This window comes from Acinonyx jubatus, chromosome D2 (genome assembly GCF_027475565.1).
Source record: "Acinonyx jubatus isolate Ajub_Pintada_27869175 chromosome D2, VMU_Ajub_asm_v1.0, whole genome shotgun sequence".
NCBI lineage: Eukaryota > Metazoa > Chordata > Mammalia > Carnivora > Felidae > Acinonyx > Acinonyx jubatus.
Genome location: NC_069393.1, coordinates 69189147 through 69332934, shown reverse-complemented (window position 1 = coordinate 69332934; position 143788 = coordinate 69189147). Strand labels below are relative to the sequence as shown.

The 143788-nt window shown below is 45.5% G+C and overlaps 2 protein-coding genes and 2 long non-coding RNA genes across 9 annotated transcripts; 3 read left to right on the top strand and 1 right to left on the bottom strand.

Moving 5' to 3' along the window:
* Positions 1 to 27823: 27823 nt before the first annotated feature.
* ADRB1 (adrenoceptor beta 1) lies at positions 27824 to 29412 on the bottom strand. Its single transcript, XM_027063138.2, has one exon. The coding sequence runs from the start codon at positions 29277 to 29279 to the stop codon at positions 27861 to 27863; it is 1419 nt and encodes a 472-aa protein (XP_026918939.1). The 5' UTR covers positions 29280 to 29412; the 3' UTR covers positions 27824 to 27860.
* Positions 29413 to 30070: 658 nt separating this feature from the next.
* LOC113600302 (uncharacterized) lies at positions 30071 to 115965 on the top strand. 6 transcript variants are annotated; one of them, XR_008292214.1, is made up of 4 exons: positions 30071 to 30443; positions 38414 to 38576; positions 40047 to 40219; positions 113403 to 115965. It is a non-coding gene; the product is annotated as an uncharacterized LOC113600302 (long non-coding RNA). The 6 variants fall into 6 exon arrangements; XR_003421305.2 differs by lacking the exon at positions 113403 to 115965 and adding an exon at positions 46927 to 50878; XR_008292213.1 differs by lacking the exon at positions 113403 to 115965 and adding an exon at positions 46870 to 50878.
* On the top strand, positions 88629 to 90896 carry LOC128312655 (uncharacterized). The gene is made up of 2 exons (XR_008292215.1): positions 88629 to 89188; positions 89377 to 90896. It is a non-coding gene; the product is annotated as an uncharacterized LOC128312655 (long non-coding RNA).
* Positions 115966 to 117648: 1683 nt separating the features above from the next.
* LOC128312581 (uncharacterized) lies at positions 117649 to 129766 on the top strand. Its single transcript, XM_053207118.1, has 4 exons — positions 117649 to 117667; positions 117910 to 118034; positions 127860 to 128186; positions 129331 to 129766. The coding sequence occupies exons 1-4, from the start codon at positions 117649 to 117651 to the stop codon at positions 129700 to 129702; spliced, it is 843 nt and encodes a 280-aa protein (XP_053063093.1). The 3' UTR covers positions 129703 to 129766.
* The last annotated feature ends 14022 nt before the right edge of the window (positions 129767 to 143788 follow it).

Genomic DNA, 143788 nt, shown 5'->3' with positions numbered 1-143788 from the left:
AGTATCTGACTCCTGGTTTTGGCTCAGGTCATGATCTCATGGTTCATGAGTTCGAGCCCCACACGGGGCTCCAGGCTGAGCATGGAGCCTGTTTGAGATTCTCTCCCCTCTCTCTCTTTCCCTCCCCTACTCGTGTGCGCTCTCTGTCTCTCTCAAAATAAATAAACGAACATTGGCGGCTCCTGGGTGGCTCAGTCAGTTAAGCGTCCGACTTCAGCTCAGGTCATGATCGCTCTGTCTGTGAGTTCGAGCCCCGTGTAGGGCTCTGTGTCGACAGCTCAGAGCCTGGATCCTGCTTCGGATTCTGTGTCTCCCTCTCTCTCTGCCCCTCCCCCACTCGCACTCCGTCTCTCTCTCTCTCTCTCTCTCAAAAATAAATAAATAAACAAACAATAAGTAAACAAACATTGGAAGAAAACAAAAAAAATCAAATCTAAAAATGACTGGAATTTATAAGCAGTCTTCACAGGAAGCTCAACTCTTGCGAGGCAAATCATGTGGTCTTGTTTATCTGTTAATTATCTTAAACTTTGGTGGGGTAAGTGATTGGAGGCCAGGGTTCTCAATAAAGACCTACCTTTGGTGCCAGCAGCTGGCACGGGAACAATTTCATTTTGCTGCTGGGTAGTAGTAACACCCAACAGTCTCCAACAGGAACCGAAGCCTCAAAGTGGCCCCAGCAATCTGCTGCCCGTCTGATTCTCAGATTTCACAGCGGGCGAGTGAAATGCAGAGACAGTAAGGGACTTGCCATTCTGGTAATAAACTGTAGCCCTTTCCAAGGATTTACGATGCAAACATAACTTACTTTGGGCCAAAGTTTGATAACGCAAAATCTCACCACTAAAATGAACTCAGTCGCAAAGGAAAACCTCACCGAGTTGACATTTATTCAGGTCAGAGAAAGGCCAAATACATAAGTTGGCAAGAGCGTGCGTCTCAACCTGAGATAGAACGCGTATTGTAGGAAGTAACGCGCCAAGGGCCAGAAATCTGTGACTCTTAGCACATGCTGGCAGTTGAAAAAAGGTTCACGGTCCACTGGAAAATTATTTTCTAAGTCCCTTGTTATTTAACGTAAATGTGATATAACGTGACAAGCTCCCCTAACCTGCAGGTTGAATTTTTCTGATGACCCCTGAATGCAGAGTTTCTCAGCCTTGGCACTCCTGACATTTTGGAGCGGGTAACTCTTTGGAGCTGTGGGGGGCTGTCTTGCACACTGTGGGATGTTTAGCATCATCCCTGGCCTCTACCCTCCAGATAAATGCCCGTAGCCTCCCTCAATTGCTGATAGAAAATGTCTTTAGACATCGCCGAATGTTGCCCCCAGTTGAGATGGAATGGTTACTTCTAGCTGTGGAAGGATGAAGAATGTCGTAGCGGGATGACGCATAACATCATTAGTCATTAGGGAAATGCAGACTAAAGGTGCCATGAGATACAGCCCCCCACCTGTAAAAATGGCTATGTTTAAGAAAAAATGACAATACAAAGCGCTGGCAAGGATGTAGAGAAACCAGAAGTCTCCTATACTGCGGGTCGGAATGCAAAATAGTACAGCTACTTTGTAAAACAGTGTGGCAGCTTCTTAGATAACTAACCTTATACTTATCACACAACCCAGCAGTCCTGCCCCTAAGTATTTACAAAACTGAAATGAAAGCTTACATCCACAAAAACCTGTATGTGAATGTTGATAGCAGCTGTATTTATAATTGCCCCAAAACGGAAACCACCCAAGCGTCCTTCCACTTTCGTATGGATAAACACTCTTCGGTTCGTCTCTCCAATGGAATAGTACTTCGCAGCAAAAAATAACGAATTACTGGTATGTACCTTAACATGGATGACGCTGCAAGTGAAGGAAGCCAGGCTTAAAAGGATGTGTGATTTCATGTATCCGGCGTCCTGGGAAAGGCAACATTGTAGAGACAGGAAATAGATCTGGGGTTAGGGGAAGCTGGGGGTGAGGGAGAAGGGTTCCTTACAAAGATACAGGGGAACCTTCTGGGTGATGGAACTGTTTGCTATCTCAGTTGTGGTTACATGGCTGTATACATTGGCCACAACTCACAGGACTGTCTGCCAAAAGGGGTGAATTTTCCTGTATGTAACAAAAGGGGTAAATTTTCCTGTGTGTAATACGTACGTCCCGCTGTGTGTATTAATTTTAAAACCTGAAAAACATGTGCCAGTGTTATTAGAATTAAGTTAGCTCAAATAAATATAGTTCTCAATCTTTTCCAAGCTAAAAATGCACACTGTTCTTAGTTAACTGGGCAGAAGACAAACAGCAAAATTTTGTTTCCATAGCAAAGGCCCAGACGTTGTGATTTAATATTCCTTAGGTACTACCAAATGGCCTGCGCACTACACAGCCCATATAGAAACGAGGCAGCCCTTGCCCGGCAGGTAAAAAGAAACCTTTTTCAGCATCCGTCTCTGGCCCATTAACTGGCTTCAGACACATCAGTCTCCTTTTTTATGCAAGTGTATGCATGTCCTATAGTCACGCACCATGAGAGACACCTCTGGGGTAGGATCTGCATCTTATACTTCTTTCTATTCTAGAAAGTCTTCCAAAGAGCAGGTGTTCCATAAATGTTTGATGATGATGATGATGATGATGGTGGTGGTGGTCGTGGAACTGGGCAGTCTAGTCCTGTTCTGGTTTAAGGATTTACTTTTGCCTACGTTGAGGGTTTTCAGAGGCCGGATTGGGATGGAAGAAGAGAAAGTGGATCTAGAAGGAAAGAAGGGGAATATCCAACATTCTTCCCAGTCACCTCGGTGTGAGAGAGTTACGCAGATGAGAAATCAAGAGGTTTCGTTGGTAAGCTCGCTCAGTTTGAGATAAGAGTGTGTTGGGGGCCCCACAAAGCCATCCTCAGGGCTGGGATTACAGTTCCCCAGAGGGAGGATTTTAGCCTGTATCCCCCACTGAGCTGCCAAGAATAATGATTTTAGGTGTGAGACTAAGAACTCTCCCAGAAGGCTGTCTTCAAGGTCAGGGGGACCATCTGGAACTGAAATGAGAGATCCACTGACAGGCGAGGAGGGCTGAGGGAGGGAGAGCTCACTCGGGGGACAGTTGGCATCCTGCCCCCTTGTTTGAAATTCTTCCCGTATCCTCACTATTCTCCTTTTTATTTTTTATTATTCTTTTAAAGTTTATTTATTTGTTGTGTGTGAGAGAGAGAAAACGAGTAAGGGAGGGGCAGAGAGAGAGGGACAGAGAGAATCCCAAGCAGGTTCCGCACGGTCAGCACGGAGCCTGACACCGGGCTCCGACTCAGGAAGCGTGAGGTCATGACCTGCGCTGAAACCAAGAATCGGACGCTTAATCGACGGAGCCCCCCGGGTGGCCCTCCATTTTATTTTTTAAAGATGAAAATGCACAGGAAACATTAGTAAAACAAACTGTAATAAAAGAAGCTGTAATAAAAGATAACGCACAAAAAATAACTGCAAAATCGTAAAAAAAAAAGCCCGCCAACGATCAAAAGAAGACTCTTCTGATTGGCAAGACTAGAAGATACCAGTATGTGACCTACACCGTGGAAGCAAAACACAGGAAAAGGATTCTTCTTGGGAGAAACATATAGAGGGCCAGGTAACAGGCCCGGTCAAGGCCTAGTAGAGGGTTTGGACCAAAGGGTCTCTGGCTAACCTTGCTCTTTGGTTTCAGCCACAGCGGGCATCTGAAGCTGGAAACACCCGGGGATGTTGCGTCCATGCTTTTTCCCCGCCAAGCCGAAGGTGAGCAAAACTCACTGAAACTGTTATCAGCCCTCTCCTTCTCTCTCTAAGCTCCTCTTCTCCACACCAGGGTAAATCAAGCCTATGGGAAGCCACTCAAATACAAGGAATACTCTCCATATTTCCCATGGGCAGTGTGCATTGTCTTTGCTGACTGAAACTGAAAACTCCATGGCCTTGGCCAGAAGTTAGGGGGCAAAGTCAAAAGCAGACCATAGAAGGAATTGCAGAATGTCACCTGGAAGGACAAACTGCAAATTCAGCGCCTACGAACATTTATTTTGCTCCAGTCCCCTCTGGTGTAATTCCACAGAGACCGAGTTTATCAAAACTCTCGAATCTTCTTCCTTCCAAAGGAGATTACATGCCGTTTCTTGAAGCCAGATGGGCTAAGTCCGCCCTCTGAGTTCCAGCCCTCACAGAATTTGAAAATGACAAAGTGACATGTTGGAATTCAAGCTTGCAGATCCCACGTTTACTAGTTGCTGATAGATAACGCAGAAAGGATTGCGGCTTCAAAGTGCATGTTTTGGAAATTATGTAAATATGTATATTTATGCAATGGATTATGAAAACCTTTTAAAAACAAACTTGGGTATTTACATCGCAGACCTTCTGACTCCAAAAAAGTTGTTGTGCTCTATTTCAACTTCCATTCAGCAGCATGAGGTCTTTTAAAAAATATTGCCTTGCAATGAAATAGTGAAAGAAAACCCGCACACAAAAAATAAGGTTAATGAGGCCTCCCCCAGACCACTACTCGGCATAACTTAAGGGATGGAAAAGGACTGTCTCTCAGCACAGGGAGGTTACAAACTGTGACAAGATGTGAGGACAGAAAATGGAAGCAAGCTGTAACATAAGTAACAGTTGAAACTCCATGAAAAGGGAACAACATCAGTATTTACTTTTTCTGCTTTACTAAACTTTGTGGGGTGAGGGATGAAATCATTTAATTCTGGGAGGGAAAAAAATGTGCTTTCATCTTCAAAGCACTTTCATTTGAGTAAAATAGCTCCGTGAAATAAAAACAAAAGTATTTTGTCTGCTTAGTGTTCATTGCAATTCATTAAAATGTTATGCTTTTTAATTTAATAGATCAGAGAGCCTCATGATACCCTTGGAGGTGTAGTTGAGTGCTTTTTTAAAAGTCTTTAATGTCTTTCTCTTGTGCATAAATATCATCACTTTGATCTTTCATTATCTAACAGGAACATTTTCCCTGCGGGAATGGTCACAGAGACTCTGTAAGAAGTGGAATGCCAGATCTCAAAACACATTGGCTGGGAAATTGTAGAATAACGCCTACAAACTAGCATATTGTAGAACAATACCTACAGTATAATGCCTATAACATTTTAAAAGTAACAAGACAATATGTGGTGCTCTGTGTGTTTATATAGGGTACAGGTATAAAAGCTTGGGAGGAGACGCCTCGTCAAAGTCATGACAGAGGTCACCTCTGGGGAAGAGGAACAGAGAGTGGTACAGGGCAGGAAACCAAGGACCTTCTGCTTTATTTTTAAAAGATTTTGATGTCCAGATGTTAATATTACTCAATTCTAGTGGGTAGTGGTCTATGGATACCCTATCCTAATAATCTTTACTTTTCCATTCTCTTTACCTTCCCGTTTAATAAAGTGTAAAATTTTAAGAGAAAGGAAAACCCCGTTGAGCTCAGCCGAAGTCAATTATGGATGTGCCAACCAGGAATGAAGCCCCTGTTATCAGAGCGAAACAAATAGGAAGTCAGACGATAGAAAATCAAAGCTGACCCTTTGTGCGGGGTCCTTCTGTTGAATTCTTGGGTGAGAGTGAGTCAGACTACCCCAAGCACAAACCTCCTGGGGCACCTGTTGCAAACATGTAGTTGCCCCCCACCTCCCCCCCGCCCCCCGTGGGCTGGATTTTCCCTTTCATTGCTGGGTGCTCGCTTTTCCCCGTCTGGAATCCCTCCCTGTATTTTCTGCAGAGTCAACATTACAGTTCACAATAAAAAAAAAAAAAATAGTTTTCTGCACTGCTACATGAGATTGGGGAATACAGACTAAACACAGAGAGGTAATTACAAGGAAGGCTCTACCCCATTTAGTCAATTCATCTCGATTCAGTTGAATGGGCTAATCAGGCCTAGATTCTGTCATCAGATGCCTCTCTCCTGCTCCTGTCTGCGGCCAAGCCAGACTTCTTTCTGTTCTTTAGGTCGCTGCACAGGTGAGAGCTTCCTTTCCGGCAAGATGTTACCCCAAGCGGTTATTAGACACCCGGGTCTCCTACTCTACCCGATCAGCGTCTCCATTGTCGAGTGTGTGCCTGACTCTCTCCGCCACCGCCTTGGATTTTTTTTAGCCTTTTGTCCTGTTGTGCCTCTGCCGGTTCACGTGTTTATTCTCGTCTGGTCCGTTTTCCAGCCCTGCGATTTGAAAATACTCATCCTATTGTATGGGTGGCTGGCTGGCAGGGGAATTGTTCAAATCTTTGCCTATTTCGGGGAGATGTATAATAAAATGACAAACAGGCTGAGAATTTTCAGAAGTGCAGACTTTTTTTTTTTTTTTTAATAGAGAAAAGAAAAATAGAAACACAAAGAAACAGATACCTGGGGCTATTAGGTGCCCACAAATAAATTAGTTTCTACTTCACCCTGTTAACAAGTCATCTTAATCCCTTTTTATGTAAATGTTTTATTTATTTGAGAGAGAGAGACAATGCAAGGGGGGGGGGCGGGCAGAGAGAGAGAGAGAGAGAGAGAGAGAGAGAGGGAGGGAGACACAGGATCCTAAGAGGTCTCTGCAGCTGACAGCACAGGACCCCACCTGGGGCTTGAATCCAGGAGCTATGAGATCATGACCGGAGTTCATGTAGGACACTTAACCAACTGAGCCAAGCAGGCGCCCCCGTCTTACTCTCTTTTAAATTTTTTTCCCCCATATTTTTTCTTTTCTTTGTTTTTAAAGTGTTCTCTTTTGAAATTGACAATTCAGATTTTAATGTTTATTTATTTTCGAGAGAGAGAGAAACAGAGCGCAAGTGGGGGAGGGGCACAGAGGAAGGAGACACAGAATCCAAAGCAGGCCCCGGGCTCTGAGCTGTCCGCACGGAGCCCGACACGGGGCTCGAACTCACGAGCGGTGCAGGCATGACCTGAGCTGAAGTCAGACGCATAACCGACTGAGCCACCCAGGCGCCCCATTTCCTGTACTTTTTCTTGGGTTTCCCCAAATATTCCAGTAGGGTGACACGGTAGAACCAGTGTAGAAGGAATGTAGGTGTTGGATCCCGATGCCTAGATTGGAGCTCGCCACACTCAGGCTCTGGGTCTCAGTCTTCTCATATGGGAGATGGGAATAGTAATACCACATCTTTCTTTATACATAGGATTAGAAGTAAAATCTTTTCTCCTCACCAACTACCGAACCTAGCACTCAGAATCTCTCCGCACTCCCCCGCAAGAATAACCACCCCTGAGGTGATGTCGAACTGATCTGCCCTGAAGGGACAGGCTCACTGGAAATATCTGATTCTGGACCTCCGCTCGGTGGCTCTGCAAAACAGACTTCTTTCGGAATGAACAACTCCAGCGCGAGATTGGTGTTTGGGCTGGATGACTGCGAAGGTCCTTGCAACTCTGGGATTCCATGATTCTATGACTATAAATTGTTTTCTAGAAAGAAATTAACGTGTCAAGTTAAATTTGCACCCATTTATACAGAGTCACCAGACTTGACAGAAAGTTCCAGTTAGTTTACTGACTTGTTTAAAAAAAAAAAAAAAAAAAAAAAAACAGGTCTTGCGGCAACAGGGGTTGGACTGCTTCATGGAAAAACTTATCTGCAGCACTACAAGCTGGAAAAGGAATTTAGAAGGCCTCTGTACGGCCAGCTGTACTTGTCTTCTCTTCTTCAAAGTCTGATGTTGGCTGTAAAGTTTATGAAGTATTTTCTCTAGGAGATCTTGAGAATCCTTCCTGTGGCATCAGGGCTCCCAGCAGACGTATTTCGGGGGAAGGAAGGGAAGGAGCTATCGTTATCTGGATTGCAAGAGTAAAATCCTAGGAATACCATCATAATAGAAAACGCGTTCTCGAAATAACTTCGGAGGAGCAAAGTAGGTAATGAGATAACAATTTTTATTTGCAACGCAAAGGACTATTTGTGGCCAGCATCGCTCAGTAAATACTTCAAAGATGTTACAATGAGTTTAAAATAAGAGGAGGATGTAAATGCCAGAAGGAAGCTCCTGACGTCTTTCGCCCAATGTCATAGCTTTCCATAAAAAATGACGGACTTTTTATTTGATTTTTTAACCAAGAAAATAGTAGCTCGCTATATGTTGTAAGTGTGTTTCTAAAACATGGTTATACAACAGCCTTTGATCAAGTGAATTACATTCTGCACATTTTAACACTTGATTACGTGTAATGTCATATTGTCTGCTAATTATCCTTTTGAGGGCAATCAGACTAAGTTCTTTGGAAATGTTTTTTGTGCTTCAGTTTTCAGCACAGGCGTATGGGTAGGCTCTAATAAGCATGTAACAATTAGCCTTTCGGGGATGTTATTATATTCATATCTGGGTGATTGTCAATTAGCCGGGACTCCAACCCCCTCCCCCCAGGCAGTTGTTAATAACAAGTGATCCAAAGGACCTATGGCTGCTATTGAAAACTCCTCTGCTCACCTGCATTAACCAGTCTATATCTTAGGGTTCTGGGGATGTGGAAGTTTGAATTTCCCTAAATCAGGGGAAATTGTGGAAAAACACTGCGGGGGTAAGAGCACGGAAATGAGTTACGTAGGGTACGGACCAGAAAGAAAAACACATATTTCTTCATGCACGAGAAAAGAAAAACGTCTTTCTGGGTGAAGCAGAAGTCGCTCCTGGTGTTAAAACTGTGATCTTCAATCGACAAATGCAGGTGTATCCTTGGCTGTTGCACCTCTGGACACGCGGAGCAGCTACAATTACCGATGACATCGCGGTCCAGGGTTGAGGTGGGGAGAATGCGGCCATCTGATAAATTGCAACCTTCCCTCCCCCACTCCAGGGTGATTTGGAGAGTGCCTCTCTTCAGGAAGACCCAAGCTGTCACCACCCACCTGACAAAGAAGAATCAGAGAGCCTGGCAGGGGGATGGGGAGGTGATCCCTCCACTTTTGTTTACATTCAAAGGGCACTTGGTGTCCTGGGTCGGGGACTGTCTGGAGCATTGCATGGGAGTGGGCAAGCCAGGGAACTCTGAAGGAGGGTGCCAGGGTTTCTAAAGCCCCGTAGAGCCAGTGTCCAACTTGGGGGAAGGTTTTTGACCTCTCTAAGCCTCAGTTTCCTCATCAGTGAAATGTGATAGTACTCGTCTCACGGGATTCGCTCAGACCGAGTGACATAGTCCGTGAGTGCATTTAGCCATAGTGCTAAATAAAATAAGGAACACTAAAGCAAGACTGTGAATTTTTAAAAGCATTCTCCTGAATTTATGCATCATTCCTGAAGTATTCTCCTATTTTTCCGGTTTCTTACTCTAGGACAGGTCCAAAAACTGAGGAGAATAGCTATGGTTATTAATGTGCTGTAGTTTCCTCTGGGTCAGAAGTGCTTCTGTTAAGGGCAGAACCCCCTCGGTTTCCTTAAGATTTGCCACTGACTGTGGCTCTTGCTCAAGCTCAGATGTAGTAATGAATTCAGATGTAATTAACATCTGCTGTCACTTGCTTCTCTGATTGTTTATGGTTTTCGGCTGTCTAATGACTACTTGTCTGGGACTCCTATTTTTAACAAACATTTAAAACCTGACAGATAACAGCTCTTGGGTTACAATTGTTCATTAAAAAAATAGGATTCTCGGGGCGCCTGGGTGGCTCAGTCAGTTAATTGTCCGACTTCTGCTCAGGTCATGATCTCATGGTTCATGGGTTCGAGCCCCACATCGGGCTCTGTGCTGACAGCTCAGAGCCTGGAGCCTGCTTCGGATTCTGTGTCTCCCTCTCTCTCTCTCTCTCTGCCCTTCCCCTGCTCAATCTCTCTCTCTCTCTCTCTCTCTCTCTCTCTCTCTGAAAAGTAAATAAATATAAAAAAAAATAGGATTCTCAACAGGTAGCTGTTAAAAACAGAAGGGAGACTGACTTATTAGGGAAGGTCACCTGATAATAGTGATTTATTTTGACACAGCTAGAAAACAGTATAACAGAGGAACAGAAAATGCCCGGTCAACACCAGTGCTCTCGGTCAAGGGAACTAAGAACCATAAGTTATGCAACAGACAGACGCGGCATGACAGAGCCAAGAATCTGCTTCAATCTGCCTGCACCCTGTTCTGAAACTGAGTGACCTTCTTGGAAGTGGGTGAATTTACCCTGCTATTTCGGGCTACAGTTCCGGTTCTCAGGCTCTCTATTCTACCAGTGGCACTTCTAAAGTAAGAAATATGTCGTCTGCCTGATACCAAGTCCTTGGTGCCAAACACATTCTTTCAGTGATGTAGGGGAAAGTCCTGCATGAGTTGGACAACAAACTAAGACTGTAAAGAAGAGAATATAACACTTTCCTAACTCTTCTTGGGCAACTCACCTGGCTTGAAGCTGATGCATCATCTTTTCCTAGAATGAGAAAGGAGATAGATACATATATTCCCAAATATAGAAAGGATATATATATATACACATGCACATATATGTGCACATACACACACACATGCATTATATTTAATAATCTTGGGACCCATATTTTTCTACCTGTTATCATACAATATCTGAATTAGTTACAAAGAAGAAAAGTTTACCTGTGAAGATATAAGAAATATCATTTTGCAAAATAGTCTAAGGAGACTGTAGATTGACTGTTTCCTTCCCCAACATTTGCCCCCTCCCCATCACGATTCTCTTACTTGTTTTGTTGTGTTTAAAAACAATTTTTTTAATGTTTATCTTATTTTTGAAAGAGGGAGACAGAGCGTGAGCAGGGGAGGGGCAGAGAGAGAGGGAGACACAGAATCCGAAGCAGCCTCCAGGCTCTGTCTGAGCTGTCAGCACAGAGCCTGATGTGGGGCTCGAATCCATGAACCGTGAGATCATGACCTGAGCCAGAGTCAAACGCTCAATCGACGGAGCCACTCGGGTGTCCTTTTTTGTTGTGTTTTTGTTGGTGCCAGCACGGTGTTTTCACTTTTAAGTTCTCCTTTGCGGTGGGCCAACAATCCCTCCAATCTCTGTATCTAGCCCTATCCTGAGCCACAAATCTATTTCCTTGGCTGCTTGGTGGGTATCTCTCCCTGGGTGTTCGCATCAAACTCAAGAACCTCAAAGCACATGCCTAGCTCTGTTTACTTGAACTTTCCGCCCAGGAAACCTGCAAACAGTCTCATCTTCCTTTCTGCCATTTATGGCCTTGTCTCATTATTGTGTCTCACTGAACTCATGTCCCTTTCTCCAGTTCTTTCTCCACTTGTCCATCCTCCGTATTCTGATGGAGTGCAAGCAGGAGAACTCAAATCTGAGTTGGTTGTTCTTTTACTTGAAGCCTTCGATGACTGTCTCTGCCCTTCTGAATGAAGTCTAGAATTCTTGGTAAGATGTATAAACCCCTTCCCAATCTAGCCTGTGCCTGTTTACCGTTTATCCTTTCCCACCGTGCTAGCCGCAGCGGCCAGATGCTCCAGCCATCGAAATGTTCTCGCTATCTTCAGAATCCGGCCTCTTCTTCCTTGCCTCTGTGCCTTTGGAAAGTTCTATCCTCTGCTTGGAATGCCCTTTCCATCTTGGCAACAATCACTCATCAACCAAGTTCCAGCTTACTTGAAGCCTTGTGGTGATGCTATCTTTGCCCCTGCCCATTTGGGGATCAATTCCCTCTTTGGGGGTCTCATGGTAAACCCTGCATAATTCAGTTGGAGACCGACATTGTCCACTTCTTCCACCAGGGGCCAGGATTGGCAACTGTGTGTTTCCATTACCTAAGGTAGTACCTGGTTTCTAGTTGGAGCGCAATACATGTTTCTGGATTAAAAAAAAAAACAAAACAAAAAACCAAAAACAACCATATATATATATATGTGTGTGTGTGTGTGTGTGTGTGTGTGTGTGTGTGTATTTATAAATCAATTAACTTAGCCCTCTTTTAAAACCGCTTAAAAATTATTGAGTTTCTCTTCAAGGAGAATCTGAACTTTCAAGCACACATCCATGGTTAAATGTAGGGTAGTTGCAATTAATCAGAGCTAGAAAAAGATCTTTGCTGTTACCTTGTTGAACCAGTAGTCTTTTCACAAATTCAATATTGTGGTTAAGAGATGTGAAATCACTCCCCCAAACTGACTAGGGGCAGAGGGCGCTGGAACCCATGCCGGGCCCTATCCCTAGTTTAGAGGCCTTTTTTTCTGATGCCTCCATTGGAAGTGCCCAGAATAGGAATTAGTCACAATACTCTCGTGTCATGGATTTAATCTGCCATATGGATGTGGGTAATTCTACAGGTCAGACAAACTGCCGGTTTATATAAATAAATACCGAAACAAAAACGGTTGTACTTGACCTCTAGGCAATAAATCAGGTTGAAATGGAGCAGCTAAAAATGTCAACAGCTCTGCCCTGGAGAGGTAATAGAAGTTGCCTTAGGAAAGGGGAGGAATCAAATAGGAAGAAAGGGGATTTAGGCTTGATCAAGTTCCGATATCAAACTGAACTTTGGGCTGCCCGAAAATCTGAGGATCTGTCTTGTAGCCTGAAAATCGGTTGGTGGGTTCCTCGTGACCGGCCTGTCCCGTGGTACTCCATGTTCTCCCCCTGAGCAGGTCAGGTTCAGGGTTCCACAGGAAAGGCTCTCTCAGCCTCCTGCGAGCCACTCCCAGGTCCTCCCAGAAGATAAGGGGTAAGTGAAAACAAAACGAAGGAACGTCGTCTTTGTTCAAACTTAGAAAAGAAACTGAATCAGAATTTGGGACTGTGAATTTACGTACTTCATTTTAAAAACTGGCTGAATCGTATTGAGTGCCAAGCAATGTCACCCTCAGTTAACAGATGAGGAAGTGAGGCTTGAAGAGGTAAATGACCAGCCCAGGGTCGCGGATCAAGTGACAGGAAGCCTAGGACCTAGGTCTGTTGCCACTCTGCTCTGCTGCTCCGTTCCAAGTGGTGAAAAGACTTGGGATGTTTTGCTGTGGCGGGATTAATTTGTGCCGGAACAAGTGGAACCCAATCCAGCCGTGGCTGGTGGGAAGGGTTCCGGAATGCCAGGCAGAAGACTTGGTTCTAGTTCTGGCTGAGAGTCACTATCTAGAAATGAGTTTTTGTGTGTGTGTGGTGTTTTTTTTTATGTTTTTATTTGAGAGAGAGAGAGAGAGCGCGCGCGCGCGCGCGCGAGTGAGCACTAGTGGGGGAGGGGCAGAGAGAGAGGGAGACACCGAATCCGAAGCAGCTCCAGGCTCTGAGCTGTCAGCACAGAGCCCGATGCGGGGCTCGAACTCACAGGCTGTGAGATCATGACCTAAGCCAAAGTCGGAGGCCCCACCGACTGAGCCACCCAGGCACCTATATTAGCGAATTTTTAGTGGGACTGGTGGAGAGACTGGGAGAAAATAAAGAAGGTACTGGGTGCAGGCTCTGGGTGGGCTTGTACTTGACAGGAACTATGAACCCCTACATCAGACACGACAGAAGTCAAAGAACCTGGAACTGAGAACAGCCATGTCAAAGTGACTTAGTGGTTTGGTCCGGGGACCCTTCCCTCAAGAATGATAAGACTGTAAATCAGTAAATAACTGTACATTTGGCTCCAGGGAATCCTGAAGATCAGTTTCCCAGAGGTACCTGGCAAACAGCTTGCTATTCAGACAATAATTTGCTCGTCAAGACTTGCCTCGAACCCCTAGCCCTGCTATGCCCACCGGCTGCCCGCATTATACTGCATTATACACATACATATACACATATGTACACATTATACATTATACTCGGCCCCTGTCAGTCAGCCCCACCTTCAAAGACCTGCTGTAAATCACTGCGACCAGATCCTGAAATCCTCTAAACATCTATTTTGCCTTCCCCTTTTGAGACACTAAGACTTTGTCAAGATGTTGCTTTTCCTTAACCGCAGAAAGTTCTAATAAATTTGATTTTGCTGCGTCAACAAATGAACTGGTGACTCTCAGGGGAGTGCAGTGCTGAGTACTTTCCATCCCATTTTGTTGATGTGGAAACCGAGGTTCAGAGACACTAAGTGACCGTGCTTGAGTCACACAGCCAATAAATCTGCCGAACAAGATTCAAATCTGGAAGTCTGCTTTCCAGGACTAGGTTACTGTGGAAGCTTCAGTTTCCTGATCTGTGAAATGAGGGAATCACATTGGCTCACGAAGATTAGGATTCTTCCTTGCTTGCTATCAACTTCGATGAAAATCCATTTAACTATTTTTAAAGCTAGAATAGAATTTCTCCCCTTCTCTTTCTCTTGTGTTGGAATATTTCCCCCAATTTTTGTTTTACATGGTTTTGTCTATCTAAGTAAATTGCAAGCCTAGTAGAAAAGGACCCTGTTGGATTTTCTTTTTATCGTGGCAAAAGACACATAGCCTAAAATGTCCCCATTGTAACCATTGTGAGGTGCATGATTCAGTGGCATTTAGTATGTTTAAAAGGTTGTGCAGGGGTGCCTGGCTGAGTCTGTTGATAGAGCATGTGACTCTTGATCTCAGGGTCAGGGTTTGGGCCCCACATTGGGTGTAAAGGTTACTCAAAAAATTTACAAAACATCGCTGAGAGAAATAAAATAAAGAACACAACATAAAACAAAAATAACAAAACATAAAATAAAATAAAGTAAAATAAAATAAAATAATAAAAAGGTTGTGCAACCGTCACTAATCTCTAGGTTTAGGACAATTTCATCACTCCAAAGGGAAATCCCATACCTATTAAGGCTGGTCATTCTCCATTCCCCCCTCCTCCCAGCCTCTGGCAACTATGAGCCTCTATTCTGTTTCTGTGGGTTTACCTATTCTGGATATTGCCTCTAAATAGAATCATGCAATATGTGACTTTTGTGTCTGGTTTTTCCCCTTGGCATCATGTTTTCAAGCCCTATCATATTTTGTGTTTTTTAATGGTCATGGTAGATTTTTGACACTGGAGAGCAGCAAAGGAACAAGCCAATTACATTAATCAGTAGGATTGAGAGTTTTTCTCCTACTAGGAAAAGAGAAGCGGTCCTAAAGGTAACAATGACCCAAGGAGAGCTCTCCGTCACTTTCCCCAGGCTCAGGGCTGAGCCGGGTAAGGAGAGCAGGTGCAGAAAGGGCGAGGAACCAGTCACCTGACTTGGTGGTGCCTTTGTTGACCTACGTGGTCTTTTCCCCGTGTGTTCATGAAGACAGTGCGTCGAGCTGTTGGATGAAGCCTAGCAACACAGTGAGATTTCAGCTAGGATCCGGGTTGCCCTTAGGACAGTTCATATTTAATTTCGCCAGACTAAATGGAAAGAGGCTGCGGGGAAGTTTTTCGGTCCACACCTGGCGGGAACCATTGCTTTCTTAACTTCTCGTGCAAATGGGAGCCAGTCTTTGCAGTGTGATCGCGAACTGAGTTCGTGTACATCCTTCTGCAGCTGTGTGCCAAGGCGCTGGAGCTGGTGAGCGAATCTCTTTGAGACGCTTAGATTGAAAAGGATGCTCTTCAAGAACCGTCTAGAAAAGTGTGCGGAGGCAAGTGCATACTGGAGCACACCCAGAATCCTCTCCTGTCGGACTCCGAAAAACATCAAAAAGAAGACATGGCGTGCCTGATACCGACAAATCTGAATCATGATTTAATGCCAGAGACTGATACAAATCTTTTCTCCAGTGACGGCTCAGCACTTAGAAAATTTACTTCATCATTTCCTTTCCCAGTATGTGTCCAGTTGAAAGCTGACGCTTGAGATATTTACTAGTCGAAAATTTTACGTCCTTTCCGTACAGAACCTCTTTTTCTGTTCATCTCCCTTCTGAGTTAGGCGTGATATGGGATGTAAAAGGACACGAAGGAAAGCTAAAAATATCATCCTGTTTCCTTTTCTCCACCTTTAAGATAAAGACAAAGGGTGGGGCGCCTGGGTGGCTCAGTTGGTTAAGCGTCCGGCTTTGATTCAGGTCATGATCCCCCGGTTGGTGAGGTTGAGCCCTGCATCGGGCTCTGGGCTGACAGCTCAGGGTCTGGGACCTTCTTTGGATTCTGTGTCTCCCTCTCTCTCTGCCCCTCCCTCACTCGCACTCTCTCTCTCTCTCTCTCTCAAAAATAAATAAATGTTCTAAAAAATTTTTAAAAAGATAAAGACAAAAGGTCACAATGGGTTCAAAAGATTGTATCTTATAAATATTGCATAGAAAATCATAAGTCGAGATGAATGTCACAGAAGCTACTGAAACATATAACCACAGTCAATTTATGAGGCAACTTAATTTAGAAGCCCTCCAGGGTTCTAAGATTGCTGTGAAGTGATAAAGAATTAGCTTTGTTGGCAAATATGGTAAACATCTAAGGCAGGACTTTGTAACCAGAGGTCACAAGACCCCTTGACAATGTGACTCTTTTCACTTTTTATGCATTTGCATCTTTCTCAGCGAAGATCTTAACATTTTGTTTCTTTTTTTCTTTTGTAATTTCAAAGGCACTGGTGACTCAAGGATCAGAAGATTCTTTGCTCTAAGAGGTGGTTGGATGATAGTGATTTTAAAGGTCTATTCCAATCATGAGATTCCTTGGAATGACCCATGTGTTAATCAAGGATACTTTCTTGGCATGTAGATGTAGACATGTAGATAAGCAGACAAGCGGAAGGCTGGCTATATGATACGTCGTTATGGTTTTCCAAAAATTTGCTGCTTGTTTCTGAGACATTGCCCACCAATCACCATCATGCCTTTGGCCATTGTTAATGTCTGCTAATAGGATGCAGCTTGAGTTATTTTGAAATCTCCCTGCACTTGCCACTGTCTCAGTAACTGTGTTTATTCCCCCTTTTACAACTATTTAGGGGCGCCTGGGTGGCTCAGTTACTTAGGAATCCGACTTTGTCATGATCTTGCAGTTTGTGGGTTCGAGCCACGCATGGAGCTCTGGGCTGACAGCTCAGAACCTGGAGCCTGCTTCAGATTCTGTGTGTCCCTGTCTCTCTCTCCCTCCCCTGCTTGTGCTCTCTCTCTCTCTATCAAAAATAAATGAAAACATTAAAAAAATAAGAAAACAAGTATTTATTGAATATTGCTCATAAATGAATTGATTCAACATATTTAGTAGGTTTACATATGTTTCGTTGTCTTCCCTAAAAGACCGATGGCATACCACAAAGGAACATTCCATATTACGGGTCCACAGTTTCTTATTCTCCATTCCCTAATCCGGAAAGCTGAAGAGAGAGTTTTTCCATAACTCATTTGAGAGTAGATGTGACCTGACTTGGATTCATTTGGCAGCAAAACCTGACCTGAACTAGCGAGAGGCTATTTATAGTCATTAAACACTTAGTATGAATAATCAAATATTTCACTGCAGAGATGTTAATGTTTGATTATAGAAATCTGACCTGGACCCTGCTTAGGGTCTTATAATATGCGGTGTATGCATATTACCTTCCTAAAACTCAAAAATTCTCAACAGTTCCAAAGCACGTCTGGCCCCACAGAGCCTCAAATAAGAGTTTGTAGACATATACTATACATTTTGCCCAACCTCTGTCCCTTTCTCTCTCTCTCTCTCTCACTTTATATAGATATAGATATAGATAGATATAGATATAGATATATAGATATGTAGAGGTAGACAGAATCAGATATAGATAGATCATTACATGAAATGGAAACAATGTTACTTCTTTTAGCAAGACTAATAGAATCGAATACCTAGGTTCTCATAATGTAAAAACAGACATAGGAGCTTTTCTAGTGGGGGATATGCTTTAATCTCAATGTTGTAGGGAAGCCAGCAAAGTACCCTCCCCACTCCCACCCTTCATGAACTCAGAAATATTCGATGAGAGCAGAGATAGACTGCTTTCGTCACAAGACAGCCAAATCAGGAAGACTCGACAGTGAACTACCTAAGTATCTTAACTTCTACAAAGTCGGAATGTATCTGTTGGGAGGTGGGGGTACTGATGATGGGAAATGGTAAGACACAGAGTCAAATGGAGACAGGGGCCATCCAAGCCCCACTGAGGGCAGAAAGGAGAGTTGGTCTCACGGCCAGCAGACTTCCAGTATTCCAGCCCATGTTAGAAATAGATGCATTGGTAAATTTTAGTCTGATGCCCTTAACGTTAAATTTTGCCACCAGCTTCCCTTGTTCTGACCCCCTGCTTGCTAAGCAATCTTTCGATTGTAATTATATTCCCTGGGCCTAGACAGAGAATGTCTGATTATGCTCAGGGAGGTGTAATAGGCCTTGTGACAGCTGCATTGTAAATTATTAAACTGGCTTTCTGATTTTATACATCAATCTCAGGAACTGACCTCGAGAAATGCACACTTCGCAAATAGGTTTCTGAGCGTTTAGAGCCGAGAGTCTGTAAATGCCTGAAGGCCATGCCTCTCATGGGGGTCTCCTCATGCCAGCCTCCGCATTGCTGCCCACCTTCCCACTCTGAGACCTCAGTGCTGAGCTTCTCACAAACAATAATCTTGGTATGGTAATAAAAATATGCTATTTAAATGAACTCTGCAATATTCAGTACATACATACATACATACATACATAAAAAAAGAACACCAGCTAAAGTCCTAATGCTTTGTCAAAAGGCAAGAATCCATACAACTTCCCTTGCAACAAAGATTCAACATGAGCTCTATTTCTTGTGTTAAGAGAGGAAGATAATGATTATGAATCTGTTTCAGGTGGAAAAGAGCTAAGCCGATGATGCAAACTTTGAGAGGGCTGTGGATGTTTTGTTTGCTCCGAACACATGTTTTATGGATATAATGTCATTTTTTTCACAGTGTAGAAATGCAGAAGTAACATTTAAAACTGAAATCTGTGTGTTGGTGAAGTGGAATATGATTCTCTTAGTTATGTTGACAGCTGGGGTCCGGGGAGACCATGAAGGGTAGGGAAAGGGGCTTTTTCTCTTGATGTCCAGTAAGAATAATGGCTATGGATCTCTCAGAAAGGAGAGACAGAATATGGTAAGTGACAAGGAAATCAACGATTTTGCACATTGACAACTGAACCTAGAGCCTAGAACATGTCATTCTGAGTTAACAGATTTAGTGAAGTGTCTGTTTTTTTTTTTTTAATTTTTTTTTCAACGTTTATTTATTTTTTTGGGGACAGAGAGAGACAGAGCATGAACGGGGGAGGGGCAGAGAGAGAGGGAGACACAGAATCGGAAGCAGGCTCCAGGCTCTGAGCCATCAGCCCAGAGCCCGACGCGGGGCTCGAACTCACAGACTGAGAGATCGTGACCTGGCTGAAGTCAGACGCTTAACCGACTGCGCCACCCAGGCGCCCCTGAAGTGTCTGTTTTTAACGGATGATAATATACAGTATCCCACCCTCATACTCATTGCGTTTATGTTGCCAAGGTACAGAACTCCGGCAATCTGTGTGCCATTTCTAGAAAGAAATCCGTTTCTTAGAAATGTTTGGAAAATAACCCCTCGTTTCCCGTGACACGAGGAGGGCTTGTCTCCTGTGCATGTCTGTTGGAGGTTTTGCACCTTTCTTAGAGAAATATTCTTTATGTCTGTGGGAAAAATCTGAATTTACAAAGGAAGTAGAGGGTCACGTCACATCTTCTTGCAGAGCATGGGTCTAGTTAAGCCTGTGATCGCTCTGTGCCTGGATTGCTGGAGAAGCTGGAGGACTTGGTTCTCTGATCCCACTCAAATTGTCAGAGAAGATTCAGAGTCAATACTTTGTGTCAGGCAATATGCTGGGCACTGGAGAGTCAAAGAGAAAAAGACAAAGCCTTGGGGCGCCTGGGTGGCTCAGTCGATTAAGTGTCCGACTTCGGCTCAGGTCATGATCTCATGGTTTGTGACTTTGAGCCCCACCTTGGGCTCTGTGCTGATGGCTTGGAGTCTGGAGCCTGCTTCGGATTCTGTGTCTCCCTCTCTCTTTTCCCTGTTCGGGCTCTGTCTCTCTGTCTCTCGCTCTCTCAAAAAATAAATAAACATTAAAAAAAAAAAAAAAAAAGACAAAGCCTTTATCCTGTAAGAACTTCTAGTTTGGTGAGGAGCAGACAAGCCATTTGGTGCATGGATAAGGGACAGACTTAGGAAGGACTTGATCAAAACCGCTCACCTGTTGCTTTGAACAAATTGCTTGATCTCTTATTCCTTACTTCCACTGGGGGCACGACCTTTGGACATTTTCCAGGCCTCAGTCCTGTGCACATAGAAACCTACTTGGCCAAAAAGCATTTTTCTGGGTCAGCTCCTGAGGTTGAGATATAAAAACCAGAAAGCCAACTTAATAATGAGCTCATATCTATTATAGGAAATTATACAAATCTTACTGTTTTTTTTTTTTTTTAATTTGGAAAATGTGATCACTGAATTTACTTAACTCAGAATTATTTTGAAGGCGAAGATGTTATACCCACGTATCATGCCTCTGATGCCAGGTTACTCTTTCTAAAACACTCTTTTTCTCACGACACTCTTGTTCATAAATCTCCATGCTTTCAGGAAGGTTAGAGTTCAACACTTTTGCGTTAGCCTTCTGATCCATTCTCAAACGACTTTTCCAACTTCATCTTCTAATTACTGCATCAACACGAACTGTCTGCATTTGGCAATTTGTTTGGAAGTTCATCTGATTACACGTATCTCTGTGGTTTTGTTCCTCTCCCCCTTATAACTTCTCAATGAATGGCCTTTCACGCTGTGTTTATCCTCTTATCCAAGATCCACTTCGGCATATGCCACCCTTCCACCCATAATCCACCCACCTTTCCTTCTCTGAACTCTAAGCTCAAATGTCAGTACAGGAGCCACTGGCCACGTGTGGCCATTGAGCGCTTGCAACGTGGTGAGTCCCAGTTAAGATAGTCTGTAAATGCAACATACATGCCCGATTTAAAAAATGTAGTGTAAAAATAAGTTATCTCATGAATACTGTTTTATATCAATTATGTGTTGAAGTGATAATACTAAGTAAGCCTGTTTATTTTTACTTTTGTAAAAAAATGGATAGTAGAAAATCTATCCACATAGTAGTAAATCTAGAACTTGCATTATATTTCTTTAAAAATTTTTTAAAAAATTTATTTTAGAGGGAGGGAGGTAGAGAGAGAGAGGGAAAATACAAGCTGGGGAGGGACAGAGGGATTCTTAAGCGGGATCCATGCTCAGGGCAGATGGTCCCCTGATGTGGGGCTCGATCCCACAACCCTGGGATCATGACCTGAGCTGAAGTCAAACGCTTAACCGACTGAGCCACCCAGGCTCCCCTTTAGTCACTTTTCACATGTGGAGTTCCAATCTCCCCAGCCAGGGAGTGCCTTGGGGATAGGCTCAGAGTCTTCGGCTGGTTGCGTTCCAGACAGCACACTCTTTCAATGCATAGTACCTTCCCATCTTTTAAGAACAGCTGAGCATATGAATCACATCTCCAAGACTAATCACAGAAATCCTCTGAGTAACCCAGGTGTCTCCTGAGCACATCTAACTGAAAAGATTTATTTTTCCGTATAGGTATATTCATGCTCAAAAAAATTTGAAGAAAGCTGTGGACGTTTGCCCTTTGGGGAGGGAGTTTTATTGGTTGCCTGTGTGGAGAAAGATTTGCATTGTCTGTTTTGTCCTGTGTTCACAAGGATGCCTTAGGCACGGGCTGTAAGGACCTATCAGTTTTTATGTTAAACTTTGTCACTTTGTACAGTCATTTTTCAGATCTTCAGAATTTTGTGGCTCTGGTGATATTGAAAAACAAAACCAGCAGCACGGTTCTAGGAAGGATGGGATGTTGATGGCACTGGGCCAGGTGCCACACTTAACGCTTGTTTCATTCAGGTCTCCGGCCAGGAGGAACCCCTATCACTGGGGTGAGTCCCGTTTGAACAACAGAAAGAATGAAAGAATTTGAAGTTGTTTGCAAGAGGAAATGGAAACAGTGCACAGAAAGCTGAGGAAAGGGTCATCAGAAGGATTTTTACAGAAAATAGTGGATCAGTCATCCTTTGTCAGATTATATTGGGATCAGCCATGAGTCAAAACAGCGAGAGGGATTTGTGTTAGCTACAAAGGAACTATTTGCTGATAGGACAGGCTATAAAATGGTAGAGCGGGTCTTTAAATCTCGAACTGAATGCCATCCATTTCGGGGGTCTGCGCTGATCAAGGTATAGACTTGCTTGAGTAAAGTGGTTGTTTACCAGACATATCAATGTCTTTCCCACACCAAAGAGTGGAATTTGTCTTAGTGACTCAGTTTTACTTAAGTATGCTTATTTTAAGAAAAAAAAATTATTTCAGGGCTGATCACAGACTCATTTAAGCACAAGGAATTCTTTAAGAGGAGCGTCTTACCAAAATGTTACCTTTAATGGCTTTAGAAAAATCCCTGGAGTGCAGAAAATCTTATTGGAACATCTATTAATGTTTACTCTTTAAAAGCATTTTTAACAAGGACATCAAGATTGCAGGTGAATTCCTCTAGTTAACAGATATTTTAAGTCGGTCAAATTCCCGTGTATTTGCCACTGTTTGTGGAGTTGGGAACAATGAAACCCAATACCCTGCAAGCCACAAAAGAGGTAAACAAAAAGACAAACATAGCACGTTTCATCTCTGAATTGCAATGCCCAGAAAAGAGAACAATTCAGAGAGTTGCTTTTAGCATTTACAACTCAGTCAAAATTGTAGAGGTGAGCAACTTTTCAAATTGACTTTTCTCATAGAGGCTGTGGGTTAAAAATCATTGAACAACCATTTTTGCTTAGCACATGGCAAACAGGTTTTTTAATCCGATGTTTGGGAAGGTTATTCAGTTGCGGTTTCTGCAGAACTTTAAACATAATAAAAAGGGAAGGACTGTTTGGATGCATGGGGTATTATATATTTTTTTATTCCTCTTAGCCGTTCCTTGCACTCATAAAGGAAAAAAAAAAAAACAAAACAGCCACCGAGGATTTTATAGGTGGAGTTACAAGGAAAGGGAAAAGAAAGTTAAGAGGAAGCATTTGAAATGATAGACTTTGCAAAGCAATAAACTTCTATTTCAAAGGATTTCACAAACAAAGTCTACTGATCGGGCTTTGTGGGAAGTGAACCTGAGGTGCAGGGTAACCAACTGACTTTCCCAGGGTCACTGCCCACAGTGGCCAGCCAGAGCAGCCAGAGTCTTTGGGCCATCTGCTCGAACAAGTTTTCTGCTCTCCAAGAGTAGAAATTTACCCACACGAGCCTAATAATGGCTAGGAAAACTGATTTACAGTAAGCTGTAGTGGAATAGCTAATGTTATCCTTTGCAGGCAGGATACTGAAAGACTGACAAAGCCATCAGTTCAAAACTGAAAAATAAAGAAAACCAGAAAAAGAAATCCTAAGAAAGCCCCACACCCTACACTCAACGTGAAGACCTTGTATAGGAAATATACAAGTGAAAGTTAAAACTTTTCCCATGAATAATTATGAGCAATACTGAAATTCTCAGGAAGAAATTCCAACTTAAGACATTTCAAATGCATCATAGGTAAGTTTCGTGGCATAAATAGGAAGAAAACAGTGTGATCTTGCTGATACTAGTTAACAGCTACGACGAGCAAGGGATTGTGGAGAGAGAAGAAAGGAATTGCAATGAACACGTTGAGAGATGTTGAAAATCAGAGCTTCAGGAAACTGTTCATGGGAAATTGATGCTGCTGTGAAGACAGTTTACCTAGAACTAGATGTTCTAGATATTTCGAGTTCATTCAAGAAGAATTGAAGGGAGTGCTCAAGAGAAGGGCCAGGGAGTGTGGCGGGTCCCAGACAAGAACTGGCTTCAGGTGTGTTCAGAGTGCTCTTTGAACAACATCCAAGTGAAGGCAAAGGCTTAAAGGGCGTAGACGGTTCCTTCCAAGGCTTTCTTGGGTCCTGCTGATGTTACGGCAAAGATCATGCTCTAACTATGACCTTATGGTGTAAGCTTCTCCTTGGGGCTGCTGTTTTTCCAGTCTGTCTTTAGAACAATTAGATTTCCCTTTGATTACATTATGAGGGCTATTTAGTAGAGACCCTTTAAATGAGAGCAAGATGAAAGTGGGAATTTCAAGAGAGGTGTATTTCTCAGAAAATAGTTCCATGGGGTTTTGCTTAAAAATCATTGCAATGTAGCAATGCAATTTGGGACACACTGAATCACAAATTCTGAGGATTCAGAAGCAATTTTCTTGATGGAAATGTAAATAATATGGAGGGTATGTGCGAAGAGGAAGAAAGAGAAATTAATTTAATTCCATTTGCTGATGCGACTGTAGCACGACTATTTTTAGGTATAATCCAAACAGTGCATATCTTCTCCATTTTGATTAGTAGCAAATTGGCAGGGATTCAAAAGAATTAGTATTTCTCAGTACATTATGCCAGAAACGTACGAATAAAACTAAATTATCTGTGCCAATGTGTTTAATTTGAATTAGTGCTAAGGTTTTTTATTTATGCTTTTCCTTCAAAAGAACTAATGGGTCCAGCTTTGTTAAAGAAATTCTTTTAAAGCTTTTCACATATGGCAGCAAAACTTCATAATTTTCCATTAGACCCTGACTTAGAAGCTCTTGCTAAAAACTTAAATGATAATATCATCCTGATAACTTTCGGTGTAGAATTCCCGTCTGGCAGCGTTACATATTTGCCAGAGGAAGTTAGCATGTTCAAAATGCAAAATCAAAATAAGCTAGGAAAATGTGCTTTAACAAGGAAAGGTTTCACAATAGCCATTTAGAAGTTATTAGTAATGCTGAAAAAGAAGTTATTCATAATTCCAGTTCCAAACAAAGAATGGACTGAAAAAATAAACTCCATGTGCAAAGTTTTATATAGACAAGTTCACCAAGGGACTCAGCTATGTGCTATACCAATTATACATTTCTTCTTTGGAGGGAGAATTTATGGTGGCTGGAATGTCTTGTTACACTAGAGTACTTTGCAGCGTGCAGTGGAAACAGAATTTCCAACGTAGCGAGGATCAACGAATCTCGATCGCATAGAAGGTCACGCTTTTCATTTTAAGGTTTATGCGTTTGGAACTCATGACACACACGCCCATGGCATCAGGTTGACTTTCTGCGTATTCATTGCTTTCCTCTGTCACTTCTGGTGTGTATTATTTTACCAGATTAAACAGGATTGGCAGTTCACTCCTCCCATTGCCACAGCTGTTGGGATTGACAGCCCAGCTTCCTGCATTTTTATTGCAAATCAATGTCTGTCTTCTTCAAAAATCACAAAAAGTAGTATTCATGGGTAGTTGGAATCACCGACACAGTCTGTTTCCGAATCCTTGTAATCCTTAGGGGACTCGAGGGATCATAGAAAAATCTTTTCCCATTTCCTACAAATATATAAACTAAGTTTCTTTCAGTATTTTTCTTTGTATTTTTAAATAAGTGTTGCCATCTTACCCCTCCCCACTTTTCTTCCTCCCTCCCTCCTTCCCTCCTTCCTTCTTTCCTTCCTTCCTCCCTCCCTCCCTCCCTTCCTTCCTTCCTTCCTCCCTTCCTCTCTTCCTTTCTCTTTCTTTCTTTCTAAAGGGGTTAAACTTCATAGCAGCTTTTGTTCATACAACCTTCTGTTGGTCTCTAAAACATCTACATCATTAGCCTTTCTCAGAAGACTGTCTCCTGGTCTTTAGAATGAATATTCCACTGCAAAAAAAGGATAGTCAATCTTGACTTTCCTGAGAAAATAGTTTCTTCATCACAAAGTTCAGTATGAGTCAAAAACTTGATACTCTTCACTTTGGTTTCTTTACAGTCATGAAATATAAAGCTTGCTTAAAAATACAAAGATAAATACTTAAACTTATTTTGGAGAATGCAGAATCGATCCCAGGCTGGAATTTCACTATACTTTCTTGGGGAATCAACTTTATGACAAATATCCTATCCGTTTGGGTGTCACAACTTTGCTAGGAAATTACAAGTCTTCACATTTGCCTTTTCCTGTGATCTTCCCACCCTAAAATTCTGGGAAAATGGTCTATTTAATCATACAAGAGAAGAAAAACGTTTACTTAAAAGCTGTTTTTATACATTTTTACTTAAGCATAAAAGCAGTGTTCATGCTAACCAGCCATTGGAGAAATCTGTACACACTGATTGTCATCTGTAGGCTGTGATTTACTATTGGAAAACACAAACAAGCTGTGGAAGCCACTTACCTCATTGCAAGTAGGCGACTGATTATTCAAGGAGTTGGGTTTTTTTTTTTCCTCCTGCGTTTCTGTGCAAAATTGCAATTGAGCTACCTGGCTGTATCACTTTTTTTTTTTTTTTTTTTAAAGCTATACCATCCCAAATGTTACTTCTTAAGTCAAGTGCAGCAGATGGGATCTTGAAAACATCTCTCAGTAGTCTAGAATACCTTGAATCCGGCTGTGAAAATTTAGGGCAAGTCTGCAGCTCTCAGTAGGTGCATGCCTTATTTGGTCTAGAGGCATTTTGCTATGTTACTGAGTCATGAAAAGCTATTAAAAGAGCTCTATGGGAAACCCAGCCTATATTTTGAACAAAACAAACTGTCTTTTCCATTATCACTGACCCTTTACAGACACGCGGTACGTAATCTTGATTGTGCTTCATTGGTATTTATTGCACATGGACCAATCCCTCACACAGTAGTTAGTTGCACCAGAGTATAAATACTTGGTAAAACACACGGAGGAAATACAATTTACAGGCGGGTGCTAAATTTTACCAGCAGATTCACGTGGGCACTTGGACATAAAAAAATAATGATAAAAATCCTTAAGATAATTATATTTATAATATGGATACAGTTACAGTACCATGATAAGAGTATAAAAATGTATTTTTTCCAACAAATCATTAGCTCAAGAACATAACAGACAACAGAAGTAGAGTTTTGAATTTTATTTTAGTTTTTTAAGATCTGCCCCCTTCCCCTTTAAAAAATATTTGATTTCTTTTTGTGCAAGTCATACCTTCTGTGGACATTACAATTCCTAACACTGTGCAAAATGGGATTTGGAACCACTCTTTGTTTTGTTTGTCGTTGTTGTTGTTTTTGTTTTTTTTTGTTTTTTTTGTTTTGTTTTGTTTTGTTTTTACCCATGTGTGCAGTAATCTGAACTGTTTCCTCTTGTTTTTGTTTTTTGTTTTTGTTTTTCTTTTTCTGTCCTGTCTTCAATGGACAGAGTTACATGTCACAGAGGCTCAGCGCCTGGTCCTCCCAACTAATATTGATACATAAATAAGCTGTTTAATATAAACAAGTCTTTCTATCTTGCTGTGCAATTTGCACAGTGTGAGGTAGAAACCCCTCAGCCTGACCACCGAGGCGCGCGGGGACTGCAGGTTTGCCCTACAAACAGAAAGCAAGGTGACGCTTGTTCCAAGAATAGCTTAAAATTTCTTGAAACGTTCCTTTGCATCCATCCTTTCCCTCTGCTTTAAGAACAGGAACCATCATTACTCAGGAATTAACAGGAACTTTCTCTGGAAAGCAAAGGGAACATGTCCTGACAACTGTCATTTCCCCTTCTCTCTCCGGTTGACTGCTCCTGTTCCCGGGAATGGGACGGAAGCCCAGTTGATAGACTCCCTGCTTCTCCTTTCTACTACCCAGTCCTCGAAGCAAGTGTCAAAAACCACCTGGAAATGGGGGTGGGGGGTGGGGGGGAGACAACCCCCCCAAACGGAAGATGCATCACACGCACACACCAAAGAAGGCCGAAGCACGCACAGAAAAAAAGAACCAAGACAAATCTGCAAGCCACTCTCCCAGCCCTCCCCAAACTTTCCTTTCTGTGCAACGGTCCGCGGCTTTTGCGTTCGCCTTGGAGGATTCAGACCAGCTTTGCGGGCTTTGAGTTCACCTGCTCTGGGGCTTGCGTAAACACGGATCTCTCTCCCCTGGGAAGCCAGTGGGGGCGCCTGGGCGTTCTCGCTCCCGGGGCGCGGGCGGCGGCCGCGGGACCCTACACCTTGGATTCCGAGGCGCCCGCGGGGCGGCCCGGCTCGTCCAGGCTCGAGTCGCTGTCCGCCGCCGCCGCCCCGCCGTTGCAGCCGGCCCAGGGCTCCAGCAGGCGCGCGGGCGGCGCGGCCCCGACGTCGTCGTCGTCGTCCTCGTCCGAGGCGGCCCCCGGCGACGGCGGCGGCCGGGTCCCCGGCAGGCAGCCGGAGGCGCGCGGCCGGTCGCCGGCGGCCGCGTGGCCCCCGCGGGCGGCCCGGCGCGCGAAGCAGAGCAGGCGCTGGAAGGCCTTGCGGAAGTCGGGGCTGCGGCAGTAGATGATGGGGTTGAAGGCCGAGTTGGCGTAGCCCAGCCAGTTGAAGAAGACGAAGAGGCGGTCGGGCACCAGGTCGCGGTGGAAGGCCTTGACCACGTTGGCCAGGAAGAAGGGCAGCCAGCAGAGCGTGAACACGCCCATGATGATGCCCAGCGTCTTGAGCGCCTTCTGCTCGCGCAGGGCCACGAGGCGCGAGGGCCGCCGCTTGCTGATGCGCCCGTTGGCCAGCGGGGCGGCGGCGGCGGCGGCGGCGGCCGCGGGGCGCGGGGAGCCGGGCGCGGGCGCGGGCGAGGGGGGCCGCGCCGGGCCGCTGAGGAAGCGGCGCTCGCAGCTGTCGATCTTCTTCACTTGCTTCTGGGCCTCGCGGAACACCCGCAGGTACACGAAGGCCATGATGCACAGGGGCACGTAGAAGGACACGACGGACGAGGCGATGGCGTAGGCCCGGTTGGTGACGAAATCGCAGCACTTGGGGTCGTTGTAGCAGCGGCGCGCCTCGTCGCCCTCGGCCCGCCACCAGTGCATGAGGATGGGCAGGAAGGACACCAGGGCCGAGATGGCCCACACGGTGCACACCAGGGCCCGCGCCCGCGCGCGGGTCAGCAGGCTCTGGTAGCGGAAGGGCGACGTGATGGCGAGGTAGCGGTCCAGGGCGATGACACACAGGGTCTCGATGCTGGCCGTCACGCACAGCACATCCACCGAGGTCCAGAGCTCGCAGAAGAAGGAGCCGTACTCCCAGCGGCCCCGCATGACGATGGTGGCCCCGAACGGCACCACCAGCAGCCCCATGACGAGGTCGGCGCTGGCCAGGGACATGATGAAGAGGTTGGTGAGCGTCTGCAGCCGCGGCGTCTTGGCGATGGCCACGATCACCAGGACGTTGCCCGCCACGATGAGCAGCACGATGAGCGCCATCAGCAGGCCTATGCCCGCCGTCCACTGCTGCGACAGCGGCGCGGGGCCCTCGCTGGTCGGGGTCAGCGGCGAGGCGGACGGCGACGCGGGCACCAGCAGTCGCGCCGCCGTGGCCGCGCCGTCGGGAAGCGGCGCGGCCGACGACAGGTTGCAGGGCTCGGAGGCGCCCAGGGCGAGCGCCCCCGCGCCCATGCCGAGCTGCGGAGGCCGGGGGCGGGGGGTGTGGCGGGGCTGGGCCGTGGTTGGGGAACACCCCAGGGGCCCGGGCGGCGGGGCGCGCGGAGGGAGGTCGCGGCCAGGTCAGGGCAGCCGCTGCGCGGGGCCGGAGGCATGGGCGCCGGGCGCCTTCCCCGCCGGAGCCGTGCGCTGTCGCCGCCGCCGCCGCCGCCGCTGCTGCTGGAGCCGCTGCCGCTGCTGGAACAGCCGCCGGGACCTCAGCATGTTTCTGAGCGTGCTGAGCCCGCAGCCCCGGCACCCAGCACCCACCCCACCCCGCTCCCACTCCCCCAAGCCAACCCCCGGGACCTCGCGTCAGGCTCCTGCAGCCAATCCGGGCAAAGGCACGCCCCTATCTTGTTTCCCCCCCCACCCCCCGCACCCTCCCACCTCCCGCACCCCCCTCCCACCGGCCGTTCTGCTGCTCGGGGGAGTCCGGGGGCAGATCGCCGCACGAGCGCCGCCCCCGCCCCCGCCGGTTCCTGCGGGCGCGCCCTTCCCGCGCTCGCGGGTTCCGGGGCCCCGTGCCCTTCTACCCCACCACTGCGCCCGGCTCCCACCCCCGTCCCCGCCGCTCCCCGAAGCTCCCACTCTCTCCCGCAGTCCGCCCCCTCTCGCGCCCTTTCTGCCTCTGGCGTTTGGCTCTCTCCTTGCGCCCCCGCTCCACCGGCATCCTCTCCACCTCCAGTGCCCAGGTTCCCTGCCGAGCCGAGCGCGTGTTCGCCTTAGCGGGGAGGGGACCTCGGCGTTCTCCCAGCGCCGGAGCGCCTCGGACAATCTGTCCGCTGGGGTTGGAGGAGTTCGGCTGCCGGGTTGTTTCTCGGATCCGGCAGCCTTGAAGAGTGTGTTGTAAAACCCTTCCCCCGTCAAGAGGGGACCCAGCCAGCCTGCGTCCTGCCAGCTCGGGGGACCGGAGGCGGGTGTCAGTGGTTAGAGGAAAACTTTCCAGCAGAGCGCCTTGCCGCCTTGCCGGAGCAAACCTGGCATCTGTCAAGAACGCTCTCTGTGCGCTCTTCCTGCAAGGAGCTTCTGTTCCAGTGCAGTAGACGCAGAAGGCAAGCGAAGGTTTGTGCATCTGAACAGCTAACGCTGAGGACCAGTTGGAAAATCACAGGCTCCTCAGCCCCAGCTAATTACTACGTGAGTATGACGCCACGGTGTGTGTCGATATTAAAAAGAGAGGCTCAGGGAAACACAAGTGTGAACGTAGAGTAAATGACACCGCCAAGAACAAGGAACACATTTGATTGCATTTCAGACTCCCCACGTTCAGTGATAACACCTGTATTTTGTGTTTTATTACTCACATGGTTTTATATTTTGAGCTGGGTCACTGCAAACAAAAAGGTGCTGTTCGTTTTGGTTGACGTCATGAGCTGACATTTCAGATTCCTCGCGCTCGGCTTGCCTGTTTTCTCCTTTGCCCAAGTTCCCAGATTCTCAAAACTCTAGGATTAGTTTTGGAGGGATGAGAGGAGAAAATATGTAAATACTCAGGAGGGTTAATATCCTATAGCGTTTAAAGTTCTATCCCTGGTTTTCCAGTCGGCCAATGAATCAGTTTGAAATTGGTGAGTTGTTAGCCCAGCTGTGGGTGGATTCTATGTAGGGAACAGCCACCATGAACACAGTGTAACAGTGCGACTGCAAGCCCCCTCTCTATTCTGGCCATGGTGACGTCCTCAGCTCAGCCTTGAAAATAAAAAGCCTTTAATGGAATCCTTGAGAAGTAAACAGCTTCTAAATACCCATGTAAGGGTGCCTGAAAACGTTATACAATGCTCACACTGGGTATCTTCCTAGCACTGGAAGAAAAAGAATACAGTCTGGAAGGAACCCCAACATCTGGACCAAACTCAAATTCTTACCTTGCAGAGAGAGACTGAATTTCACAGCAACCCCAGTCAGGAGCTTAAAAGCAATGCTGATTCAGTTTATAAAGTCAAGCAGTTTTAACTACCTTCTCTTAACTTAAATCCAAACGTAAATTTGCTTTAGGCCCAAACTGGATAGTCAATCAGTGTTTCAGGGCAGGTGGGTGTGGGTGATTTGTTTATTCACCCTTTTGCGCCAGGACTTGGCAGCCTAGTTCTGCCAAGTCGGGAAGGTTGAGAAGGGGGAACAAGGAAAGGAGGAGGGCTAGAAAGAGGGGAGGGACAGGGATGGCACCCTGAGTTTAGAGTAAGCTCACGAGAGCCTTAGTTACCTGTCACTGCAAACTTGTCTCCCCTTCAGGCTTCCTTCTGTTCCCTCCTCCCTCGAAAGACAGCCTCAAAATAGCCGAGGGGTGGGAAAGAGTTGAATCTGATGCAGCCCAGGAAAGGGGTTCTGAGTGCCCGGCCATGGAGTGAGGTGTAGGGAATGTGGGAGGAGACCTTCTATCCTGCTCCATCTTCTGTCAAGAGGTGTTGCTGGAATACTGTGTGCCAAGCTTAAGTGCCCATGATGGGCCAGGGGATTGCATTTCTGTGAGCGATAAAGCCAGAACATGGTTGGAGAGGTTCAGTACAGAGGCCCGGATGCCAGTAACGTTACCATAGGTGTAAATATCTATGTATTTGCATGCATAGATATTATGGATAGATACATGTATTTGCGTATGTACGTACATGTGTAAACATACCATGTATTTGAGCGTGAGATTTGACTTGCCACAAAACTCTCCTGAAACTTTTTTTTCCTGTTAAATCAGAGATATGTCAAATTTCCCCAAATTTCTGGATAATAAATACATTAAATCACAAATATTCAAAACCGGAAGTTTATTTAAAAAAAAATTTTTTTAATGTTTATTTATTTTTGAGACAGAGAGAGAGACAGAGCATGAACGGGGAAGGGTCAGAGAGAGAGGGAGACACAGAATCTGAAACAGGCTCCAGGCTCTGAGCTGTCAGCATAGAGCCCGATGCGGGGCTCGAACTCACGGACCGTGTGATCACGACCTGAGCTGAGGTCCGACGCTCAACCGACTGAGCCACCCAGGTGCCCCAAAACCAGAAGGTTATTTTAATAGGAGTTCCAACATAGAGCTGCAGGTGTAAAGGGGTCCCTGGCATTTTGAGGCTTTCTTTCAGTTATACTTATGGAAAAGTTTGAAATAGTCTGTGCTCAACTAGAGTTGGCTTTCTTTTTTTTTTTTAAGTTTAAAATTTTTTTTTTATTTTAATGTTTGCTTATTTTTGATGGAGAAGGACTGGATATGATTGGGAGAGGGGCAGAGAGAGAGGGAGACTCAGAAACCGAAGCAGGCTCCAGGCTCTGAGCTATCGGCACAGAGCCCAACGCGGGGATCAAACCCATGATCTGTGGGACCATGACCTGAGCTGAAGTCTGCTGCTCACCTGACTGAGCCACCCAGGCACCCCAGAGTTAGCTTTCTTTTAAATAACATGTTCTCAGATCTCCTTTAAATCCTACATTCCATGACGCTTTTGGGGGGACCTTTTTGAGCTAACTTTCTTTTTGCCCTTAGAGGAGGATATAGATTAAGAAGAAAAGGTACAACATATCCCCTTATACAGGTATCACATGTTGCAAATTCAAAATGAAACTCCGCCACGTCCCCATTCCCTCCTGGAGATTGCAGAAAGGAATCAGTTCTTAGGAACCCACTGATTGGACAGTAGTTTACAAACAACGGAAAGCTCCAAAGATAAATGCTGATAAGCACGTGGAGAGGTAGTAGGCTTCTTCCCCCTCCCATTTCCTACCCCCACCTCTGTTCCATCCCTCTCGCACCGTTCCATATCTGAATGTGCCACGGTTTCCCTTTGATCTCCCAGTCTCTGTATCTCCCTGCTCCATTTAATCTGGGATACCATAGCTAAGTTAATATTTCTAACATGCTGCTTTGAAGCAAGATGCTTTTGTGTTCAGAAACCTTAACTCCTCAACTTGGCATTTAAAAGTCCAGTTCCAAATGGCCTTTCTAGAATTATCTTGTCCCTGTCACCCTAACTTGCAGTTCTGTGTTCTTTTTCCTTTTTGGATCTGTACTCTTCGTCTTTTTTTTTTTTTCTTTTCTTTTTTCTTTTTTGCATCTGTGGTCTTTCTCATTCTTATGGGGTTCTTTCCACTAAGAATCTCCTCCTTCATGTCCATTTCAATGGATTCAGTATTCAAGATTTGGCTGGTATGTTTTTTATTTATTTATTTTACAGTCATCCCTGCCCACTGTTTCTGGAAATGATCCCTCCTTCCTCCACCTATAGTAATTACTTTGCTAATTGCATTTCACAAGGCAATTAACAATATATTGCCTTTCGACACCTCATATTGTTTTCCTAATTTTCATCTGTTTTTCTTTTCTCTTCTCATATGGATTGTAAGCTCTAGAGCCAGAACTGTCCCATAGTTTTTATATTTCCCATGTTTATTCATATTTACTTAATTCACATTAAGCTTTGAGTCATAAATAGTTAATGTTTAATTAATTAAAATCTCATTTTTACTAGCATGGAGACATAATTGAGTGTTTTTGGAGTTACAGTCTCCCCTCATGCTTAGAATTTGCAGTAAAAATTCATATTCCTATAGTCCAGTCCACTTTTTCATGTAAGCATTACAAACTATAAAATTCAAGGTAGGCTCGTGAGATAAATAAATCTATATCATACTCAGTAATGAATAAAGTGGGACACACGTCATGGGTTTTCGAAAGGGGTCACATAAGTCCACATCGATGAAAAGCACGACCTAATCTTCATAAATATTTCAGGTGAATGACCTTTTTCCTCAGCTTTCATTTGTGATACCATATATACAGGCATTTCTGCTCTGTGAGGATAGCTGATGACTGGAATCTCATTTCAAGTTCTAGATTGAATTAAAGGTCTGCCCAGGAGTGATTGGTAGTATTTACACCCACCTGTGGTTGTCAGCCATGAGCTTGGCTAACACGTTTCCATTCTTGTGTTGAGTTTTGACTCTTTTGATAAAAATAAGAGTTAATAGCCCAACTGGACAACTGCTGGGATGTGGGCCAAAGGACATCTTGGGGGGAATTTCCAAGCAAAGCCCCAAGAAGTGTATCAAACCGGTAAGTTAGCAAAATTTGCCTTGAGGCTGATGGTAAATGGCGGGATTTGTTAATCAGAGCTCAAGCGGCTGTTTCAGAGGAAAGATACATAACTTTTCCCATCAAGCAAAACTGCTAAAACAGTCACTCAGGGCTAACTAACCAAAGAACAGCCTGCACCCGTGGCTGGCACTTAAGGTCATATGCTGGGTTGGCAGCCACAATTTACACAGGGGCAAGCAACTCCATCCATTGTGATAAGAACGAGGACAGTGTAATCACTGCAAAGCCTGGACTGTTTGGAAAATTCAAAAGCTCTCCTCTCTCCCACTTCCTCCCTCTTTCCCACCTCCTCCTCTTCCTGGTGTGTCCAATGACTACACTGAGCAACGCTAGAGCCAATAAAAATATTTTTCAAAATTTGGCTGTACTGGCAAGTGTTCCGACCCGGGAGGCAGAAGATCCAGGTTTGTATCCTGGCTTTGTCACTTTTCGGTTTGACCTTCTGCAGTGGCTTCATCTTTAAAATGGATTTACCCTCGGTTCATGGTAAATGTATGTGAATGTATGCGAAAGCTTCTTGAAATCTCACATAGCACCGTGTGTTTGTGACACGTCAAATTCCGTCTGATCCAATCCTCATGACATTTCAGCACACGAAAGGGGTCAGTTTGCTCGTATGAGAAGTCCATTCAGTTAAATAAGCTTCTCTTTATCAGTTGAGCTCTTTTCTCGCACCAGACATTAATATGACTCAGAGGCTGGATCAGAGTGAAGTGTGTTTAAATGCTTTTATCTTTGGTAAATTATCTTTTTAAAAAAAGTCCCCCCCCTCCCTTTTCTTGTGTGCCCTTCCCTAGTATATGCCCTATTCTATTTTTTTAAAGGTATTTGTTTATTTGAGTCGCTGAAATAAATTCCTTTAAAGTATTTCGGTGGTGAAATATTAGAAGTAAAGGAAGGATTTTTTCCCTCAAGTCATCTACTTAGTGCCATGACTAGTAACTTAAAAAAAAAAAAAAAAAGAGGAAGGCAGTGCAATATAAAACTAAAGCCAACTTTCAAAAATTCTGTTCTTGGGGCACCTGGGTGGCTCAGTTGGGTAAACGTCCCGACTCTTGATTTCGGCTCAGGTCTTGATCTCATGGTTGGTGGGTTCGAGCCCCGCGTCAGGCTCTGTGCTGACAGCACGGAGCCTGCTTGGGATTCTCTCTCCCTCTCTCTCTGACCCCCCCTGGCTTGCTCTCTCTCCCTGTCTCTCAATAAACAAACACACAAACAAATAATTTAACAAATCTGGTTTTATTCCGTTATATTACAAATAAAAATGGATTGCTCGTCAGCTGAAATCTTACCTTTAGGTGCTCCTGGCACCAGGAATATCATTGCTGCACATGAAGAACATTTGGCTGGGAGTCGTCCTTCAGTGTGCCCGAGTCCAGAGCCTCTGGTGACTGCAAGCTGTACTAATTATTGAAAACTCTAGATTTTATTTTAACAGAATCTTACCATGTCCTGGATAAAACGATTATGTTGTACCAAACTAAGGAGTTTGTAGCACCAAGAATCCCCTAAGCCCTGTGTTAAGCTTCTGAAGAGGAGGAAAGATCCCTTTTAAACATTTTAGCTCCCGTTTATTCTGGCCATGTAGTTGGTCCTTCATAAATTCCTGTGGGATACAGGAACCACTTAAAAGATTGTGTCTAGTAGATTCTCCCAAATAAAAGAAGACATTGTCTTTTCCTTTCACCCATGGAACATGGCATCTGGGTCACCCAACCGAACGGGATTGCCAATGGGAACCAGTGGAAGAAGCTGGTTGTCTGCTCAGCCTCTGGATGGTAGACCAAATCATTTACATTTCTTTCTCTCCATTCAGTACTTTGAGTAGACCAAACAGGTATTTTCTTTCATATGTGTTTTCACTTCTTTGCATTGTATAGCTATTTTTCTAGTTAACTTACTCATTATGCATGTACTATATAAAAGCCCATCCAGAACCACTCACTATATAGAGGCGTGTCAGGTCCTATGCCTTGGAAGGGGCAAGTCTGAAGACACTCGTGAGACCGTGTTGCTGCTACTTGGATTTTGATTACCAGTGTGGTCAGACTTCGTGCTTTGAAAATACGAATCAACCTTAGATATGCCATTTATTTTCCACAATGCCTCAGCTTTGCAGCCCCTTGAATAAAACCTATTAGAGACCTTCATCCTATGGTAGATTTCTGTTTCTAGAGAATTATCCCCTAATTAAATGTTGTGGGGGCAGTGCCCTTCTTTGTAAACCCCTTCTAAATAGAAATTACTTTTTACACTGGCGGAGAAATTATTGGATTTCCTTTCTCCCCATTTTAATCTGGAGAAACTGAAGCATAAGAGGGAGACGTGCTTAAGATTTCAAGGAAAGGGAAAGGGAGTTCTTGACTTTCCTGCCTCCTGAGCTAATCTTTAATTACCAGAACCTGCATCCTTAACAGATTTTGGCTCACCTCTGGCTACTTGTCAGCGTAATTCAATTGCATGATATATTTGGGGCCTGGAGCAGGTCATGGAGTAATTTTTGGAATACAAAGCCCTGAACAAGTGAAGAGATTCTATCATGCAATGTTTATTTGTATTGTTCAATTGGTTTAAGTATAATAGGTCTAGAAGAATAATCATATTTAGCCACACAAATGAAATTCTCATTGTGAGTACATTTCAGTGTGAATTTCCAAAACTGCCACATGAATGCTAACTCTGAAGACAAAAGAACACCAAAGAAAAGCCAAGCAATTAAGCAATTTGGCTTTATTGTTTTGTTTGTTTTTAAATCTGTAACTGGAAAAAGATTTCACGGAAGACTCTTGCTGAGAATGAAAGACTCAAAAAGTTGTGACAACCTTGGGGATTTTATTTAAGAGTCTAGATAAAGCTGCTTGGAAGTTGGGAACAGAAAATGAAAAACAAAGCTGAACGTGCTTGGCCATTCTGCATCCTTTTCCAAACCAGGTGGAGCTGTGAGGGTCTCTGAAATGCCTGGAGCAGGCACTAAAATGGTATTGGCATAGTTTTGAAAATATCTCTTTACTTATCCTGCAAATGTCTGAAGTGACGATTTTACTCTGACTTGTCATCATCTCCATCACGCTCCCTGGTTTTTCTCTCTCCTGCTGCTGACTACTCTGTGGCAGCATTTTTCACATCGCCCTTCCCCCCACCCCATTACTAATTTATTGTGTGCCTTTTCGTAGCTATCTTGTGGATCACAATATTGTCTTGGCTTATAAAATTCCCATGCATATATCCTCATATGTATAGTTTTCATAAATCCTCATCTGGGAAGTGACTTAGAATAAAAGTAATTTATTAAGTAAGTTAAAAGGCCACAGTTAACCTTGCAAAAAAAAATCATGCTCAGTATTTTATAGCCTAGCCGGGCTGGATGGGAGAGTCTGAAAATATCCCTGGCCTATGCAGTTTTGTTTCAGAATGCTTTTTATTACATAATTTCAAATTATGGCATTTAAGCAAAATTATGCTAATTTTAGTGATTCTTATTTTCAAATGTTTATTTATTTTTGAGAGAGAGAGAGAGAGAGAGCACGCTTGTGCACACGAGTGGGGGAGGGGCAGAGAGAGCGGGAGAGAGAATCCCAAGCAGGCCCCGTGCTGTCAGCACGAGAACCCAACAGGAGGCTCCAGCTCATGAACTGGGAGATCTTGACCTGAGCGGAAACCAGGAGTTGGATGCTAAACTGACTGACCCACCCCGGTGCCCCAAATTTTGGTGATTAGTTTTGACATTTACCTCTCTCTATACCCTAATGATTAAGAATGCGGGCTCTGGAATCAGACTGCCTGGGTTAAAATCCAGGTTCTGCCACTTAGCAGCTGGATGACTCGGAACAAGTTGTTTGAACACCTCCGGCCTCCGTTTCGTCGTCCGTTTAATGGAAATAACAATGTCCCCCCTACTCGGGTGCTGTCTGGAAGGAGTCAATAAGATAGGGCATAAAAGCATCTGTCCTAGCGCTTGGCTTCTCGTAAATACTTAGTAAACATCGGTGCTTTTTTTCTTTTCTTCCCCATGTTTTGTTTTTAACACCAGCTCCAGCAGCACCGCTATAGGCCACGACATAAAGCAGAAAACTCTTCGTTTTATGCAAAACCAAGGGTGGCAAAGAAGGCAGCTTCCAACGAGTGGAAATTGGATAATTGAATCAATGTGTTCTTTTTTAAAAGCGAGAGGATGTAGTAAAGTATCTAATTTGGTAAGTACTCTTTTGGTTTCAAAGGCAAGTTTATTCCTTTGTGGTCATTTAATCTGATTATCGTTCCGCTTGGGGAATTAACATTTCCTAAACTAATTTTGCAACATGGAAAGGTCATTCCAGAGAGAGTCCCATCCTATGGTATAGCCATATTCCAAGTATATGAAACCAACAATGACAAAAGAAAGCCCCACTGAGCTCTTGCGAGAGAAGTCTATTTCCCTGGAGAGTATTGATCCCAGCTGCTGCTTTTCATGGTGTAAATTCCTAAGACCTCAAGGAGGCTCGAAAATTCTCTAGTGACCTGCTTTGTGTCCATGCAGCTGAGCCCTGCAGTTATCCCGAGTATAAGGGGTCTTACTATATCATCCCTTGCTGGTAGAGAAGTCAGCAACAAAGGAAGTTTTCCCAAGTCTCTGAGGTTCAGCCCCTAGGAGAGTCTTTCAGATCCTAACTCGGAACTCTTAATTTTATTTCAGACACAGTTTCAATGCCTTGTTTTTCCAGAATCTGTTCTTTCGTAACAGACTAGGAGAAACAAACCGGAGCGAAGTAGTAAGAAAGGTGCAGGGGGCAGGCAGAGAGGACATCTGGGAACTTTCTGTGAGAAAACAGGGACGCGAGTGATGCCATTTACTGCAGAGACAGTGTTCTGTACCCCACAGTCACCTGATGATCCCACATCATTTAGAAGGTTTAGATTGTGTATAACCGTCCTCGGCTTAAGAAACACAGTGTGTGCGGTACCTGGCTGGCTCAGTCGGTTAGGAGTCCGACTCTTGGTTTCAGCTCAGGTCATGATCTCACGGTTTGTGAGTTTGAGACCTGCACTGGCATTAGAGAGCCTGCTTGGGATTTTCTCTCACCCTCTCTCTCTGCTCTTCTCCTGCTCCCTCTTTCACTCTCAAAATAAATAAGTAAACTTAAAAAAAAAAAAAAGAAATGCAGTGTGCATCTTAGAAATATCTTTATTAAGAAATAGTACTATGAAAATTTTGGAACTTCTTTTCCGGAACACTTTCATTATTTAGAAAATGAATTTATATGGATTGTTTCGTTCTCCAACGATGCTGGATCGGTGAGGTGTGAATTAGACGGTTAGAAGTCCAAAATCAAGGTGCCAGTTGGTTTGTTCTGAGGGCTGTGAGAAAAGGGTCTATCCGGGGCCTCTCCCCTTGGCTTATGGCTGGCCGTCTTCCTTCTGTGCTGGTCTGTGTCCAAATTTCTCCTTTTGATAAGGACACCGGTCATATTGAATTAGACCCATCTTAATGACCTTATTTTGTCTTCATTACCTCTGTAAAGATCACGTTTGAAGATCCAAATAAGGTCACATTCTGAGAGACTAAGGGAGTCCCGAGACTCCAACACGTGTTTTTTTCTGGGGGCGGGGAGGGACGCATTCAACCCATAACAAGACGTAAGGAAGTTTGACACCTTATGTCCCGGAATTCATATTATGTTTTCTAGGACTGAGGGCAAGCAGAATGGCTTCTCATGTTTCACACTAAAGATGGCCCCCCAGATAAGTGACACGCAGACCCTGGTGAGAACAGTCACCTTTGCTGTAGGATTACAGCCGGGCACAAAGTCACGAATGCCACAGGCTGACTGTGGTCAGATCAAGACGTCATGTATGCTGAGTAAGTAGCCTGGGTCTTCATTCAGAAGGGGAGGGGCATGTGTAAGCCACATCCCTGTCAGTGTGTGCTTACAGTAGGGTTAAATGGGCTGTCCTTTTATAGCTGTCATTACAAACCAAGAAACCCAACTGTTGTCTTGCAAGTGAAATAGAAAAATTCAGGTTCACGTTAATAATTCCCGCTCGAGGAGAAAAACCAGCTGATCCAACTGGTTGATCGTACAGACTACTTTTCAGCAGGTTGCTCTGACATTGTGTGGACCCACAGTTGGGCTTGCCAGCTGCAACATGGGTGTTATTATTATTATTAATTTTTTTTTTCTGAACCAGAACTAGCATAACGGTGATTGACTGGGTTGGAGAGATACAACAAACCTTTATAGCTGAAGAACAAAACTGGCCTTTGAGGCAAGATAAACCCAGGTTCTCTCTCCTATAGAATCCACTGAAAAACAGGATTTTTCTGACCTTGAAGTAATGATTTTGATGGAGGTGATTCAGATCCTAAAATATTGGCAAGCAGGGGTCTGACTAAGAAATAACTCCCTTCAGTATATTGATTGAGATTTATGATGAAATCTGAGGTTCACGAGCATCTTAATTTTATCCATCCCTAAGTGGTACATCTAACTGTCCTCTGTGGACACAGCTGGTAATGTTTTAACCTGTGCATGGCCACAGACCGAATGAACGTGACTTTTATGCCCCCAATCCAAACACCAAAAAACTCTACCTGATTAAGTTCCAAGAACCCAATCTGATCATTTGTGTTGCCGTTTGATATTAAAGAATGGCTCTCAGCTGTCCTGGATGCCTCTGCTACAGGGGCCGAATATGGAACCGGATGCCTAAGTGTAAACGTCTGAGGATCTCTCTTAGTATAAAATCCAAGGATCTCTCTAACACAGTGTGAAAGCCGAGGATCTCTCTAACATAGTATGACATTCTGTGTTGCAGGGATGCCAAGTCCTCCTTGCAGATAAATTTGCTACGTGCGTGCTGTGTAAACAGCATGAATTTAGATGTATATGAAACAGTATGTTTAAAAATGTCACATTGAAGCATTGTTAATGACGAGATTAGTTCAGTGGAACAATCTTACATAAGCTTGTACTTAAAGAAAAGCTCAAATCTGTGCATCTAAGTATTATTTAGTCATCTGCTTGTGCAACTATATTTTTAACTTAATGTATGATGAACAAATAGTCTTTCTGCACTCCCAGGCTGTGTTACTGCAGTGTGCTTTATTTTCTTCTCAGTTTCCTTCAGAGCACATTACAGAGAACTTTCTTTGGAAACTCCATAAAGTTAACAGCATCCGTCAGAAAGCACCAAACCAACCAAAATTAAAGATGTAAAATACAATGATAGGGCATGTGCATTCTTTCCAGGGCCATGTAACAGAAACCTAGATCTATGTCACATTCTCTTTTATTCTTTTTCTTTTTTTTTCCTATTTCTTTTTATCTTTACTAAAAACATTGTCTGTGGCCATGTAAAATGTCTGCCATCACTCCTGAGTGACCAAGAATCTTTATGAATTTTTAAAAAATTTTTAACGTTTATTCATTTTTGAGAGAAGGAGAGAGACAGAGTGTGAGTGGGGGTGGGGCAGAGAGAGAGGGTGACACACAATCCGAAGCAGGCTCCAGGCTCTGAGCTGGCAGCACAGAGCCCGATGCAGGGTTTGAACCCATGGACTGCGAGATCATGACCTGAGCCGAAGTCAGACCCTTAACCGACTGAGCCACCCAGGCGCCCCTGGAATCTTTATACTTTTGTTAATTGAAGTATTGTTATTGTCACAGTATTAATGGTAATATACAGCTGTAAAAATCCACTTGCCATGGGATGTAGGATAGGAAGTCTGTATGGAAGACTTGGACCCTGTCTTCAAGAAGTTATCTTTAGAGAGTTTCCTTTTCTTCCTTCCTTCCTTCCTTCCTTCCTTCCTTCCTTCCTTCCTTCCTTCCTTCCTTCCTCCCTCCCTCCCTCCCTCCCTCCCTCCCTTCATCCCTCCCTCCCATCTTTTCCTTTCTCTCCTTCTAACTTCATTGAGGAATAACGAACAAATACAATAGTACATACATTCGAAGTATACGATGTGATGATTTGATATACATATACATTGTAGAATGATCACCGAGGTCAACCCGTCTATCACTTCATATAGTTACCATAGTTAATTAACTCTTTTCTATTTTGTGGTCAGAATGCTCCTATTCTCTGTTTCCATGAAACTTTGTTATCGTTTTGTTTTGTTTTAGATTCTATAGTATTTGTCTTTCTCTGTCGAGTTTATTTCAGAGAATAGTGCCTTCCAGATTTATCCATGTTGTCACAAATGGCAGAATTTCCTTCTTTTGTCGCAGCTAGATACTGTTCTGTTGTATCTATACACCCCATTTGCTTTATCTCTTCGTCTGTCAAAGGACATTTGAGTTGTTTCTACATCTTGGCTGTTGTGAAAAGTTGCAATGAACACGAGAGTGCAGATATCTCTTTGAGGTCCTGATTTTCCCACAAGTGGGATTGCTGAATGTTTATGGTAGTTCTGGTTTCAGTTTTGTGAGGAACCTCCATACTTTTTTCCATTATGGCTTTGCCAATTTACATTCCCACCAACGGTGCACGAGCATTCCCTTTCCTCCACACCCTCACCAACATTTGTTATCCCTTGTCTTTTTCATAAGAGCCATCCTAGCAGGTGTGAGGTGATATCTCAGTGTGGTTCTGATTTGCATCTCCCTGATGACGAGTGATGGGTGTCACTCGTGATTGGTCAGAACCAGTGACTGAACACCAGACACCGTGCTAAGGGTGTCATTTGCAATATCCCATTTACTTCTAGTAACAGCCTTGTCGGGTATCATGTTTGCTTTGTACAGGAGGAAATTGAGGCTCAGAGAAGTTGAGCGATTTGCTCCAAGTTTCACAACTAATAAATGAGGGAGCAGGACTTCCAACCCAGGTCTGTGTGACGCCCCAGCCAGAGCTCTTGACCACTCTAAAATAATGCTTCATTTGTATTTTTTTCCTGTCTTGAAGCAGCTTCATTTTCTGAAACTAAGATCCAAATTCAAGTGATTTAAGAAAATCTTAAGTGAATACTATGCAACAACATCGTGTGAATTTTTTCTGTGTTTAGCTTTTGTAAAAACTTTATTTATAAGGACGTTTTCCATGAATGCACAGGGCCGGTTCTCCATGAGTTTCCAAATTCTGCCTGTTTGGCATTTCCTCTCTTCTGCTGTTACCATGTTAGGTCTGCCTCTCAGCTTCCTGGAGAGTCAATAATTATGCCCTTCTATTTTTAAAAATTAAATTGTATTAAATTTGTGGGGTTTTTCTTCAAATTTTTGTTTAAATTCTAGTTAGTTAACAGACAGTGTAATATTGGTTTTGGGAATAGACTTTAGTAATTCATCATTTACATACAACACCCAGTGCTCATCATGACAAGGACCCTCCTTAATGCCCATCCCCCATTTAGCCCATCCTCCGCCCACCTCCCCTCCATCAGTCCTCAGTTTGTTAGTTTTTCCATATCATGAAGAGTCTCTTGTGTTTTGCTTCCCTCTCTTTTTTTCCCTTTCCATATGTTTATCTATTTTTTTTCTTAAATTCCACATATGAGTGAAATTATATGGTATATGTCTTTCTCTGACTTATTTCACTTAGCATAATATGCTCTAGTTCCATCCATGTTGTTACAAATGGCAAGATGTCATTCTTTTTCATGGCTGAGTAATATTCCATTGTATGTATGTATGTGTGTGTGTATATATATCTCACATCTTCTTTATCCATTCAACAGTTGATGGACATTTGGGCTCTCTCCATAGTCTGGCCATTATTGAAAATGCTGTTAGAAACACTGGGGTGCATGTGCTCCTTCTAATCTGTATTTTTGCATCTTTTGGGTAAATTCCTAGTAGTGCAATTGCTGGGTCATAGAGTAGTTCTGTTTTTAACTTTTTGTTTTCCAGAGTGGCTGGGCTGCATCGGTTTTAATTCCCACCAACAGTGCAAGAGGGTTCCCCTTTCTTCACATCCTTACCGACATCTGTTGTTTCCTGTGTTGTTAATTTTAGTCATTCTGACAGGTGTGAGGTGGTATCTCATTGTGGCTTTGATTTGTATTTCCCTGATGATGAGTGATATTGAACATCTTTTCATGTGTCTGTTGGCCATCTGGCCATCTGGATGTCTTCTTTGGAAAAACGTCTAATTATGTCTTCTGCCCATTTTTAAACTGGATTATTTGTTTTTGGGGTGTTGAGTTTGATAAGTTCTTTTTTTTTAAAATATTTTTAATGGTTATCTTTGAGAGAGAGAGAGAGAGAGAGAGAGAGATTGAGAACAAGCAGGGGAGGGGCAGAGAGAGAGAGACACAGAATCCAAAACAGGCTCCAGGCTCTAAGCTGTCAGCCCAGAGCCTCACATGGGGCTTGAACTCACGACCCATGAGATCATGACCTGAGCTGAAGTCAGATGCTTAACCAATGGAGCCACCCAGGTGCCCCTGTTCTTTATAGATTTTGGATACTGACCCTTTATCAGATATGTCATTTGTAAATATCTTCTCCTATTCCATAGGCTGCCTTTTAGTTTTGTTGATTGTTTCCTTCACTGTGCAGAAGCAACAATTATGCCCTTCCAACACTTTCAAAATTTTGTTCCAATTTCCGTGACCAACAGGGAGAAAATGACCATTAACTGGGGGGTGCCACCACCGGGAACAGCATTGACAAAAGGGCTCCTCTCCCCACTTGGGGCCATGGCAGCAAGCCAGCCTTTCACCTTTAGAGCTTTTCCAACACAAGTCAGCTAATCCTGCGTCCCCTCAATTCCATAAGACACCAGCCAGGCTCTCTAGAAGATTCTCTTAAAGCCTTCTGCTTGGTTTGAGGGCAGTGGGAAAGAGCCATGCTTCTGCAAAGAACTAAGGAGCCATGCTCAAGGCTCTGGTAAAGACCCTCATGATGAGGCCAGGCCCCTGTGTGGTGTTTTGGGTCATCCTCTGTAAGGTCTGCATGGATGGTCTAGCCCCTCTCTTTCGAATGCTTGGGTGCCTAATACACCTTGTTCTCCGCTGTGGGGTCTCAGCCTGCCCTGAGCATCGAGACGTCCTTTGTTAATATCCTGCTGCACATCATTTAGGGAGAGTTCAGCACACAGTTGTGATCAGAATCATGGCGGAGGCAGTGATGGAAGGGGAGGGATGCCCGAGAAGGGCATGTAGTGAAGTGAGGTTGCTGGAGACAAGGGTCAGGGGCGCTAACATGTGAAATGCCGAGTCAGGGAGAACCCCACGTACCCAGGGGAAAGCATCCCAAAGGCTCACATGAGACCCTGGAGACGAAAGAACACCTAGAAGAGAATACTTTCGAGGTAGCGAAGAAAGAAGAGCTTCAAGAGAGGGGGTGATAAAAAAGACCAGCTCCCTGATACTTCAAGAGCTCCTAGAAATCAAGAGTGAGAAGACTCTCAGCTCAACAGAAAATGGAAGAAGACCAGGCTCAGATAGCCCTCGATGGAGGAGAGATGGATGGCCCCTGAATGTCTGTAATGATGTTCAGCCTCACTCTCAGAGGAGTTGCAGGTGAAATCTACCCTGGGATCTATTTCCGCCTCAGGGAGGACGATACGCTGGTCTGGCAACAGTGCTCCATTGCAGGGCGGACGGGAGCACTCTGACGCAGTGCTGATCAGAGTGCAAAATGTTTCCGCCACGGAGCAGGCAAATGTGGCAGTGTCCCCCCCGAACCGCACACGAAGTCACTCTTTGACACAGATGGTCACTTGACTCTCCTTGCAACCGATTTCCCTTTGGGTTCTAGGACAGCAGCGTCTCTGGTTTTCCCCCGGTGTCACGGTTTGTGCCTTCGAACCTTCTTTGCTGACTATCCCTCTTCCGGCTGGCCTCTTAAATTCTCACATGCTTGGGGCTCAGTCCAGGGCTGTCTTGTCCGTCTCTGCCTGATCCGGAGGTCACCTCGTCCAATCCCCTTGCCTATGTTTGTTATGTATGTATGTATGTATGTATGTATGTATGTATGTATGTATGTTTTGGCGTGGTAAAATACCCACGAACATAAATTCCACCCTTTTAAAGCGTGCAGTTTAGTGGCATTTACTACATTCACATTATGGTGCAACTGCCACCTCTGTCTGGTCCCAAAACATCCTCCGTCACCCCAAGAGAAAACTCTGTACCCATTCAGTGGCCACTGCCCGTTTGCTCCTTTCTTAACCCCTGGCAACTGCTCGTCTGCCTTCTGTCTCTGGATTTGCTTATCGTGGATGTTCTTGTATAAATGGAACCATTCGCCTAGTGTAATGTTTTCAAGGTTCACGATCCACTTTGTAGCACGTATTAAGGCTTCCTTCCTTTCCGCGGCTGAATAGTATTCCGTCGTGTGGTTATTCCACATTTCATTTATCCATCCAGCTGTTGGTGGCCATTTGGGTTGTTTCCCCCATTTGGCTGTTTTCAGTAGTCTTGCTGTGAATGTTTGTGTATGAGCTTTATTTCCAATTCTTGGGGGTCTATACCTGGGAGTGGGATTGCTGGATCCTGTGGTAATTCTATGTTTAATCCAACTGCTTGCTTTTTTTTTTTTTTTTTTTTTTTTTAAACATCCATAGACTGATGACTCCAAAATCTGTATCCCTGGCCTGATTTCTCCCAACTTTCTCCTTCAGATCTCATCTGGGATTCAGATGTCTTACAGTTGACTTGACTTATCCAGCACTGAGACTGTTAGTCTCTACTCCCTCCAGACTCCTCCTCCAGTCTTCCCAGCTCAGGAAATAGCACTGCCATTCACATAGGTACTTGGGTGGAGACCCAAGGGCTTTCCCTGAGTTTGCCCCTTTCCACCCCTCCCCAGATGCAGTCCATCAGCAAGTGCTGTGGGTTCTGTGTTTGCAACACGTTCACCTTTTCCCTGCTGCTACTTTGGTCCAAGCCACCATTGGTCTCCCACTAGGCCCCCCGCAACAGACGCCGGCAACTTCCACTCCTGGCCCTAGAGTTTATTCTCTGCTCTGTAGCCAAGAGTGGCTTTTAAAAAGATATATATGATCTTAAAATAATAATTAGAAAAAAAGATCACTTAGCTTTTCCTGCTTCAACACCCCCAGTGGTTTCACATCGCAATTAGAACTAAACCCAAACTTGCTTCTGTGGTCGCAGGCGTGTGGTAATCTGTTGGCTGCCTCCCCTTTCCTTCTATCTCCCTGGCTCTCTGTGCTTTACCACACTGGCCCCTTTGTCCCTTGAGCTGGTGCCTGCCACAGGGACCCTGAACTTGCTGTCCCTCTGTCAGAAATTCCACGGCGGTTCTTTCTCACTCCTGAAACTTCCATTCAAGTGTTACCTCCTTAGGGGGTCCTTGTCTGACCACCCCGTTCCCCAAACTCAGCCAGTCTTGGTCTTATCATACCAATCTCTTTTTTTTTTTCATTAATATATCACTGACATTCCACATCCTTGTATGGAATTACCTTATTTATATCTATGTGTTTCTTTTCACTTTTTGGTGTTTGTGCCCCGCCTTCCTCCCCCTTTCCCCAAATATAAGCCCCACGGGGACAGGAATTTTGTTGGTATTCGTGGCTGTCTCTCCAGACCTTGGATAACGCCTGGCATCTGCGAGGCACAGAGAAAGCATTCGTTGGACGCTGTTGAAGGAGAAGAGTTCGACTCCCACCTGGTCCTGAATAAACCCTCTTGACCCACTACCGTGGCTCATTTTTCTTCTCCTCCTCACCGACATACTTCTAGAAGGAGCAGATCATACCCAATGTATTTATCTAGTCATGTTTCTTCCCCTCTGTAACCCTAAACAACCCAGCTTTTCCCCCCACTACCATTCAGAAGTGCTTCCTCAAAGATTTCCGGAAGAGTCAAAACCAGTTGCCTTGTGCACTATGCCCTTTCTGTAGCATCTGACATTGTTAACCCCTGTTCACATTCATGAATCTCCCTTTGAAATGTTGCCCTGTCTTGGCATGACTTCTGGATCTACCAGGGGCATGGTAAAGCTGGGAATGCATCCCGGAGTGTCTCGGGAATGTATTGGGGGCTCCAGCCATCATACCTGGTGAGCAGGCTGTCTCTTAACCAGATAGATAGTCCAGAACGATTGCTGTGGGTCAGTGGCATGAACTCCCCATGAAAAGCGCCAAAGGGAAGCCGCTCAAAGCTCCAAAGCCCCTGACTTCTTTCAGGTGGTAACTTGGCAGTGGTATATCATTCTGGGTACCCGACCGTCAGGGAAGGTGCCCTCCACCCAAGGGTACCTGCTCTGCGTAGATGTCTCTGGGCTGTCAGCTGGTCTTTTATCTACAAAGTAAGTAAGATCCTTTTTCTGTGCCTACGGAATCTTTTGATACATTCCCCTGGGTCAAAGGTGTATCTGCCCCAGCTAGACACATGATGCTTTAAATCACAGCACTTGTCTTGTTGCACTCAATTCCTACTTTGTGTGAGGGACATGGGGTTTGGGACTGCCCATCCTCCCATCTACTGGCTACATGACCTTGGACAGGTTAATGCATACCTTATATCCTCTGGCTCCACATGTGACAATTGAGCAGAACCACTAGGACCTCACGGGCACCTTGACTCTGTCACGAGGATGCCCAGAACATACAACCATCAGTGGCTCCCTATTGTCTTCTTAATTAGGTCTGGCATTCAGGCCCCCACCCCATGATCCTGGGTGGCTCCTTAGGATCCCACACAGGTTTTGCTGTCCCCAGCATGCTGGGTCTTAATGCCTTTGCTATGACCTTCCACTGCTTATGGGAGACCATCTTCCCCTTGAACTTTTCTTTGTTTTCTGGATTTTATTTTAAAAACAGCAACATGTATTAATTTTGTAATCAGGAAAAAAAAACCCTCTCACCATTAATATTGTTTTGAATACCCACCCTTATGTCAAAAGCCATGTGTCCATAAACTCCTTCTGGATGACCCATCATCTATGGGCACTCAGACGTTTGAATCCGCTGGATCGGCCCTTAAAGTATACAATGCCAAGTATGTATGGGAATATAATAAAAATATACAGCCAATTGTTAGAGAAACAGAATGTAAACTCAGAGGGCAGACCTTCATTTCCACTGTAGTAACTGGTGGCTATCAAACTGCTTTGCCCATGATTTCCATAAATATTTGTTTACTTGAATTATTAACCAATGCATGTAAGAACAGGGGGGACCTACATGCCTTGTCTCTTGTGAATAGAATAAAAATAACCCCATGTCATCCATCAGATTAACTGATAAAAGGTTTTGTTCTTTTGCCCCGAGAGAGGGCTAGAAAGAGACCGTTTAGAAACTTGTCTTTTTCCAAACCCGGCAGTTTAATGCCACTTGAATGGATGAAAAACACAGCAGTTATAATGACATATGAGTTCATATCTATCTTTTGCTTTCCAGCCACGAAAGATACTGGATGTAGTTTATGAGGGCCAGCTCTCACGAGGGGATGGGGTGCCGCCCTCAGTCCCTGCCTCGCAGAACAGTAATTGCAAAGGAATGTTTATCCAGGCGCAGACTCATTTTTCTGAGGCTTGCCATTCGCTCACTCACACTGCTGTGCGTGGTTTCACTCTACCTGCCTCCTACCTTGTTTTGTGGGAGCAGTTTAATTACGAGGAGATGAGTTCTTTCTTAAAGATTTTTAATTCCTCCTGGTGGTTCATAAAAAGAGAGCTAAGTGTTGCCATTTTAATCCTATTGATTAGAACAGAAGGCTGAATAAGACAAATTATCTACTGTTTACTTGATCATCTGTTGAAATTGTCAGTCCTCTTTAAACGGGAGCCAAAAATCCTCGATACATTTTTGGTGACTGTGATCATCATTCAACAGCTTTCTCTCCACACCTTCCTGTTGTGAAGTCTGTACAAATTCGGTGAGTTCCGGTCCAAAAGGAACTTGTAATTGAAACCAACAGAAAGGCCAGTGTTTCTCAACCAATTTTGCTTCCCTGGAGGACACTTGGCAATGTCTGGAGATATTTTCGGTGGTTGTGACTTTGGAGAGGGTGCCGCCAGCATCTGGCAGGTAGAGGGAGCCCAGGGATGCTAAGAGTCCTATCATGTGCATAAGCAGCTCCACAACAAAGAATGACCTGACCCCACATTTCAACAGTCCTGAGGTTGAGAAACCCTGATATAAACATACGGCGTTGAATGCACAAACAGTTTAAAAATAGTGATCGATTGAGAAATGTCTACCTTCTATCTAGAAGGTCTAGACAAGAGATTGGAGGGACGGCGGACAACTTGATGCCTATCAGAATAGCCCCAGGTGGCAGAGTTAACCACCTTTCTTTCAAATTGGAGCAGGCTTTGTGAAAGGGACCAGGAGGGCGCGTGTGTATGCTGGCCTAAAAGCACTCTGAGTTTTGGGAGCCTGGGTGGCTCAGTTGGTTAAGCATCTAACTCTTGATTTCGGCTCAGGTCATGATCTCACGGTTCGTGGGTTCAAGCCCCTCATGGGGCTCTGTGCTGATGGCACGGAACCTGCTTGGGATCCTGTCTCCCTCCCTCTCTCTCTCTCTCTCTGCCTCTCCCCTGCTCGCTCTCTACCTATCTCTCATAAATAAATAAATAAACATTAAAAAAAATTAAAAAAAAAATTAAATCACTCTGAGTTTTAACCCCGGGGTCCACATCTGAAAAATGCCAGTCATTTAGGAAACCATCGCTGCTCGCAAGCCCTTTAAATTGGGAGTGGTGGACTTTATTCTGCGATTATGAAATTACTCACAAAGGCCAGAAACAACTTCAAGTTCAGAATCATCTTGATTCACGGACCAAAAAGAAAAAGAGGAACCATTCAGCCAGCTCAAAGAAATTATTGCATCATTTCCTCGTGTGTGGTTCAGGTTAAAAATAACCTTTAATCCTCATCAAGAGTAAACTGTCTTGTCCAAAAGAATTAGGAAATTACCTCAGAGCCAGGTTATAGGGTGGAGTGGAGAAGGGGCGATTCATCAAGGAAGAAATCACTTGCTATTGTTTAGGTTTAAAATTTCTGAATGACTATGGAAAAGGTGGGGCTGAGGGGGTACAGATGTGAAGGGAGAAGGGGGAGGAAGAGTTTGCATGTGTTGGGTGGGGAGACACATGCGCACTACCTGGGGAGGAGGAGGCTGGCTAGGGTGTCTTAAAGTGTTGGGCAACTGGGTGTTCTTTTGTTCTCAGTCTTGGGCAGTCTGCCTTGGCCTTGAGTGCTCGCAGAGATAGATGGTAAACCACAAGCTCTGTGCCTATTGGGCCAATGATGAAACATGAGACAGGCCGACCTTCGATGAGCCCCGGGGCATCTCAGCACCTCAGCGTCAATGCAACACACGGGGGACAAGAGCAGACATGTTCCTCGCTGGGTCACACTGCACAGGCTGCGAAGGAATGGGGAGGGACGGCGTATGTTGAACAAAGGAGGCTGTTTGACCTTTCCGATTAGCTGTAGGTTTCAGCCGGCTGGCAGTCACTTCCAATTTGCCACTGTGTTAAAAACTACATAACAGAAAAACCAAACAGAGGTGCTGTAAATGTGCCCCGAATTCACATTGAAGGCACTCAAATATAAGCAAAGATTGTCAAGGGCTGTGACGTCCTATCTCACCGTCCCTCCAGTCTTGTAACTGGGGACACGACTTACTGCTCTGGAGGTAATCAACTAGACTCATTCTCCCTAGTCATTTCAGAAGCTGTGTGAATATGCATGTTGTGGAAATTGGAACTTAAAAGATTAAGGTTTTTTTTTTCTTTTGAGGTTACACTGTACTAAAGTCGAAGTAAATCTTCACATCTGATCTTGTTTGTTTTTTTTTTTTTTTCAACTCAAAACCACAAGAACTCTGAGCATGGTTTTTAGTACATGAGCAATACCACAATATCCTGTGTCATAAGCAAAAGAAATGAGCAAGAGAAATACGGTTTTCTTAGAACTGCCTAACCCAAGTGGGAGAAAACACGCAGGCTCGACCCAGGTTTAAGTCCTCCCTCACCACTCACACCTAGATCCTTGAGCAATGCTCTTCGTTTCTCTGAGATTCAGTCATTTCATCAGTCGAATGGAAATAACATTCCTTACTTCCTACGACTCTAATGGGAAATGAAGAAGCTAATGTGTGTAAGAACCCTGCGTTTGGTGTGAGACCACCTGGAGTTTGGTGGGTGCTTAATGAATAGAATTTATGGTCATAGTTTTTTTTTTTTCTGTTAGAGAAGTACAGTGTCTCTAGGAGGCATTGTCCTGTCATTGATTATATATCACATTATCTAATATGCAACAACCATGTAGTTACCAGTAGTCAGTTCAACAAATGCCAGTGCAGTTTTCATTAGTATCATCATCAGAACCCCTCTTCGAGGCACTCACAATACAGATTAAAACTTGCTCACCTGTTTGCGATTTCGATAAGCAGGGGTAAATTCAAAGATACCTGTGCATACGTAGATGAACGTCAACTGTTAGAACAATGCACCATAATGATTATGATATCATTTGGTTTAAAGGCTAAGGAGGTTTGGTCAGCAGAAGCAATAGCTCAAGGGAGATGCTGGGACTCCAGCCAATAACTTCTGACCTACAGACGGAGAAGAGACTCTGGGAACTGAAATGTCTCTTATCACATTTTAATTCAAAAAATAGAATCTTACACTCCAGAGCCAGAATCTATAAATGGAATAAGATATCAGGAAGAGTAGTTTTCAGGTGATAAATAGTACACTTGGCAAAGATCTTTCTACATGTGGCATCAGTGAAGCAAGGGGCTTTTTTTTCCCCTGCGTGTTCCTACCGTGTGTATCATCAAAACAGATGGATGTCTGGAACTTAATGATAATGCCATGTGTTTATGTAAGAGTTGTATACCAGGACACCTTGATATGTAGGATCTCAAAAGTGGGGAAACTGATTGACTGATTGGTCTATTCTCTTCATCCATCCATCTATCCATCTATCACCCATCCGCCCACCCACCTATCTCTCCACCCACCTATCTACCGGCCCACCCATCCATCCATTCAACTAACATTAATTGAATGCATACTTTCTGCCAGACCCTGGGCTGGAGGCCAAGGCAACAAAGATAGAAAGGCTCAATTCTACTCCTCAAGGACCTTTCAAAGCACTGAGAGTTGGACACAGCCAAAAGGGAGATACGTTCAGAATTCAGTGAGTTACACATGTGTTGCGCACATAGCCAACTTTTAGTAAATACCGAAGAAAGACAATAGAAACAAACCACAGGTGTGTGGTGAGACATGCCATCGCCAGCTCGCTCTCCGCATCATTTATTTTGAGAATAAGGGACTTTGAGCCTGACTTTCCTCAATTCGGGGGGAATAACTGTAGCGAGTAGGTGGCTCTTGCCTCTTTCTGGCCCACATTCCTCATCTCCAGAGACAATGCTTCTGTGGCTTAAAGCCTTTCATGGAGAAAGTTCTCCCTAACAGGCTGTCTTCACTGCTAGCGAGAGAGGGCCCTTTGCTGCGTGTTTCCTCACTGACGATCTTGGTAGAAGAAGCCCAGGAATCACTTTCATGTTAGGCTGCTGAGTGGGCTGGACAGGGGCCATCTTTGTTACTCTCCCTTTAACATGTGTGTACGGGGAAGCCAGGAATGGGTTTTTAGAAGAAATACTCGGAAAAGTTAAAAAAAAAAATAGCACAAATGTCATCCCCAGTTGTGCCTTATTGTTCATTTCAGTTTTTCTCCTGTGCATTTTGCCAATGACTTAGCCATGTATACTTGGGCTTTTTTGAATCAGAATTTCAAACTACATGGAAACTCTGGTGCCATTGTTGTTGTTGTTTTTTTTTTTTTAACAAACAAAAATTTGAATGTCACACTTGTCTGTTTTAAACATTAGCAGAACCGCAATTGACTTTCATAGAATTCTGAGTTATAATAACTTTCACCTACTTGGATTTGGTTTGCAGTTTTGGCATGAGCTGATGAGAGCTAAAATATTGTTCTGCTTTAAAAACTTTGTTTTCTGGTTTGGATTTGAGAGGTTCTGGAGGTTGGAGGTTTGAAAGGAATCATTATAAAACCCATCAGCATCAGTCAAATTACCGGGACCACGGGGGTACATGGTGTTCCTTTCCAGCCTTATGGAAATTGTCTCATCAATTCTAATCTGGCCATTGTCAACGGGGCGAGGAATCATTCAAACCAACAAGTATTTATCCAGGACTTGTCACGCACTGAGCGCAGTTTCAGGGTACTATTTGGAAGAGGAGCAGGACAATGTATAGATGTCTAAGGCACATTCCTTCATTATGCAAACGAGTATGAAGATAAATGGCAATTGTTCTTCTCAAAATTCTGTCTCCCTTGATCATTAGCTTTGAATAGATGTATGGTTTTAGGTTACCAGGTTGAACATATCATAACTGCTCTGCACTTCCAACGCCCAATGAGTTATTTGGGGGAGCGAAAGCCCACAAACTTATTATACCAGTCTGCTGTTTTCTTTTTTACAATTGCTGCTGATTTGGGCAGCATGGAAATGACCCTGCCTCCTGTCTGCTGAAGAGCAGTAGGCAACAGTATAGAAAGGGCTTCAAGGGAAATCTTTCCTCCCTGGCGTCCGGGCTGCTGAGTGAGCGGGGCAATGGTCAGCAAGGCCCTGCATGCCAGTTGGTAGCGTGTGGTCTTTCAGGGCCACGAAGCAGACCAGCAGGCAGAGAGATAGACACTGATGTTCTGTCCATAGTCACGGAAAAGGGGGCAGTGGCCAGGTTACGTAACAGTCTGGCTTTAAGAGACGTTCAGACCCTTTTCCAATATAATGAAGCCACAGTTGAGAAGTATAAGGAGAACTTTCTCCTGTACCGTCCAGCTATGGAGGCATTCAAAGCACCCGTGATTTTCCTAACAGCTCCATCAAGGTATCATTTGGCACAAAAGCCCACCCACCGTAATGCACGTTTCAACGAGTTTTAGTAAATTCATACAACCGTGCAGCCATCAGGATAATCCAGTTATAGAACACTCCCAATATCCCCGAAGCCACCGCAGACCCCTCTGCGGTCAACCTCTTCTCCCACCCGCAGGCCCAGACAACCTCTCATCTGCTCTTTGGTCTAGAAATTTCACATAAGTGGAATCATACAGCATGTTGTCTCTTGCGTCTGGCTTCTTTCACTCTGCACCACGGTTTTAAGGTTCATTCATGTTGTTTCATGTATGGGTAATTCACTCCTTTTTATTTCTGAGGAGTGTTCCATCGTATGGCTAGACCACTTTGTGAATCTTGTCATCAGCTGATGAACATTTAGAGGTTTTCCAGTTTTTGCTATAATAACTCTGTCACTGGAAATTTTAAGTAACACGTGACATTCGTGGCGAACTGGCAATTGGATCCACTCCCGATTTTGGGTCATCATATTGCTGCACCAGTTCTGAAATAGACTTGTATTGGGTGCACACGATATAAAACACGTTGGAAAGCGGGAAGTTATTAGGCAGATATTCCGCCCAGTTAAAACCTCAGTTGAACCCCATGGGCCAGGTCCTAGAGGTTTGGGATGAGTCAACTTTCTCCAAAAGCAAGAGAAATTTGCCCAAAGACACTCTCATTTTTTTTTTTTTTTTTTTTTTTTGGCTGCTTACTGCATCTGCTTTCTTACTCTGCAAGCACTTCCTGTCTCTAGCTACACCCCCCCCGTCCCCGACTTCATCATCCATGCATGCACAAGTATTTCAAGGACTTTCCCTTGTGTAATGGTAGGTGCAGTAGCAGATATGAAAAGGAATCAAACATGAAGGTTTTAACCAGTCTTGCACGGGCCTCCAAGTCAGCTTTTTGAATATTTTTGACTGAGACCCACAGTGAGAAATTCATCTTACTCTCTATAAATAACCAAAACGAAAGTTTCGTAAAATGGTACTTAACATTACCACGTGTAGTGTGCTGTGTTATTTTCTATCTCATTAAAGAAGAGTCGACTGCAACCCACTGAATGAGTTTTGCCAACACTTGTGGGTTGCATCTTGCAATTTTAAAAAGAGTTTCACAAACTGTTAACACTGAAGGATAAAGAGGGAGAGGATGATGCTTACTTACCACCCTGGAGGACTAGGTCTTGGGAGAATGGTATGGGGGGGGGGTGTTAGAGCGTGGGTGGGAGGACCTTCTTAGGAACGCAGATGCCACTCGGACCCTTGTTCGTCTAGTTTCTTCCAGGGCTTGGACTTACCATCCCGGTAAGTCCTATGTGATGAAGAAGTCTGGCCCCTGTGACTTGGCAGAGGTGGGTGGCCGAAGAGGTGACAACGAGAGGAATTTTCCTTCCTTCCCAGCGAATAGAACAAGCCCAACCTCAAGCAAATGTGCCCTCAGTTATTTGAAATTTACTGCCCTTGGATTTGATAATACTTCTGTTAGAGGAGCTGAAATGCACGGGAACTGAGCAGATTTTATGATCTCCCTGGAAGACCAAACACTTAGGCTGTGTTTCCATCTCTTTCTGAATCAATAATTATCTTTGGCTTGTTTTTCTTTCCTCTTCGTCCAATCCTTTAAAAAATTCCTTCTCTAGCCTGTTTTCTTTCCGCTGTCTTTCTTATGAAATAACTACAGCTGGGCACTGGAACAAACCATCTCCTTTCAGTCAGTGCCACACGAATCCTTTATTTGGTCTCTTTATTAGGGTCTCTGTCCTTAAGTCTCGAGGGTGACGGGCGCTGTGACACAGGTGGCTTTCAGATAAGCAGGGCAGGAATTGTTTTTTTTTTTTTAAAGCATTTATTGAGAAGTTATTACTGACTAAGCATTTGACCTACTTTGTGTCATTTAATTCTCGGAATGAGCCCACGAAGAAAACCTCCTTGCCCCTATTTTCCAAAATTGAAATTGGGGCTCAGGGAAGTGAGCCTACCCGAGATCACAAAGCCGTTAAGTGGTGGAGTTGGAATTCCACCCCGACCCTGCTGACTCTAAAAGCATGGTACCGATGCAGCAAACATTCACCGAGAATCTATTATGTTCAGGCATCCTCCCTGTCCTGGGAGGTTCACGGCACGTACAGTGCGACCTGGACACAAGACGAGCTGGGAGCTATGGCAAGTCGGTCTGGGGATCCGTGGGGGAGAAGCTGTGGGGGTGGAGGTTTATCTGTAGGAAGGGGAGAGCTCCTGGAGGTTTCTGAGCAGGGAGGTCACGTGGCAGGTGGAAGCTACATCTGGGAGCAGGCGGGAGGTGACGGGGGGGGGGGGGCGGGGGGCGTCTGGCTCAGGAAGGTGGAGGGGTTGGGGGGGGGCAGGCAGAGAGGAATGCCATGAATGCGGGAGCCTGACCAGACTTGATGGCTGATTCTGTCCAGGCATCAGATCATCCCGCTTGCTCCTCCCGCCGTTGTGGCTGACCGGAGCGACCCTCTCCCCGGCTCGTCTAAGATACCCCCTTTTGGCAAAGTCCCTGAGCCCTTGTTAGTCCTGAATTCTGCTCCTGGGAGGACCCCTGTTGCTTCTCGCCTCTGGCTGCTGCTGGATTTGGCTAGAGGTCTGTTCCTTGGGTATCCTGAACTCATTAGTGTGTGACAAGTTTAACTGCTCTCCACCACAACAAATTATTTCACATTTTCCCCAGTTGCGTTTTACGTGATTTGGGAGCCTGTGAGTTTTCCTCGCATTGGACCAAGTTCCACATCGCGCCCTGCAATATGGTGCCCCCATCTGCCGCTGTTTCCTACAGCGTTTAGCCTAAAAAACCTTGAGTAAAGCCTTCCACGTTGGTGGATTCCCATTTTCAACATTTTCCTCCAGCTTCGTCATTTCCTCCACCCGAGACAGAATCTTGTGTTTCAAAAACACAGGGCTCAGGCTGGCACCGCCCATGCCTGTGACCTCGGTCATTTCTGTCCCTCCCCGTGTTTGGCTGCACAGCCCTTCCAGCCACGGTTGCTCACCGGCCTCTTGGTCTTTGGGAAAGAGGTGAAGTGGTCACAGCACCTCCTAGCCCTCTGCAACTGGGAAAGGTCGGGATTTAAAAGTTTTTTTTTTTTTAACGTTTATTTATTTTTGAGACAGAGAGAGACAGAGCATGAACAGGGGAGGGTCAGAGAGAGGGAGACACAGAATCTGAAACAGGCTCCAGGCTCTGAGCTGGCAGCACAGAGCCCGACACGGGGCTCGAACTCACAGACCACGAGATCATGACCCGAGCCGAAGTCGGCCGCTTAACCGACTGAGCCACCCAGGCGCCCCGGTCGGGATTTTAAAGTTACAAGTTAAGGCAACAGCTCTAGCAGTCTGGGCCAGTGGTGCCTCTGAGAAACAGCGTAATGCAGCGATCCCTTTATCTTCCAATAATTTTCAAACTAAGACAAGCAACCGGGAAAAGCCAGGATTGGCAAGTAGAAATGGGGCCCACTGGCTGTGAGACCTAAGGGGAGCTGACTTAATGGTCTTGGGACCTCAGCTTTGTTGTGTCTAAAATGGGTTCAGAGATCACCACTGCCTCCTAGATGGGCACCATGGCTGGATGAGCTAAGATTCACACCTGGCACAGGTGGGCATGTCCTCATTTTCTTCGCCTTGTTTGCTTTCGTGCCTTCGGCTTGGTTGGTCCCTTACCTCCTCTGAGGCAGAATAACACAGTGGTTAAGAATGTGGCCTCTAGGGTCAGACTGTAAGGGTTTGGATCCTGGCTCTGCTTCCTCGTTTATGTGTGACTTTGGGCAAGTTGGCTTCAAAGCACCCGTGCCTCGGTCTGCCCCCAGATATCGGGGCTGTTGTGGGCATTAAGGGAGCTGATCTTTGCAGTCCTTGAATGTCAAGACTCTTTGGAGCCACCAGCTGGTCAGGGGAGCAGGCCTTTGGTCGTCTTCCCTTTTCTTGCAGTTGCTTATTCCTTCTCTCCGATGAAAGACCCAACACAACTTGGAATTCAGTGCCAGCAAAGACCTGCCGTGAGTCTGGGCTTCTATGTGTGACTTCTGAGAAAGCCATAGAGCTCTAGAAGCTTTGGAAGCTTTACTCTTCTCTTGGACACATTTCCGGTGGTGGTTAAGCTTTCTGAACCGGCCAGTTCCTTCAAAAGAAAAAAAATTTAGAGAACTTTTTTTTTTTAATTTTAAAAAATTATGGTAAAATATATGTCACATTTGACATTATACAACTTGACATTTTAGCCTTATTTCAGTGTACAGGTCAATGGCATGAAGTACATTCCCATCGTTGTGTGACTGTCACCACCATCCAGCTCCGGAAGTTTTTCGTCTTGTAAAACTGAAACTCTGTGTCTGTTAAACGCTGACTCCCTGTTCCGCTCTCCCTCTGGCTCCAAACACCAACCATCCTGCTTTCTGTCCCTGTGAATTTGACGACTCTGGGTACCTTGTACCAGTGGAATCATACAGCATTTGTCCTTTTGTGTCCGGCTTCTTTCACTAGGCAGGGTTCACCCATGTGGTAGCAGGTGTCAGATTTTCCTTCCTTTTTCCAGGCCGAGTAATATTCCATCATGTGTGTATATACCCCATTTTGCGGATCCCTTCCTGTCAGTATATATTTGTGTTGCTTCTACTTCTAGGCTGTTGTGGATAATGCTGTGAAGATGGGTGTGCAGGTCTCCCTTTGAGACCCTGCTTTCAATTCTTTTGGGTCTATACCCGGAAGTAAGGTTGCTGGATCGTAGGGTAGCTTTATTTTTTATTTATTTTTTTTATTTTTTTTTCAACGTTTATTTATTTTTGGGACAGAGAGAGACAGAGCATGAACGGGGGAGGGGCAGAGAGAGAGGGAGACACAGAATCGGAAACAGGCTCCAGGCTCTGAGCCATCAGCCCAGAGCCTGACGCGGGGCTCAAACTCACGGACCGTGAGATCGTGACCTGGCTGAAGTCGGACGCTTAACCGACTGCGCCACCCAGGCACCCCTTGATTTTTTTTTTAAGGAACCTCTGCAGTTTTCCATAGTGGCTACTCTGATTTTACAACCCCATCAATAGGGCACAAGTGTTCCAACTTCTCCACAACATCACAGGCGCCTGTCATTTTCTGTTTTTTTCTTTTTTTTTCAGAGTGGCCATCCTCATGGGTGTGAGGTGATAACTCGTGGTCTTGATTTACATTCTTCTGATGATTTCGTGGTGTTGGGCATCTTTTCATATTCGTATGCTTGTTGACCATTTGTAGATCATCTTTGGACACAAGCTTATTCAAGTCCTTTGCTCATTTTTACATCAGGTTATTTGGTTATTTCATTGCTGAGATATAGGAATTCTTTAGATATTCTGGATGCTATCCCCGTATGAGGTACATGATTTGTAAGTCTTTTCTCCCATTCTGCGGGCTGCTTTTTCACTTTCTCATCGGTATCTTTTGACACACAAAGCTTATCGAGTTTGATATAGTCCCATTTGGCTATTTTTCTAAGTAACTTCATATTAAGACAAAAAGAAGTATGGCTATTTCCCCTGTGTACATGTACATGTCATATTCTAAATAAACTTTCATTTAAAACATTTTTAAGTTTGTTTATTTATTTTGAGGAAGAGATTATGCAGGGTAGGGACAGAGAGAGAGGCGAGAGAGGGAATCCCACGCAGGCTCTGCACTGATGCGGGACTCAGACTCACAAACCATGAGATCATGACCCAAGCCAAAATCAAGAGTCAGATGCTTAACCGACTGAGCCACCCAGGTGCTCCTGTAAATAAACTTTCAGCAGTTAAGTTAAGCGGTGGAACAAATCTATAATAATAGTAAATAATAATAATAGCAAATTATAACACCTCCATATCATTTCATTTGGTGCAAGAGAAAAATGGTCATGATGCTCATTATAGAGGAGTCAGAAATTGAGCTGAGCAGGGCAGGGGTTGAGTACAGTTTCTGTAGTCTGGGTTCTGGGTCCAGGCCCCACCCCCCTCTTGGCCGGTTCATCTGAATGCTTACCCAGTTCTCTGAGCCTTAATTTCTCATCTTTAAGATGAGACGATAACAGCTTCTGTGTTCTCTTGAGAACTAGGTGTGCCAGTGTCCGCTGAGTGCCCGAGAGAGGACCTGGCATGAAGTAAGAACGGGCTCAGTAACCCGTGGCCGTTGCTCTTCTCATCCCACCCTGACCAAGGTCCCCTGCTATTTCAGAAGTTGCCATTTGAAAAGGCATGGTGGCAAAACTATAGAGACAGAGGAAAGGTCATTGGCCTCCAGCGGTTCAAGTAGGGGTGAGGTGAACAGGCAGAGCACAGGGGATTTGGAAGGCAGGGAAACGATTCTGTGCGATAACAGTGGATACAGGACATTTTGCATTTGTTAATATCTATACAATGGGCAACACACACAAAAACGAACCCTCATGTGAACTCTGGACATCTGTTAACAATATCGTGTTGGGGCACCTGGGTGACTCAGTTGGTTGAGCGTCCAACTCTTGATTTCAGCTCAGGTCATGATCTCACGGTTCCTGAGATCGAGCCCTGCATTGGGCTCCATGCTGACAGTGCAGAGCCTGCTTGGGATTCTCTCTCTCCCCCTCCCTCTCCCCCTCCCTCTGCCCCTCCCCTGCTCGTGCTCTCCCCCTGTCTCTCAAAAGTAAATACGTAAACATTTTTTAAAATACCGTATTAATATTGGTTCATCACTTGTAATACATGTGTCACACTGATGCAGGATGTTACTAATAGGAGACACTGTGTATGAGGGGAGGGGTAGTGCTGTCCTCTCTACTCAATTTTCTTGTAAACCTAAACTGCTCTAAAAGATAAAGTCTGTTAATGTTTTTAAGAAGGCGTGGTAATCCACAGGACAATGTGCTGTCCCACCTCATTCCCTCCATCGTGGGGGAAACAGCTCTTCCCAGGGTACCTGCCAATGGGTGTTGTCTTGAAGTTCTCCCATCACCTGATTATCTGCCTCCCCCATTTTATCCTTCACTAAGTTTCCCTCCTAAGGCACCATCTGTTGGGAAGGGAGTTTTGAATGGATCTGTCATCTCCTGACAAAGAAAGACAGGAGCGTCCTCTCCTTCCTCAGACACTAATGTGAACAGCCAAAGTTGGAGGGGCTGGGGCGAACAGTGCGAGCATTCATGACTTAACCCTTGGCTTCCATTTCAAACCGAGAAATTCGTCGGTAATAGGTTCTTGTCCTAATTACAAGCCATCATCTCTTACTGGCTGCGCTACAGGTCAGAAGTAGCTTGTAAATAATAATTAAAATCTCATGCTTCCCAAGGGTATTTGGGTCCCCCCTAGGCTGACTCTAGGGATTGCCCTTCCACGCTGTGCTGTTCGGCTTCCGTCCATGCTGATCACTCTAAAAGCAATGGTTGCTATTTTTCTTTTTGAACCAAATGAAAAGACGGGGGAGAGGCTATAGCTTACATTTAACGCTAGGGAGACTAGTAAACAGCACATCCATATAGAAATATTCTGGACCAAGCAAGTTTGCCTTGCTTAGGTCAGTGTTCAAACTTTGAAACTGAAGTGCAATCACAAGGTTATGAACTATTCTCAGCATTGGACGCACCACCATCATATCAACCTTGAATGGTGCCTTTTGAACATTACAGCTGCACTACCCTGAAAGACAAAGACGTCAGGTCAGGCTAAAGGTAAATAATATCAAGTGTAGAATACTCTTGAGTGTTTGAGAGATGGACATAATAACGTAATACTAGATTGTTGAAAAGCTTTGAAACTTTCCTCTGGGTGCTAAGCATAACCATCATGGCTGCCTCTCCATATGCCCTTCTTTGAAGTTACTCTCCATCCACAGGCCTCACCCAAGGCAGAGGCTGATCTGCCAATGTTTGTCGCATGTCATCGGCCCTATGGCCACAGCTGATTGGGTCACAGGGGCTTCTGACCTCAGAGAACAAATGCTGGATGGGGACAGAGAAGCTGGAGTTTACTGGGGGCCCCTGGAGCCCTAAGGTCATGTGAAGATGACGGTTGGGCATGTGTCCTGGGAAGCGAGCTGCTTAGCTTGGGGGTTAAGTGCCTCACACAGGGAAGGCAGACGTGCAAGCAGAGGCAGAGACAGGACTACACTGCCCCAGAGAGAGGGACACGGACAGGGTAGCAGCCTGACGCCTCTCCAGTTCCCTGGGGGCCCACTGAACTTCCTGTACTAGGATCCCAGGAGGGGCCCCCTTTGCCTTATAATAACCTCCTTCTATAATAACTTCCCTGCTTTTTGAGAATCATCAATATCTGTTCCTGCCACCAAATACTCTGGGTAAAGAGTACTCTGATGCTGAGTGTCTGTCTGTCCCATCAAAAGCAGACGTCTTTAAAAATTTTTTTAATGTTTATTTATTTTTGAGAGAGAGAGAGAGAGCAAGCATGAGCAGGGGAGGGGCAGAGAGAGGAGACACAGAATCCAAAGCAGGCTCCAGGCTCTGAGCTGTCAGCACAGAGCCTGACGTGGGGCTCGAACTCACAAACCGTGAGATCATGACCTGAGCCAATGTCGGATGCCTAACCGACTGAGCCACCCAGGTGCCCCCAAAAGCAACATCTTTAGCAATGCATTTCAAAAATGGGCAAAGGACTTTTTTTATTTTTTAAATATTTATTTATTTTGAGAGAGAGAGAGAGAGAGAGAGAGAGAGAATCCCAAGAAGGCTCTGTGCTCTATCTCAGGAACTGTGAGTTCATGACCTGAGCCATAATCGAGTCAGACGCTTAACCAACTGAGCCACCCAGGCACCTGGAGCAAAGGACTTTAATAGACATTTCCTCAGAGAAGATATACAAATGGCCAATGAGAATATGAAAGAATCCTCAATGTCATTGGTCATTAGGAGAATAAAAATCAAAACCACAATGAGATACCACTTCATACCCATTAGGATGGCTATTATTTAAAAAAAACAAAAACCAAAGAAGAAGAAGAAGAAGGAATATAACAAGTGTTTTGAAGACAAGCAGAATGGGAACCGTCCCAAGTTGCTGGTAGGGATCTAAAATGGCACAATGCTGCGGTGGTTCCTCAAAAAGTTAAACTTACCTTATGACCCAGCGATTCCACTCCTAGGTGGATACCCATAAGAATTGAAAGCGAAACCTCCAACAGATACTTGCGCCAGAATGTTGAAGTATGTGAATTATTGCAACATTATTCACAATAGTCAAAAGGTAGAAATAACCTAATATTCATCAATATGTTTTGTGTGGATAAACAAAAGTCACACACACACACACACACACACACACACACACACACACCGGACTATTATTCAGCCTTTAAAAAGAATGAAATTCCAATACATGCTACACCATGGATGAACCTTGAAAACATGCCTGCTGAAAACATGCCAGATGCGGAAGAACAAATGTATGATTTCACTTACAGGACGTACCTAGAGTAGTCACATTCACAGAGACAGAAGGAGGGTGGTGGTTGCCAAGGGCTGGGGGGAGACTGAAGAGGGGAGTTGTTTAATGGGTATAGAGTTTCAATTTGCAAGATGAAAAAGTTCTGGAGATGGCTGGTGGCGATGGTTGCATAACAGAGTGAATGCATTTAATGCTACTGGATTATATACTTAGAAATGGTTAAAATGGCAAACTGTATGTTACGTATGTTCTGCCACCATGCAAACAAACAGATAAACAAAGGGCAGTGGAGAGCAGATTCCTTTCTTCCCTTCATCGTTTTACTATGGTCAATGAGCATCTGGCAAATGCCACTTGACGCTTCTGTGTCACGAAGATCTGTGCTGCTGGATGTAGGTGAGACGTAGCAACGCGATAAGAGGGCGCTGTTGCCTGACCTGTGTTATAACCAGAATTGTTCCAGACCCAGTGGAGTCAAGTCCTAAAATGGTGACCAAATGAAGGATGGTTTTGAGCTTCCTCCGTGGAGCTGCTCCCGCTGAAAGCACTCAGGTCTAAATCTTCGATGGACACGCTCTTCTGAAACTTCTTCCTAATTCTATGGTCTTTACTTATGATAGTAGTAATTTTTCCCACGCTGAACACAAAGTTTCCCCCCTGGGTTGTTAAAAATAAGTTATGAAGAATGTTCATCACAGAACTATTATAATAATGGAAAACTAAAAACAATCTGATTGTCTAAGGTAGGGGTACAGTTAAGTTCGTCATGGTATATCCATACAATAGAATATTATATAGCCATTAAAAAATCACGTTCCTAAGGATATTAAAGGATATGAGGAAATGCTCACAATATAATGTTAAGTGAAAAAGCAGGATATGAAACTGGATATTCCTCATGGTTCTGATTTTTTAAGACCATATCTGTATAGAAAACGATTTTAAGGAAAAATACTGAAATGTTAATTTTATTATTATTCTTTTTCATGCTATATGATTATTTCAGAAGAGAACAATTATAGGTAATTTGACTTTTTTTTCCTTTATACTTTTCTTTTTTTTCCCCCTGTAAGGCACAATGTAAGTTGTTTTTATATTCAGGAAAATTGAATGTTACTAGTTTTCTTAAAAAGAAAGTGGGGATGGGTTACTTTTGGTGCATAGAAGGAGTCGAGCATAGTACTGTCAGGATGGTTTCAAAGGCCCAGAAGTCCTGGACCGTTGGCCCGGGTCTGCGGTTGTCGCGTATATTAAGAGCATTTGCTGAGTGCCAGGTTCCAGTCCACTCCTCCTGGAAACATCAGCTTGGTGCATCATTTATTTTGTTGGTCAACAGCTGGAGTTGGCAACGCAGCCCTCTGCCCATTTCGCTAGATTTTGTGTCTGACTTTAATCACTCACAGTTGTATTGACACCTTTTCTCTAAATGGAGGTTTCATTACCTGTCCCCTGCACTGATCCCAAGTTACATAGACCCTTCCACTCATGAGCCCCCAGCAGCCCCTATTTTCTAAGGCTTTAGAGTTCCTGATTGCTCACTCAAAAAGATGAGTGATTCATGCTTGGAATATTCCAGTGCTTGTTTATAATCTTCAGGACAGTTATTTGGGGGAACTTTGAATTCATCTTGGTTCGAGTTTTGCGGAAAGGAAGAGATTCCTCTTCTTCCCCCATAAAATATGTTCCCAGCTTGCTATTGTATGGAATCCTTAAACCACAAACAAAATAAAAGCTAGTGACATACTTCCTGGTGTTAGCATCACAGGCACTATTATAAAAGGAAAATTAGGTCAGCAATTCAATACAAGTGGTGTTTTGTACTGCCCGTTACCATCTTCTTGATGAGAACAGTGCTTCAGAGTCTGCGGGAATTGTTACATTTGTGTTTCATAAATATAAACCCTGTCATTGGCCTAAGCATCTTCTCTTTTGGAATATTTAGAATATATAGTATAATTTTTGTATCTTTGGTACTACACGAATCAATGTGGGATTGTGCAGCAATAATTTAACTCAAAGTTATTAAAATCTATCACCACGAAGTAAGACACTTGTTTGCAGTAACTGAAGAATATTGTTTTGTTTTGTTTCGTGTTTGATAATAATGGTAGTATGTTCTTGCGCATTCTTTCTAAAAAGCCACCGTGTCCAGGCAAAAGCACCATATTCTTTGAAGACTTTGGAAAAAATTACTTTCCTTAGCCAACATGGAAGCAACGGGGCCATTAAAATGATTATCTACTTTGAAAACAGAGACTCTACAAGATTGAACTGTAAAATCGTCTTACAGAGCAACTTAAAAGAGCAAAACCTTAAAATAAAGACTAATCTAGAACACTTGTTAGAAAGAGCAGCCAATGTCATCAAATTCAGTTCTACAAGCACAATGCACCCTTGAGAGTCTTGTTTGACACTGTTGAATATTGAGACTGTTTGGACACAATTATGGCTATTGTTGGTCACAGCTCTGGCATGACACTAAACTAACAACATGCTCGGGATGTCATTGTCTCAAGGTCAAGTTCAGACCATACCAGAAAGCTTAGCTATAGCTGAGTGGGTGACAAGAAGCAAGTACAAGATCAAGACTGTTTACTATGGTGATTGAACACCTCCATTGTAAGAACATAATTTTTAGTCAAAGTGGCATTTTATTTATAAGTGGGGACTCAATCTAAATATTTAAAAATTTAAAATAAATGGATACCCAGTCGGGAGAGGCTGTGAAATTCCTCTAACAAGTGGTGCTGTGTCTTCTGAAAACAGCCAGGGAAACCCCCAAAGGCACACAAAATATCTAGCCTTGAAGTGGTGAACTCCTTGCTAAAATTAAATGTCCATTCTAGAGGCTGTGCAAAGAAAGTAATTACAAATAAACACATGTATAAAAGTTTTAGGAATATAATCCACCAGGTTATAACCATGAGCTGTTTTGTCAACTTTTGTTAAGTGGTTTTCGTGTCATTAAAAAAAATCTAAATATTTATGATGGCATTTAACAAAATAGTAGTGATCTATTGATTTTAAGTTAACGTGCTAAATCCTTCTGTAAAAAATGGGAAAAGGGAGTAATTTAGGGAAAGCAGCATATTATTATTGCTTTTAGCAACTTTATGGAGTTGTAATTCATATATCATACAGTTCATCCACTTAAAATGTACAATTCGGTGGCTTTTAGTATATTTGCAGCGTTGTGCAGTCATCACCATGGTCAATTATAAAATATTTACATCAAAATAAAGAAACCGTATATCCCTTAGCCATCACCATCTAATCCCTCCCTTCCCCCCACATCACTTGTAGCCTTAGGCAACCACCAGTCTACTCTCTATTTCTATAGATTCACCTATTCTGGACATTTCATCCAAGTAGAAATAATACAATAATATGTGTTCCTTTCTGACTGTCTTCTTGTACTTGATTCATTGTTTCCAAGTTTCGTCCATGCTGTAGCACGTAGAAGTATTTCATTCCTTTGTATGATTGAATAATATTCCATTGTATGGATAGATCACATTTTATTTAGCCATTCACCAGTTAATGGACAGGTGGGTTATTTCCACTTTTTGGCTGTTATGAATAATGCTGCTGTGGACGTTTTTATGTAAATCTTAGTGTGGAGATATGTTTTCAGTTCTTCTGGGTATATATAGGAATGAATTGCTAGGTCATATGGTAACTGTGTTCAACCTTTGGAGTAAGAGTAGCTTATAATTATGGCATTAAGTTTTCTTAAACATTTGACCCAGCATGTATTTATATATAACTCAAGCAGATAATTCTTAGAACCCTCATTGTAACTATAGTTTACCCTGTTAAGGCTGTGGATTCAGACACTCCTAGCACATGCAAGTCTCCCATTGCTCAGTACCAGAGTTTTCTATATCGATTGGATTTATGTATGTGACACTTCTCGCCCAAATAACATAATGTGACACCTTGGAAATGATCTGGCTTGTAGTTCTGACAACACTGAGGGGAGGGGAGACAGTTAGGTAGAGACACTAGGATGTTGGGTTGCTTATAAAAAGTCAGAGTGGGGACACCTGGGTGGCTCAGTCAGTTAAGTGTCCTCCTCTTGATTTCAGCTCAAGTCACGATCTCACGGTTCGTGGGATGGAGCCTGCGCTGGGCTGTGTGCTGACAATGCTGAGCCTGCTTAGGATGCTTTCTCACCCTCTCCCTTTGCCCCTTCCCTGCTCGTGCTCTCTCTCCCTCTCAAAAATAAATAAACTTAAAAAAAGAAGTCAGAGTGATTTGTGGTGGCCTGAAATAAGATCTTAGACCACCCAATCACCATGTCTACACCCAAAAGATGTGGCACATGATTATCTTCCAATTATTATGAAAAAGAGCTTTATTTTTATGGGCACAAGTCCCTCTTATTTTTCCTTCCTAGGAATATCGACAGTGTTTTCAGGTTGCATGCGTGCGCGCGCGCGTGTACGTGTGAGAGAGAGAGAGAAAGAGAGAGAGGACTAATTAATTTGAAATAGCTGTGATTCTCTCCTTATGTAGTGCAATGTAAACACTTTTTTCAAACCAGGAGTTCAGTAGCAATTTTCAGGATTGGGTATGTGTGTCACCCAGGTACCTTTGGGAAAATTTTAAACGAATACTTTTCATTGGTTCTAAGACTACTCTCTTATTCTCATATGTATTTTTCCCTGTAAAAGCCTTTAATTCTTCAAAACACTTTTTTTTTATCTGAAAACCTTATATCAAGGTTTACTTGCTTGTAAGTGTTGGGATTTCATTCATGCATGCATGCATTCATTCATTCATTTTATTAATTCATTCAAAGCCATTCATTTATTGAAAGCCAGTGGCGATTTCAAGGTAGTAGGAGAGAGATAGAGACATTTGATGGGATTTGAGAAGTTGGCAGAGGTAGATTTTGTAGAGCTCTGGAGGTTTAGTAGTAAGTTTGGGTTTCATTCTGTATTCAGCAGGAAGCCACAGATTGGCTTTGAAAAAATGTGATATGATATGTTTAATGAAGATACCTCCGGAGTATGGGAAAGATAGGGCCATTCAACAATCCAGAAGAGTGAATGGTGGTGGCTTGGATTGGGGAGGTGGCAGTGCAGATGGAGAGAAGAGGATGGGTTGGGGATATATCCTGAAAGTATAGCCATAGAAGTGGGATTGAGAAAGAGGAGAGAGGGAAAGAGAGGGACAGAACCAAGCATTACTCCCAGGATCCTGGTTCAGACCATTGGTGATGGTGGTACCCTTCACTGAAATGCGAAAGACTAGGGAAGAGGAAAAATCACAAGATCATTTTGGAATATGAAATCTAAAATGCTTGTAAGGCATCCAAGTGGAGATATTCAATGAGCATCTGTGCAGAGCTCAGTGGTGACTCAGGTTGGAGAGACATTTTCCAGGCATTTACAGATTATGGATGATACAGCTGTGGGAATACTAAGATCTTCTTGTGATAGAGTGTGGAGGGAGCTAAGGAAGGGGCTCGAGGGCCAAGCCCTGGCAGATGTTGAGAGGTGGGAAAGAGGAAAAGCGTCTTGCAAAGGAGATTCTGAAGAGGCAGAGATAGAATAGAAGGAAGCCAAGAACATGGGAGTCACAGGATCCAGGAAAGAACAATGCCTTGAGAGGGAGGGAGAGATGGAGAAGCTGGATGCCTTGACCAGGGAAATTTTAGTAGAAGGACAGGGAGAAAAGAGTCGAATTGGATTATGGTAGGTTAAGGAGTGAAAGGGAGGTGGATCCAGGGGGTGTGTGGACAATTCCTTTGAGAAGTTTGGATGTGAGAAAGAGCAGAGAAATGGGAAAGTGGCTGGAGGTGGATGAAAAAAGGGGGTTCCTCTTAAGATTAGAGATAGGAGTGTACGTGTTCATTAGCGAGGTTGAAGGAAAGGACAGAGAGTGAGATTGCTAGCTAATTGCTATTAGTTTCTAAAATATGTAAGAGGCCACTGAGAGCTGGGGTGTGGACAGAGCAGAGAGGAAAAGGTTTGGGATTACGATCTTGTTCAGTGGGAAAATCCGCCTACTAGGGAGAGAAGGAATTGGAATCTCAGGCTGTGTTGAGGACTTTACAGACAATGGTTTAAAGTGCAATTCAATTAGCCCATGATTGTGTATGAGGTAGGTTTTGGTGATGCAGAACACAGGGTTAAATACCAGTGAATCCCAGAGTGGGAACATTGTATTCTGCCCCCCTTCTCTTTCAGTAACTAAGGCGAAAGCCTCAGGGTGGTGTTGAGTACATCTATAGGGTTTCTCTAACTCCTGTTAGTGTCCCTTTCTAATCAAGAGAGAGCAGGCCTCCCAGTTGGAGCTTTCCATCTGATATCACATCCAGTAGGAATTGAATAACACCGCTTTGCTTTCATTGTATTTGATTTTTTTTAATGATAATCATGGTTTTCTCAAAGGATACTGGTTTTCTACTTATGTTGGTGATACGAAATTTCCTTTTCAAACACAATTATTTAAACTTAAACAGTGAGGCAATATACAGAAACGTCTGTGGTAGTTAAGAGTAGAGAGAGTATGAGACCTGGCCAACATGGAGACAATGGCAGAGGGAAGGCTGAGAGTTGCATTCCCTCACGTTGCCTGACCTGATTTTCACTGGGGTGACACTGAACTGCTTCTACTTCTGTAAGTTAGTGTCAGAGGGATGACACTCCATGTCCCTGGGGTGGAGTAGACAGCACTGTGGAATGAGGACCACGCAGATGAATTAACAGCCCAGCATCCTAGGAACCACTATGTGAGCTAATCCAATGGCAAGTGTTCGTGAGTTAGCAGGGTGACAAAGAAATTCCAGGGCAGAAGAGCAGATGGTTGTACCACCTGGTGCCGTACTCTCCCCCTACACTCTCCACCCCAGCTGTTGTCTCCTGTTAGAGTTCCTTCTGCTGCATCCACGCCCACCTTCCTATGTAGCACCATCATTCTGCTTCAGAAGCGTTCTCGCTGTCTGCCCTGCTGTGCAAGAGAGAACACAAGACAGGCTGAGGACACATTCCCAACCATCTGACTTCATCATTGGCCCTTGGCCTTTGTGAGGCATGGGCACAACCACTGGATGAATCAGAGTCTCTGGGATTTTCCTGGTGAGTAGTGCCTTAAGGACGCCTATCATGTCCTAAATTGAGAGTATGCCCTTCCTGGTAGAAGGCGGGAAAAATTCCCTTTTCTTTGTTCCCTTCAGGATTTTCAGCCATCTATGTAGATGTGCTTCCAGCAGAATAGTATCTTGAAGGGTGACCAGCTTTTTCCAGTTTTCTTGGCTCTGTCCTGGTTTTTAAAACTGAAAGTCTCACATCTTATGAATCCCCTCAGGTTCAGGCAAGCTGGGGTGGTTGGTCACCCTAATCTTAGGTTCAGAGACAAGTGTATACTTGTGGGGTGGCATTGCTCTTGGACGCTCAAAGAATGTTCGGACGGCTGTGTCCAGAGATATGTGTTTTGAGAAAGTCAAGGGTATTAAGTGATTTCCTCATTCAGACTTAGACCACAGTGAAAATATTAAAACCATGCTGTTTTTGTTAATACAAGTTATGTAATGCATTAGGAGAAAGGTTTGTTGCATCAGCAGTGGCTTTCATTGGGCCAAGCCAGGAAAACCTACAAAGAACCATTCTTCAAGGCATGTTTATGAAACCTGCTGTGTTCGCAGTGAAACATAAGCCTTGATCAGCTTCTTACAGGTGGCTTTGATCCCATGGTATACCTGTCTGCAAAACAGGTTGTACTTACCCCAAATACTTGGGATTTGCACTGTGTGTTACCTTCAGGTAATGTTGGCTGCAATCAGAAATAATTCCAAGATGAGTAATTCCTCGAAACAATACAAGTTAATTTCTCATTCACTTAGAGTCCAAAACAGATGTCCGTGATGGGTTGGTAATTCTCCTCCAAGCAGTGATTCAGGGACCCAGGTCCCTTTCGTTTTGTGATATATCCAACGTGTTGCTTTCAAGGTTGTGATTATCTGTCTCAAGCCAATGGAAGGGTAAAGAACATAGAAAAACATGCCTGGGAGGTTTGGGGGAGGACAAGCTTGGATGTGGCACACATCATCCACTCATATTCCATTGACTAGACCTCAGTCCCAAGCGCCACCCGACTGCAAGATGGTTGGAAAGTGCTGTCCAGCTAGTGCCCAGGAGGAGAGGGTGTGGGTTTGGCGAAAGCTAGCAGTGTGAATCACAGATCAATGTCTTGTCTCCTTCTCACTGTAAACCAGAGGCAGATTGAATCCCGAATGTAAGAAACCTGGGAGTGCAGATACACAGTGGGATTGAATTGTTTCTTTTCATCTCTCTAAACGTACTCCATCCTCACACGTGAGTTGTTGTACCTTTCTCTCTCTCTAAAACTGGAGCGCATTTGGGTCAAATAAAAATAGAGAGTCTATTTCTTAATGTGTCATCTCAAACTCTTTAGGAAAGGAGGTGAGGTCATAATTACAAACAAATACACTTACAGCATGTAAATAATCTTTCTGGTTGAACAAGGCTAGAAAGTTCCCCTCCCCCAAAGGGTAAGTAACTTCGTAAGACTCATGGAGGTCTGTGCTGGTTTTCCATTGCTGCAACAAATTCCCACAAACTCAGTGACTTAAAATAACACAGATTTACTTGGGTTCTGAGGGTCAGAAGTCCAAAATCAGCCTCAAAGGGTTTAATGGCAAGGTGTCCATAGAGCTGCTTTCCTGCTGGAGGCTCTAAGGGAGAATCCATTTCCCTGACTTGGCCAGCTTCTAGAGGCCACTGCATTCCTTGGCTCATGGCCACACATCACGCTGACCTCTGCTTTCGTCAACACATCTCTATCTCTCTCTGTCCCTGCTGCCTCTCTTTTATCAGGACCCTTGTAATTACTTTGGGTTCATCTGGATAATTCTACATAATCTCTCCATCTCAAGGTCCTTAACTTAGACATACCTGCAAAGTCCCTTTGATAACATATTCAAAGGTTCCAGGATTAAAACATGCACATCTTTGGGTGAATAGGGAGCCATTATTCAGCCTACCATAAGATCCTATGCCTCTGCTTTGAGTGATAATCAGCATGTCTAAACATACAGCAAGAGAGGAATAGACATGAATGTATCATTGACCTGACTGAGGCGGGATGGGGTAGGACACTGGAGAGACTGAATCATCAGAAACTAACACTCATGACATATTGGCTCTGCACAGAATAGGAGAAGACAAGCAAACATACAAATAATAATCTGTGAACATCTTCATGGAAATTGATGGAGGTGTGAGTAGTCTTTGTGTAAGGACAAAAAGAGACAAGAACAGAAGTGGCTTTTGTGGGGCCATATTACGGATAGATAAAAAGAGATTGTCAAAGCTGATCACAGAATTGACAGAGGGCCATGAAAAAGAGAAGCGTGGGGACTTCAGTGAGGGGGTCTCAGAGCTAGAACACAGTGTCTGACATTTCTTGCTTTGCTATCAGTTTAATCTCCCAGAAATTTGGGAAAGTGTTTTGGGGAAACAACTGACACCCTCAGGATCCAATTCTGGCCAGAAAGAGAAATTAGTTCAGTGGAAATAAAAGTAAGCTTGGGAGAAAAAAGACCGTGGGGCATCACGCGTGTGTACAGATGATTTTATGTATTGGCTGGGGGGAGAGGAAGAGAATTCTATTTGTTCCAGGGGCTATGCTAGGGGCATTACCATGTTATGTTCTTAAAACAGTGCCACAATTCTATGAAGTAGTTAATTGTATTAGTGATCTATTGCCTAACAAACTGCCCCCAAGTTTAATGGCTTAAAACCAGTAATAATTATCTATCATTATCATCCCTTATGGTTCCGAGGATTGGTTGGGTTCGTCTAAGGCAGACGATAGCCGAGGAAGGAATATTCCTGAGGCTTCTTTGGACATATGTCTGGTGCCTGGGTTGGGAACACTCAAACACTGAAGAACTGGAATACCCAGTAGTTTGAGGGGAGCCACACTTCTTATGTGCTGGCTCTGGGCTCCAAAGTGCACTTCCCATATAAAATATAGGACATTCACTTAAAATTTAAATTTCAGAAACAACAAATAGCTCTATTAGTATACATATGTCCTGTGCAGTATTTGGGACATACTCACACAAAAAAGTTATTTGTTGCTTTTCAGTAATCCACGTTTCTGCCTGCCCAGATATGGAGGTGTCCATATTGTGTTGTGAGAAAACAATATGGGACAGGGCACGCATATATATTTATTGATGTGGCCATCTTTGGAAAATATAGTCTTCAGAGTAACCCTCTTTTTAAAAAAAATTTTTAATGTTTATTTATTTTTGAGAGAGAGAGCAAACGGGGGGGGGGGTGGTGGGGGTGGGCAGAGAGATAGAGGGAGCCACAGAAGTCAAAGCAGTCTCCAGGCTCTGAGCTGTCAGCACAGAGCCCGAGGTAGGGCTCAAACCCATGAACCATGAGATCCTGACCTAAGCCAAAGTTGAATGCTCAACCGACTGAGCCACCCAGGCACCCTGTGAGTAGCCCTCTTTTGTACAGGTCAGGAAACTTAGGTACAAGCAGACTCACTGACTTGCTGAGGTGACATTGCCCATAAGTGGGAGACCCAGGATTCAAATCCATGGCTTCCTGGACCCAGAATCCATTTTTGAGTGCATGATGGCCAAGGATGAGGAAAGTTTTGCAGTAAAGCATACAATCGAGACTTGAGGGAAGCAGATTTCCCAAAGATCAGAGGAGAGACAGGCCAGATGTCACGGTCAGAGATTTTCAAATGCATGATGTCTCAAGGGGGTTGGGATGCTCTCAGAAATGTCACTCTGCACCTGCAATTGCAAATGACCCTCCTGCAGCAGAAAGGGGAGTGGAGCTAGTAACACCAGAGGCCGCACAGGAAGTCCTCTGATGCCCTCAGACTTTAAAAGGGCAGGAACAAAAATGGGAAGGAAGAGCACTTAACCAGGGGCAGATAGAAATCGGTGGTAGAGAATTGGAGGAATGGCAGCAGGAAGCGTTCCACCCCGAATGGCCTCGGGGAGAATGTCCGGGAAAACCAGGAAGGGCCAGATTTGCTGCTTCAGGTCAGCAGTGTAATATTTCCGGGCCAGAAAAGGAAGGAACTCCTCCCAGACAATGACCTTGAAACTCAAACAGCCTCTGGAATGCAATAGATGATCAATACATATTAGTTCGATGCAGGAATTAACATGCAACTATGTTGAGAAGGGAAAAAAAAAAAAATCATGCCGGGATCGGCCCCGGTAAGAAGACACTGTGTTCTTTTAAATGGGGCTTTTGGTGCCAAAGATCTGCAGCGAGGTGGGCTGCTAAGAGTCGAGACTGTAAAGGAAACAAAAGTAAGATGAACAAACGTCAGCCTAATGTCCTGAAGGAGTAAACAGTGACCAGTAAAATGGGCTATTGGCAAAAATGAGGAGCGCTATTCCATGGCAGCATTAGCTGGAGAAGTTTCAACTCAGTAGCGTCTTTGGCTGGACATTGTTAAAGTATAAAACACAGTCATTTGCTTTAAGGCATTTTCTTGTTTCAGCTTAATGTTTAAAACCTTCTAACTCTGGATTTTCCCGCAAGGAAAAACCTTTAGCTCGATTTCTTGCGAGAGAGTTAATGTCAAGCTTGAACATTTGCTCTCGCCCCTTAGGTTTGGGTGTAAGTTATTAACCGAAGACGTTGTCTTGTAGCTATTTTAATATTTAGCTCTACAAAACACAAGGTTTTGTTGTTGTTGTTGTTTTGTGTGGAATGAATAGTATGATACAAAAAAAAAAGGTTTGTTTTTGGGTTGGTTGTGCTTTTAACATTTGTTGGCAAAAGTAATTTTGACTAATAGAATCAATGAAATGCTTTACGTTTTCATTTATAAACTTTATGTATAAATGCTGGAGGTTTTTCATCAAGTCCATGTGAGATTTGCACGCGTAGTTGAAGCCATTTAGCTTGCTTTGGTATTCAGAAATCTGTTGGCAGACGCCAAAAGCAAGACATCAGATACATTTATTCAGTCTTTATTTTTTTGAATTCCTACCGTGAGCGGTCTGTGTTTTAGGCACTGAAGACAGAGCAATGAATAGGATAGGCCTTGGTAGTAAACAAGTAACCAAATTAAAAATAAATAAATAATTTCAGAGGCACCTGGGTGGCTTGGTCGGTTAAGCGTCTGACTTCAGCTCAGGTCATGATCTCGCGGTTCATGGGTTCAGGCCCCACGTCGGGCTCTGGGCTGACAGCTTGGAGCCTGGAGCTGCTTCGGGTTCTGAGTCTCCCTCTCTCTCTCTGCTCCTCCCCCCACTCACACTCTGTCTCTCTCTCTCAAAGATAAAATAAAACATAAGAAAAAATTAAATAAATAAACAGATAAATAAATAAATAACTTCAGGGAGTAATCTCCACCAAAAAAGAAAAAAAAAATAGGTGTGGGGATGTGGAATGACTGCAGACATTTCTTCTTCTTCTTCTTCTTTTTTTTAAGTTTCTTTATTTATTTTGAGAGAGAGAGAGACCACAAGCAGGGGAGGGGGCAGAGAGGGAGAGAGAGAGAGAATTCCAAGCAGGCTCCCCACCGCCAGCCCAGAGCCTGATGCGGGGCTCAAACCTACAAACTGCGAGATCAGGACCTAAGCCGAAACCAAGAGTCGGACACCTATCTGACTGAGCCACCCAGGCGCCCCAGAGAAAGTTCTGTTTTAGGTGCTCAGCTACGATGTGTATAGGATGGTGACATATGAGCCCAGATTAAATGATAAGGGGCCAGCCATTATGTGTACAATAAGGTAGTAAAAATATATTATCCTTATAATAAATCCTGTAAGACTGCATTTAGTTAGCCGTTTCAGGATTTGGCCTCATGGGCCGTGGGAGGTGGTTACCTCGCGGTGGACCTGGGGCTGTGGCTTGTGCAGTGCGCTCTCCGTGCTCCATCGGAAGCCAGCAGAACAGGCAGCGGGGGGATAATGCAAGAGGCCGTGGAGCCAGGGAAGGAAGGACAGGCTGGTCGCCGCCAGGATGGGCTGGCGCCTGATCGGTCTCACAGGCACCTTCGAGCCTCCGATCTCGATGCCCTTTGTCACGGGGCTAAGTGCACACCTGGGTGGGAGCTGGAGTTCCTGAAAGAAGAGATCCTTTGGGCCCCGGAGGTGCCGGGGCTCGGCTGCTGTCCAGCCAAACAGGCCCGCGGAAGGGCCTCCGTGTGAGCGAGCCGCATTGACCTGGAGCCTGGTATTGACCTTCCCTGCAGAAAAGAATGTTGCTGGGGCTCCATTTCTGCCTCCCATGCCTCGTGCACCACCGTGGCCCATACTGATCGAGAGCTGTGCCCGTGCAGGAATTCTAAGAAACGGAGTTCGAGCTTAGCTGGGGTGACCCAGTAGGAGCCCAGCCCAGCTTGTTCTTGGAACGGCCAGCGATGACCACGGTGGCTCGCCTCCCTCATTTTTGCCCCTGCCTTGCCTGCCCCAGCGCCGACCTATTCAACACTGCTCTCGCTGCCCTAACTCAGCGCTTCCAATTCCCTCTAATTTCTGTTTTCCATGGCACTCCTCACCTTCTCATGTCCTATATTATGAATTATTGTCGTGTTTCCGGTTTGCCATTTATTGGAACGGGAGCTCCACGAGAGCATAGATACTCTCCCATTTTGTCTCATGTTGTGTCCCAGACACCTCGAACAGCGCTGTCACAGAGTGGGCACTCACTGCAGGAAAGTTGAAGGAGAGGGAACAAGGGGAGCGTGTCAGAGATGAGTCCGGAAGAGTCCGGCCAAGTCGGGCAGCGTGGATTTAATTTTCAATGCGGTGAGAGGTTTGCACCCGAGGAGTCGTGTTCTTTTTGACATTTTAAAAAGCTCGCTCTGGCAGTGTGTGCACGTGAAGGGGTGGGCGTGAGGGATCGGGAGAGGGCTGAGCCTGGAGGCAAGAAGCCCAGGGGGGAGATGATTGCAGTCGTCCAGTTGCGATGGGAATGGTGGTTGTGGGGAAGGAGAAGCATGTGATCAGATTCAAGATATATTTTTTCCTTTTTTTTTTTTAAGTTTATTTATTTATTTTGAGAGGGAGAGAGTGAGCAGGGGAGGGGCAGAGAGAGGGGGGTGCGGGGAGAGAGAGAATCCCAGGCAGGCTCTGCACTGTCAGTGAGGAGCCTGACTTGGGTCTCCAACCCATAAACCATGAGATCACGGCCTGAGCCAAAACCGAGTTGGATGCTTCGCTGCCTGAGCCACCCACGTGCCCCAGATTCAAGATATATTTCAGTGGTAGAGCGGTCAGCACTTGCCAATGGGCTAGATGTAGAAGGTGAGGGTAGCTCACGGTTTTATTCTGAGTTCCTGAGTGACATGGTGCTCCCACAGGCAGAGCCAAAGACTGGGAGAGGAGGAGGTCTGAGGACAGACACCAAGGTTGTCATTTATCATTCAATAAGTATTCGCTGAATCCCTACTATGTACTGAGCACTGTAAGTCTTAATGGTACAACAGTGAACAAACTGGACTAAAATGCTTGCCCTCAGACAGCTTACACTCTCATGGGGAAGAAAACCCAGTAAACAGGAAAGTCAGTAAGATGTAGTTTGTTAAGAGGTGATAGGCGGTGAGGATAAGGGAAGGGGTGGGGAGTGTGAAGGGAGGTTGTAATTCAAAATACAGTACTTGAGGAAGACCTCCTTAGCAAGCCTTTGGTAAAGACTTGGAGGAGGTAAGGGAGGAAACCATGAGGACACCTGGTGAAAGAATTTTCCAGGAAGAGGGAATGGCAAGGTCTCCTAAGTTGGAGCCTGTCTGCCACGTTGGAGAGACAGCACAGAAACCAGCAGGGCAGTGGGGAGAATGGTGAGAGGACGGGGAAGTGATGGGTTGGGGATGTCGATCGGACCATGTTGCAGATTGGGATTTGGCATGAGATGAGAAGCCTTTGGAAGAAGGAGTGACACGAGCCAATTTAACCTTTCAAGAGGTTTGAGCCACCCTTTAAATATCCTGGTGGAGATGTCAAGGAAGAATTTGGATATGAGTCTGCAGTCAGTGGAGACATTATTGCTGGATTCGGGTGCTATCTGTATATGAGAGTCTATTATCTAGTCCCTATCCTTTATCTAGATAAAGTCAACCGGGGAAACGTTATAAATAGAGAAGTACAAATAAAAGGCAGCAAAAATCCACGAAGAAAGTGTCAGGCATGGATACTCATGCCATCTATAGTTATTCCTCGTTCACACTGGGGGACCACTCTTGGGAGCAATGGTTGATTTAATTTATGCAGTGCTCTGAGAGTCCATAATCAAAGAATTGTACAAGTTCAAAAACCACATAATATATATGGACACATGTTGTAGTCCTTTGTAAGAAAAGCTATGGTGTAAGTGTTGTCTGCTTAGCAGATGTAACTGACAAGACCTAGAAGTGACCAAACATTCTCAGCTACAGATAATGTCCAACCTTCGTTCCTGGGACCAAAGGTTGCTGTTGGCAGAGGCTGGTGCTTTGTGCAATGAAGGCCAGTTAAGATCACAGTTGGCTTGAAGCTTTTGCTCAGAAAAATTACTCTTGCCTGCCCGCAGATGGTCAGATGCTGGCAGTAGTGTTCTGGTAAACCAGCTCTCCACAATGAGGTGGGGTGGGAGGAGCCTGATTTGTGGCGTCTGCCTATTTCCATGGTGTGAATACTCTCACCACAGCCAATTTCACGTTACCAATGATTTAACAACAGGCTCTCAAAATTCCTGTAATTTTCCTGTGCGTGTAACAGCTGACTTCAGCGTACCAAACCTTTTCTTTCCATAACATAAAGCTAGGCTATACCCAGATTCTCTCCATTTCCTGTATCTGTGCCTTCAGTTCACATCGAAGGTGGCCAAGTGCCCAGCACAAGGGCATTTACCTCTGGAACTAGGAGCTTCTTTACTGTTATAGTCACTGTGAGCCATGACCCCAAGAAGACATCAGCAAGTGTTTCTTGGGTTGAACGGCCGTTTCCTACTGCAGGATACTTGTCCTTGCTGGGATGGGCTGTATATCTGACCTATGTGATTATTTCCACACTATTAAATTATTTTGAGACCCCCCAAAAGGGAGGACCCTGAACTTGATGCTGGGGATACAGTGAGCAAAAATCTGCCTTCCAGGGCCTTATGGGAGAGTTGAGAAAAATGGAAACATGGAAATGCCTGGGAAGTTTATTAATTATTATTATTATTATTATTATTATTATTATTAGAATCAGGAAATGTTCCATGCAAAATGAGGGCTACAGATGGCAGATGCTGCTGTAAGAGTTCACAGGAAGCAAATGCAGGCAAGCTTTCATGGGGGGGTAGGGGGCTGGAATCTGTGTTTATGCACAAAGTGAGAACGATGCAAAATTGGGACTGGGATCCCATTTGCTTTTCTCATTTTCATTTAGTGCTTTGCATCAAAGGAAATACCATTCCCCAAAGCACTTTAATGATCAGCACAATGCTGTGGGTGATTGTATATTGGCACAAAGAGAATATATCTGTATCTATTTATTTAAACCTATGCACTACTCTCCCCACGCCCATCCAAAATTCTACTCCATTTCTAAAAGTCACATAGGGAAAATTCAACATCCTTTGGGACTCACTGCTACTTAGGAGTGGGAAAGGGACTATTTGCTGAGCCAATTCACTACATTTAGAGCCCAGCGACCTTTCTCCCATATGTACCGTACTGTGTTTGGAAAAATAAGCTCAGTTAGCTGGTCAGTGGATTCCCTCTGGTCACCATAACCTCTTTTCTCGTGCTAATCAGCAGACCTGGCATGAAGCATCTCAGGTGGGTCACGTGGCTGGGAGAAGAAGCGAGGCAAAGCCATACCAAAGTGCCACCACCTCCAGGTCCCCGGGACAGGAGGCATTCTATGCTTGGTGACAGACACAGATGTCCCCCATCTCTCTTTTTGTATATCTGATGGTGATTTGGGGGAAAATGCACAAACCAGGAGATATCTGGGCAGTGAGGCTGTTCTCACTGGCGACATTTGTGCCACATTCTTCCCGCCCCTGGTGTCCATTGCAACACTCAGACTGGGGGCTTCTGGGAGCCAAGTGGCTGATTGGGAGCCCCAGGAGGCAGCAAATACAAATTAATCTTCGGGCCCACCAGTTCCCCTGAAACACCACTTGCTAAACTGTGACTTTCAAGCCAAGAGCAGCAATTTTCCACAGCTCAAGTCTGGAAAAGGCTATGAAACCACATGGGTCAGAAAAACCAGAGGTGGTTTTTTTGCTATTTTGCATGGAGCACCAGAGGTACAACCCCCAAATTCCAGATGTGCAGCAGCTGGATAGAGAGTGCGTCCACAAAGCTGCGCCGCAACTTCCGAAAGGCGACTGCTGGCAACTTCTAAAAACAGACCATTGACATGCTTCTCTTCTCTTCTCTCTTTTTTTTTTTCTTTCTTTTTTACAACTTTCCTGAACCTCTGGACTTAACTTGTCTTCTTGGAAAGAAAGAGAGAGAGAGAGAGAGAGAGAGAGAGAGAGAGAGAGAGAGAAAACCTGGCACCCATTGTTTTGTTTTTTCAATTTTCGTGTCAACTGACTCATGATAAAAAAATGTCAATTTCAATCAATTTTTTAATTCCACAGAACAGAGAGTTTATAGGCAGCTATTGGAAACAAAAGAACCATCTGGTTTTTTAAATAGAATTTTTCTTTGAAATAACTCTGTCCAAATACTAAGATCATTTATTTTTCCTCACTGCACCGCTGTGAATTTTCCTATTTTTCCATAGAGCCCCAGAGCCCAACTCAGGTGGGTTTCTTTGAAAAGTCCCCTCCTCAGGGGGTGGGTTTCCCAACCAGAAGGCGTGTGGGGTAAAAGGGACATTGGTTTCTTATGTGGGGAGGGTTTTGTTATGGGAAGCAGGCCTGGTGACCAGTGGAGGTCATCCAACCATGGTTATTCTGGTTCATTTGTCATTTTGTAGTGACAGTTTTCACTTTCCTCCAGGAATCTCCAGGGAGGTTTTACAACATTGTGACTAAAACTCAGTCATGTGCTGGTAGATCCCACAGACCAAAGATTTGCTTGTCCCAGAGTCAGAGGTGGCTCCATCAATGGGACAAAGTAAGCCACGTGGAAGCAACCAGTGGTCTCTAATCTTCCAGGCTTTGGGGTCCCTCCTTCCTTTCAGTACGGTGCTTACTGACTCACAGCCCCATCCCACATTCGGGAACCATGTGGCGTCCACTTCAGGGTTTCTGTAGGTTCCCGATGGAGGCTTACATTCTGCTCACCAGGCCGCGAGTTCTCTGACACGGACTTTCCTTGCTCAGCCACGTGCTTTCCTGGGCCCTTCTCTTTTTTTTCTCTCTCTTCCACCCTAGTGTCAAATGCAGCTCCCTGCCTGCAGGACCCTCTACCACAAGACTGTGGTGCTTGGCTGGCTTTGCGGCAGGCTCGGGAGTGATAGGCTGGAGCTCCAAGTCAATGTTACATGGTGCTGACCTAAGTCTGGCCTTCTTCCTCTTCGGGTCCTGGGGGTCTCGCTCTGCTCCTGGCTCCTCTTATTCCCTCCCTGGGCTGCCCTGAAGTCTCCACAGTCTGCCCGCTTGTTTTGCCTCCGTGCTTTCCTGAGCTCATCCTTCCCAGGAGGACTGTTCCCAGGTGGCCCCTCCTCCCTCCACCAAATGGCCCACCAGACCCATGACGATGTTTTCATCCTCATGGATAAAAGACAGAAGTGACAGTCCACAGCGGAAAGGAATCGTGCTGCTCTCCTCCAAGGCCGTGACTGATCATTGGGGGAGTGGCTTTATTTCTCACTAAACCTCAGATTGCCCTGTTCCAGTCTAAGACCAAACAGGGTCTTTGCTGCCCTGGGGTTTAGGCTCCAGTACATATCTGGTGCCCCTCGTGTGCCAGGCATTCCAGTGAGCACTCCAGATACAAGAGTGGACAAGCCAGGCATGCTCCCCAACACGTGCAGCTCATGAAGAAAGGCACGTGAGATGTGATGGCCACTGAGAACCCCCGAAGGTGCGGAGGGCCCTTGCTCCGGCCATATTCTGTTTTACCTCTGGGAATTCAGGTTGGACCAACAGGCGAGGCCTGGAGAAGAGCTTGTGCCTCACAGAGCTCAGAACGTCCTTGAGGGTGCTGGGGTCCCCCAGACGCCAAAGTGAGGTCTTGGAGTCACCACCCACAGCCGACTCCAGCTCTGGCTGTGGCTCTGGCTCTGGCCAGAGCTGGGGACGTACATTCACAGGGCGATGGCTGCAGCCCCAGAGATAGCTGGGGCCCAGAGGGAGGTCAAGGCTGGGGCCACAGAACACCCATAGAAGCAGCAGATGCCAGCTTCTGCTTTGCGACCAAATCCATGGTCACAGTGTGATTCCCCCAGAATTAGGTGTGTGGGGAGCCACAAAAGCCAAGGATGGTATGATTGTGGCTTTCAGCAGCTGTGCCCTCGTTTCTGTGATCAAGCAGAGAGGTTGAGAACATGTTCTAAGAAGAATGGCCCAGTAATGCCAGCTGAGTGCCAAGGGCAGAAAAGCAGGTTAAGATGGCCTCTGGGAGGAGAACAAGGCCCTTCCCCAGTCCCACGGAATTGTCTGCATGGGAAACCACTGGACTTCAGTCTACATTTTAAAATTCTATATGCCTTACTTTCATTTCTTCTGGAGCCTTCTGCCGTGCTTTCATTTCTATTTTAAAACGACATGATGCCTCCAGTTTTGTTTTCTTTTTCAGGATTGCTTTGGCTATTTGGGATCTTTTGTGGTTCCATACAAATTTTAGGATTGTTTGTTCTAGCTCTGCAAAGAAAGCTGGTGGTATTTTGATAGGGATTGTGTTAAACGTGTAGATTGCTTTGGGTAGTATAGACATTTTAACAATGTTTGTTCTTCCAGTCCATAAGCGTGGAATAATTTTCTATTTCTTTGTCTCCTCTTCACTTTCTTTCAGAAGTGTTCTGTAGTTTTTCAGAGTACTGAAAACTACTGAAAACTAAAAACCTGTTTGTTAGGTTTATCCCTGCGTATCTGTTTTTGCTATAATTGCAAATCGGATCGATTCCTTGGTTTCTTTTTCTGCTTCTTCATTATTGATGTATAGAAATGCAACAGATTTCTGCACATTGATTTTCTATCCTGCAACTTTGCTGAATTCATGTATCCTAGCAATTTTTGTAGAGTCTTTCAGGTTTTCTACATAGAGTAGTATTGTGTCATCTGCAAAGAGTGTAAGTTTGACTTCTTCCTTGCCAATTTAGATGCCCTTCATTGCTTTCTGTTGTCTGATTGCTGAGGCTTAGACATGTTGCTGAAGGCAAGGGAAGCAAAAGCAGACATGAACTATCGGGACTTTATCAAGATAAAAACCTTCTGCACAGCGAAGGAAACAATGAACAAAACTAAGAGGCAGAATACAGACAGAATGGGAGAGGATATTTGCAAATGACATATCTGATCAAGGGCTAGTATCCAAAATTTATAAAGAAATTATCAAACTAGGGGTTCCTGGGTGGCTCAGTCGGTTAAGTATCTGATTTCGGCTCAGGTCATGATCTCATGGTTCATGGGTTCGAGCCCTGCGTCAGGCTCTGTGCTGACAGCTTGGAGTCTGGAGCCTGCTTTGGATTCTTTTCTCTCTCTCTCTCCCTCCCTCGCCCTGCCCCTCCCCAATTCATGCTCTCTCTCAAAAACAAACATTTTAAAAATTAAAAAAAAAAGAACTTACCAAACTCAACACCCAAAAATAAACAACCCAGTTAAGAAATGGGCAGCAGGCATGAATAGACACTTTTCCAAAGAAGACATCCAGATGGCCAACAGACACATGAAAAGAAGCTCAGCATCACTCAGGAAAATACAAATCAAAACACAATGAGACATCAACTCACACCTGTCAGAATGGCTAAAATTAACATCACAAGAAACAACAAGTGTTGGCTAAGATGTGGAGAATGGGGAACCCTCTTGCACGGCTGGTGCGAATGCAAACTGGTGCAGGCATGCTGGAGAACAGTATGGAGGTTCCTCAAAGAACTGAAGATAAAACTACCCCATGATTCAGCAATTGCACTATTAAGTATTTAGCCAAAGGATACAAAAATAAAAATTCAAAGGGACACACGCAGTGTGTTCATAGCGGCATTATCAACACTAGCCAAACTATGGAGAGAGCCCCCATGCTGCAATGACATGGATGGAGCTAGAATGTATTATGCAAAATGAAGTCAGTTAATCAGAGAAAGACAGATCCCATATGATTTCACTCATATGCAGAATTTAAGAAACAAAACAGATGAACATATGGGAAGGGAGGGAAAAAGAGAAGAAAGGGAAACAAACCTCAGAGGCTCTTAATGATAGAGAACAAACTGAGGGTTGACAGAGGGAGGTGGGTGGGAGAAGGGCTAGATAGGGGATGGGTATTAAGGAAGACACTTGTCGTGATGAGCACTAAGGTGTTGTATGTAAGTGATGGACCACGGAATTCTACTCCTGAAACCGATATCACACCGTATGTTAACGAAGTAATTTTTTTTTAAAAAACGGATGCAAATAGAATCGTTGGTTAGTGGCCAAGAAGCCACCTAAGACTTCAGCTCTGAGAAACTTGTGGGCCTAGACTAGAATTCCCCAAACTTTGACAGGCATGTGCCTCCCCTGGGGGGGTCTTGTTAAAATGCAAATTCTGATTCAGTGACTCCAGGGTGAGACCTGACCTCCTACGTTTCTGACGAGCTCCTGGGTGATGCTGAAGCTGCTGGCCTGTGGCCCGTGCTGTTTAGGTGGCAAGGTTTAACGACCTCATGGGCTCCACTGACACCACCGTGTCCAAAGTTCTGAGTCACCGTGAAAGGGACAAAGACAACAGGAGTGCCCAAGACAGAGCTGAGAGGCCTATGCCAGTGACCAAGAGAGAAACAACATTTCTCTTCCCTCCCCTCTTCTCACAGCTCAAGTTCACAATCCTGGAGCTGTATTTGAGCTGGTGTTCACTCTCCCCCTTGGCAACACCCTGCTCCCTAGGATATTTTCATCTGTCATGGGTGGAGCCACTTCTCCAAGGCCCTTTCCAGTTAGTAAGAGGAGCCACTCTGACTCCTAAGACAGAATCTGGCATTTTCTTGAACCAAATTTCTGTGGTCTTGGCTTGGAGAAGAATCTGTCTTCTCATATTCCAGAATAGCAGATATGATTTATGGTGGGCCTGTTGTTTTGCCTTGTCTAATCTTCCCAGCAAATCTGCAAGGAGGTTTTCCTGTCCCCACGTGTAGGGGAGGAAACCGAGGCTTGGAGAGAAATCAGGTAACACATCCAAGGTCGTACAGCTGACCATTCGCAGAGCTGCCCCAAAGACTGTGTTCCGACCACCACAGCTTACTGGTTTTCAATGCCATTATTTGAAAAGCCCAGGGTTTTCTTGGATTTCAGACACTGAAATCCATTAGCTGTGACCCCGCTATCAAACAGGGTGACCTTAGATTACTATAGACAAGGGATGGGAAAGGGTCATTAAGTAGCACGCAGAACTTATTACTTAAACCAACGGATGTGCCCTCATGAATTTTTTGAATTTCAAGGGTAAAGAACAAAAACAAAATATGTAAGCTTCCAGGCAGATTGAATACAAATGAATATGTATCGGTGTGCCTTTAGATTTCTCTTCTATTTCATGAAACAAAGGGAGTCACTGAACAGCATCGACATAATTTTTAGGAGAAATGTTTACGAACCGATAATTCCGATATTCAGCCAGGTTAATGTTCACAAAGACATTATCAGATTCTAGACCTCAGAAAGTCAATTACCTACATGCCCTGCCTCAAAAAAAAAAAAAAAAAGTCCCCCAAAGAAGAATTCCAGTCAGTTAGCAGATGAAGCCAAACAAATGACTTAAGAATGGGGAAGACCCAGTATAAGTATGTGGATGTCAAATTATGTGAGCAGTGAAATACACATAAATCTAAAGAATTATTCCTAATGTGGTTATAAAACTTCACGTAAATATCAAAACAATTATTGAGATAGAAGATAAATATTATTAGTAATAATAATTTAAGCCCAAATCCCCTAGTAATAAATCACAGCTGGGAATGGTTGGAAGAAATAGAAAGTAACGAATAGTGTACTGTCATCTCTTACATAAAAGGCAATGGGCACTATTTCATCCTTGCCGTCGATAATCAGAGAAAAATGAATTTAAATTAATAAATTAATACTAAACAGTAGCGTAGTGAAAAGAGGATGCATTGTATTTCCCCTACAATTATTAGGAAAGAAAAAAGAAAAGAGATCAGAGAAGTGTACCTCAAAATGTACACAGCTCTTATCCCTAAATAGTGGAATTATGTGCGATTTCATTGTCTTTTCACTTTTTATGTGTTTTCCAAATTTGCTACAATAAACCTGAGTTATTTTACAATATACAAATGAAAGCCCCGAAATTATTTTGGGAAAGATTTGCTCCTCTATAAAAAAAAAACAACAACAACAACAAAAACAAACAAACAAAAAACTACCCATGCGTCCACAAAACGAGTTTTACACGGTCTAACACAAAAGAGCCAGGCTAACTGGAATTTTCTCTTTTTAGTCATCTGTACTCCCAGTATGAAACTTGTCTGTTTCAAAGTCTCACGTGTGGGAATGAATGATTGATGTGCCTGGAACCTGCTATGAAAATGTCAGTGACCTTTGCTTTTGTGAATAGCGTCACATGAAGGGAAAACTCAATGACCTTACTCTGAAAGGTATGGTCTCCCAGCCACCTGGACAGAACCCTCTCTTTTAGCACTTCATTTTTAGCTCATTGGAAGTCATAATTTTTTTCTCACCCACTGCCACTATCACCATCATCGCCATCACCATCATCATCAACATCATCGGCATCATTTCTGCATTTTATTGAGCAGCTACCATGAGCCAGTCTCCATACCTAATATCTTACGTGCACAATCTCATATTAATTCTCACTACAACCCTATGAGGTAAGAATCCTTTCCCCTTCTTATAGCTGAGGAGACAGGCTCAAAGAGGTTAAATTGCTTGTCTGATCGTTGATGACCCAGGATGAATGATAGTGATTTTAAAGAATTATAAACACTTGATTTGTTTATTTAAAAACCATTTTTAAAATTTACTTATTGTGAGGGAGAGAAAGAGAGAGAGACAGTGAGCACAAGCAGGGGAGGGGAGGAGAGTGAGGGGCTTGAACTCATAAACAGATCAAAACCAAGAGTCAGACACTTAACTGACTGAGCCACCCAGGCACCCCAACACTTTGTTTTAATAACAAAATGATACTACAGATTTGGAAGATTAGAGGAAAGACAGAAAACCTCCCCTCTCCTAAACTCCCCATTCCCCTTCTCTTGCTGTATTTTTCTCCTCAGTGATTCTCACCTTCTAACATACTATATATTTTACTTTATTTATTATGTTTTACCATCTGACTGTCCTCACTAGAATGTCAGCTTCATGAGGACATATTTCTGTTTGACTTATCCATGCGGCTGGCACATAGTAGGTACTCATTAACTATTTGTTCAGTAGTGATGCTGACAGGAAAAGAAACAGAGATGTTGGGGGGAAAAAGCCGGCATGGGTAGGAGGAGAAGGTAGGATTGGTCTAGAACATTTGCTCTCAGGAGCTGAGGGGTGCGAGGCACCTGGGCAACTGAGGATGTGTGACTGGAACTGAGGGGCCAGGTCCAACCTGGGAGCCTGGCTTTGGGAGCTGTGCAGAGAGAAAGGGAGGGAAAGAGAGAGAGGGAGGGAGAGAGGGGATGAGTGAGAGAGAAGAGAGAAAGAGGTAGTTTGACAGCTGGACAGTTTCTGCTTTGAGGGCCGCGAGAGCTCTGTGAGCACATCAGTAGAGGGATAGGAGAAACCCAGGAACATAGGGTTTGTAAACCACGGGAGCGAAAAGTGTCAAGGAGAAGGCCATCAAATGTTCCTTAAGGAGCAACGGCTTGAAAGAGAGCTCAGAGGAGGCTTGTGAGAAGAGACCAGCTGACTTGATGATGACAGATCACTGGCGTCCTCTCTGCAAGGAGTTGTAGTTGAGAGCACAGGCAGAGACCAGACTTGTGTTGTTGGACGCTATGGCCACACGTGATGGCTGAGCACTTGAAACGAGGCGAGTCAAGTCGAGCTGTGCTCCAAGTGCAAGAAACCACACTGAACTATGAAGATTTAGAAAAGTTAGCAGGGAAAGAAAGAATGCAGTATGACTTACTAATAATTTTTATCTTGATCACATGTTGAAATGGCCTTTTCATTTCAAATATATTAGGTGAGGCTAGGGTGTATTAGGTCAAATAAGATATGTCATTAAAAGGAGTTTCTGGGGTATGTGGGTGGCTCAGCCGGTTGAGCATCCGACTTTGGCTCAGGTCGTGATCTCGCGTTTGTGGGTTTGAGCCCCACGTTGGGCTCTGTGTCAGCTCAGAGCTGGAGCCTGCTTTGGATTCTGTGTCTCCCTCTCTCTGCCCCTCCCCTGTTTGCTCTCTCTCTCAAAAATAAATAAACATTAAAAAAAATTTTAAGAGAAAGAGTTTCAACTATTTTTTTAAACATTTTTTTAGTATGATTACTAGATACTTTTCAACTACACATGTGGTTCACATTATATTTCTATTGGATATTGTCAGGCTAGTCTGCCTAGGGTTAAAATTCAGCAGCATGTATAAACTTATCTGTCCTCCCTCCCTTCCCTCCTTCCTTCCTCCCTCCCTCCCTTCCTTCCTTTTCTTTCTCCCTCTCTCTCTCCCTCCCTCTCTCCCTCTCTCCCTCCATCCCTCCTTCCCATCCTCTCTCTCTCTTTCTCTTCCTCCCTTTAAAAATGCTTTTTAGCAGCTACATCATTTTCTGATGGACGCTTGAGTGGTTGATCTTCCATTCTCAGTAAAAATAGATGCCTTTTGTAATATCAAATCATCAAATTGCTTTAGCGTTAAGTTGCCTAGAGCCATATTAAAGTCAGTGATACGTAGTACATTAGCTGTGCTGAGCTCTTAGCTTCCCTGAGAGAAAAAGAAATGACATAAATGAGGTTTCTTCTACACTAAGCAGCAATAAATGAAAGCCTTTGAAGCAACCACCTACATGGAGTCCTGGAATTGTAATTACCCAACCTCCAATTTGGCAAGTAGAGATTTTCTTACAATATAACCAACCCCCAAATAATGGTCCCTCCTGGTGGGAGGTAGAGAGACTGTGTGTCGCATGGGTCCAAGACAAAGATGTTACTGATTTGGACACTCACACAGCTGCGTAAGAAGAAAATTCCCAGTGTTCATCTTGGCTGAGGTCTTGGTTCATCTTGGATGCTGTGAGGTCAGCCTTTCGGTTTTATGTACCTGCTTGTCGTGCGATGAGTGTGCTTACTTCTTAGAAAAATAAAAGGACACAATAAAAATAAGTTGCTTCTACTCCCCTTTGGTTTCTATGAAAAAAATGCTAAATATGCCATGTTAAAATTGAGCGCCACGGAGCCGTCTGGACATTGTTCCTGGAGGGGATAGAGAACTTTAGGGCTAGGAAGGACCCGTGAGGCAACCATTTCAGTAGATGAAGAAATGGACTCAGAGAGGTCCTATGGTTCCGTGATGGCGGCTCACCTCATCTGTCAGCAGCAGACCAGAAAGGAGACCTCTTATACATCCTTCCACCTGCTCCCCATGGCTTGCCTGTCCTATGTCCCCCTTCCTCAGGAAACTCAGTGGGACCAGAGCTGCCAAGAAGTTCCTGTACCTTAGGGTGCCTCTCTTCACCGGAGTGGTCTTTTTTTTTTTTTTTTTTTTTGTAAGTGAATGTCAGGAAAATTGTTCTTTCCTCAAATACTTGTTTAGGAACTTGGGGTTTAAGTGGACCCCTCTGGTAACCATTAGCATTTTCTAATCAAGGAACAGTGAAAATAAAACCAAGATTAATGGATTCTTTCCTAGGTTTGCACAGCCATAACCTTGGTCGAAGGGCAAAGAAGGAATTACGGATGTTCCCCATGTGATGATCTCTTTTCTATAAAGGGGGACACCATTTTGCATCCCGAATCAATGTTGACCATGTCGCATTGCAAGTGAGGCAGAGTAAAAACTAAGGGTTTCATAGGTGCGAATACCTCTGACCATTTCAGTATGTCTGGGTTCCTCAGAAGCAGACCCTGAGACAGGGGATTCATGTGCAAATGACTTACAAAAGAAGTCTTCCCAGGGACTTGGGGGAGCAGGACAAGGAGTGGGAGAAGCCAAGTATAGATGTGCTCTTCTGTTAAGTCCCTCCCTCAGCCAGAGTCCGCAGAGGAGCCCTGCAATGCCAGTTACACCTCAGAGTCAGTCCACACCTGGGCCAGGAGAGCTCACCTTCCGTCTCTCTGCACCTGTCACTCATTGGTCAAGGGCCAACCCGACCAAGTGAGTTCCCAGGTGACCCCGGTTCTCTGTGAGCACAGTCACACAGAGTAGTCTTCCGGAGTGAGCCACGGGTGCAGGCCAAAAGCAGAGACGCAGGGCCAGGTGTTGGACACGGGAGACGGGAAGGGAAATGGAGAGGATCTTGGCACGGTCCCGTCAGTGTCTCCTGCACCCCAACTTTGGCCTGAGCTTCTCGAATCTTGATACCTTCCACTATTCCGTTTATGTCTTCCAGGATCTCTTACCCTGGCGTCTGGGTTGGAACATGTAGTGGACATTTGTTGTTTTCCGATTGCTCGATGTCGATTCCGTCTTTCCTTCTATAATCGTAATTTCATCATTATTAGGTAATTTGGCAATACTAAACTAGTAGTAATTTCAGGAAATTATTCTCAGTGTGTATCTTTTTGCAGAACTGACTAGCGTAGACTTCATGGGTGAGCCCGTGCCCAAGGCCCCGGCGCTCAGCACAGTCCTTTCCCTCCCGGCCCTGTGACTGGCTCAGGGGTGGTACTCCAGTCAGGAGTTGAATACAGGAAACAGGAATGACTCTGGAAATTTTTGAGCAGAGATACATTTTCTACTGGGGAACGGGTGCTCATAAGGTCCCCGGAAGGGCCGGAGGAGTAGGCTCTAACTGGGTCTCCAGGGAAGATGCTCAGGCTCATCAGAGATCAAGTAAGAAGATGGAGAGGAAGCAGCCCCCACCGCCCAAACCATCGTATTCAAGAATGTCCCCAGTGGTTACGGTCCAGGCCTGAGAAGCTTCTGAACTAGCCGTGAAGCTAGAGAGTGTATGCGGAACAGCTGTTCTTGTCCGGGAGCTGCGGCCAAAGCAGCAGGAAAGTGGTACCTCTGTCGCTGCTGCCTTCCAGATCTCTCGCCAGGATAGCTGACGGGTGGCTGCTATTTTGCGGAGCTGAGCAAGAGGCTGGGGATATAGATGTTCGGGTTGTAGCCTTTGCAGCCCAGGGGGGCGTTCCTAGAAGGGGTCGGAATGGGCTCTGAGGGCCCGTTCCTGTGACCTCCCACCAGATGGGCACATAGCCCAACTCACACAACAAGAGTCAGGACTTGGGTTTGGCCAAAGAGGGGGAAGAAGAGCTCTCTTTGTTTCCCGCCGGATGTGAACATGCGTAGAGTTCCTCTGGAGCTGCTGGAAGCCATCCGGACATCGGCTAAGGTCTGCCGTCTTGGAGAGCCGAGCCAGTTTGAGAGATCTAGAATGACCCGGTCTCCGTGACCCCTCTTTAAAGGCCCGGAGAGGGGAGGCGACCTGGTCAAGGTCACACAACAGGGATGGGCAGAGCTGGGTCTAGAACACCTGACACCCATTGCGGGCTTTTTCCCGTCATGTGCTCCTGGCCTCCACTTAGAGCCTGTCAGCCCTTTCCTCTGCCCAGCAGCTGGTAGGGGTTCACAGTCCCAGTTTGTTAAAGAAGCCGATCGGCCTGACCCCTCTAAGCAAGTACAGCTGCCTGTAGAGGGGCCTTAAGCAGAAAAGCACTCAGAACGCATTTTCGTGGCAGACCTGGTGGAGCCTGGTGTGTATGAATAACTCATAGCTGGCGCTCGGCTAGTGAGGAGTGCAGAGCTGACTTTGCAAACACCCTAGGGGTTCTCTCCGAGTGGCACACTAAAATGTGGCCACACCGGTTCAGGCTATTTTAAGCTTCGGAAACCAAGGGAGGTTAGGCGGGGTGAACCGGCGGGCACTGAGAGCGGATGAGTTCCAGGCGGGGTTTCTCTCTGCCTCCAAGGTCACCTTGGGTCCCTCTCCCGTTGCCCGTGACCTTGCTTCCCTCTTCCCTCTGGAAGGATGGGAAGGAGGGACCCTGAAGACCTCAGGGGGAAGGAGCTGAGAAGAAGCGTAAGTGGGGGTAAGCACCTGGTCTGGTGCACCTGTTAGACAGGAAAAGGGGTGAAGGTATCGCCTGCCAGATCTTGAGCACTTCCCCTCCATGTATTTATTTACATCAATTTTATTTAATCCTCACAACGACCCTGGGGGTTCCTTACAACCGTTATCTTCGTTTGTCACAGGAACAGACAGAGGCTCAGAGAAAGTATGAAGCAGACCTAGGGGCCCACGGTGACACAAGAGAACTGGTATTTGAAACCAGATGGGCCTCTATCCTGTGATGTGCACAAACTATGCCCTGTGGTCTCCAAACCCAATAGTAATCGCGTGTACTACGTATGTGCGGCTGTCTAGGCCTCCCAACAGCTCGGGAAGTTCCATTTATAAACTCCATTTTTCAGATGAGAAAACCAAAGCTCAAAGAGCTCAGGCGATCTGCCCAAGGGTATGCACTCAAACGTGGAATGCCAGCCCTCTCCGTCCACAGCCCAGGCTCTTGCCTTTTCACTTTCAAGCGCAGAGACTTTCGGTGCTATGAAACAATCTCACAGGCTCTCATGGGATAACTAACTCCCATTCCTCCTCATTTTACACTGAGGAAACTGAGGTACTCTAAGGATGGGTGACTCACGTCAAGACACACGGCTAATGGACGGATGGGCAAGAACCCGGACTCTGGGCTCTTTGCTGTGCGTAAGCACACTCTTCATTTCCAACTCACATTATAATTTCAGGGATGTTTTGCCTACATTTCTAGCTAATCTTCGTTTGGCAGAAGCTTCCGCCATTTTGGCTTCAAGTTTCTCTGTAAGTTCATGTCATCCTCTGTCAAGGAGTTGAGTGACCTGTACCTGCACGAAGAGATTGAGTTAGGGCTTCTGTAATTATGGTGGATACTTCTATAACAGGGACGCCCTCCTGTAATACAATGTTGACACCTATACTCTTTTGCCAGTGAGATCCTGAGCACAGCTATGCTAAAACTCAGACATCAAGGGGCGCCTGGGTGGCTCCGTCGGTTAACCATCCGACTCTTGATTTTGGCTCAGGTCATGATCTCACGGTTCACGGGATGGAGCCTTGTGTTGAGCTCTTCGCTGACAGCTGCTTGGGCTTCTCTTTCTCCTTCTCTCTCTGCCCCTCCCCTGCTCACATGGGTATGTGCACACTCTCTCTCAAAATAAATAAATAAACGTTTAAGAGAAAAGCTCAGACAACAAAACTCCTCTAGGTTCCCTTTCGTATTGTCCTTGCAAACACCTCTTGGCCAGTGGAAGGGGGCTCGGGGCTGGGACGGGGAGTGGAGGAGAGTGTAAGCAGTGGGAGAGATAAAAAAAAAAAAAAGAAAAAAGCCTAGAATCTGGGAACCAGTAGGCATTTGATACGATTTGGCTTTTCTAGAGTATTTTAGACAATATCATTTTTTTTTCAACGTTTATTTATTTTTTTTTTTGGGACAGAGAGAGACAGAGCATGAACGGGGGAGGGGCAGAGAGAGAGGGAGACACAGAATCGGAAACAGGCTCCAGGCTCTGAGCCATCAGCCCAGAGCCCGACGCGGGGCTCGAACTCACGGACCGCGAGATCGTGACCTGGCTGAAGTCGGACGCTTAACCGACTGCGCCACCCAGGCGCCCCTAGACAATATCATTTTAAAAAAAAATTTCTAATTGTGGTAAAGTGGATGCACAGTTCTAAATAATAGAACAACTATGGCAGAAAGCCACATTTTAATTCCTTGACTGACTCCTTTTCTGAAATCAACAATTATTTACCAAACTTCTCACCTTTACCAAGTATTATAGAAGCCAGGTACTGAGGATCCAGAAAGGAATCAAATTGGGTCCCTTCCCTCCCGGAGGCCACATGCTAGCAAGAGAGATAAATACAGGCGTGAGTAGCTCTGAAGCCGTGTGCCCAGTGTTGTGACGCGGACAGGCTCAGTGTCATGACAAAGAGTACATGGCCGTCGGCATTTCCTTGGGTGAGGAAGCGTGGGATGCTTGAGCTCCATGGAGGCCTTGGGAGGCTGCCCACGGGGGAGGTGGGGCGTTTCAGGCAAAGGCAATGTCTTGGGTAAATGCCTATTGTTGGGACGAGACACCCGGAGGACCCCCAATGGTAGTGGCCACCGGGATGTTTGTTGGGGAATGAGAGCTGAGGTGGGAGAGCGGGGCAGGTTTGTTTTCGAAGAGCCCTGCATGTTACAGAAAGGAATTTAAATTGTCTCCTGGAGGCCACGAGGAGCTGTTGAAGAAGTTAAGCAGGAATGTGACGTGACTGGGGTTTCTATTTTAGAAAGTCACCCTGGCTGCTGTTGTTGGATGAATGGGATGCTTAGTGAGACCAGCAGTGGGGACGCCATTTAGGGGAGGATGTCAATGACCAGATCGAGGGCTGACTTGGCACTGAGTGGGCCCTAGGGACCAGAAGGTAGAGACAGAGAAGAGAGTACACGTGCGTTGAGATATTTAAGCAGAGGAAAACAAAGGAGTCAAGGATGAGTGCTAAATTTTTAACTGGGTGTTTGGGTGGCTAGCATGCTAAAAAAAAAAGGGGGGGGGGTTCTCCTAAGAAACTAAAAAATATTATTATTATGGTATATAGCAAGTTAGGAAAATAGGGAAATGAAAACAACTCCCAGTAATCCCATCATTATGGCACAAACTGGTGTGCATACTTTCATTTACTTCCTTCCAATATTTCCCCCTGGTTTGTAACCCACAGTCAACTTCTTAGATGACACTTTTTCCTGAGCATCGGCTGGTTAATGGGAAATATTGGAAGCTTCTTCAAGCCTGGGAAAGACTCACTTTTACACCCATTGCTGGAGCCTCCACCTTCCTTTCTTATTTTGAGGAAAGCCAGTTTTGTTTTTGTTTTTTTTTCCACCCCTAAGAGCCAATTACTTTGATCCAGGACTTACTTGATCACGAGTGTTTTACCGTTTCATTTATTCCATAGCTCGGTGCATCCAATTGTTTGTTCCCGTCTACCTCCCCACCGGCCATAAAAATGATCAAGATGATGGAACACCTCATGCCTTTGTGTCCTGGAAAATTCAGCCTGAGATGCCAACACATGACAGCGTTCAGATGAATCCTTGCTGTGGCTTGTGAGGCCCCCTCGGTAGGGGAGCTGGTGGGGAGAGCTTAGACTTTTTCTTTTAGCACCCTGCCAGGACAGTCCCTGAGCCTAGTTCGGCTCTAGTCCTGTTCCACAGGGCGTGGCCCGCTTGGAAAATAAAAAGTAATTGATGAGAGGCTTACAAAAAAAGTTGTCCTGGCTCTCATGGGTCAGAACAATTTGCTGTTGGCAAGGTCCGTGTTTTGCATAGGAATGGAGGGGGAAACTGCAGCCTTCCTTGAGGAAGGTATTATGCAGAATGTCAGCAGGCTTGGCTTTGCATGAGAGGCCTCAGGGGGACAACCAGACAGTGGCCTTATTCTGTGTTATCAGGCTGAAGGGGGATCTTGGGCAAAGTAGACATTTGATGGAGAGAGAGAGGCAAACCTGGAAGGGGAGCCAGATCAGTCGGCTGACCTGGTGCAGAGATGTGCTTTCCATGGAGCGTTGGCAGATAGGAGGCGGCTGGATTCGGTCCTCGGATTGTCCCTGCCCTTCACGGCCGCCAGAGGAGCTTTGCCTCTCCTGGGTGCGTCTGGGAGAAAATACGGTGATCAATGAACCCAGGGCAGGGGTGGGGGAGATTAAAAGTAGGAGATGGATAGTGTGAACCTGGGAAAACGCTAACACATGCCCTTGCGCAGGGAGAACAGGATGACATCCAGCAGTATGTTCTCTGGGGCTTTGCCCAGGCAAATTTTCCATGACAATGGCCGCTCTATGTTCTTCCATGGAGCACTGGAATGGCTTTGCAGGCCTCGAGTGGCCTGGCGGTGGAGTTGGAACAGGCTCCCTTTGGACTTCCGGCCCTGCTCAGCAGCAGGCAGGAGACCTGGGCTGTGGGTTCCCCAGGAGGCCGGACAAGCATTTCCCCCGGCGGCCCCTGCAGTTCTTACAGTAAAGGGCCTTTACTGGTCACAGGAGGGGTCGTCCAGGGCACGCGGGTCACTGTCCTCGACCGCTGCGCTCTTTCATGCAGGCTAGAATGAAGGTTGGACTTTTCACTCCGCATGGGTCCCTGGGAAATTTTGCAAGACGGTGCGTCAGAGCGTTTGTGTGGCTTCCTAAGGGCCTGGCCCTTCACACTCTGTCCACGTGAAAATGCCTGGAGAGGCCAGAGAGAGAAAGACAGCCAGGAGCTAACGCGAGGTTGGACCATGCTAGCAAGGGTGGAAACTTTGTGGTCAGCAGAGTGGCAAGCTGCTTTTGAGATGAATGGGGCTCTTTAAAAATAGATAAAGAAAACCGAACGACATCTTTTTTTTTTTTTTAAAGGAAACCACTGATAAAGGAATTGTGATGTAAACAAAGAAAAATGTGAGCGCCCTGTTCTTTTGAGAGCCATAAAGGCAACGAACAGGGAAATGCCAAAAGCTATGACCCATAGTGTGCACTATTCTCGGATCTCATTTCCATTTGCACACAAAAGGGAGATTCTTGTTTTCAAGTCGCCTTCACAGAAAGGTATAACTCAGTGAAGGAAATGAGCTATGATAATAATAATAATTATTTTTTAGTTTGTTCTTTCAATCAAAATAGCTCTTAGGTAGAGTATACCATTGCAACTTAATCTTAAGTCAACATGTGGTCTAGAGAGCCTGCGCAGGCCCCACGTTCACGCGTAAGGCAATGGCATCTGGGTAAGACTCTCTCCATAAGGAAGTCAGCTTCTGTTAATCCCATGGGATCTTCCACTTACAGGGCTCCTAGGCTTCCTTTGTTAAAGCATGTGAGGGGCGCGTGGGTGGCTCAGTCGGTTAAGCGGCCGGCTTCGGCTCAGGTCATGATCTCGCGGTCCGTGAGTTCGAGCCCCGCGTCGGGCTCTGTGCTGACAGCTCAGAGCCTGGAGCCTGTTTCAGATTCTGTGTCTCCCTCTCTCTGACCCTCCCCCGTTCATGCTCTGTCTCTGTCTCAAAAATAAATAAACGTTTAAAAAAAAAAAAAATGAAAGCGTGTGATTCCTGAAGGCAGAGCCAGAACCAAATCGAACCTTCCTGACTCTTATGGTAGCAAGCGATAGAAGCCAATATGCGCTACTTTATAAGCACACAGAGAGGGTGGGAAGGGGGTGGGGGGGGCTGGAAATTGACTGGGTCATGTAGCTGGGAGCAACATGGGCAGAAATAGCATGCATCCACTGCAGTCTGCCTTAGAGCCCTAAGGTGACAGTAGCGTGAGCGCCCCCCCATCCCTGCACCCCAAAGGGCTGCATACACTTCTCTGTTGTCACTGGGCCATGTCCCATTCAGGAGCTTTTCTTTGACCTCAGCTCATCTTTTCCCTGTTTGAGCACGTAGCATGCATTCCACTGGAAATCCTGGTCTTTCTAATTCATATTCTAGAAAGACCAAGGCCCACAAAATAGTTTTGGACTTGTAACAGCCCAAGAGCCCTGAATGGATAGGATGTCGTGGTGTTAGAATTTGTGCACTGGGGCAGAAGCTGGGGCAGCAAGCTGATGCAACTAGAAGTCCTTCCCCTTCCGTCTCCGTAAAATTGCCTGTGCCCAAGATTCCAGGGAGTAGGCCTTTGTATGAAGTCAATTTGCGCTGCTTCAAACCACCCAACAGCCCATAATTATTGACTTCTTCCTGTGCTGCTGGAGGTAAAGAATAGAAGAGGAGACTGTCTTTATTGCATGTAACAGAGACCTATTCAGCTGAGCTCAGATAAGGATTCCTCTGGCAAAATTTCACGGACATCCAAGAACAGGGCTCTGAGCACTGAGTGTCACAGAGAATGGAGAGGGGAGATGACTGTGGGTTCATGCTAGGTATGCCAACAGCAGGTTTCTTCCTCCTCATACCTCTCCCTGGAAATGTGTGTACTGTGTGCTTTTTATTGAGCTCTGCCCTCCTGCTAAGGTATAAGAAAGGCATTCATCTTATTCACAGCTGTGTCCCCATAAGCAACCCAAAGTGTGGCCCAAAGGAAGTCCTTCTTGTATTTTTGTTTAGTGAGTTCATGGGTCTTCACTTTATGCTCCACCATTTCAATGACCAGCTAACTCTGTGTGCCTGCTTCTATCAGGCCTGCTCTCAACTGGTTCCTCTGGTGCCTCTGCTTTTCCAGTGTTTTTCCCCATATCTCTGGATTGCACCCATCACGATCTTTTCAACCTCTTCTCCATTTTGACCTTTCGGTTTTAGCTTCCACCACTAGCTGACCAAGTCAGTTAATAAACTAGGGTAGCCTAATTTATTAGCTCAAATTCTTGCAAGGAAGGGAGGGAGGAAGGCAGAGAGAGAGAAAACCAATTAACTAGGTCATCCATTTGTAGTAGGTCATATGTCTTGAGCCCACCAGAAGATGGACTGTCCTTGGGTTTGATGTCTACTTTGATCATCGGCTGAGGTGGAGGATAGAGGTCAGTATCAGCTGGTTCAAAATGTAGGTTCCTAGGCAGTAAGGTCTGTGGACCAGGCAGTTTCTCAAAGAATGGAGTAAGTACGAAAGGCAATGTTTGACTCCTCTCGTAAAATAAGACAAACTCTCTAAAGAGCTTATTACAGTTACATAAGACTTAAAGGCAGGTCAATATTAATCAGTATAGGATATGTTCTTGCTGTCTAACAACCCTGCCTCCCTTCTTATAAGAGACATCTCAGGCCGCAGCAGAGTTTGCGTGACCCAGGATAGGTTCATCATTGGACCTCAACTCCCTCGCCAGAGTGATTGAGTCAAAGGTGAACGTGTGACACAACAGAGTCAGTAAGAGTTCTTCTTTGAAATTTTTAACAATGGCTCTGAAAGGGAGCAGACCCCTTTGTTGTCTCTGATCATGGAGCTGCTGGGTTATGAGTTTCTGTTGCCGGCAGCCATGTCCTCCATCGTGTGGTGGAAAGAATAAAATACAGAAGTGGGGACAAGACACTGAGAAAGAAGCTCGACAGCTCTGGCTCCTAAAAGCCTAAGGTGGGCTCCACCCTTGTTCTTGTTCTTCCTGGTATTTGGTTCAGAGGTCCAATAAATTCTTTCTCTCCATTTCTCTCTCTCTCTCTCTTCTTTTCTCTTTCTCTTCCCTCTTCCTCTCTTTGCTTCAGCTAATTTAAGTGGACTTTCTTATGCAACCAAGGGCGTTTTGAATTAAAACAAATGCTAAATCTGGCATTTAAATGAAATATTTGTGAAATGAGCAAAACTCTGAAAGCTATGGGCATTCAAGGGAAAGAGAGACAAAGAAAGAGAGACAGAAAGCTAGGAATTAAGCCAGCAAGCAGCACTGGCCCAAGAATCTGGAAAAGACTTCGTGGAGGCTTGAGGCTTCATAATGAGGATTGAACTTGACATTGAAGAGGGATGGACTATGAAAAGATAAAGGGTGGGATGAGGGAAAGCCTTCCAAGTGAAATAACACGGAAGAAGGTAGGAAGGAGGAAATGAGCAGGACCTAAAAGTGAAAACACTGTTACTTTAGCATTGTTTTCCTAAGGTTGATTTCATGTAGTGATTTCAAACAAAAATTCTTTCAGGATGTGGGGTATTTCTTTTGCATCCCTTTCATAACCAACAATCTCTACTATTATGTTAATTCCAAGATCGATAGTGCTGGTCTTCTGGAAATCCCGAGTGGGATTTTCATGATTCCCATGTCACCGAGGAACTCATCCTCATTGAGGAATGACCGTGATAAGAATAGACATAATTTCGAATTTCATAGCATCTTACTTTCTATGATTTAAAAGTTCTTCCTGGAAGGCAGTAACTCAGCCATCTTCCACATCTTCCAAAGTGCCTTTAGCTTCTACTTGGTGCATGGTGGACCTGGAATAGATCTAAAATTGTTCCTGGGTTAGATACTGTTTTAAAATTTAATCACAGGTTCATGAAATCTATGAATTCTCTCCCAAGAAAAAAATATATACACATAGAAAAATGTCTGTACAAAACAGCAAAGGATATTCAGCCATCCCTGAGACCCAGCCACAGATCTCTAGGGAAGCATTGGGTCCCTGGTTAAAAATGCCGGTAGCTGGGTGGGGAGGTTATTTTGGCATTAGTATTTTAGTTACATTGCAACACCTTTTTCCTAGAATAGCCCATGTAAATCTTTTTCTGCGGTTTTCATTCACAGTGCCTTGTTTTCTTGCAACTTGGTTATTTATTTATTTACTTATTTATTTTACCATGACCTGCTCATTTTCCTTGGGAAATTATTTGTAGGACTGTTTTGAGACCTAGGTTGGAGAGGCATTTTTTTCAAAGAGGATTTGTGTTTGCTTCTGCCAGGCACTTAAAAACTCTACCAGTTCAGAACCCCTTTAAATTATATTAGAAGCTTCAGATTTTTTTTTGACCATCCAGGTGATGTGAATTTGGGCTCATGTGATGGGCTGGATGGTATCCCTCAAAAAGACATGCCTACTTCTTAACCCACAGAATTTATTAATGTTGCCTTATTTGGAAAAAAGGATCGCTGCAGATGTAATTAAGCTGAGGATCTTGAGCTGCGATCATCCTGGGTTATCTACGTGGGTTCTAAATCCAACGACAAGGGTCCTCATAAGAGACACACAGAGGAAAGATGCACGGAGTAGAGGAGTCAGAGCTAAGGAATGTCAAAAGCCAGGAGGGAGAAGAGCGAAAGAACAGAATCTCCCCTAGAGCCTTTGGAGGGAGCACGGCCCTGCTAACACCTTGATTTCAGGTTGTTGGCCTCCAGAGCTGTGGGAGCACGAATTTCTGTTGTTTTAAGCCCCTGGTTGGTGATCTTTGTTACGGAAGCTACAGGAAACCAATACAGGCTCCAAATAGGACTGGCCTGTTATTACAATTTCTCTTGTTCCCTTTCTCCAGCCTGCTTTGCTTAGCACCAAGACAGCATTCCTTGCAGGAACAGAGATGTCAAAAACCATGCAGGACATTTTACCCACAGGTCAGCCCGCCAGTTTCCTCGATGTCGGCGGAAGGCATAAGATTGCCAGGTCCGAGACGAATGTTTATGTCTCACAGCAGCATCAGTGGCCAGAGCACTTGTGTAGGGTTCCCTGCACCCCAATTCCCACAAGGATGCGACGAGGACCAAATCATACCCGCACACACAGTGGGTTTCATTATAGGAACGAAACCTTGAGGTCCGTGAGCCGAATCTTTTACATTGGTCAGTAAACAGGCCTGCCTCTGGCTTGACAAGGAGACAGTATCTTTATTACGCCAGATCATAAGTCTGCCTGTCTTTATTCTGGGGAGACACCATCTCTATTTTCCAAGACTGTAAGCAAATCTGTTCTTTCCTCAGGAGGGAGAAACCACGTCTTCTCAGGCTGCTGGTTATGCAAACATCCTTGAAAAAATAATCCAGAATGAAGGTAGTTAGTGGTTGTGCTCACAAGATGTGCAGAAATATAAGAGACCCATGCAGAATTGTCTCCCAACAGAGAGCTGGGGGGGTGGGCAGTGGGCTGCATTGACTTCTAACTCACTCTCACTCTGAAGGTGTATTTGTTATCAATTGCTGCATAACCCAATCTGGCCTATTACCAGAAATGGACCACAGCAGCTCATGCGTAACTGCCTGATGGTGACATAAATGGTAACATGAAGATTGAATGATTCCTTCCATGAAGCAGCAATGAGAGAAACGTGCTAGTTTCAAAGGGGGTAACAATCTGGTTCACAAACTGCTCAGAGATGTGGTATAGTCATTGTAGCCCAATGTCCTGCAAGGCTATTTGAACTGTCTTGCAAGGTGGTTCCGAAAGAAAGCTCAAATTATGTGGAGCAACTATAGCTTTGTTTTTAAAAACGGAGTGGGGGTGGGGGCCGCTTTCGGGGTGACTGCTTTGAATAAGGCCTCCCTTATTCAGATTTAGGGTTCTGTATGTCTGTGAAACAGCAAAACCGGAAGCTCACTGCTTGATAATTCTACTTACTGAGAGCCCACCAGCACTAAATTGTGCAGGGGAAGGCAGGCAGAAATACAGTCAAGGGATAAAGTCAGAGACGGTAAGCTGTACCCAGGACCTTTCGCTGCCTAATGGCGCCTTTGCACCTCCAGGGGCTCGGTGGTCAATGCATTGCTCAAGGCTTCAGTGGAAGCCGAAGGACATAGGACTTTTGGGAAAACCCACCTCAGCCCCTGTCATCTGTTTTCACTTGTGGTTTCCATATTTGAGGTGCTCTCTGAGTTGGGCAGCTCTTCTCCTTCTGCTGAGAAGTTTGTCACCTGCCGAATGACGTGGCCTCTTGGGGGAATAAAAGTACCCAAACCATGATAGAGTGACACATCGGTTCACCATAACGCCTGTGGTCTGCCATTTGCGTTGGTTCTATTGGTATCAGACCCAACTCTGCGGAGGAAGAAAGCCACTGACACGGAAGCAGATAAAATGCAGGCCTGCTGACTGATGGTGCTAGGAGGAGGAGAGGGGGAGGCGGCCCGGTAAAGAAAATCCAAATGGCCTTTCTTAATTGAAACTCAACGTGTCTGAATTCAGTACCTAATCTAGAACAAAACCCAACCCCTGAGATGTGAACTTCCTTTTTCTTCTTTTTTTTTTTTGTTTTTCTTTTTCTTTTTGAGAGCAAAGCACATGTTTCCCCCTGCGTCAGCGATGGAGAAAATGCTGAGTTAAGGGCAGCCAAAGGACGTGAACTTGAACTGAAGCTTGAAGATATAGGCTATCCCAGATAGAATCTTGAGATTAGGAGACATTTTGATATAGAGCTGAACATAAGTCTTTTCTCCTCCAAAGACCAGTTACCCTTTGTTCTGGAAGTAGCAAGGGAGAGCCTACTTTTCCCAGGGTGGAAAAAAAAATTTTTGAAGGCCTCGATTCAGCAAAAACCACAGTTTTCCCAAGACTTATTTTGGTTCTTTATCTTGGGGCAGAGAGGACATTAGACCTTGAGTCGGAATGTATGTTTCTGAGGGTGAAGTCGTCTCCAGGTATGGCACTTGTAGGCTTTACTTAGAGCTTGTAGAAGTACAATGACCCTTGGTGGCCATGGGTTGACTTGTGGTCCAGTGGCACGGTGAGTGGCTGCATGGAAAAGACTGACGCAGACAGTATGGAAAAGAGCCTTGCTGCTGTCCCTGCACAGATCCTATAACAAGACAGAAGGGTCTTTATGCACATACTCTGCTCTAGATCAGGGTCTGGAATCTTCAGAATGAGGCTTAAGAGAGTTGGCTCACCCAGAGGGCCATGCCCAGCCCTGGCCGTAATGTCCCTCTGGGCCAGCCTTTGGACCAGCTAAACTAGGGGCAAAATGGAACTTTAGAGGGCAACCTTACTTCATAGTAGGAGACAGTGAGACCTGAAGGCAGGAAGGGCTTTACCTAAGGCTTTGTGGTCACTGTGTTGGTCTGGTCCCCTAATAAGCAGTCTGCAAGACAGAATTCGATATGCCAGTATACTATTAAAGAACACACCCGTGTGTGGGAAAATGAGAAGGGAGCTGGAGAAGACCCCAAGGCAGGTCTGATCTGAGTGGAAGCATCCTAGACTGCTGTGCAGGCCAAGGCAGGTTCACAAGGCTGTTGGGGTGGGACAGCCAAAACTGGCTGGGAGAGGAGTCTCATGTCTTTCAGAAAGGGGGCCAACTTAGAATCTCCATCACGTCATTCACTGGCCTCTGTGAAAGGCCAGCTGTGGATTTCAGGGGTGGCATCTGGGGCCCTAAGTTGATTTCACTCCCTGTAGTTTGAAGTCTACTGACACATTCTCACAGTCAACTCAATGCACTTGACCTTGGACACAATCAGTACCCATCTTCTCCCTTCTCCTCTCTCCATTCTAAATGCCTCTTACCTTCTGCTCTCACCTTGGCAGGTCTTGGTGGCTCACTTAGTGGTACGACCCAAACCGCCATTCCTGGGGATGCCTAAATCCTTGATAACATGCCCTTTTCAGGCTTGGGTTGGTGCTCATGTCTACTTGTAGTTACAGGGAGGCAAAGGAGTCCCAGGTGGTACCCAAGTAGATCGCCTGGATTCACACAAATTCTTCCCTGCCCCCATCATATAAAAGCAGCTCTCTGTTCTCTGGATTATCAATCTCAATAGCCCCTGCCAGTATAATGATTTCTGTCTTCTTCTGCTGATCCTTGGGCGTGAGTTCAAAGCACACTGATGGCAGTCATAAATTATAGTCTAAAGGGGCCCTTGCTGTGCTCCCTACCAAGAGTTGGTCCCTTTGGGAGACCAGGATCTTCAACCAGGCAGAGTCCAGAGTTGCAGCGGCAGGAAGCTCAAGGTCCCCAGTGGGTCATCAGGAGTGATGGCAAGTGGGGCCACTGCTGCCTCTACCCGCCCTGGTTTCTAAACTCGCGTAGCCTTCCTTCTGGAGACATAATGCCATACAGGAGTCTCTGACTTGATAAACATACTGCATCCTAAAGGATGCACACCACTTTTTTCTGAGGGCTTCTTCTGAGTTGACACTCAGCTGTCTGTTAAGAAGGCTGTTCCAGTATTCTGGGAGGTCGGCTGTTGAGGACAGATCACCAAGTCAGCTGCCACGACAGATATCCAATTGGAGAATGACATGCCAGTCTCTGCACTTTGCAGGTACCCTCAATTTGCAAGGATGCCTGACTTCAGGGAGGATGTTATACTACCCGTAATTTACTTTCAAACACTACCATACCCAACATGATATATACATCGTCGGTGTTAAACTCTGGGAAGCTAGTCGACACTCGGAGTACGTGAACTAGGAACCCACACTCTAGCAGTGGTGAGTTTGCATTTGAAAACTCTAAAGGTCACTACAAGCTTTCACCTGTTATGCTAGATGACCTCCAGATACATTCTCCATCCTCCACCCTGCCGTGTGTAGGCCCTGAGAGCTGACCTTCATGAAAGGCAATAACTCATCCTCCCTGTCTCTGGCTTCCTATAAGGTTCAGCTGGTGGAAGGTACGGCAGGAGATTGCAGGCTGGAAGGAGGGAGAGGCTGGGGTATTTATTCCTCTTCCCCACCCACAGCCCAGGCAAACCCTCGGGGTTGCAGATTGGTGGTGTCCCCTTTCCTTTACCGAAGGCTGCAGCTGCCGTTGAGCAAACCTGTGGTCGGCTACCACTCCCTCTGGGTTCTGAGACACTCTTCTCGTGTCCCTTCAGGCTCAGGACAAGGATGGCAAAGCCTCGTACAGCTGCGAGCACCCTGGGGTGCCTCCTTTTGCTGTGGCTTTGACTCTGACCTCTCCTTTGCAACAGGTCCCTTCTTAAACTTTTCTCCCATCACCTCGTTTGAGCGTGCCATCCGTTTTCCGCCAGGACTTTGACAGATGGAAATACTTTTACCTCAACTCAACACTAACAGGTTTATTCACGAGCATGGGAATGTTTGGAAATGATTCTTACGTTGCTGATATGCGTGGCGTTCAAATATGTGAACCAATTGGCTAGAAATGGTGTATGGGCACCTCTGCCCTTGCACAAATAGAGTGACAGAGCCGAGAAAGTTCGACGGCCTATTCCTTCTGGATCGCCATCTTGAGCCTAAGATCCACCCACCTGTTTCACCCCTGATCATAGGGATCTTAGTGAGAACTGGACAGCTGGCTGAGACTCGTCAGTAGAATACGCTCACATTTGCCCCAAGGGAAGCCAAGGACAGAGTGCAAACTTTATCAAGTTTGCACGCAGGTTGGATGACTGTTTTGCTTTATTCTGTTATGCCTGCTTGCTTACAAAAGTTAGTGAGCATGTCAGAATTTGACTGGTACTTCTAGATTGTGAAGTGAGAGACTCTTCACCCCCTCCTACCTCAAACTGTCGGAAGCTACCGATACTACCTGAGAAAACCACCCTGCAATTGTGAACCGTCAAGCTGGCTTAGGTCGGACCCCCACAGAGAGAAGCACTCTTCTCTCCCCCCTGATGAGGCTGGAAGGGAACCGCTTTTCCCAGATGCTGGGCCTCCCCAAAGACCAAAGACCACAGCGGCATTGCCACTTCCCATGCCCTTCGTGGACCGAATGTGGGAAGAGGGAGGAAGGGTCTGCCGTTTCTTAGGAAGTGCAGCAGTGGTTCCCTGGCCCCGTACCTGATGGTTCTTTTCAGAGGCTGGGGTGTGCAGATTCTGTTTTCGTCTCTGGGCCCTCATCACAGGTTTGGGGCCCTAAGTCACATCAATACCTTTATTAGAAGTTATATTTACAAGTGTAGCATTTCATTGCAGGAAATCTCCGGAGAGATCCTGTGGCTAAAATCTTCAAATTACGGGAGAGGTAAAGAGGCCCAGGGAGGCTAAGCTGCTCGTCCAGGGCCACTCTCATTTGGGGGGCAGAGGTGTAATTGGAAGCCAAATTGCCCACTGTGTGCAACGCCGTGTGTGCTGCTGAGCCGACTGGGCAGGTTCAAGTGCAGGGATTGTATGGAGGCACACGGATCAATCACCAAGCCTTCACCCACTACCTACAAGGGGCTCAGAACTATGCCGCCTGGGTCAGGTGAAGAGCAGGAGACAGACAGTGTCCTTTCTTGGAGAATTCACGGTCTGGTTGGGGGCTGTAACTAACCTGGGAAACAGCAATGAACTAGCTCACCGGAGGGGAGTAGCTCCAAGAACACAGGAGCACAAAGAACAGTAATTCAGGAGGTGGGCAAAAGGTCTGCTCCAGACTCAGACAGAACTGGGTTCAAATCCCAGCTCCCCACAGGCAAGCCTCGTAACCTCTCTAAGCCTCACTTTGCCTATCTACGTGGGAATGATAAGGGCCTCTTTCGTAGAACAGTGAAAATTAAATGAGGTCTCGCTACTAAAATGCTTTGCGTAGAGTTGGGACTCCATGGTAAGTGCTCTGTTGGCTAAGTAATATTAGTGTGTTTAGTAATCAAAGAGGAGAAGGGTTTCATAAGCAAACGCCTTGGTTCTCGATCAAGCCTGCCCGTGTATGTGGTGCCCCCAAGGGGTCCATTTAGGGGGTAGAAAAATCCTGAAGATGCTAAGTAGATGACGGCTGTGACCTGGCAAGGAAACACAATCTAGAGAGAGGATTAGTCAAGATCAAGTATGGTGGGATTACCCGCCCGCTGCCATGTCAGGGTTGACTGAGTGTCGCATAGTGCCTGAAGAGTGGTAATCACCTGCTTTCCCACATACTCCGTCATCTCCAGCCTCTTGATTGGGCCACAAATGCAGGCGCAGGGCTAGAAACGAGCAAGAAATCATTCTCAGAGTTGTCTTTGTAGAGCAACCGCCATGGCAGTTGTGTGGAAATGGATTAGTCGTTCTTAAGGTTTCTGTTTGCTAATCTCCTTACCAGCTTCACAAATACCCCAAGGTCAGGTTTAGTCCTAGATCAGTCTGCCATAATGCAACTCTCAGGTAGTAATGCGATGAGGCCTGAGTGCACTCCAGTCTCTGAGTTCTTCGTGAGTTAAGTAAAAAAGGTGATCTCCAGGCTAGCTGCACAAATGGAACCAGAAGGAGAATGTCTGTCTAGCGGAGGGACATACGTTTCGATATATGGAAAATGAAATCAAAGGTTCCAGGAGCCCGAAACAGTCACTTTGGCTCAACAACAGAGATTTTAATCTGTAAGATGTTTTCACCAGAGAACAAAGCCTTCATCTGGGAAAGACACTGCAAGGACCACCTCCCCCCCTACCCCCCATGGTTCCGAATCAGTTGGAAAATTCAGGATACGGAACAAGTGAACTTTGGTTTGGCCAGGTGCATAATCTGACTATTAATACATAGAAAGAATTTACACCTCTCTTAGCACCCGCAGTGGTTACAAGGTAGCCTTTTGGACTGACCTGTGCACTGACACTGAATAAAAGAGATAAGAAATAAAAGAAAATTCTCTTCCCAATTTACTGGGAAGAGAAATTCCATCCCCAGATTTGCCCTCAGAGCTTCCTCACTTACCATCCACTGCTAAGGAAATTTTTTTTACTTAGAATTGTCTAGCTTTGTCTCATCATTAGCTTTGCAATTTCTCCTGGGAATCCCGTTTTCTCACTTACCTGGATCACGGTTAACTGAAAAATACGTCAATGTAGTAACCACTTCACCTCCATTAGGATGGCCACTATCATTTTTTTTCCTTTTTTCTTTTTTTTTTTTAAAGTTGTATTTATTTTTGAGAGAGAGAAAGACAGTGCGAGTGGAGAGAGAGGGACACAGGATCTGAACTAGGCTCCAGGCTCTGAGCTGTCAGCACAGAGCCTAACGTGGGGCTCGAACTCGTGAACCATGAGATCATGACCTGAGCTGAAGCACAGAGCCTGGAGCCTGCCTCGGATTCTGTGTCTCCCTCTCTCTCTGCCTTTCCCCCGCTCGTGCTCTGTCTCTCTCTCTATCAAAAATAAATAAACATTAAACAAATTAAAGAAATTAAGACAATACATTTAAAAAAAAATTTTTTTTAACGTTTATTTATTTTTGAGACAGAGAGCCACAGAGCATGAACGGGGGAGGGGCAGAGAAAGAGGGAGACACAGAATCGGAAGCAGGCTCCAGGCTCTGAGCCATCAGCCCAGAGCCCGACGCGGGGCTCGAACTCACGAACCGCGAGATCGTGACCTGAGCTGAAGTCGGACACCCAACCGACTGAGCCACCCAGGCGCCCCTAAGACAATACATTTTATGCCATATGTTGTTTACCACAATAAGAAAATCAGTGTAATAAACGCCTCAAAAACCCAAGACAGATTGACAGATGGGGAAATGCAGAAGTGGACAGAGAGCTGATAAAACAAGCGTAATAAAATATTAATGGTGGAATCTAGGTGGTGGGTTTATGAGGGCTCACTGTCAAATTTCTTCGACTTTGTGACATGTTGGAAAATTTTATCATGAAATCTTGGCAAAGAATGAAAAAACTCAGTGTAGTAATTAAGATCTATATACCTGCATAGATAGACACACCTATGATACCTATGCTCTACGTGTGGAGCTAATATTTACGATCGTAGCATCTTTCTCCTAAAAAGAATTCAATCCCTCTAGTAGAGTAGAATATTGTAAGAATAATAGGGAGACCTCATCGTGTTAATTTGCATAACATCTTTTCCCCTCTGATGACACATACACATTGGTATTTAGAAAATCGCTTGGGGTAGAAGGGCTCTTAGCGTGAAGAGCATGGGGCCTGTGCTCAACTTTCCACAACTCCAGTCCTGCTCCTGAGAACTATTGCATTCACTCACTTCTGGGTTTTTTTTGCTTCTGGTGGTTATTTTCCTATCTCATTGTATCAACTGATAGACCTCCTCTGTTGACTTCCTGCCTTGAGAGATGTGGAGTTCCCATACACTAGCTCCACCCACGCCATCCCCATTTCCACGGCTGTCCCCCCCCCCCACCCCGCCCCTTCCTCCCTGCCAAATAAACACACTACCCTCGGTCCCTCCAGCAGTTGTCTCCACAACTTCAAACGTGTGCCTAGATCTCCATTTCTTGTACTACCAATCCCTCTCATCTCGTCATTCTCTGTAAGGTATTTGAAATTCTCATCCTCCTCCACACCTCTGCTCCCACTCACCTTCGACCCACAAACTGTTCGCTGTGTCTTTATTTTTATATCGTTGCATCAGTTTGAATGAGCCAAAAAAACCCAAAAAACCAAAAAAACAAAAAACCCAAACCCAAACGCTACGACATCTCCATGCTGAAAATCCCATTCTTGCGTGGTGAATAATCACACCGCTAAGAACACAGTAGGCACTATAGAAACACCTGGACAGTTGGGTATCAGTCATGGTTGCCAACACTGAGTTCAAAAAACTTGGGCCTCACCAGAGCCTCCTTATCCCTGGCGGGGGCAGATTGCAAGTTCATCCTCATCCCAAGTGGGAACAAAGACAAAAGGTGTCTCACAAACTTCTTTCTACGTTATTTAAGGAAAAAGCACCACATTCACTCTGCGTCCTTTGCGGGATTCTGAAAGGTCTAACAACTGCATTAGATTTTTTTTTTTTAATTTTTTTTTTTAATTAAAAAAAAATTTTTTTTTTCAACGTTTATTTATTTTTGGGACAGAGAGAGGCAGAGCATGAACGGGGAAGGGGCAGAGAGAGAGGGAGACACAGAATCGGAAACAGGCTCCAGGCTCTGAGCCATCAGCCCAGAGCCTGACGCGGGGCTCGAACTCACGGACTGCGAGATCATGACCTGGCTGAAGTCGGACGCTTAACCGACTGCGCCACCCAGGCGCCCCTGCATTAGATTTTTAAAAATGAGATGAAAATAAAGCAAGAGAGAACCGTAACAGACTATTAGAGAGAAATAAGGCAGACTTAGGGGATATCCTTGACCTACTCCGTTTGTCTGAGCTGTCCCTCAAACAGGGACAGCTTCGTTTCTAGGAGAGACACAAAATGGCCCAGAAAGACCATGGCACGAGCCTTCTAGCATGTTGTTGCAGCCCGTTTCATCCTGCCGTGCATCTGTGTTATGCACGTGTGTGATATTTCACAGAACTGAATATAGCTTCTATCCAGAGATTCAAGGGTATCAATCATCTTGGTTTTCTCCTTACCCCCTAGCATTAGTGCCTTACTTACTGCATGAGAACCTGAATCTCCTGAAATGCAGGCCAGTTCACTCTACAACTTTGCTCAAAGATGTCAAGGGGCGCCTGGGTGGCTCGGTCGGTTAAGCGTCCGACTTCGGCTCAGGTCATGATCTCGCGGTCCGTGAGTTCCAGCCCCGTGTCGGGCTCTGTGCTGACCACTCAGAGCCTGGAGCCTCTTTCAGATTCTGTGTCTCCCTCTCTCTCTGCCCCTCCCCTGTTCATGCTCTGTCTCTCTCTGTCTCAAAAATAAATAAACATTAAAAAAAAATTAAAAAAAAAAAAAGAAATATGAAAAAAGATGTCAAGCCCTGACATGTTGAGCCAGTAGCTGTTCTGTCAGAAGCTGGTTGTTTATCACGTGCTCTGACATGCCTTCCTCTGTACCCTCCTTCCCCCAGGACACTGCAAACAGCCTCGTTCCAGGTTTTCACGCCATGCTTTAGGAGTGTGACAGTCCCAGATTGCTGTCTGACACAGTCACTCAAGTAGAAGACTCCTCCCATTTTTTTTATTTGATCAGAGGAGAAAGCAAAAGTTCAGAGCAATTCCAGGTCTTGCTCTAGCATGCTGATATTCCTTTCTTTCTTTTTTTTTAATGTGTTTTATCTATTTTGAGAGAGAGAGAGAAAGAGAGTAAGGGAGGATGGGCAGAGGATGGGCCCGACATGGGACTCAATCTCACGTACCGTGAGGTCATGACCTGAGCAGAAATCAAGAGTTGGCCACAGGGGCGTCTGGCGGGACTCAGTCAGTTAAGTGTCTGACTTCAGCTCAGGTCATGATATTGCGGTTCGTGGGTTCGAGCCCCGTGTCAGGCTCTGTGCTGACAGCTCAGAGCCTGGAGCCTGCTTCGGATTCTGTGTCTCCCTCTCTCTCTGACCCTCCTCCATTCATGCTCTGTCTCTCTTGGTCTCAAAAATAAACATTAAAAAAAAAAAGAGTTGGCCACTTAACTGACTGAGTCACGCAGGTGCCCCTGCGTGTTGACATTTCTTAAGTTTCAACGAATCTGTGTTAATTCCAGGTCTAGAATCCGGGCCTCTACCTGCCCACAATGATATCTACTACTGAATCCCTGGAACCTATGAATGTATTACCTTACTAGGCAAAAGGGACTTTCAAATGAGATTAAGGATTGGGGAGATGGAGAGATTTTTCTGAATTATCCAGGTGAGTCCAATCTGATCACATGGATCCTTTAAAAACAGAGAGCATTCCCTGTCTGTGCGGAGGGGATGTGACTGCGGAAGGAAGGGGCGAGATGGATGTAATGGGGGAAGGACTCAGCCCAGCGTTACCGGTTTTGAAGATGGAGGAAGGGGGCCATGAGCCAAGGAGTGTGGGCAGCTTCTGGAAGCTAAGAAAAGGCAAGGAATCGGTTTCTTCCTTAGCATCTACAGAGAGGAATTCAGTCTTGCCAACACCTTGAATTTAGCTCAGCATGACCCATTTTAGGCTTTTGACCCACAGAAGCGTAAGATAATGCAATGCGCGTGTTGTTTTCAGTCACTAAGTTTGTTGTAATTTGTTACAGCGGCATTAGATGACTGATAGACCGCCCTGGTCCAGATGGACATGCCCTCAAAAGATACAAAGACAACCAATTCTTCATAATAACTGGGCACTTGAGAATTGTTTATAAATCACGTAATCGGGAGATCTCAGCTACCTGGGGCTCCTGCAAAATTTGTCAAGGTGATAACGGAGTTTCTCCGAATGGCTGAGGATTTACTCATGTAAGACCCCAAATGTTTTTTATTTTAACCATTTTGTAAGGTGAGCATTTTTAACTTTTAAGAAGTTTAAAATTTCACATTTTAAGTTGAACATTCAAGTTTAACATTTTACCCTTAGGGGAGATGAATGTCTTTATAAATCAGAGATCTATATTATATATATACATACACATAAATATTTCTTCATCTACATGGGTATATACTTATATATTCTTTTCTACTTAAGCAGAATACATTAAACTTTATTTAACATTTTTGCGCCGCGTGGGAGGATTTCCTATTTTGAGCCTTAGTTCCTACCCAATACTATGGCATCACCGTTGTGGCTAAGTACTGGAAAACGACCATATGTGGCAGATTTTCTGGAATGATTCCACTTTTAAATATTCTGTCCCACCTTCCTTATTCTGGCCAGATGACCTTTCCTGATCTTCTGCTCAGGTACCCCTGTCCTATAGCTGTGTGGCTACTTGCCTTCAAAATAATCGGCCCCAGGCTAGTGTGCAAAAGGGAATTCTAAATCATACGTTTGCCTTGAATACATTAAAAGGAAATAAAAATTTTTGCAGTTTCCTGCGTGTTACCTTTCGGCCCTGATAATGAATTTTGTGCACAAACTTTGTAGTTAATCGTGTCATCCTTATCGGGCTGTTGGCATGATGACGCTAAGTAACGCAGGAAGTTAACTGGCCAGCTTGTCAAGCAGTCGATCTGTAACAGGGCCATGGGGAAAACTCAGAATCCCTTAGTCTCTCTCTGTTCCTTGACCTGGTGAATCTACCCTCTTGCTTTCGACTTAAATAGCAACCCCAGTGCCTCTCCTGGGGGGGTCCTTTAAACACGACTAGAGCCACCGCCCAAACAAACCAGCGTGATTATGGTTTCCCTTCTCAAAACAACATTTCCTTTCTAAATCCAGTCTCGGAAAATCTAACCCAACACAGGCCTCCAGACTCCAACCACGACCATCTTCAAAAAGGCATACGAGATGTTCCGTTTCTCAGTCTGGTTGCAGCAGCCAAACTCACTGCCTGCTCAGAAGACTGAGACAGGAGGCCCCTTTCCAGGGGCTGGTGTGGCTGGAACCGGCTTTGTAGCCAAGGCCTCCCAGCTTATTGGTCCTAGCCCCCGAGGACCTATTTGACTAACTGCGCCACTCCTATGGTTACTAACCGCTCTTAACACAAAGAGGGGTCAGTAAGGCTGGGGGGACGAGCTGGCGTTTCTCTGAACTCACTTAGCTAGGCTAGAGAGGGAGGGGGTGGGGGAGTGTGTGTTTGTGTGAGTCTGTGTGAGCGTGAACCAGGTGGGACCGTGTACGCGCGTGGACCGGGTGGGACGTGTCTTTGTTTCCGGGAATATGAATTGCGCGAGTGCATGTGTGTATTACATGTGCACGCATGCGCGTGTGTGCGATCCCACGTGCCACCGAAGGGAAAACGAGACAGAGACGGAGAGAGGAAGCCTAGCAGGAAAAGAGAACCCACAGAAAAAGACAGAGACACAGACACGTGTAGGGACAGACATAAAGAATGAGTGAGTGAAAGACGCAAGGAGAGGAAATGAGCGACAGAGGGCAGAGGCAGGGGGTAAGAGCGCAGAAAGAAGAAGACAGAAGAGGAGAGACCGGAGGCACGAGCCCTGCCCATTTCCCGAGGTGAGAAATGCCGTTGAGGGGACGGGACAGAACCGGAAGCTCCCAGAAGGTTAATGTCATTCCCTTGCCATTTGTCTGTCTTCTGGTCACAACACTGCTGTCTTCTGCCCCGTGGTCTTGTCACCCAGCCTCAGCCCCCGTGGCCCGGGAGACCTAAAACGTCATTGTGGAGCTGTGGGTTTATTATTATTCTTTTTTTTTTCTGATAGCTTAGCAACATCAAACAAAGGAAGTCACGCTAGCTCTGGGCCTCAACAAGGCAAACAGCCTGTGCCCCAGCCTGGGCACCTCCCTCCCAGGACACACATGGATGGAGCGGGGGGCCAGAGGGGCTGAAGAGGCAGAGACCTGAGTCTGGGAACAACAAAAACCCTGCCTGGAATTCAGTGCTGAGCAGTGACTGAGGAGAGGGGTTGACGTGGGAAGGGGTGTGGCTCCAGTGGGAGCCTTCTCATGCTTATGGGACAGGCCATCTTCCTGGGGACTGGGGAGGGTCTCAGGCCCAGCTCCCCCACGGACCTGCTGTGTTACTTGTTTTCCTGTTTAGGCCCGGATTTATTTATTTATTGTTTTCATGTGCAGAAGATGGCGTGGCACGGGATCAGTGGTCTCCAAAAGGCTCTGGGGATTCCAGCGCATTCCAGGGAGCTCCCTCAGGGCCTGTGGACGAAGGTAGTTGAGCGAGCAGGGAGTCAGCTGTCCCCCCTGCACCAGCCTGATCGGCCCCCTGCTTGCGTTCTGCCTCGGTTTGAAGACGGCTGAACAAAAAGCAAGCGGGAAGCCCCTTGTGCCGGACCATGTCCCCATCCCTGCCGGTCCCGACACTTCCCACTCCAGAGCATGGAGAGCACCGCAGGGACCCTGGGACAGAGGAGGCAATGCACTTTGGCAGAGGAGCAACTCGTTTCTTTCATACGATCGGGGGTCTAGACTCTTCTCGGCTGGGCCCCATCGCTGGAAACTCCCCCACAGAGGCTGACTCCTGGGGACTAAGGCACGTGTGTACACGGGCTGAAGGAGGTGGAAGGGTGCACCGCACCCTGAAGGGCATAGTCTCGTCACTGGAATTTCTGGGTTGGGCAAACCATTCATTGATATCGTGTTCAGCCATAACGAAATAAGGAAGGTACTTCCTTGAAATGAGGGCTACCTTGATGATTACAAATCCTGCCAGAAACCAAGGGAAACCCAGAGGAGATGACTCATCGGGTTAGAAGGTCAGATTCAAGCTCCATCGGATGGCGGTGGCCGTTCCTTTCTGCCAGCCAGCTGCACTCGCACCCAGGCCTCCCAGCTGGCCCGTCCCCGCTCTGCCCGTCCACGCCTCACTCGGGCCCACCCACTCTGTCAACAAGCAGGTGCTATCCCTCGGGGTACGTCATCGAGGCATATGCCATTTCTGGGCTCCTGAGCTGCCCCCACTAACGTCACAGTGGCTTGCCCATTGCGTCTTCCGGAAGGATCAGAGAGAGGGCAGGCAAGCGATGGGAAAACCAGCCCTCCTCTGTTGAGTTCTCTTAGCGCTTTCCTCTTGGACTGGGGAGCAATGAGGTGGGGGGCGGGGGACCGGCCTGCGTGCGGAAGGTGTGGGGAGGGGGAGGCATTCGCCATCAGATGGAAAAATGACCAAGTGCTCAAAAGCCAGGTGGACAAATCTGCCAAATCAGTAGAACGACGTCCTGTTCTGTCCAGAGGGTACAGCAAACACAGATGGACAAAGCACAGTGGTAATTACATCTCCGAAGAAGATGCTAAATATTTCAAGGCCTGCCTGGTGCTGATTCATAGCAGAGGGAATTTTATGATAGTGGGTTTCACAGGCAGTAAACTTGTGTAGCGAGGTATTTTTTTCCTCTCTCTTAAAAAGTGCCGCGTCCATGTCGTCCCGTGTAGCAGGTAAGGGCTACATTCCCTTTACGTAAATCATCAGCACCTTTAGCTCAGCCTGAGTTCTTGCACTGGGTCGTTCTTCACCGCGGCTGCCTCGTGGCCAGGGAAATCTCTCCATAATTGGACCATAGTTGATTACTGTTTCCAGGGGCAACCACTTCAGATTTCTAGCATGTGGGTGGTTTGCACACATGAGTCACGCAGGTGTTAATGTTCCTCCAGAAGAACTAGCCGTGTCCTTTTACCAGGGCCGGCCAATCTGCTCACTGGGGAGGCTTGCCCCACCACCGAAGGGGGCACAAAAGGCCAGCCCCTTGCCCCAAAGGACCGCGCGGCTGCCACCTGCAAACACTCCAGTGCCCTTGTGCCTCAGGTCACGGCTCACCTTTCCTTGAGAGTGATTCTTGCACTGCCCTCCTCGAACTCCCTCCATAAATCACGTGCCTCCAGGCCCCGTCTCAGGCTCTGCTTCTGGAACCTCAGCTAAGACAGTGCGTCTCTAGATCGGTGGCCCCAAAGAGCTGGCATTCCGAGGTCTTTCCCCTGGTGCCATAGATGGCTCCCGACCCAGTGTGGTTTCCCTAGTTCTTCTAGAAGCTTGCCTGGGCAGCAGGGGCTGATTGTGGTGGCTCTCCTCCAACACAGGGAGGCAGCAAGTCACATCACTGGAAAGCACTCTGCCAGTTGACCTTGGCCTCGGTAGGTGAATTCTTCCTAGGAGGCATCAGCAAGGCAAAGTGTTTCAGATCTGAGCGCCACAGAAGCAAAGTGGTGGCCAGAGACAGAGCCCGTTGCTTTGTGTAGATGTGCAAAGGGCTGCTGTGGATGGGGTCTCCCGTACCAAACTACAGCTGGGTCTTAGTCACTTCTGGCTGCTGCCACAGAATACCATAGACCGGGTGCCTTGTAAACAACATTTACTTCCCACAATTGTGGAAGCTGGGCAGCTCATGATCAAGGTGCCGGCAGATTCAGTGTCTGATAAGAGTCTGTTTCCTGGTTCACGGACCACTGTCCCCTTGGAGGGTCCTTACATGATAGAAGGAGCAGGGGGGGCTCTAATGTCTCTTATATAAGGGCACTAATCCCATTCATGAGGGCTTCCACCTTTATAAGCCAATTATCTCCCAAAATACCATCACAATAGGGAGTAGGTTTCCACATGGGGATTTGGCAGCGGGTGGGCGGTGGGGGGACACAAACATTCACTCTATAGCAGGCTGTCATCTGAAATTCCACTCTTAGAGATTTAGTCCTTTATGTTGAAACACAATGTGACTTCTTATATTGTCAGCTATTAGCAGCTTTGTGTGAATTAGTTTGTTCCGGGGTCCAATGTGACAGTTGGTCCCAGCAGTCTTGGACGGGGGGAGGGAGGAAAGTCAGGACCAGAATCAAAGCTTGGACGAGGGCACCTCTGCCATGGGCCTGGGTGGTGGGAGAGGGGCATCGCCAGGGCTGGCTTCTTCCCGGATTCGCTGACAGTATTGGTGGCAATTTCAAACTGACAACCCGTTTTAAACTTCCCTCCCTCCCATATCTCACGGTCACGCGCGATCACAGACACAGAGGAGGACTTAAAAATGCGAGCTCTTCAACAAAAAGACAAAGACTATAGGATTCCACGTCCATGAGGTCAACCTCCTAGAAACGGAGGGGAGAGTGGGGACTGCCAGCGGCTGGAGGGAGGGGGATGGGGAGAGCTGTTTAGCGAGTATGGAAGGGTTCTGGACGTCAGCTGCACCAGCAGCGTGAGTCTACTTAATACCGCCGATATATGCACTTAAAATGGTGACAGTAGTAGATTTTACGTTATGTGTGTTTTGCCACAATTAAAAATGCTTTTCAAAGACAATTTGGGCTTTTCGTATCGAGGACCCTCATGTAATAGCTATTTGTTGACTCGGTATTCGCAGAGCATACTCCTTTTGTGAGCTCCCGAACCTAAAGCTCAAAAGCCGAACACAAACCAGCAGAAAGGGCCTAAAGACCCTCAGAAGATGTCCCCTAATTCTGCCCTGGTGAAGCCATTCCCAGCCTGTCTCCCCCCATTTCTGGGCTCTTTCCCACCAGGGCCCTGCCCACGCTTTGTCTCTCCAGGCCCTGCCTTCCGTGCAGATTCCTTAAGGCCCTCGTACCTTCCAGGATGGTAACTTCTGCCTCCCCGAGGCACATCTTTCCCATTTCTGTCACTTGTCATGGCTCTCCTCCATTACGTGATCAGCAGGAGGCCTAGAGTTGGTGTTTGGGTATGTACAGAATTCTTGGCCAGGCCAGCGGGTGGGGAGGGGTGGGGTTGGGGGGGAAGTGGAAGCCGTCGGGGAAGGGATAGCGAACACATGAATGGACAGTGAACACACTTCCTGAACACCGTTGTTGTTTTTTCCTGTCTAGTCCGGGCTTGTATCTTTTACTTCTCAGATTTTATGTGTTTGGGTCCTTGCTTGTACTCTCATGAAGTGGTGGGATGCAATTTAGTTCATCAAATTCAGCAGACCTTGTTGGAACCCACTGTGTCCAGAGTGCCATTCAAAGGGTCGGGAATGGCATCTGCAGCCGAGGTGTTACGGCTTGGGTAAAAGGAAACAATGATAGCCCAGTGAGTCGGTCTTAGGAGAAGCTCTCACTAAGCATTAAGGGGTCTCCAGAATACATGAGTTGGGAAGTATGTGGCTCTTTTGTTCTACTTTTGATGACCAGTATATCTCCAGGGGGAAAATCCTTCTGACCTTTGGGTCAATGTGTAGGGATGTCCCGCATATCCCAGAGCACTTAGCATTCCTGCTCCCAGGCACCAAATGCTAGGAGGATCTCTCCATCCATGGTTTCAGCAAGTGTCCAGAAGGTCCTCATACATTTCCATGTGCTTCTTAGGTGGCCATGTTGCCAGACTGAGAACCAGTGGACTCCGGGATAGACATGGAATTCTCGCCATATGTGGCTCCTGTATGTAGCTTTCCAAAGGACGTGACCCTCAGGACTCTTAGACGTCCAAGCCAGAACGAAGATGACAAAGAGGGGATCAGATATGGTGGAAGGAGTGCTCAGGGGCAGTGGGGCGTTGTGCCGTGAGTTCTAGCCGCCCCTCACCCAAGCCTAAGCCACCGGGATTTCCAGAGCAGCCCTCGAGAGTTTTGACAATGTCTTGATGTAGTTGGGAGACCCAGGGGGGCTGACCTCTGACTCCATGGGCTAGGGTCTAAGTGCTGTGGGAAATTGGAAGGCCAGAGAGGACTAAGTGTGTCAGAGGTGTGGGGTGGGAGCTCCCTGCTCCCCACAGCTGTGGGAACAGAAGAGCAGTTATGGGGCCATCTTGGGTCTTGTGCTACATGACCAGCTTGGAGGGGCCAGGAGACCCAGGCAAGGGACACTGGAGAGATAACCTGGAGGAGGTCAGGATGGCCTGATGAAGAAGGCCGCTGAAAATAAGGATCTAACCATCCTGTTAGAGAGCTGCAGGAGAGAGGGACCAGCAGGCAATTTCTGAAAGGGCCCCACAGGAGCATCAGCCTAGACTCTGCCAGGCCAAAAGAAGACCTCACTTAGCTCCCATTGGAAGAGGAGCTCCCATTGGAATAGGAGCTGTCTGCAGCCTCTGCTTCTCTGCTCCCTCCACCTGGCAGGTGAGTGAGGACAGAGTAAAGATCAGAAGAACCGTGCCCGCCCCCAATCAGGCTTCCCACCCCAAATAATGCCATGCTGAGAAGGAGGAAGGACATTCTGTTTACCAAATTGAGTCTGTTTGGGGCTTCAAGGGACTGTGAGAGGTGGAAAGCCCTGAGCAACTGCTGGAATTTTCACCCAGCTGCAGATGAGGACCCTCACTGGATAAAATTTAAAAGAGACAATACAGGAAGAGTTAGTGTTTGATCACAATCCAAATGTCTCCGGAGTTTAGGTAGGTTTCATCTAGATTAATTTCAGAATAATCACTCTAACTCCACTCCCTTGTGCTCCCTGTAAGCTGCTTCATGGGAACGCGGTCAGCTTGCTTAGCAGGCTGCAAAGACCTTGGCAATGGCACAGGTTTTAGAATCATCCCCCCCGCCCCATTCAGGCAATTAGGTCTTACCAGTCTTCATTTAGTTGAACAGTGCCAGCTTCTGTAATTAACATATTGTCGTCAACTGGAATGTCTGCCGGGCTGAAAAACGCAATGTGTAATTTATTGTGATTGGTTTTCATTGAATGGGGTAGAAAAAAAGTAAATTAGCCATAAATTTAGAGAGATGGCACATGGTGAAACTTTATGGAAACTGCAACATTAGCAGAGAAAAGGCCAGCTCCCAAGAACACACAAGAGGAAAATTATACTTCCCGTGAAATGCCACCAGATCCTTGGAGTATAGCAAAAGCTGGTGTCTGAGGACTGGTGCTTCCGTTTTTCTAAGGGAGAAAGAAATGACATGGTGAAGGCTCTGGGATCCTCTGGGATGAAAAGGGCCACACCAGTCACAGGCACTCAGCAAGAAGCTAACAGAAACCCATCAGAGTTGTCTGTGGGTCATGCACATGACTTGCCAGGAGGCTTGGAGGCAAAACCCACCGGGAAGTTTCCGGCTTTATCTTTAAGCCTTGGCCAGTGCAATTATGGTGTCTCAGTCAGCTTGGGCTGCTATAACAAAACACCATGGACTGGATGGCTTCAGCAACGTACGTTTATTTCTCTCAGTTCTGGAGGCTGGGAAGTGCAAGGTCAAGGTGCCAGCAGATTTGGTTCTTGGTGTGGGCTTTCTTCCTAGCTTGCAAACGGCCACCTTCTCGCTGTGTTCTCACATGGCAGAGAAAGGAACATCTGGTATCTAGTCCTCCTCTAGGGACAGGGCACTGTCCCATTATGGGCACTCTACCCTCATGACCTCATCTAAACATTAATTTCCTTTCAAGAGCCCCACCTCCAAACACCATCACAGTGGGTTTTAGAGCTTCAGCATATAAATCTGGTAGGGGGGAGATAAACATTCAGTCCATAACACATCGTAACCCTCCTGGGCCACAGATAATAGACCCTCTGTCCGATCTTCTCTGTACTTCACCTTGCCCAACACCCAGCTGAGAATGTAGATGGAAGACTGAGCCGTTTCCTTTTGCACAGTCCAGCCTTCCAGGAGACAGAGTCAGGGGAAGAAAAGAGCCTGAGCAGTAGCGTGACCAATGAGGACCTTCAAGTATTATTTGCTGGGATGAGTGTGTCTGTATGTGTGTCTTGTTCCAAAAAAGACTTAAGGTGTTTGCAATGATGAAAAGAAAAAAAAAAAAAAACCATCGGAAGTCGGTAAGAGAAATGAGGTAAAAGGACAAGGATAGAGACAAAATATAGGGCCAAGCCTTAAAATAGAAGGCAAATTAAATCTCTTTTGCTTAACTAGGGAAAAGTGCCATGTTTTCTGGGAAGCCAGTGGCATTCTGTTCCATCTCTCTTTTAAATGAAGAGTGAAGCAGTGTTAGTCTCAATTTAGGGGCCTGCATTTTGATGAGTTCGCTATGCTTTGGTTTTTGTTTGGTTCACTGACCTTCAATCTCCATTTCAATAAGAAAAGCAAGTTCCATCACAGCCAGTGGGTATTCTTGTGGTTGCCTTCCTCTGGGGATCTTTGGGTGGAGACCTTGGCAACTCACAAGGGTAGCAGAGGAAGTCAGAGGTTAAGAAAGAATCAGCCTGTGCCATAGAGGAACTCCAAAAAAGAAAATTCTGGAAGGAATATCCATTTTACCTCCAGCATTTAGATGGCTCAGGAGTTAATGATTTTCTAAAGGGGAGTAAGGCTAGGTAGGCATCCTCCACTAGAGCTAAAACCTCCATAAGTAAAAATAGGATTATCAGGATAGTTGACCTAACTTTTTTCCTTTGGCCGTGTAGGCCCGGTGAAACAGAGTAGGGCTTATTCAATTCTGTGATATTTGTATTTGATGGAACAAAGGCTATCTTTTCTTTTAACCCCAAGTCTTGTTTGCCAAGCTTGTCTTTATTTAAATGCTCTGTGTTAATAAGCCGTAGCTCTGAAGGCTCACATAGACCAGAAGGGTCATTTTCAGCTGCCAGTATTAAAATAAAAGAAAACAAACAAGAAACGGGGAAGTCTCACAAGCATTATATTAATACTGTCTAATGATTCCCCATCATCTACAGGATCCAGTCCAATTTCTTAGCCAAGGATGCAAGGATTTGCTCCATTGACTCTTCTAAAATGTTCCCTCCAAAAACTTCCCTGAAGGGACCCTCTGCTCCATACAAAAATCTTTGGTTTCTTAGATCCCAGACCTGGCACTGAGCCCCTTCTTCTTCCCGCTTCTTCACTAGCAGCCCGTAACCAATAGTTTATAGCCATTGATGAATAAGCACCCTGCCAGCTTCCTGGCCTGTCAGCCTCTGAGAAGCCAGGAATCAACTGGGATTACTTAGAAGACTTAAAGTCAACAGAACCACTTGAGATGGATGTTGTTATGGGCTGAAGTGTGTGCCCCTAATTTTCACATGTTGAATTTTAATTCCTGATCACCAGGACCTCCGAATGTGACTATATTTGGAGATAGGGCTTTTAAAGAGGAGCCTGAGTTAAGGTGAGGTTGTTAGGGTGGGCCCCAATCCAGTCTGAGTGGTGTCCTTATCAGAAGAGGAAATTTAAACAAATAAAGAGACACCCGGGCTGGGAGCACACACAGGAAAGGCCATACAAGGACACAGCGAGATTGCAGCCATGTGCAAGCCAAGGAGAGAGGCCACAGGAGAAACCACACCTGTAGACACCTTGCCCTTGGATTTCCGGCCTCTGGCACTGTAAGAAATAAACTTCTCCTGCTGAAGCGCCCCAGTCTGTGGTGCTTTGTGATGGTGGCCTGAACGCACTGATGGAGATGACCTCTATAAAGACCTCTGTAAAGTCCTTTGAACTCAGGTTCATTGCAATCATTTTTGCTCTCAACCCATAACGATTTTTTTCTGTGTCGTTCATTTGAAAATTAAACCTGAAGTTTAAAAATTATTTTGACTCTTTGTAACGTATTATTTTCCCTCCGATTCGTCCGTCATTAACCAAATCTTTGAGCCCTACTATGCACTGTTCTAAAACAATTAGAGCCCTTGATTCTCCAGTTCAGCTATGAATCTGCCACGGAAGCAAATGCAGCCTGGGACACTGGGGCTTGGAAAAGCGTGATGAGTTTCGCGGTAAAGGTCATCATTTTTCTGATTATTCAAGGAATTAGACTCGTTAAAGAATTTGGAAAATACAGAGAAAAGCATGACTGTAAAAATAGAAATCACTCACAAAATTACTATGTGGGAAGCATCACTGTTATGATTTTGAAGAATTTCCTTATAACCTGACTTTGAAAATATGTGTTGGGAATACTTTCCTAGATTGTGAAATAGCTCTTTAAAATCATTTTTAGGGCCGTCTGGGTGGCTTAGTCGGTTAAGCGTCTGACTTCAGCTCAGGTCACGAACTCGCAGTCCGTGAGTTCGAGTCCCGCGTTGGGCTCTGGGCTGATGGCTCGGAGCCTGGAGCCTGCTTCCGGTTCTGTGTCTCCCTCTCTCTCTGCCCTTCCCCCGTTCATGCTCTGTCTCTCTCTGTCTCAAAAATAAATAAACATTAAAAAAAAATTTTTTTAAAAATAAAACCATTTTTAATGTTGTAATAACATTCTATTGTAGACTTCCTTAATCTATTTATTTTACCATTCACCTGACATCTGACTTTTCCCTATTATTATTATTATTATTATTATTATTATTATTGCTATTATGCTATATTAAGGAGCCTGGCTCGTTAACTCTCCACATAAATCTATTCAAATTCCTGGTAGTTTCCTTGTGATAGATTCCAAGAAGGGAACTCTAGGATCTTGGCAGATGAACTTTGAAGTTCTTGGTGGACATAACCAAACTGCTCTTCTGGGGTAATTGCACGTGCTGGATATGGTTTTTCCTATAAAATAATCAGGTACATGCTACGGGTCCTTCTCCTGCTTAGATGTGATAATCCTGAACTTCAAAGAAGAAAAATCTTTAGAAGGTAGCCAGAAAACTCCTGCACAATATCGAAGAGTTGACTACAAGAAGTGTATTTGCGGTGTTGCGTTTTAATCTGCGACACAAATCGTTAAGCTTGTCATAATCAAGAAGCAATATGAAAAAATTGAATTTTTTTTTTAAGTCTAGGATTTTAAATCTAGTACAAAAAGCAGGAGGAATTTTAGAAGCCACCTGCCAACTTTATGGATGACAGAACTGCAGCCCAGGGAAGTGGATTTCTTAAGATCATGTAACGACTAGTCAAAGAGTGGCATTGGCATTCATGCCTCCTGGGTACCAGTCATAGAAACTTCTCTTCTGAGAGTCACGTTAAGGCAGCAGATAGCAATAAGGCTGTAACTTATTCTTAAAAATTTCAGCTGCTGATCAACGGCTTTTCCAACACCTTCCACTGATTGGTCAATGAGGAAAAAAGTGGTTTTACAAAGAAGAGTCTAAAATAATGATATTTCTAAGTAAGACTTATGGTTGGAAATGAAGATTGCCCACTGCAGAAACCACCGTGGCTTGCCTGCAGAGAGAAATAACAAGTAGGGGTGCCTGGGTGGCTCAGCCAGTTAAGCGTCCGACTCTTGGTTTCAGCTCAGGTCATGATCTCACGGTTTGGTGAGGCTAAGCCCCACGATGGGCTCTGCGCTGGCAGCTGGGAACCTGCTTGAGAGTCTCTCTCTCCCCATCTCTCTGCCCTTCCCCAACTCGCACTGTCTCTGTCTCTGTCAAAATAAATAAATAAACTTAAAAATTAAAAAAAAAAACAAAACGAGAACCTAATGCCTTTTGGAGCTTTTGACTGACGAAAGCCCTGTGCTCACCTCCCTTCTCAGGGCTTTTGGAATGTATAACCAGTGAGAAGTAAAGCATTATTCTTGCTTATCTTGTAATCTGGGAAAAAATGGATCAAATATCCAAGGACAGTGGGCAAGGCAAAGTGTTGTCTTCCTTTCTGGAATTTAGAGACTTAGAAAGAATTCTAGGAAAACTGAGTTCCATATCAGTACAATCCAACAGAGCATAACAGGAGCCATATATGTAATTTTAAATTATCCGGTAGGCATATTTTAAGGAGTAAAAGACTAATGTTATTAATATGTTTATTTAACCCAACATATCCCAAATATAATCGTTTTTAACGTGTAATCAGTATAAAAATTACCATTGAGCTATTTTACATTTTCTTGGTCCTATTAAATCTTTGCAGTCTGGTATGCATTTACACTCACAGCCCATCCCGGTTGGGACTAGCCGCATTTTGTGTGTTTTTTTAAAAATTTTTTTCCTTAATGTTTTTATTTATTTTTGAGACAGAGAGAGACAGAGCATGAGCAGGGGAGGGGCAGAGAGAGAGGGAGACACAGAACCCGAAGGAGGCTCCAGGCTCTGAGCCATCAGCACAGAGCTCGAGGCGGGGCTCGAATTCACGGACCGTGAGATCGTGACCTGAGCCGAAGTCGGACGCTCAACCGACTGAGCCACCCAGGCGCCCCGGGACTGGTCACATTTTGAACGCTCAGTTCTCTACACTGGACTGCAGAGCCCTCTAGAACACAATTCAGTCTCTGTTGGGTCCATGCCTGTGGGTTTTGTTACGAAAGTGGAAGAGGTATCTGGGACTAGGAAAGATGATACAGTCATTTCTATTTTTTAAACATCTAGCAGGAATGCATCTAAGGTATTATTCAGAAACGTGTATGAGAGATGGGGTGCCCCGCTGGCTCAGTCGGTAGAGCATGAGGTTCTTGATCTCAGGGTCATGAGTTCAAGCCCCGCGTTGGGCGTAGAGCTTACTTAAAAATAAAAAAAATAAAATGAAATAAGGAAAACAAAAAAAGAAAAAAGAAGTGTCTATAGGAGCGAGGGAAAGTTAATCAGCCTCAGCTGGGCAATTGTGCACACTTGGCCGACAGCTTGAATTCATGTCCCCAATTCTCAAAAGATTGTCTACCGCTGACCTTGTAAGCCATCCAGCCCCCACCCCCCACCTCCATTAATAACACCCAGAGGAGCCCCGAGGGCCTTGCCAGGGAGAGGAGCTGGCAGGGCAGGTCCAGAACAGGATGCCACAATTGGCAGAGCTTTCTCCTTATCAGGGACTCGCAGTCAGAGAAAGAAAGTCTCCTTGTTCCGGGAGGGTTTCTTTTGTTTGCTTTCTCTTTTTGCTTTTAGCTGAGGGGTGTTCCTGGGAAAGATGAATGCCATTGGAAGCGGAAATTCTTGGCAATAAGAAAAAAAAGCCTGCCCGGTGCAGACGCGTGCCCCACCCAGGCAGCTCCCAGCTTCAGGGGATCCAGCGAGCGTCTGAGTCCCACTGCCCGGGATCACAGGAGGGCAGGCCCGCGCCCCCCCCCCCCCCCCCAGAGGCAGGTGCAGCCCCTTCCTTTCCCCTGGGCCAGGGCTCCATTCACAGCGGCTGCGCCCACAGCCACTTCTGTGGATTTGAATCAGGGAAGACCAGGCAAGCTGCGCAAGACCTTGGCATCTTGGAATCCGCAAGTGAGGAAGGCTTGAAGCCACACGACCCAGGAGTCTGGGGTGGGGAAGGGCGGGGGGTAGGAGCCTGGCGACCACATGCCCCAGACGGGGGGGGGGGGGGGGGTGTCCAAAGAGGCAGAGGGCCTCATCCAAGTCTCACAGCTAGCCACACCAGGAGTTGAAAGTCTCTGCCTAGCAGCCCCACCAGTCTTCCTTCTAATGCCTGCAGCACCTGCACGTGGATGTAGAAACTTCTCTGGGGTTTGCTGCTGAAATGTCACTGTGTATTTGCGCGTGCTGGGAGTTGTGGGGGTGTGGGGAGGGAGCCTGGGAGCCACACCCCAGCTCGTCACCCAGGCCATCTGTGGTGGGGCTCACAGCGGCCAGGGCAGCACCCGATCCCAGGCTGGTCGCGTCATCATTCGGTAGATATTTCTCCTGCTGCTACCGTGTGTCCTGTCAGGCACTGGTCTAGACCCCAGGGGTCCAGCAGGGAATAAAATAGGCACACACTCCTGCCCTTGCCTTCCTCCTGGTGAAGGGAACAGCTAATAGGCAAATGACAGAGTAGGTTAGAAGGGGATGAGCAGGGAAGGGGGTTAAGGAGAACAGAGAAGGGAGAGGGTTGCCATTTAAACAGGGCAGTTGGGGGAGGCTTCACCGAGAAGGTGATATGTGAGCACAGTCTTCCCAGATAGGGAATGTTAGGCACATTCTTTATCCTTTGGATAAACTAGAACAGTAGTAATGATAATAATAGATTTGGCAGGCTTAATCTGCACCCTTCCAAGCTCTTTATACACCTGAGACTCATTTAATCCCCACAACCCTATGAGACAGGAGCTATCACTTACCTCTCTTTACAGAGTGGCAAAGAGAGGCAGAGAAAAGGGACGTAGGTTTGCCTGAGGTCACACGCTTAATAACGCAGGCCGTCAGGTTGACCGCAGAGCCTGTCCCTTTGTTTGCCAGCCCTAAAAGGGGTGGTCTCCAGCAGAGATCTCAGATCCATCCTGGCTTCAACCAGGAAAATCGACAGGAAGCGTTCCCCAGCTGACCGTGGCCCGGGGCTTGCGCTTTATCTGGGTGGGCTTCTTCTAGTGCTTCCATTTCTCGGTCTCCGAAATTGAGTGACTGCACGTGCCAGCATCTACTGGTTTCAAAGCATCATGCTGGACTTCGTAGACGATACTCAGATGTGGCGCTGGATGTGAACCCGGTCCCAAGAAGCAGAGCTTCGCTTTGGGCAGAAAGAAGCAAACCCATTAGAAAGGTAGGCAGGACGAGACATCACCCAAAGGCTGCACAGCCAACGTCCACAGTGGGGAGTCCCTCTGGGGGCAATGAGGGTCTCCGGCAAGATTTGCCCAGAGGCTTAAAGCAGGGGGTCTTGACTGCCAGGAGGACGTGGGTGGAGAGTGAGCAGAAGGGAGGGCCCTGCCCCAGACAGGAGCGGCCCAGATTCAGGCTGGGGCAACGCAAAGGCACATTAGGAGAATGTCTATCAAAATGTCTATCCAAAACAGCCCTATTCTGAAGTCCGCTTCCTAGAGCTGTTAAGATTATTAAGCACACAACTGTTCCCAAATCCTAATTATCTGTTCTGATTCAGGGGGCTAAGAAGCTGGATAATTGACAACAGCAACAAATCCAAAAGTGATTTCCAGCTGGCTTTGGAACGCAGCTGCTCTGACTTGCTAATTACCTTGCTTCCCCCTGGACGCACAACACACATCGCCAAGGCCAGGTGGGAAACTGTCACGGACAGTAGGAAGAATCCCTTTCTGTGGTAGAGCGGAAGAAGAGTCTGGAAGACCAGGCACAACCAGGTGAGTTTTTTTTTTTTTTTTAATGTTCATTTATTTATTTTGAGAGAGAGAGCGCGTGCACATGCACGAGCCGGGGAGGGGCAGAGAGAGAGAGAGGGAGAGAGAGAGAGAATTCCAGGCAGGATCCACTCTGTCCGTGCAAAGCCCAACGTGGGACTCCATTCCGTGACCGTGGCACCATGAGCTGAGCCGAAATCAAGAGTCTGATGCTGCACCGACGGAGCCACCCTGAGTCACTCAGCCAGGTGAGTTCGTGTGTGACCTCGGGTGCACTTTCTCTTTATCTCAGCTCCCCCAGTCTGTAAATGGAGGATATAATCCCTCCTGCCTCCCTGAGTTGTTTAGGGACCAAGTGAGCTGGCCTAGGTGTAGCAACACTATGAGTGCTGCCCCCAGACCCTGCTGGAGCCTGCTCACTGGATCTGTGCGCCCATCCCCCAGTTTCTGAGTGCTTTGCTTCCAGAGGCTCCCACCTGAGACCTTCTCTGGTGGATGGCCCTGGGGCTGCTGTAGCTGCTGCCTTCCCCCCACCCCCGCCCCCTTGCTGGTTTCTCATGGGAGCGCCTCCGTTGTAAATCACTCACACGTGAATCTTCTTCGAACTCTACTCCTGGTGAATCCAACTGAAGACAGTTTACAACATCATTTCAAAGGTCTGCGAGCCAAATACACACTTGTAAGGAATTACCATGTGAAATAACTTCAGAACTGACTGTACAAATCTTACATCTCTGAATTATTGGGGTCAGAACAGAACGAGAGGTCAAAGGGGACCTGTCGCTAGTTGTTCCGTAACGTACTCAGCGCGGTCAGCCTCCGTGACTACCATACTCCTGACTTTGTGTTTACCACCCCATCACCAAATCAACTGGGAGCCTTCATCTTCTTGGGCCTCTGGGGGCCTCCTCTGCTGCTCTGTCAGCTAAGGCTGCACTGTTTTCCACCCAGGGGTCGCCAGCTTATTCCCACTCCACTTCCTGCGTGACCTTTCTCAGGGCTCCAGGAAAAAGCCAAGTCTTGAGCGTAGGACAACGGCCCAGGCTGGATTCATTTTTGAGAACTGTATAAAGAAGGTGTATGTTTTTGGCAGTTGTCAAGGGGAAGAAATCATGGACCCGGATTGCTGATCAACAAAACTTAAATAGAAACAGACTATTCGTTATGTCACCCGATTTGGTATTTTTATAAGGAACATATACACACATGCTTTCAGAATAGGTGCTCAATATTCTCTTGTTTTGATCTCTCTCCTATGGCTAGTGAGTTTCCACATATCAGGGACGTCCATGGTAGCCCGGGGGCAAGGATGGACCCATCACCATGTTCAGATCCTCAAAGTTTTCATCTGCATTCAGTGAGAACGTTTCAGCCCCTGTTCAAAACCAGATGACTTTAGAGACAATGAATAATCAGACTTACCTTATGAGACCCAACAGCTTTATGTTCTAGTGGCCAAATTCTTGGCGCCCTGTCCTGTATGCCTTCGTGCCAACGACCAGAGAAATAATACATGTGCTTGCATATTTATGTGTGCACAGCACTTCTTTAAGTCATGTGTACTTAGCCTGCCCCCCTTGACTTTCATAAAACAATATAGGCTTGATCTGGAGCAGGACCCAAGAGCTGAAGGAGGGATGGGTCAGACGTAGTAGAGACTGGAAGGGAAGCCAGAGAGCTGTTTAGTCTACAGGCCCCCCATTCTTCTGGGGCACCAGCTGAATGTGTAGACATGTAGGATCAGAACCACCAGCCAGGTGAGCCTTCAGCCCTGAAGAAGTCTAGTTAAGATTGTCCTGTGTCCCAAGAGGAGGGCAGCATATAGGCACAGGGAATCCAGAACCCAGCAGTAGGGACATCTGTCGTAAGGTTGCAGGGGAGAGTGAGTGAATGAGTGTGCAGAGAACAAACCGTGGAACCCGGTAGATGATGCCATGAGAGGCTACCCCTTGGGCTCAGTAGAACAAAGCGTGGATGCCGACTTAGGAAATTAGCAGTTGGCATGAGGTGAAGCTTAGAGTTCAGGGCTACAGCTTCTTAAATCCCTCCTGCAGGCCAGGTCAGGACTGAACCTTTCTGAGGGAGTCAGACAGGGACGGGTCAGACCCTAATTCAAAGCCAGGTCCTCTGGCTTTTGAATCACGGGTCCCATTAAGTGAAGTCCCGGGGACCGAATACGAAAACATCCTAGACCTAACCTGCTACCCCTATTAGACTGCCTCAAGGGCCCAGAAGGCATTTGTCATGTGTGTCCTTTCCAGGGGTGCGGATGCAGGAGAAATGGGCTGGATGTTTGTGGAACGTGAATTTACTGAGCATGAATCTGGTACAAAACACTCCACAGGAGTGAACTAAGTAAACAGATCGCTTACAGAAAAGTCAAAAAGCCCCCTTTTCCGGTTGAACACATCGAACCCCATGAACACAAATTTCCAAATCTCTAGGTTCTGCTGGAATTTTCTCGTAGCAAATATTGACTGAAGTTGGTGGGCCGCTGGCCGGGTCTTGTCAATATTGTGGTTATCTGGAAACTCTGACAGGCCGTAATGGGAAGATAGAATAGTGGGGAGTTGGGAGGTCCGGCTGGCTTCTGGCCCAGTCTCTGTTGGGCCAGCAGGTGTCATTCGATGGCCCTCTTCGACGTAGCGCCCGCCAGTTACCTCCTCGGTAGCATGAGGGCATTGACCTAGAAGACCTCTCAGATCCTTTCTGGCTCTGAAAATGCGTGATTTTGTGACATAAATGGGCTAAAATCATCTGACGTTAATTTGGACGTCAGATCATTCTGATAAAATGCGTTCAGGCGTGGGAGGTGGCCTGTGGTGCACTTGCAAAATCCAAACTGGTCTTTTCCCAACCCCAAGTCTACATGAGGCTTGCGGCCTTGGGAAGCCATTTAGAGTCTCCAGCAAAGCCACTATGATGATGGGTGGCCATCCTTTGGCATAAGCGTTAGAAAAACCATCCCGTGCGATTGGAGTGGAAACCCTGCTTCAAGAAAACACTGTTAACAAAAATTTTAATTCACAAAATAAAGAATGAAGGGCGAAGAGGATTTTTCAGCTTCTAAAGAATCTACTGTAAGTTCACTTAGGTAGGGTGGTGTTTCCCAGCAGGCTGCTCTCCGGCAGAAAGGAAGCTCATCTGTAAGCAGCAGTCGTCTGGGTTCTGGATGCACAAGGAGGTTTAGCAGAGGCAAGTGCTGGGCCAGGAACTAGACCAGCCTCGAGTGGTGATAACAGGCTCTGTCCAGGACTCCCCATGTGGGGCCATCCCTTGGCTGTGTCTGCCGTGTGCGTTTGCATTTGTAACGGGAGAGAAGCCGGTTTTTCCCATCGTAAGAAGAATACAGAGTGTATGGAATGTCCCAAGACTAAAAGTGGGCTCAGTGAGACACTTGAACACCTCATTAAACTTACCTCTTACTTATCCACGATGCTGGTGGGGAAGAGCAGCCTAGATACTCCAAAACCACAGAGAGTCCAAAATTAATTTATATCAGGCACACGCATGATGGCCTCATATTGTTTCTAGAGTTCTGTCGTAGAATCACATATTTTTAGAAGGAGATTGGTCTGTGCCCTTTTAAAAAAAAATTGTGGTAAAACACACGCACGGATTTACCCTCTTAAGTGTTAAGGGTACATTACAATTTTGTTAACAGTGTGGACATTGTTGTACAACAAGATCTCTAGAACTTTCTCGTCTTGCAAACTAAAACTCTAGACTCATTGAACAAGAACTCCTCTTTTTGCTCTCCCCTACTTCTGGCAACCACATTCTCCTTTCTGTTTTTACGAGCTTGGTTACTTTAGATACCTTGTATAAATGGAAACATGCAGTATTTGTCTTTTGGGGACTGGCCTATTACACTAACAAAATATCCTGAAGAGTCATTCCTATTATAGCACATGACAGGATTTCCTCTTTTTTAAGGCTGAATAGTATTGCGTTTCATGTATAGACCATATTTTGTTTATCTGTTGATGGACGTTCAGGTTTCCTCTACCTCCTGGATATTGTGAATAAAGGCTTCAGTGAACTTGGGTGTGCAGCTATCTCTTCAACATCCTGTTTTAAATCCTCTTGATTAGGGGGTGCCTGGGTGGCTCAACTGGTTAAACGTCTGACTTTGGCTCAGGTCATGATCTCACAGTTCGTGAGTTCGAGCCCCGCATCAGGCTCTGTGCTGACAGCTCAGAGCTTGGAGCCTGCTTTGGATTTTCTGTCTTCCTCTCTCTCTGCTCGTACTTTGCCTGTCTGTCTGTCTGTCTGTCTGTCTCTCTCTCAAAAACAAATAAACATTTAGAAAAAATAAATAAATTCTTTTGGTTAGAGCACCTGGGGGGCTCAGTCAGTTAAGCATCCTACTCTTGGTTTTGGCTCAGGTCTTGATCTCACGGTTTGTGGGTTCGAGCCCCACATTGAGCTCAGCGCTGACAGGATGGAGCTTGCTTGGGATTTTCTCTCTCCTCACTCTCTGTCCTCTCTCTCTGCTTGCTCTCAATCTCTCTCTCAAGATAAATACACATTTAAAAGAAATAAATCCTTTTGGATAAATACCCAGAAGTGGGGTTGTTGGGTCACATTGTAGTTTTATTTCTAATTTTTTGAGGAACTTCCAGACTGTTTTCCATAGTTGCTACACCAACTTACATTCCCACCAACAGGGCACAAGGCTTCCCTTTTCTGCACATCCTCACCAATGCTGGTCATTATTATTATTATTATTGATACTAGCCATTCTAATAGGTATGAGGTGGTATCTCAGTGTAGTATTAATTACATTTCCCTGATTAATGATGTTGAGCACCTTTTCATGTGCCTGTTGGCCATCTGTATGTTCTCTTTGGAAAAATTCCTATTCAGTTTCTCTGTCCATTTTTTAATCATATATATTTATATTTTATTTATATATACATATATATATGTCCATTTAAAAATTATATATATATACGTACACACACACACACACACACACACACACACATATATTTGCCATTGAGTTGTATGAGTTCTTTCTATATTTTGGATTTTAACCTCTTATTGGATACATGGTTTGCAGACATTTTCTCCCATTCGGTATGTTGCCTTCTCATTTTGCTGATAGTCTCCTCTGCTGTGCAGAAGCTTTTTAGTTGGATGTGGTCCCACTCGCTTATTTTTGTTTTTGTTGCCTTTGCTTTTGGTGTCAAATCCAAAAAACTCATCACAAGACTGACGTCAAGGAGCTTATTGCCTATGTTTTCTTCCAGGAATTTTATGGTTTCAGGTCTTGTGTTCAAGTTTTGAAAAATCTATTTTGAGTTATTTTTGCATCTGGGGTAAGACAGTGGTCTAGTTTCGTTCTTTTGCTTGTGGCTGTCTAGTTTTGCCAACACCATTTATTGAAGAGACAGCCCTTTCCCCGTTTCCTTGGCTCCTTTGTTGTAAACTAATTGACCACATAATTGTTTGTTTGTTTCTGGGCTCTCTGTTCTGTTCCATTGATCCATGTGTCTATTTTGATGCCAATACCATACTGTTTTGACTACTACAGTTTTGTAATAGAGTTTGAAAGCCGGAAGCATGATGCAACCAGCATTACTCTTTTTTCTCAAGATTGCCTTGGCTGTTGGGGGTCTTTTGTGGTTTCATACAAATTTTAGGTTTATTGATTCTCTTTCTGTGAAAAGTGCCATTGGGATTTTGATAGGGGCTGCATTGAATACGTCGATTCCTGTGGGTAGTGTGGACATTTTACCAATATTTATTCCCCCAGTCCATGAGCACAGAGTATCTTTCCACTTCTTTGTGTCTTCAACTTCTTTCCTCAATGTTTTACAGTTGTCAGTGTGCAAGTCTTTTGGCTCCTTGGTTAAATGTATTTCTAGATGTTTTGGATGCAATTGTAAATAAAATTGTTCTCTTAATTTTTCTTTTTGATAGTTCATTATCAGGGTATGACAACACAACTGATTTTTGCGAATTGATTTTGCATCCTGAAACTTCACTGAATTTGTTTATTGGGTTCTAACAGTTTTTGGTGGTGTCTTCAGGGTTTTCTATATATAGTATCATGTCATCTGCAAATAGAGATAATTTTACTTCTTCCTTTCTAATTTGGATGGCTTTTTTTCCTTGCCTAATTGCTCTGGCCAGGATTTCTACTACTATGTTGAGTTAAAATAGTGAAAGTGGGCATCATTGCCTTGTTCCTGATCTTTGAGGAAAAAGTTCCAGCTTTTGATCATTGAGTATGATGTTGGCTGTGGGCTTGTCATATATGGCCTTTATTATATTGAGGTACATTCCTTCTATACCTAACTTATTGAGAGCTTTTATCGTAATTTTTTCACGTGCAAAATGGGTCCTTAGTTGGGGAGTGATTCATAGCAAATCTCTTGGCATCATAAAGTTATACAAATTGTGGTTTTCATTTTGTGGGTAAGGAAACAGAAGATTGAGAACTCTTTAAACAATTTTTTTAGTGTTTATTTTTGAGAGAGAGAGTGAGACAGAGCATGAGTGAGGGGGGGCCAGAGAGAGGGAGACACAGAATCAGAAGCAGGCTCCAGGCTCTGAGCTGTCAGCACAGAGCCCGACGCAGGGCTCGAACCACAAACTGTGAGAACCTGACCTGAGCCAACGTTGGACGCCCAACCGTCTGAGCCACCCAGGCGCCCCTAAGGTTGAGATCTCTTAAACATGGAGCTAAAGGTCCTGGTGGAGAGGGGACCACTGAGAAAAAGGGCAAGGAGAGATCCCTGGTGACGGGAATGTGTCTATCAGGGAAGTGATGCCTGATGGTGAATTATTACTGATTCCTGTGCTGTTCTCCAGTTCCATCTAATCCAAACCCTTGGTAAAGCTGTATTGCCATGTCCATGGTGCTGGGCTGGGGAGAGGGGTGGTGGTGAAGGAGGGATGGTAGGGGCTGGTGGGGGGCAGAAACCGAAGTGCAGCAGCAAGGGGAGGCCAGGAGCCAGAATGGAAGTAGGGGGGATGGTGAGAATGTGAGCCCCTAGGAGTGCCGGGAAGTCTAGAGACGGTGCTGGGTTTCACCCGGGGGAGGAGGATGCATTTTGTTCAGTTACTTAAGGAAAGGGCAGCTCAGAAAGGATAAAGGGGATGTTGTTCCCGGAAACCTGGCTATACATGTACGTGACAACATCCCTCATGACTTTGTAACATGAGACCACTTAATCAGACTGCATGTTTGTGTGTTGCTATACATGGGAGACAAAGAAGCAGAAAACGTATAAAAAACTATGCCACGTGGTGTTCGGGGCTCAGTTCTTCGAGTACGAACCCAACTGAGCAGTGCCAGCACGAACAAAGTTGCTTCCTAGAAAGAAAAGAGGGGCTTGAACTCACAAAACGTGAGACCAAGACTTGAGCCGAAGTGGGATGCTCAAACAACGGAGCCACCCAGGCACCCCTGTGTCTCAATTTTTAAGTTGATTTAACAAACTGAATTAATGTCTTAGTGAGAGCTGCTGTACCAGAATACCACAGGCTGGAGATGGGTTATAAACAACAGAAATTTATTTCTCCCAGTTCTGAATGGCTGAGAAGTCCAAGATCAAGGAGCTGCCAAATTCAGTGTCTGGCCATATTCCATTTCATAGATGGCTGTCATCTCGCTGGGTCCTCTCATGGTAGAAGGGGAGAGGAGGCTCTAAAGAGTCTCTTTTGTAAGGGCACGAATCTCATTCATGAGGGCTTTACTCTTATGACCTAGTCACGTCCCCCAAAGCCCCACCTCCTAATATCATCACACTGAGGATTAGGTTTCAACCTAAGAATGAGGAGACGATGGGGGTGTCACAAACATTCAATCTGTAGCAACTGGTTCTCTATGGCTGTGTAAAAAAAAAAAAAAAACTATCCCACAATTAGTGGCTTAAAATAACAAATTCTTATTCTAACTTCTGTGGGTCAGGAATCTGGATGGGATCCTCCGCTCAGGGTCCCTCACAGGCTATAATCAGGGTGTTGGCTGGGGCTGCAGCCCTCTCAAGGTTAACTGAGGAGGGGAGGGGGATCTACATTTAAGCTCACTTAAGTGGTAATGGCGGGATCCTCCAATTTCTTTGGGCTCTCGGTCACAGGCCTCCCTCGGTCCCTTGCCATGTCGGCCTCTATCTGTAGGGCAGTTACAACATGGCGCCTACTGTCCATCACAGCGAGGGTGTGAGAAAGCAAGAGATGGTGAACAAGACACAAGCTGGAGGCTCAGGAGTGACAGCCCATCACTTTTGCCAGATTCAGTAGACAGTGAGTTGTCACATGTCCAGTCAATAATCAAGGGGAAGGGATTATACAAGGGTGTGGATGTCAGGAGGTGGGAGTCTTTGGGGGCCGTCTCAGAAGCTGTCTGTCGCCTAAAGTTCTGTGACTTCCGGCTTAGCCAGCCTAGTGGTGGACTTGAGTGCTACCATTGCCTCAAAGGAATTCCATACCCCAGTCCCCCAGAGGTTCTCACTCCTGTCTCACAGCAACCTTGAGATGTCAGCGTTGCTCCCATGTTATAGCAAAGGCATTGGGCATTTAATGACTCATCCGTGTCTGCGTAGCTGGTAAACAAAAGAGCCAGACCTTGAACCCAGATCTCCTGAGTTCTAGGCTGTGGACTTTGCCCTTTGCTCTGTGGTACTAGGTTGAATAGTGTTATCCCCCCGGCCCCCGCCGAATTTGTCTACCCAGAACCTTAGAATGTGACCCGCTTTAGAGCTAGGGTCTCTGCAGATGTATTTAATTAAGATGAGGTCATGCTGAATTAGCGTAGGCCCTAAGTCTAATGGCTGGTATCTTTATAAGAAGACCATGTGAAGACAGCACGGGGGGGGGGGGGGGGGCAGTGATGCCATGTAAAGATGGAGACAGAAGTTGGAGTGATGTAGCTACAAACCAAGGAAGGACAAGGGATACCAGCAACCATCAAAAGCTGGGAAGGGGCAAGGAAGGATTCTTTTCTTAGAGCCTACAGAGGCCCTGTTGCCCCACCAACACCTTGATTTCAGATTCCCGACCACCAGAGCAATGAGAGAATAACTTTGTGTTGTTTGAAGCCATTCAGTTTGTGGTCATTTGTTATGGCAGCCCCAGGAAACTGATGCATGTATTATCTCCCCAGAAAAAGATTCCAGCCACAAACCTCCCAATGTCTACAGCATGTTAAAAGGGCTTGTTGATGGTGGTTCAAGAAGCACAACTACTCTGCGTTAGGCTCCATCCAAGATGCAGTCTCTCAGTTCCCCTCCTGGCCAATGTAGCCTGCCTTCCAAGCCAGCAGCCCTAACTTAGGGCTGGGAGAAGGAAAGGGACATAATAAAGTAGATTCACTGCCTGTGATCCAAGATGATAAACATTACAGGATAGAAGCATGAGATTTCCTTTCTTCTTCCATGTGACAGGTCAAAGATTCGAATCCCTCTGCCCTTCTCCCCCTCATTCCCTTGAACTTGAATGCGCTTGGAGCAGTTGACTCACAATAGCTCTGTGTGTACCGAGTTGTTGGTAGTCTCTGTTGCCTTGTATACGCTGGCTTATAATAAGAAGCAGAGGTCAGGGTTCGGCTAGAAAAGGGGTGGGTGTGGTGGGATGGCTGTGGGACACATCTTCCGGTGCATCCAAGTTGGCGGGTTCGCACAGAGGAATCAGTAGCATTGGACCAAAGAAGAGGGAAGTCAAAGGATGTTCTTTGGACTCGGTGCTATGACAAGGGGCTCCTGCTCATGCTTGCAGGTTCTGAAATGCAAGAATTTCCTCTTGTAGGAGGAAAACAGCTCATCATGTGAATTATGATTAAGGTTTAAGGATTATCCTTAAAATAGTGCTTAAAAAAACATGCCTGCCACCTTCCAACTGACCTTCTGATGAAAGTAGCTTGTGTTCTACAGGGCCCAGTGAGTGGTGATTCACAGTTTGTGGTCCAAAAGCATCTCAAATTGGAAGGGGCCTTAGAGATGGTGTAAACCTACTCCTTTGGTAGAAAGAGAAACAAAGGCGCAGAGACCCTCTCCTGTCCCTCTGTGAAACCAGCCGGACCAAGGGCTCTGTCCTCCATTTCTCGCTCTACTTGGCATTCTGGTGTCTTCTTACGTCCACATCTACCTGTACAAATCTGTCCCTACAGCATCTCCAGTTCCCACTGTAGGCCCCAGTGAGGTGTAGCCATCCATCCATCTACCCATCACATATTTATTGCACAGTGGCTATCGAGATTATTAGGACAAGATCCTTGCTGTCAACGAGCTTACTGTCTAAGCAGAGAGCAAACACTTGTATGCAAGTAATGAGACCTCAAACCAGACTCCTTCAAGGGAGTACAGACCAGTTCCTCTCTGCAAACCATTTGAAGAGTTGGAAAATAGTTGTCGCTAGAGGCCATAGACTCCTAAGTAGGTATCATCCATTGACCTGTATAGTTTGAAAAGTGGGTGGACCATATACTTGGCAACCATACACTCTGAATTTTTCAGAATAGCTCTAATTGAAAATAGTCTCTTTTCAGTTCATGTGTCCCAACCGTTGTTCGGGAAGAGCTGCATGTCACGCAGTTAGGGTTTTCTGTACCAAATCTAACTTGTCTATCCCCTTCTTTCTTTGCCTCTGACAGATTCATTCTTTGGACCAAAGTCTTATGATGTATCTATTCTTAGAAGAGTAACACCCTAAGCCATAGACTAGCTATATCTTCAGCAATCACTTGAAGCCCCACTTTGGACAGGGAGGGCACTGCTCATGTGATACAGAGGTATGTGAGTGTATCCGGGAGCCTTGGACTGTTGAGCTGAATGGGGAATGAAATCTGATGACTATCACAAAATAGGCATCAACAGAATGCTTAGGGGGTATTATCACTGGGCCTTGGGGTAAGTGTTCAGAAGTGGGAAGAAGATGAGAGAGGGTCCTGGGAGCAGGAGAGAATCTGATTCTTCCCATCATTCTGTTACTTCACTCAGGGGCAGGCCGCTTAGACAGGAGCTCTCTGGTCGGGGGCCTGGAGATCCAAACCATAAGAAGCAGGAAAAGAGCCTTTAAAGTCTTTGCATTTCAGTTGTATAGGTAAAGAAGCCCTACTCTCTTCTTTTCCCAACAGTTTAGAGAGAAAATAAGTCAACATGCTTTTTGGATTAGTGTGAATGCCTTTTCTCTATGTATAAGGACAAATGGTTCCCTGGGAGGCAGATGTTCATTCAATCACGGACAAATTTAACCAGAAATTAGGGAGCATGCTAGGGAACGGTCTCAAGGCATCCAGGCCGTCATCCAGCCTGGTAGCCCTGACACATGTCCCTATGCTGCCACAGATGTCCTTATCCCTCCCCCCCCCCCCTTCTGGTATTTCAACAACAATTATCAAGGTAATTATCTGTTATATAATGTGCATCTTTGAAGTTGATATAGAAGTTTAGAATAGATTTGCTATAGACAGGTGTTTTCCCTCAGCAAAACTTATTTTGTTCATCCGAACATATTTTAGGCACCAGCTATATACCAAACATGAATGGGGCTGAAAAGGGAAGAGTCCCTGGGCTACAGCAAGTTGTAAAGTCCTCTGGGAAGGAGACAGGAATAGTGCCTACTCCCTGCTGGGGAGTTGGCTCTTTAGACCCAAAACCTGCTCCCCATGCAGGATCACCATCATGAGCCTCGTGGTGAGCCCTCTTACATCCTGTGACTGGAAACTCTGAGGCCTTGTCAGTGCTCCTCCTCATTGATATCATCTGTAATATGCTTCAGAAAACCTCTGTCTCACAGATGTTTTGACTTTAGTCATTCGACCTATTGCCCTTTACTGGGGTGCCTCAAGTATTTGGTGGGCGTACTGTGACCCAGCCCTCAATCTTGTCTACAGATTATAGGAAAGACCCCAGAGCAAGGCCCAGGGAAGTTCAGCGACCTCTTCCAAGTTGGGCAGTGAGTTAGGATGCCTGAACACTCCTTCCAACATACACTAGTTGACCAAGTGATGACCTTACACCATCTTGGGCTGGGAACGATCTTAGATATCTATCTTGTGTCATGGCTCTCATCTTTCTGAAAAGGAAATCGAGACCCGGAGTGGGTTGTTGGTGGTCCAAAGCCAGGGAATGGCAGACTTCTAGAGCTAGAAGGCGCCTTTGGCCTTCTGTCATCTAGTTTTGCCTCCAACCCAAAGGAGCAGCACTTTCCACACGCTCCTTGCCGGGTGATCACCCAGCCTCTGCCTGACCACTTCTGGAAATGGGAGTGCGTGATTTTTTTTCTGTCCATTCCATTTGCAAACATGTCTCATTGTTGTAAAGCTCTTCTCTGTAATCAGAGGGAATCTGGTTTCCTGCTGTATCCACTGACCGCTGCCTTGCAAAACCACCACAACAAAACCTACAACCTCTGTGTCCTGGGAGACTTGTCCCCACCATGGACCCCTTTACTCAACCAGAGCAGTTCAGCTCATGTTGCCCCAGCTTCCCTGATCCAGACCGATTTTCTTTAGCATGGCTTAGTTCAGAATGTTTATTTATTTTGCTTTTTATTTTTTAATGGTAACTACTACCTTCTGTAAGTCCCATCCTTCCCCGCCCCCTTTTCTGAGATGCAGAAGGCCCTCATTAGAACATCAGTGAGTTCACTGCACTCTTTAAAATCAAGACAACAAAAAAAGCTTGAGTGTGCTTCCCCTGACAAGCCTCCTTAAATATAATCATAGATCTGTCACAAAATATGCAGGCTTATGAGGGGTTGTCAAAGTCTTTCCTGAAGTGGGAGATGTTTAGGGGGAAAAAATTCTTTTGCATTAACTGAAAAGGAACAAAGTAGAAAAAACAACAACAACAACAACAAGCAAGGGCCAGATGATTCTGTGAAGGTTTTGCAGAGCTACAGTGTTGCAATCTTTGCCTTGATGAATGATAATGCAGCAGCTTCCGGAAAGGCAGAAAAATTAAGTTCTGAACCGTACATGTAATTGGTCTTGACATTTCTATTCTAGGAGTTCTTCTCTTAACTGAGTGGGGAAGCAGGTGAGGTAAGAGAAGTGAAGTGTTACTTTCCAGTCATCCGGATTCAAATCTCTGATTCCGATGGGGAGTAGACCAAAAGGCACCATACACGCTCAGTTTTCTTTAAGCCAAGTCCTGCTCAGTGATTCCCGTTATTAAGTTGTATCCTCACCATGACTCTCTGGAGGGTTTATGGGCTCTTCAGCATTTAAAAATTTTTTTAAATTTCTTTTTTTTTTTTAATGTCTATTTATTTCTGAGAGAGAGAGAGTGAGCAGGGGAGGGGCAGAGAGAGAGGAGAGCAGAGGATCTGAAACGGGCTCTGCACTGACAGCAGAGAGCCCAACGCAGAGCTCGATCTCAAGAATCAAGACATCATGACCTGAGCTGAATTCAGTTGCTTAACTGACTGAGCCACCCAGGTGCCCCTAAAATTTCATTCTTTTTAAAAAAATTTTTTTAGTGTTTTCATTTATTTTTGAGACAGAGAGAGAGAGGGAGACACAGAATCCGAAGCAGGCTCCAGACTCTGAGCTGTCAGCACAGAGCCCGACGCGGGGCTCGAACTCACGGACCGTGAGATCATGACCCGAGCCGAAGTCGGATGCTTAACCGACGGAGCCACCCAGGTGCCCCTAAAATTTCTTTTTAATGCTATTTGGATTTGTATATCAACACAAAGGAGAAGAATTCAGATCCTTCTGGGTTCCACAGAGGGGATCAGTGGAAGGTAGTTGTAGCTTTCTCTGTTTCTTGGGGCAGCCTCTTGGAGGTCTGGTGGACATCTGGCTGTGCCACTAGTTTCTGAATGAAGCCCCTCCTGACC

What these genes read in the sequence shown, in the direction of transcription:
- ADRB1 (XM_027063138.2), bottom strand. Translation starts at nt 29,279, where the DNA reads ATGGGCGCGGGGGCGCTCGCCCTGGGCGCCTCCGAGCCCTGCAACCTG.
- LOC128312581 (XM_053207118.1), top strand. An exon ending in CCAGTGCCCTTGTGCCTCAG is followed by an intron (nt 118,035 to 127,859) that starts GTCACGGCTCAC and finishes TTTTGCTTTTAG; the next exon opens with CTGAGGGGTGTTCCTGGGAA. An exon ending in TGGCATCTTGGAATCCGCAA is followed by an intron (nt 128,187 to 129,330) that starts GTGAGGAAGGCT and finishes CTGGTTTCAAAG; the next exon opens with CATCATGCTGGACTTCGTAG.